Here is a 144,179-nt window from a genome sequence, read left to right on the forward strand (position 1 = left end):
GTTCCTTGCAGCATGGATGGTGTAATGGTTATTACTTTATTACACATTCTTGAAGTCTTGGGTTTGATTCCCACAAGGCCCTAATTGTGTGGAGTTTGTATGTTCTCCCTGTGTTTGTGTGGATTTCTTTCCCAAAAAATGAATGATGTATCTATTGTATTCCAATAGTACACTAACCTCCTGTTACAGTAACCATGTCCCCTCACTTTCAGGATTCATGTAATACAGACAGTCTCAATCAGGGCCGTCTTAACAGCATCTTAGACTCTGGGCAAAGATATGTACTGGGGTCTCTACAAACGTATTCATGGAAATACGTAAAACACCATAAATTACCCCTCCTGCAGTCCTGCACCTTCTCTCCTAATGCTTCCACACCGTGACTGGCTGTCAGCACCATGATAGGTCCAGCCATCCACCAATCAGCATGCTGATAGCCTCTCACTGTCTGGCAGCAGGATGAGAGGCAGGTAGAGAATGCTGCACTCTGATTGGTAGATAGTGCTAGCCATCCACCAATCAGCATGCTGACAGCCATTTACTGTCTGGCAGCAGAGTGAGAGGTTCTGAGTATGTGCAATTGTCACAATGGGTGGACAGCATTCTCTACCAGCCTCCCAAAAGAGGTTCTGGATACACAAGGTCACCCCTGCTCAAGTAAGGCCCCTAAAATCGGGGGGCCGTTGGCAGCTGCCCAGTGTGACTATACGTTATCGTTCCTGGTCTCAGCATCCCCTCTCTAATGACACATGTGCTATAGACTATCTAGATGTCCACTCATTATCATTACTTGTAATACAGACAGTCCCAGTATCCACTCATTCCAGGAACACATGTAATATGGACAATCCTACTGCCCCCACTCTCAGGACACAGGTCACATCATTAGGCCCCACCCCAGTGCTTGAAGTGGAAATTTAGAAGTGGGGGTATGCAAAAAATAAGGATGTAATTATGCGTGCGCCGAAGGTGCAGGTGCGCTCGGGGCAAGGTTGCGTGGTCACCTATAAAGGGGCGTGGCCACTCAAAAAGGGGCTTGTCCTGTAGTGTATAAGGCATAAGGGGCAGAGCCATGAGAATGTGGACATCACAGGCCGCTGTGCCGAGCTGCCACTTCTTTGGTGCTTACGGCTGCTAAAACACAGCTGAAGCTACCACCAGGGGCGTAACTAGAACATGGGCTCCATAGCAAAATACTTAAAGTGCCCCACCCAGGGACAATGTCGGGGAGCTAAAGAAGGAGAGACAGCATCAGGAAGAGAAAGAAGGAGGGATAGGGATGGGGAGAGAGGGAGGTCCAGCAATGGGGAAGGTGAGAGCGGCGGGAAGAGATAGGAGGGATAGCGATGGGGTGAGGTGACAGCAATGGGGAGAGAGAATGACGGACAATGATGGGGAGAGAGGGAGACAGCGATGGGGAGAGAGTGAAAGAGGGACAGCGATGGAGAGCGAGAGAGGAGGGACAGCGACAAGGAGAATAAGAAAAAGAGGGACAGCGCCAGGGAGAGCATACATCATGCAGCATACAGGCAGCCACTGCTGTGGACCTGGTCATGCGGGTTTCAGACTTATATACTGTCCCTGGGAGACTGGTGGTATCAGGACCTCCCCTAGTAGTACACAGGTACCTTAGTAATAGTGGGCCTTATTTTGGTTCATTCTTTCTGACAAAATCCTTCTTAGATGGACAAAACCATGTGCACTGCAGGGGGGCAGATGTAACATGTGCAGAGAGAATTAGATTTGGGTGAGTTATTTTGTTTCTGTGCAGGGTAAATACTGACTGCTTTATTTTTACACTGCAATATAGATCTCACTTTGAAGTAAAACCCCACCCAAATCTAATTCTCTCTGCACATGTTACATCAGCCCCACCTGCACTGCACATGGTTTTGTCCATCTAAGAAGGATTTTGTCAGAAAGAATGAACCAAAATAAGGCCCAGTGTCCGGTGGAAGGCCCAAAATGGCGGCTCACTGAGCTTGTTGTGGACAGCACTGTCCTGGGAGAGCAGCAGCGGGTGTTGTGTCTTGTTCAGACGCTGCAGCGGGGTCAGGAGAGCCAGATCCAGTGCGCCGTGTGGTCCGGGCCTTTGGGAGGACGGGAGCGGAGCCTGACAGGCAGACGGAGGGAGGGATGATGGCGGCTCACACACGATGCTGCAGGGCCGCTGCGGGACGCTCCTACTGCATGCCGGTCTTGGCCACACACCCCACGACGCTACATATAGTAATAGCAGTGTGCAGACACTAGTCTGCACACTCCTATTACTTAAAAAAAAAAGTCTCACAGTGGAGAAGTGCCGGTATACCATACCGTTGTATACCGGCCCACTTCGACCACTGCCCCACCCCCATAATTGGAAATGCAACTATCCATGGGTCCTGGGGCAGGAGATGGGGCTGAAATGGTGCAGTTTGTACATTTATACCCACCCGCCTTAGGTGAGTACCTACCCATCCTGCCAGCTGCAGCAGTATGGAATATGGAGTGGGCCGGCGCTGGAGAAGTTAGTACCGTCTCCATGGTAACCCACTTCCTGAATAGAACAAATTAGTAAAAAGCCCTGTGTTCAGTTACTTGTGGTTACTTACGGCTTCATGAATAGTCCCCCCACCCCCCCCCCCCCACCCACAGATACTCTGGGGCACATTTACTAAGATGAGAGATTTTAGAAGTGAGAGATGTTGCAACCAATAGATACTTACCATGTATCCAGCGCCTTTTGGATAATATCTAGAATCTGATTGGTTGCTAGGGGCAACATCTCACTTCTAAAAACTCTCACCTTAGTAAATTTACCCCTCCTGATTTCCTGTCACATTTTTGCGATTCATTAATGTTCTTACTTGCAGATTCCTATCAATCAGTCTGTTGGTTTCAAAGTCATCATCGTCTTCTCCAAAGGGATTAATGAGCTGTTCTGCCACCTGCGACAGAGGGTCATGTGTCACGTGCAGTTGTATTTATTTATTATTATTATTATTATTGCATTACATTTAAAAAAAAGGCATTCATTTTTTAAATTTATTATTATTAATACATTTTTGGAAATTAAAAAACAGGCGTCCCCATGAAAACAAAAGGTGTTCCCCTGGGGATGCAGGCGGACCATTGCCTGCTGGGGGCAGGCGGCTGATATCACATGACGTGAGCGCCCGCCCCCTCTTCATCGGACTCCGTCGGAAATAAAAGTCAGTTTAGACTGACCTATTTCTGATGGAGAGAGAAATCATTCGATGATCGGTGACCATCGAATGATTTTTCTCCCCTTTGGCTGCATGAGAGGGGATGTGGTCGCATACTGTACATCCCCAGGTATGTTACCGCGGGGATTCAGTGGCAGGGGGGGGGGGGCAGTTTGGGCATTCGGATGTGCGACGGGTTGGGTTAAGCTGCTTGCTAAGCGGTACTGAATCAGGCCCACAATACTATAAAGATACAGCATTTACAAAAACAATAGACGCCTGGTACAGAGAACATAAGTAATAAAAACTTTTTTAAAGACAAACAGACAAAATCCCAGCTAAAGGTCCCTTGGTGACACAAAAACCACAGGGCCGCCTGGTCTCATATATTGAAAAATAATAAAAATAAAAAAGTAAAAAAATAAGGAAATACTAACAGGCCGGGGGGAGGGGTGGGGGATTGAGAACCATATGTTGTGAGAAGTGTTCACGGCGTTATTTTGCAGTCAGGAGATGTAATCATGTAATCCATGGAGGCCACACACGATACGAGCATGCAGGACATTCAGTGAAGGAGCCACCAAACATTTCCAATTTTTGTCAATCAAAGATTTGTCTGCATTGCATACATGGACTATAAACTGACTAACAGATATACAGTAACCGGGGCACAAAGTATCGCCACAGAATTATCACTGGACAGAGGCAGGCCTACCTAGTATACTAGACAACATTGCACTGACCTAGCTCCAAAACACTTTTATAGTTGGACAAGGCCATAGAGTGTGTAGGAATGAACCTTCCCCATCACAATTACTTCAACAGTAGCTGGAGATGTTGGGAATATGGGACCTTATTCTGGTTGACTTGCAAAGCTGCAAATTTCTCAGCTTTGCAAGACATTTAAATGCCGTCTGCATCTGCTGACATCAGCTGCCCGCCCCCCGGCACCCCCATAATTTCCATGGCAATGCAACGCCACCAAGTACCATCTTGAATATACCTCGTAGTAGGATGTCTCTCTTTTGACCATGCTTGTAGAAGTTTCAACAAATCTTGACCTAATGATGGACCTTCCCTCTTCATCAATAGGTGTTGAAAGATCTGTGAGATTAGCATTAACTTGTGTATTACCATGAGGTATTTGTCTTGTAGTAGCTCTCCTGTGGGGCTACCCGGATGCTGGGTCAACTATCATCAGTTGTCCTTTCATGGACAACGTTTGGTAGGCACTAACCACTGCATACCAGGAGCATGTGAGTGTAGCCAATTTACATCTACCATACAGAATTCTCTTGACGGCACCACACTGGCTGTCATCTCAGTTGTTTTCGGAGTATTATTTATTTATTACCAGTGTTTTATATAGTGCACACATATTCTGCAGTGCTTGTTGGGAACCAATTGGCCTACCAGTATATTTTTGGATTGTGGGAGGTAACCCCCTCACAAAAATACTGTGTTTGCCCCTACTTTCTGTTGGGAGGATTGCACCTAACCTACAGTGCTGATGCTAGGTGGCAAGCCTCCCAACAAACAAATATATTTTAGCATGTTGTTCCTTTATGGATTAGCTGTGTCCATAATACTGTCTTGTACCTATGAGTATTAGCTGAAATTAGGGATGGCCATTGAGCATCGATGATTCAAAATCAAAACCCGATGTCGAATACTTTTGCCATCGATGGGGGAGAACCAGATGGTTTCCCTCCATCGATGGAACAGCAAAACGATGTTTTGCTTTTTTTTTTCAAAGTGCCGGGACACAGAGCATAGCTTCGCCCCCGACACCCCCCGAAGCCCCGCCCCTGTGTTTTGATTGGCCCACTGGGCAAGCAATCAAACACAATGGCTGACCATCAATATGTAAAAATATCGATGGTCAGCCATTGCATAGTTTAGCACTATAGATGGCCAGTTGCAGAATTGCCATCGATGGCATCCATCGATGGCAATTGCAACGATGGCCATCCCTAGCTGAAATATAAGCTCAGCCCCACCCTGTGTGGAGAATATGAGTCCAGTCCACTGATATCTGAGAGTCAGAAACTTTCACTTTCATTTCTCTCTTCTTCTACCAGCGATGGCGTCTGCTGATCTGAGACGGGAGCTGGACTGTTTCATCTGCCTGAACATTTATACAGATCCTGGAACCCTGAGATGTGGACACAACTTCTGCCGGGCCTGTATTGATCGTGTGCTGGATACACAGGAGGGGACTACAGTATTTACCTGTCCAGAATGCAGAGCAGAGTATCTGGATCGTCCTGCACTAGAGATAAACAGAAAGCTCTGCAATATAGCAGAACGTGTACGCTCTATTCCAGAGGAGGGAACTGGGATATTCTGCACTTATTGTGTCCACTCTCAAGTACCTGTTCTTAAAACCTGTCTGAAGTGTGAAGCTTCTCTCTGTGATATACATTGGAGGACACACAACAAGTCAGCAGAACATGTCTTGGTTGATCCCACCACTTCCTTGGAGAAAAGAACATGTTCCCTCCATAAAGAGATCTTGAAGTATTTCTGCACTGAGGACAATGTCTGTATCTGTGTGTCCTGCAGTTTGGCCGGAGAGCATCGGGGGCACATGGTGGAGATGCTGGGTGAGGCCTCTGAGAAGAAGAAGGAGAAACTGAGAAATGTTCTGCAGAAACTGACCACAAATAGAGACGAGACTGAGAAAAGTATCCAGAGTCTGCAGAAACGCAGGTGTGAAGCTCAGAAAAAAGCAGCTGGTTCAACAGAGACAATCACTGCCCTGTTTAGAGATATCAGGAGACAGCCAGAGGACCTAGAAAAGAGAGTGCTGAATGAGATCTCTAGGCAGGAAGAGAGTGTTTCACTCTCAGTCTCAAATCTGATTCAACAGCTGGAAATGAAGAAGGATGAGATTGCCGGGAAGATGTGTCAGATTGAGGAGCTGGGTAACATGTCTGATCCAATGACTGTCTTACAGGAACCAGACACAGGTGACTTGTATGATACAGAGGAGCCATGTTCCATGACTGATCCAATGACTATTGTCCAAAAACAGGCTAGTGAAGAGACCGAGGAGGAGATGGTGGTGGAGGGAGACATAGAGGAGAACAGCGAGAAGGAGGGCATTGAGAAGGGGGATATAGAGGAGGCTGAGCATGGCCAAGTAGGAGACCTGGATGTAGGCCTTATCTCAGTGAAATTACAAACATTATCTGATCTAATAACAGGAATAAATGTATGCTTCTATGTGCAGACACCAGAAGACATATCACTGGATATAAACACAGCGGGTAAAAATATAATTATATCAGGTGACATGAAAACTGCAGCCAGGTCTTCAATAAAACAGAAAACGCCAGAGATACCAGAGAGATTCCAGGATGAGCCTCAGGTGTTAAGCACCAGGGGATTCTCCTCGGGGCGACATTACTGGGATGTGGATGTCAGTAACGCAGACACCTGGTGTGTGGGGGGGTGTTATTCTAGTATAGACAGGAGAGGGGATGAGTCACTAATTGGATATAATAACACATCTTGGTGCGTGGATAGGACTTATCATGAGTATTCAGTGGTATATGACAGTGAGATGATCCCATTACCTGGCAGTATTCCCTATGATAGAGTGAGGGTGTATCTGGATTATGAGGCAGGACAGCTGTCCTTTTATTCTGTGTGTGACCTGATCAGACACTTACACACCTACACTGCCACCTTCACTGAGCCCCTTCATGCTGCATTAGGTGTATGGGAAGGGGATTCTGTACAGATATGTGTGGATAGTCTGGAGCAGTCAGGGAGAGGAATCTGATTGGTGGGACATTAGTGCACAGAATGATGCAGCGGATACAGAGTATATATGTATATTTATACAGACAATGATGGTGCATGGAATTGGTGTATACTGTAATTGTGTGGGCACTGCAAGTTGTGTATTCAGTGTTTCAGCATCTGTGTGTCATGTCTAACGTTATCTGTTGTTCTATTCCTGACAGGGCAAATATATATCTTTCATAAAGTAATTTGTACCAATCAGCGTAATATTTCTATGTAACTTTTATGAGTATTCTTCAGTTAATAAATGAGTGTTCTTCAGTTATTTATTAGTGATGTAACTAATAAAGGTTCCGGAATGTTTCTGGTATCTTGCATTATTGTCTCAGTAGCTGTTGTGGTGCGACAGTCCTGGTTTTTCTGTATGAAGACATAAAACATCTCTATGGTAAAGCGGTCACCTAGAGAAGACCTACCCCGCTTCTGTCAGGGATCGGCATGTGTTGTGGGCACAGGACCGGGGAACCAATGACATGCTGGTAACGGGTGTGGCTCAAAGGGTCAACAGTATCTAGAACAACAGTCAAATTACTGTGGAAATATTGACTGTTGACCTATCATCCGTATCCCCTGGTAACAGACTGAAATAAAGTGAGACTGGAGTATATAGGAGTAAATAGGCTGCATTGGAATGGGACGTTACCATCCTTGCTGCCGTGTGCCTGCATCACATGTTACATCTGCCCCACCTGCAGTGCACATGGTTTTGTCAATTTTCAGAAAAAATTGTATATCAGATCTGAATAGTGTGTATGAGACTTATGGGCCTGATTCATGTTTGTTAGCAAGCAACTGGGCAAACCCATGATGCACTGCAGGTGGGGAAGGTGTGTTGTGCAGAGAGATAAAGCTGTCTAACATTTCTGTGCTGCATGCAAAACTAGCCAGTATTTACCCTGCACAGAACAAATATAAATGTACTTGCTCCCCCTGCAGGGCAGCATGGTTTCTTCCAGATACAGAGTTACTTTATGTTTTTGCTTTCTGTACACCCCTTTCACATCGCACCTTGGACCCGGGTAATTACTGGTTTAACGAAGTGATGACCCAGACTGAGGTGTGGTGTGAGAGCACCAAAGTTTACAACCAGGGTCGTCCATTTTATAATGGGTGAACCTGGCTTTAATGTGAAAGCATTGGACCCGGGTTGGTTCTGGGTTGGACCAGAGATCAAGATCCCAGGTCCGACCCGGCACTGTGATCTGAAAGGGGTATCACAAACATGAATCAGGCCCTTACTGTTATATGGTGGCTGGAGAGATGCAGGGGAAGCAGAATACACACAGGAGATATAGGGAGAGGCCCTATACTGCACTCCCTATGTAATGTGTGGTGCTGCCTTGCTGAGACTTGTAGTACCACACACTGGATGTACTAAACTGGAAATGCAGTGAAAACCCTGTTATTTTGATATGCAATAAAGACCCCCTGCGAGGGCTTCACCACGGGGAGTTATGTCAGCTCTAGCCGCAATAACCGCATAGAAGCCTTTTGGTTTCTTAACGCGTCCCACGCACCCTGCGGGCATTTGGAACGGCCAGAAAATGCTTATGTACCCTGGCCGTCGAGAGGGAGGGCAGCTAATGTCATCAGTGGATTCCTTCTTCCCTCGGCCTTTGCAGTCCTGGCTCACTCAGTGCTACGAACAGGCGAAAATAATTTGATGGTGAATGATGTCCCCCCTGTGTGCTCGGCTGCATATGCATTTACACCCGTGCACAGTGGCGGGGAAGTGCAGGGAGCGTGTGTTTGTCAGGGAGGGCGGCTACCTGCTCGCTGGGCTGCGAGTGTTTGGAGCAGGTCTGAATCAGGCCCATTATTCAGATTTTGAGGATATCCATGCTTGAGCACAGGTGACATAATTAGTACCTTGGTCAATTTGATTTAATCATCTGGACTCATGCATCGATATCCTTAAAACCTGGACTGTAATTTAGGAAACTGCTGTAACTGCATTCACTGTCAGGGCTGAACAAAGCGGGAGCTAGGACCCAGGGAGAGTCAGCTCTTCCAAGTTCCCAGTGATCAGGAACACATGAGATGATTGGATAAATCAGATACAACCACTGCACACTGATTGGTGCTGCCAGATAGAGCACTGCAGAGTACTGAGCAGCTGTCCAGGTAAGAGCATACTGGTGTAATGTCAGACTAATGGTGGAAGCAGGAATGGAGAAGCTGGTGGGAGAATTGGCTCATGGAAGTCAGGGAGACTGGTGCTGGCTTACAGAAATAAGTGGGGTGACTTGGGGAACATGTGTCACCTGAGAGCGTAGATTTGATAGGAGGGGTTCCCTGTAATCTGATGGTGCCATATAAATAATATGTAACAAAAGTAAAGATAGGTGTCTTTATTTATGGAGGTCACTTGCACCAAGGGTTAAAGAAAACAGGGACAGGAGTAACCTGGGGGTGGGTTTGGTGTGTACTCTGCAATGTGGGAGCCTCCACACTGCTGCTGTGCTGTACAGTTACCTCAGGGTTTCCTACCTGACCCTCTCCATGGGGAGAAAATGCTCTGTTCCTGGTCTTCCCTGGTAATCTATGATTGCCAGCACCTGTGGGGAGCTAGGTAACTGATAAGAAAGGTATTTCACCACAGGTGCTGGTAATCCTACATTACCAGGGAAGACCAGGAACAGAGTATTTTTTACCTCATGGAGAGGGTCAGGGAGGCAACCCTGAGGTAACTGTAGTGCCCAATGGAAACCGACACAAACACAGGAATAACATACAAACTTGTCACCGATAGACCAAGGACTTAAACTCCTGACCTCACTGCTAATACTAAGCACTATTGCTGCCCATACGTGCATTTTGGACTAGATCTCAAAAGCATACCCCCAACATGACCCTCTCCAGGAGGGACACAATGCTCTGCTCCTGCACTTTCTTCTTAATGTATGATTACCATCACCTGCGTGGGGATACGGTCGTATTGTCGACAGCACTTGGGTCGACAGGTGTCTAGGTCGACACACATACCTCCCAACATGACCCTCTCCTGGAGGGACACAATGCTCTGCTCCTGCACTTTCTTCTTAATGTAGGATTACCGCCATCTGTGTTGAACAGGTTAATTGATAAGAAAGGTGCTTTAACACAGGTGATGGCAATCATACATTAGGAGGGAAGTGCAGGAGCAGAGCAATGTGTCCCTACTGGAGAAGGAAATGTTGGGGGGTATGTACACATAGTTAGGTCGGAAGGTCAACATGGTTATTTGTACTGTTTTTGAGCCGACATGTGCCGACAGGCCGTTTTTCATGCCCTACCATCCACTACTAGGGCGTGGTTGGAGAATAAAATAGTGTGCCCAAAGCATCGCTAGCGTAGTGAGCGGCTGCAGTTGACTTCCAACTGTGTCCATGTCGACATTCAGGTAAAAAAAAATCAGTAAAAAAAAAAACCATGTCGACCTAGACACATGTCAACCTAATGACTGTTGCCCTAAGTGCTGTCGACAGTACGATCCGCATCCACCTGGTGATGTCAATCAAACATTCCGAGGGAAGCCCAGGAGCAGAGCATTGTGTCCCTCCTGGCATGGATCATGTTGGTATGATAACAGTACCTGCTGCACATACTTTTTGTACCTTGCGATATGATGTACATGGGAGCCACATCACAAGGTAAAATAGCACCGTGTGTGGGCACCTTATGTCCCCGTATCTCTGTATATACACACGTACAGCATTACTGCCTCTCAGCACTGAGGCCATGGGTATACAAACTCCACACCATGGCAATAACTCTGTGGAGTTTGTATATTCTCCCCGTGCTTGTGTGGAGTTTCCTCCCACAATCCAAAAAATTAAATCTTGTTAAGCTAATTGGCTCCCAATAACAAAAGATTCCTGGGCAAAAACGCTGGGCATTCCCATGGGCACGAACCCTCACTGCCGAACCCCGCCCGCACTGCTAGGTGCGAACAGGACAGCCAACTGGCAGTTCACCATGCCCGCTCGCACCAAGTGTCTGCACATGCGCAGATGCTCAACATTGCTCAACCGTGCGAACACACGGGGGATCGCACAGACCAGAATGAGGGCCACTGTGTAGACAAAATTATTGGACATTGACGGTAAATAGATGAATGTATTTTGCAGGTCCTCCAGGTGCAGCCACCACTGCAGACTCCCTTCTTTGCACACGGCCTACAAGTTCCTGGACAACAGCCGGTGGTAGGTTTTGCCGTTTTGTCTTTTAGTACAGCTGCTAACTGTGACATTGAAGAAGGTCGAGTCGGCCTAGAACGCACCTGTCTCTTTAATTCAAACTCATGGGTCGATCCTATTAGGTCCGAAGGGTGCGAGGTGCCATTCAGGTGCCATTTTCATGTGTGTAAATGTCGGCAACGGCACCTGATATAGCCCGATCTCGCACCCTTCGCTGGGCCGAATTCGCTTACAATTGCTTATAACCCGATGGAGATACGAGCACTTTTAAGCGAATTCAGCCCGCTGTATAGTACGCCCAGTGCCGTGATGATTCGCACTTGCGAATCATCCGCACCAAATAGGATCGACCCCACAGTGGGGTTAAAATCTGGATTCTGAGCTGGCCAGTTCTTTGCGGGTTATCGCATTTTCTGTTTATGAGTCCAGCGTCACCATGGAAACATGAAAGGTGGCATTGTCTTAGAACTACCGCAATGTAGGGAGCACAGAGTTATAGAGAACATCTCTATACTACTTAGAGGTAATGTGACCAGGGATATTTGTGGACCAGAAAGCCCCGGAACACCATTACTGAAGCTCTTTTCAAAATGACATCATCAGTAACGGCTTCTGGGACCTCTGCAACCTGCCCTGCTGTCTGTCTCCTCTGCCGGGCGAAGTGACGGCTGCCGATTCCCTTTTGAGGGAATGGGAGGAGAGCACACTGTGTCCTTGTGACTGGGCCATCAGTCAATCAGAGCTCACGGGCTGGCAGCCAAGCAGGAGCCGGCCCGCAAACTTTGATTGGCTGACGGTCCAGTCACAGGGACACAGTGAGGGGAAGGACAGACGCGTGATGCGGCGGAGGAGACAGACAGCAGGGGGTCCACTCCCCAACAGCAGCAGCAGTGAGTTGCACTGCTGCTGGGAAATTCTTACACATTGGGGGCATATGTGTTTCTGGCACTGTGGGGGCATACATGGCACCGTGGGAGCATATGTGTATCTGGCACTATTGGGGGCATATGTGTATAATACCCCCATTTTCATTGTCCGCACCCCATGTGGCTACACCCATTTTTTGGTCGCACACAGTACCGCTGAGGTTTTTTTTTTTTAGACTTGCACCAGTGGCTTGGGGGGAAATTGTTCATCTGGTACTGCTGGGGGCATTAAGTTTCTGGCATTACTGCGGGTATTGGGGCATTGTGTAACTGGCACTACAGGTGTCATGTGTATATATGGCATTACTTGTGGCATAATGTGTATATATGGCACTGCTGAGGGCATTATGTTTAAAAAATAAATAAAGTAGTTTATGCAACAGTTGATGCCCTGCCTTGGTAGCTCTGCCCACTTCTGCCCCACCCACAGTTCCTGAACCTACTTTCTTACAAAAATAGCACTGAATGTGACCATGCAGTATAACTAGTGGACCTATGCCCCACATTGTAACCCCACCACCTCCATTCTATACTGTACACTCTTCTGGTAATCGTCAAACACCTCCTCCTGATCTTCAAAGTGATTTGTCACTCCATAACCCTCGCTGCCATTGGTCCACTATCCAGCGTTTGCACTCTTTACACCATCTTAAGTGCTGCGTTGAATTCTTCTTTGTGAATAGAGCAGCTGCTCACCCATAATATCCAAGTACATGGGCCTCCCTACAAAATGTTCTTGTCGAAACCAACACATTAGTGGCCATTTGGAACTTGTATGCATGTGGTAACCCCTGCTTTGCACTCTATGGTCCATGGGTTGCGGTTGGCTGAGGTCTTCCAGGGCGAAGTGCATTCCGGCAATGACCGCTCCTCTTACACATATTAATCACAAAAGCCCCAGTGGATTAAGGGACCTTCATAACATCCACAATACATCTCTCACACATGCCTCCGATCAGCCATCCTACATTGATCCCCTTTCAAACTCATTTAGCTTCTTCCAGAAATCCATTCCGTTAGCAGTTGATCTAATCGGAGCCCAGCTACCCGTTTATAACTTTACGAAAATGTGACGATAGCAGTCATTTTCACAATATTTTTAAACTCCTAAATAGGTCCATATAATCCATAAATGTTTAATTATTAAAAATAATTATTGAAGAATGATTTTACTGTAATTTGGTTAAGAAGCTTTTGCATAATCCCCCTAAAGTACATTTTTCTATATGTTGTCCCTTTATGGATTAGCTGTGCCTAGTGTTACCACCTTTGTGTTGAGAGATTCCCGGACACTGCCCCGCCCCTTCACCCACCTTATGTGTTGTTGTTTTTTTTTTTTACCTTTTGTGAAATCATTCTTGTTTGTGCACACCATAATGCCAGTTACATGTTACATCACACACAGTAATGCCCATTACACGTTCTGCCACACACCGTGATGCCCATTACATGTTACGCCATACACTGCAGTGACTATTACACATTAAGTTTTTTGTAAATGAAGGACCCAGGTGGAGATATATTAAGCATTGGAGAGAGGGAATGTGGAAATGTTGTCCAAATCCACCAATCCGCTTCTGTCAATTCTAGTACAGTCTATGAAATGCCTGAAGGTTATTTTAGGAAACTTCTACACTTTATCTCTCTACAATGCTTGGTACATCTCCCTCCCTGTGTTGAGAATATGGGGGGAATTCAATCTTTCACTTTATGATGGCAGGATCTCGCTCAAAGGTGTTCACTTCCCCATAGGGTAGAGAGCACTTTTGGGTGAACAGGGAGGCAAAATGGAATGGCAATTGGCTTTCGCCTATGAGACTTCTGATTTCTGAGTGTCTTGGGGCGGGATCTCTTATATATTTGGCTACATCTGTCACTCAAAGTGGGTGTCTGTGTCTATAACGCTCTGTTCCTGGACTTTCCTCTTAATGTGTGATTGCCTTCATCTGTGCTGAACACCTTTCTGAGAAATTAACCTGTTTAAAACAGGTGATGGCAATCATACATTAAGGGGAAGTCTAGAAACAGAGCATTGTGTACCTCCTGGAGAGGGTCATGTTGGGAGGTATGTGACAGAGAACCAGCCCAGTGAGCCCACAGACAGTGCCAGACACCCACTGCCTTCCCATGTTGCCCAGCACTGCTACTCCACAGCCACCAGGTGAGCGCCCCCCTCCCGCGATTTGCGGCAAAACCTCCCCCCCCCGCGCGCCCCCCCCTCCCGCGAGTCGCGGCAAAAACACCCGCTCCCCCGCGACCCCCCCTACCGCGGTTCGCAGCAAAAACACCCCCCGCGACCCCCCCCTCCCGCGATTTGCTGCAAAAAGAACCCCCCCACGACCCCTCCCGCAATTCGGGGCGGCACCCCCCCTGCGACCCCCCTCCCGCGATTCGCGGCACCCCCCCCCCCCGCAATTCGCAGCAGCCCCAGGATTAAATGGCACATGCAAAACACTGACATGGCTATGGTCGACAATGAAAAAGGTTGACATGAGTTTTTGAATATTTATTTTTAATTTTTTTATTTTTTTCATATTCATTGTCATGTGTCGACATGGACACCAATGAAGTGGCACACTTATGTCAACATTTACATGTGTTGACCTTTCTGTGTTGATTTTTTTCTTGTGGCGATTCGCGTCACACCCCCCCCGCAACCCCCCCTCCCGCGATTCGCGGCAACCCCCCACCGGAACACCAGTGAACCCCGCCCTCCCGCGATTCGCGGCACCCACCCCCGCGACCCCCCCTCCCGCAATTCGCGGCACCCCTCCGTGATTCGCGGCAGCTCCAGTATTAAATTGCACATGGAAAACACTGACATGGCTATGGTCGACAATGAAAAAGGTTGACATGAGTTTTTGAAGTTTTTTTTTTCATTTTTTGAATATTTTCATATTCATTCTCATGTGTCGACATGGATACCAATGAAGTGCCACACTTATGTCAACATTTACATGTGTTGACCTTTCTGTGTTGATTTTTTCTTGTGGCGATTTGCGTCACCCACCCCCCCCCCCCCACAACCACCACTCCCGCGATTCACGGCACACACACACACACACCTCCCCCGCGATTCTCGGCACCCCACCCCGTGACCCCCCCTCCCGTGATTCACGGCACACCCCCGCGACCCCCCCTCCCATGATTCGCTGCAACCCCCGCCCCGTAACCCCCCCTCCCGCGATTCGCGGCACCCACCCCCGCGACCCCCCCTCCCGCAATTCGCGGCACCCCCCCCCCCCCCGCGATTCGCGGCAGCTCCAGAATTAAATTGCACATGGAAAACACTGACATGGCTATGGTCGACAATGAAAAAGGTTGACATGAGTTTTTGAAGTTTTTTTTTTCATTTTTTTAATGTTTTCATATTCATTCTCATTTGTCGACATGGACACCAATGAAGTGCCACACTTTGTCAACCTTTACATGTGTTGACCTTTCTGTGTTGATTTTTTTCTTGTGGCGATTCGCGTCACACCCCCCTGAACCCCCACTCCCGCGATTCACGGCACACACACCCCCCCGCGATTCTCGGCACCCCACCCCGTGACCCCCCCTCCCGTGATTCACGGCACACCCCCCGCGACCCCCCCTACCATGATTCGCCGCAACCCCCCTCCCGCGATTCTCTGCAATCCCTCCCCTCCCGCGATTCGCAGCATCCACCCCCCCACAACCCCCCCTCCTGCAATTCGCGACACCCCTCGTGACCCCCCCTCCTGCAATTCGCTGCACCCTCCGCGACCCCCCCCTCCCGCGATTCGCGGACACCTAAGTTGCAATACAGGGCATCTTTCATACAATTCTAACCATATTTCTCATATACAAACGTTCACAAATTAAGGGGGCGCAGCCCCTTACGACGGTGTGAAGAGCGCCCGTAGGGCGCGATGAATCACCTAGTGTATTAATATACATCTCCGCCCAACCACTGCAATGCTACCGCATATGTACTAACATATGTGGCTAGCATCGGAGTGTGGTGACTGAGACCCCCGCGATACCTGTAATGTGGTTTGCGGGGGTCTCCGTCACATCCCGGTGGCTGTCAGTGTCCCCGGCTTCTCCTCCTCCCCCTGCAGTCGGCTGTGACACCTGCCGGGGGAGGAGATCGATGGAGGACGGGAGGGGGGCTCGCGCCGATGGCGGGCGGTCACAGAAGCCCATAGGCTTCTATAGGGTATCGCCACCCAAAGGTGGCGATACCCTGCCCGGCGGAGACGGGGCGGACGGGTAATGGTACATAGGAAAATGCAATAAAACTCCAGTTTTACCGCATTTTCCCTTTAGTACATCCCACCCTTAGACTTTAATTTTCATTTCTCTCATCTGCTACCAGCGATGGCGTCTGCTGATCTGAGACGGGAGCTGGACTGTTCCATCTGCCTGAACATTTATACAGATCCTGTCACCCTGAGATGTGGACACAACTTCTGCCGGGCCTGTATTGATCGTGTGCTGGATACACAGGAAGGGACTATAGTATTTACCTGTCCAGAATGCAGAGCAGAGTATCTGGATCGTCCTGCACTAGAGATAAACAGAAAGCTCTGCAATATAGCAGAACGTGTACGCTCTATTCCACAGGAAGGAACTGGGATGTTCTGCTCTTATTGTGTCCACTCTCAAGTACCTGTTCTTAAAGTCTGTCTGAAGTGTGAAGCTTCTCTCTGTGATATACATTGGAGGACACACAGCAAGTCAGCAGAACATGTCTTGGTCGATCCCACCACTTCCTTGGAGAAAAGAACATGTTCCCTCCATAAAGAGATCTTGAAGTATTTCTGCACTGAGGACAATGTCTGTATCTGTGTGTCCTGCAGTTTGGCCGGAGAGCATCGGGGGCACGTGGTGGAGATGCTAGGTGAGGCCTCTGAGAAGAAGAAGGAGAAACTGAGAAATTTTCTGCAGAAACTGACTAGAAAAAGAAAAGGGACTGATCTGAGTATCCAGAGTCTGCAGAAACGCAGGAGAGAATATCCCAAAAAAGCAGCTGGTTCAAAAAAGACAGTCACTGCTCTGTTTAGAGACATCAGGAGACAACTGGTGGACCTAGAGAAGAGAGTGCTGAATGAGATCTCTAGGCAGGAAGAGAGTGTTTCACTCTCAGTCTCCGATCTGATTCAGCAGCTGGAAATGAAGAAGGATGAGATTGCCGGGAAGATGTGTCAGATTGAGGAGCTGGGTAACGTGTCTGATCCAATGACTGTCTTACAGGAACCAGACACAGGTGACTTGTCTGATACAGAGGAGCCGTGTTGTATGACTGATCCAATGACTATTAACCAAAAACAGGATAGTGAAGAGAGCGAGGAGGAGAAGGTGGTGGAGGAAAGCACTGAGGAGAACAACGAGAAGGAGGGCATTGAGAAGGGGGATATAGAGGAGGCTGAAAGATATGATGAGCATGACCATAAAGTGGGAGATCTGAATATGGGTCTTATCTCAGGGAAATTAGCAATATTATCTGATATACTAACAGGAATAAATGTATGCTTCTATGTGCAGGCACCAGCAGACATATCACTGGATGTAAACACAGCGTATGATTGTATACTTAGATCAGGTGACCTGAAAACTGTATTCACATCTTCAATGCAAGATCAGCCAGAGACACCAGAGAGATTTGAGGATTATCCTCAGGTACTAAGCACCAGGGGATTCTCCTCAGGGCGACATTACTGGGATGTGGATGTCAGTAATGCAGACATGTGGTATGTGGGGATGTGTTATCCCAGTATAGACAGGGAAGGGGAGGAGTCACGAATTGTATTTAATGACGTGTCTTGGTGCTTGGAGAAAATCGAAGATCACTATTCAGTGACACATGATGATGACGAGATCAAGTTACCTGGCAGTATTCCCTATGATAGAGTGAGGGTGTATCTGGATTATGAGGCAGGACAGCTGTCCTTTTATTCTGTGAGTGACATGATCAGACACTTACACACCTACACTGCCACCTTCACTGAGCCCCTTCATGCTATATTAGGTGTATGGGAAGGGGGTTCTGTACAGATGTGTGGATAGCCTGGAGCAGTCAGGGAGAGGAATCTGATTGGTGGGACATTAGTGCAAAGAATGATGCAGTGGATACAGATGTATATACAGACAGTGAGTCTGGTGCGGGGAATTGGTGTATAATTGTGTGGGCACTGCAAGTTGTGTATTCAGTGTTACAGTAGTTGTGTCATGTCCAACATTATCTGTTGTTCTATTCCTGACAGGGCAAATATGTATCCTCCATAGTCATTTGTACCAATCAGCATAATATTTCTATGTAACTCTATAGTTATGAGTATTCTTCAGTTATTTATTAGTGATGTAACTAATAAAGGTTCCGGAATGTTTCTGGTATCTTGCATTATTGTCTCAGTAGCTGTTGTGGTGCGACAGTCCTGGTTTTTCTGTATGAAGATATCAAACATCTCTATGGTAAAGCGGTCACCTAGAGAAGACCTACCCCGCTTCTGTCAGGGATCAGCATGTGTTGTGGGCACAGGACCGGGAAACCAATGACCTGCTGTAATGGGTGTGGTTGAAAGGGTCAACCGTATCTAGAGCGACAGTCAATAGACAGTCAAATTACAGTTGACCCGGATTTAACGTGGAAGCGTCGGATCCGGGATCAAGATCCCAGGCCCGAGCCGGCATAGCGATCTGAAAGGGGTATCACAAACCTGAATCAGGCTCTTAATATGATATGGTGGCTGGAGAGATACAGCTGATATAATTTGCAGGGGGTGCAGTATACACACAGGAGTTAGGGAGGGGCCCTATACTGCACACCCTATGTAATGAGTGGTGCTGCCTTGCTGAGACTAATAGTGCCACACACTAAGAGGGGAAAAAGAGGCATATGCACTATTCAAAGGATGGGGCAGATGTATTATAGCGCACAGCGTGGGAAGGGACATCAACAAGATGTATTAACATATTTTTTCTACCAAAGCGGGGGAGCACAAACTCCCACCTCCGGTGATGCCCGCCCTCCTGGAGACAGCACATCAGTTTACATGCGGGCAGACAGACAGCCCCTCGGCCAGCTGGACGGGCATGCTCGCGGTCTTGCTACTCACGCGAGATCTCCATCGCAGCCCAGAGCCAACAGCAGGGACAGCCCTGTCCCTACTGTTGAGATAGGACTTCCCCACCCTGTAGATAGCAGCAAGGTCAGTGCTGCTGAACTTTCATACATTCACCCTGCATATCGGCCTGCAATCCATATATATATAATATTTTATTTTTTTTATACAGTAGTTTTTTATTGAATTTTCAACAGATCCCGATACCCAAACAGACAGATCAATGTACATATGGTATACAGCAAGTGAGTGGCATAGGGGGAAAATAATTAGTATGCCAAGCGTAGCAAGGCACCCGGCCTGCTGCGTGGTGAGTGCAGCAAGCCCGCAAGGGTGATGATCCCCCCCCCCCCCCCTCTCGTTGGAATTCCGGCGGTCATGATTCTGGCGTTGGGATTTCAAACCAATCCCAAATATCTAGTATAATGAAACAGGCGTATATGGTAGAAATGTATCTAAGTATAATGCACAAAGTCACCCATTGCACATTGTAGAGAGAATATCTACGTACCAAATCAGGGGGAATAACAAAAGAATACATTGGCATTGAAGTGTCAAACAATAAAAAAAAAAAAAAACTTACCACAAAAACCCCCCCACCCTGTACAACCCACCCCCAATGTAGGCGTACTTGGATCCCATAAACTAAACCTACCCCTACCCCAATATCTATCTATTGTGGACTAGAGAAAGGAAGTAAATTAGTGGCCCTTAACTAAAACCGAGTCAAAGCTACATCAGCAATAGAACATTCCTATGTTAGCTAAATTATGCCAAAAAAATAAAAATAATAATCTACCCCTCTCCCCCTACCCACCCACTAACTACACTAACTAATTCCAAGTCCTACCCAAACTCTTTCATATATAAACTAGAATATCAGCGGAGAATTGCAGGGGAAACAGCCACCACTCCTAGGCAAGATGGCGCCGACATCCCACGTTCGAAGAGCTATATGTGAGGCTGCAGCAGGGATGGTGGCCTCTCAGCGGGTGTATCCATGCCACTCCACAACCTCACAGCCCCACTCACCACCAGGAGTCGGGAGCAGAGCACCGCAGGAGGAAGGTGGCGGCGCCTCTGGAGAGTATCCCCCCGGCGCAGCAGCACGGCAGGACCAGGCCGGAGCTGCAGAGCAGGGAGAAGCCGATCCAAGATGGCACCCATGTCCGGAGGAGAGGGAGCACGGAGCGCAGCGGGCCCAGGCAGCCGCCGAAGCCTCCACAGGCTGTCTATGAGAGCCGCGGGCGGCACAGGAGGTGCAGGAGAGACTCCGGAGGGCAAAGAGGTAAGGATGGTGCGCCCACGGTCCCTGGGGCAGGATTTTAGCAGAGCTCTCAAACCCAGCATCCACTCACATGCCCGTTCAAGCCATGGCCCCTGGCCTGCTATCATTTAGATAGCAGTGCCGATATGGACAGGAGCGCATACCACCCCTGTCATTTAGCGCTCACCGGCTGCTTCATACATGGGGGAGAAGCGGTATCCATGCACATAACATCTGCTGATACCCCTTCTCCCCCATAACGACACTTCCTACATCTGCCCTAATACTAGTTATACATTTTGTAATAAGTTTTGCAATAAATATTTTGCTTTTCACAATCTTGGTCAGGATTATGGGTTTACACCTCCTCCCTTTCCAGGTAACATCATCGGATAAGTCCCTAACATTCTAAAGGCACCATACACTTGTCTGATAATATTTTCTGTAGGCACTCCTCCCTTCTACTATATCACCTTCTCACTGCTCATTTTAGGCTACACCAGGGGTAGCCAACTCCAGTCCTCCAGAGCTACCAACAGTTCACATTTTTCAGCTCACCTCACAGGTGCACTCATTACTGACCAACACATTTTAAAAGATCCAAAGGTGGTGCCAAATACTTCACTTGTGATTCTCTTAGTAGACATGGAAAACGTTAACTGTTGGTAGCTCTCGAGGACTGGAGTTGACTACCCTTGGGCTACACCAGTGGTAGCCAACCCTAGCACTCGAGAGCTACCAACAGTTCACATTTTCCAGACAGCCTAGCTGCTGCACTCATTAATCACTGACACATTTTAAAAGATACACATATGGAGCTAACTAGCTCACTTGTGATTCTGTGAGGAGACCTGCAAAACATGCACTGTTGGTAGCTCTCGAGGACTAGGGTTGGCTACACCAACTCCATTCTATATTGCCCCTCTGAACAACTTCTGTATTGAAATATGGCTCCTCGTTCCTGTCCCATACCAGTCCTCGCTCTCAGGGCTCGCCCCCTCAATTTTCACACCACTAACATGCACCCACAAACCACACAACCTAATTGCTATCTCCCCTGTCCCTTCCTTTCTCCTGTGCTCTCTGGGATGCTAGATCAATCTGCAACAAGCTTCCAAATATCCATGACCTCTTCATCTCCCACTTTTTTAACCTTCTCGCCATCACTGAAACCTGGCTGTCCTCCTCTGACACTACCTCCCCTGCTGCCCTCTCCTATGAAGGCCTCTCCTTCGCCCACTTGGTCAGACCTGATGGCCGCCAGGGTGGAGAAGTGGGCATCCTGTCCCCCAGCTGCACCTTCCACGTCATCCCACCTGAGCCCGCCCCAACACATTCTCCACCTTCTGAGGTACACACTATCCGCCTCTTCTACCCCATTCACCTCCTTGTGGCTGTGATCTACCACCCCTGTGGCCCCTGCTCCTCTTTCCTTGATAACTTTGCTGCATGGCTACCATACTTTCTTGCCTATGCCCTCCCCTCTATCATCCTCGGTGACTTTAACATTCCTGTTGACGGGTTGGGATCATTTGGTCTGCATCATTATGGCCGACACCATAAGGTCGACATGGTTCTAGGTCGACAGGTCTTTAGTTCGACAGGTCATTAGTACGACATTGTCTAGGTCGACAACCGTTTTTTGACCTGAATGTCAACACAGTCAACATGGACACAGTTTAAAGTGCACTACACTTGCTGCGCTTGCAATGCGTCGGGCACGGTGCCTCGCTACACTCGGCACACTATTTTATTCTCCCACCATGCCCTAGTGCAGGGGTGGGGAACCTTTTTTGTGCCAAGGGCCGTTTGTAAAGGGAAAAAAATCCTTCGGGGGCCATAAGTAAAAATTTCTCTTACAAATTGTCCTGCTGCAGCCATCCCATGCTCCAGCGGCTGCCGCTGAATAGGACTGACAGTCTCTGGCTGCTGTTGATTAAGAGGAATCTCGCGAGAAATACCGACCTCAAGTGAGAATTCCCTTGTACTTGACTCTCGGCAAAGCCGCTGGGCAGGTGGGAGGGCCACTCAAACCGGCTATGGGGGCCGCATACGGCTCACCGGGCCTGAGGTTCCCCACCCCTGCCCTATTGGATAGTAGGCCATGAAATACCGTGTGTGGGCACATGTTGGCTCAAAAAACAGTGAAAAACTCAATGTCGACCTTTTGACTGTCGACCTAGACAATGTCGAATTAATGACCTTTCGACCTAGACCCATGTCGACCTAATGACTGTCGACCATAATGCTGTAGACCAAATGACACATCCCCTGCAATATAGCAGAACGTGTAACCCTGAGATGTGGACACAACTTCTGCTGGGCCTGTATTGATTGTGTGCTGGATACACAGGAGGGGACTACAGTATTTACCTGTCCAGAATGCAGAGCAGAGTATCTGGATCGTCCTGCACTAGAGATAAACAGAAAGCTCTGCAATATAGCAGAACGTGTACGCTCTATTCCAGAGGAGGGAACTGGGATGTTCTGCACTTATTGTGTCCACTCTCAAGTACCTGTTCTTAAAATCTGTCTGAAGTGTGAAGCTGCTCTCTGTGATATACATTGGAGGACACACAACAAGTCAGCTGAACATGTCTTGGTTGATCCCACCACTTCCTTGGAGAAGAGAACATGTTCCCTCCATAAAGAGATCTTGAAGTATTTCTGCACTGAGGACAATGTCTGTATCTGTGTGTCCTGCAGTTTGGCCGGAGAGCATCGGGGGCACGTGGTGGAGATGCTGGGTGAGGCCTCTGAGAAGAAGAAGGAGAAACTGAGAAATGTTCTGCAGAAACTGACCGCCAAGAGAAAAGGGGACTGAGAAAAGTATCCAGAGTCTGCAGAAACGCAGGAGAAAAAATCCCAAAAAAACAGCTGGTTTAACAGAGACAGAGACAGTCACTGCCCTGTTTAGAGACCTCAAGAGACAGCTGGATGACCTAGAGAAGAGAGTGCTGAAGAAGATCTCTAGGCAGGAAGAGAGTGTTTCATTCGCAGTCTCCAATCTGATTCAGCAGCTGGAAACGAAGAAGGGTGAGATTGCCAGGAAGATGTGTCAGATTGAGGAGCTTGGTAACATGTCTGATCCAATGACTGTCTTACAGGAACCAGACACAGGTGACTTGTCTGATACAGAGGAGCCATGTTGTATGACTGATCCAATGACTATTGTCCTCAAAAAGGCAGTGGAGGAAGAGGGGGGCACTAAGAAGGAGGAGGGAGATACTGAGAAGAATGAAGAGGCGGTCATTGAGAAGTTGAATAGAGAGGAAAGTGGAAGACCTAATGAGCATGCCAATAATGTAGGGGACCTGGATGTGGGTCTTATATCAATGAAATTACTAATATTATCTGATATAACAGGAATAAATGTATGTTTCTATGTGCAGGCATCAGAAGACCTATCACTGGATGCAAACACAGCGGGTAATAATATACTTATCTCAGCAGACATGAAAACTGTATTCACGTCTTCAATAGAACAGAATCAGCCAGAGACACCAGAGAGATTCTGGGATTATCCTCAGGTGTTAAGCACCAGGGGATTCTCCTCAGGGCGACATTACTGGGATGTGGACGTCGGTAACGCAGACACCTGGCGTGTGGGGATGTGTTATCCCAGTGCAGACAGGAGAGGGGAGCAGTCACAAATGGGATATAATAACAATTCTTGGTGCTTGGATAGGACTTCTGATGAGGAGCATTCAGTGATACATGACTTTGAGACGATCCCGTTACCTGCCAGTGTTCCCTATGATAGAGTGAGGATTTATTTGGATTATGAGGCAGGACAGATGTCCTTTTTTTCTATGACCTTTTATTCTGTGAGTGACATGATCAGACACTTACACACCTACACTGCCACCTTCACTGAGCCCCTTCATGCTGTATTAGGTGTATGGGAAAGGGATTCTGTACAGAAATATGAGAGGAGACTGGAGCTGGTGGGAGGGGAATCTGATTGGTCGCATTACATAATATGATGCAGTGGATACAGATGTATATACAGACAGTGAGTCTGGTGCAGGGAATTGGTGTATAATTGTGTGGGCACTGCAAGTTGTGTATTCAGTGTTACAGTAATTGTGTGTCATGTCCAATGTTATCTGTTCTATTACTGACAGGGCAAATATGTATCAGTCATACAGTCATGTGTATCAAACAGCGTATTTATATGTAACTAAAGTTATGAGTATTCTTCAGTTATTTGTTAGTGATGTAACTAATAAAGGTTCTGAAATGTTTCTGGTATCTCGTAATACTGGGCTGGGGACTATAGGCTGCATTTGGATGGGACTTTACCATCCTTGCTGCCATGTGCCTGCATCATCGGGGGCGGCACTGCAGGTGGGGAAGGTGTGTTGTGCAGAGCGATAAAGCTGTCTAACATTTCTGGGCTGCATGCAAAACCAGCCAGTATTTACCCTGCACAGAACAAATATAAATGTTCTTGCTCCCCCTGCAGGGCAACATGGTTTCTTCCAGACACAAAGTTACTTTATGTTTTTGCTTTCTGTACACCCCTTTCACATCGCACCTCGGACCCTGGTAATTACTGGGTTGATGACGTGACGACTCGGGTCGAGGTGTGGCGCTAGAGCTTACTACCCAGGTCATCCTTTTTATAATGGGCGGACCTGGGTTTAACGTGAAAGCATCGGCCCGGGTTGGTTCTGGGATGGACCCGACATCAAGATCCCAGGTCCGACCCGGCATTGCCATGTGAAAGGGGTATCACAAACATGAATCAGGCCCTTACTGTTATATGGTGGCTGGAGAGTTGCAGGGGAAGCAGTATACACACAGGAGATATAGGGAGAGGCCCTATACTGCACTCCCTATGTAATGAGAGGTGCTGCCTTGCCGAGACTTATAGTACCACACACTGGATGTACTAAACTAAAAATGCGGTTAAAACCGCATTTTTTCATAGGCATTAAAGCCCCACCGCCGGGGCTTCGCCAGCTCTAGCCGGTACCTTGTACCCGGTAATTATCTGCGATGTGAAAGGGGTATAACTCCCCGCGGGGGTGATTCTCGTTCATTCATCATCGATGTTTTGGGGACTGCACATGGTCTATTATGCACATGCGCAGCCAGCCCCCCCCCCCCCTTGCGAATGGCTTAAAATTTCTTAAAGCTTCTAAAAATGAAAAAAAGGTGATGTTGCCCATAGCAACCAATAAGATTGTGTCTATCACCTCTATTGCATCTTAGAAAATGATTTAATCTGATTGGTTGCTATGGGCAACATCAACTATTTATCTTTTTTGAAGCTTTTGTAAATTTACCCCCAAGGTTGACCTGCATTGGGTCGACCACTAAAGGTCGACATGGCTTAGGTCAACACATGAAATAGGTTGACATGATTGGGAGGTCGACACAAGTATTAGTTCGACATGAGCTTTTCATTGCTTTCTGAGCTGGTAGGCGATATTTCATGCCTACCCAGCGGTGTAGCTCGGTGCCACGGCGCCTGGAGCAAGGGCATGTTTGCCCCCCCCCCCCATTTGTAGTAGGTGAGGCTCCTGCTCCGTGAAAAGTGGGCACGGACCAACATTATACCACACACCGTAATGCCCATTGCACATCTTAGCAAACTTTGTAATACCCATTACACATAAAGCCACAGCCATAATGCCAATTACACATAAGGCCACACATGATGCCCATTACATACTATATAACACACCGTAATGCCCGTCGCATACTAACACACCGCAATGCCCATCACATACTAACACACCGCAATGCCCAGCTCACACTATTTAACAAACCGTAATGCCCATTACACATTTAACACATAAGTGCCACTTACCTACATGCTCAATGCCAGGGGCTTCATGCTCGATGCCAAGGGGGACTGAAATTTGCTCACAGGGAAGGTGTGAGTAAATGATAGTGCAGAGGAGGGAGGGAAGGTGGGAGTGATAGTGCACAGCAGGGTGGGTGGGTGAGGATAGTGCACAGCAGGGTGGGTGGGTGAGGATAGTGCACAGCAGGGTGGGTGGGTGAGGATAGTGCACAGCAGGGTGGGTGGGTGAGGATAGTGCACAGGTGGGTGGGTGAGGATAGTGCACAGCAGGGTGGGTGGGTGAGGATAGTGCACAGGTGGGTGGGTAAGGATAGTGCACAGCAGGGTGGGAGGGTGAGGATAGTGCACAGCAGGGTGGGTGGGTGAGGATAGTGCACAGCAGGGTGGGTGGGTGAGGATAGTGCACGGGTGGGTGGGTGAGGATAGTGCACAGCAGGGTGGGTGGGTGAGGATAGTGCACAGGTGGGCGGGTGAGGATAGTGCACAGTAGGGTGGGTGGGTGAGGATAGTGCACAGCAGGGTGGGCGGGTGAGGATAGTGCACAGCAGGGTGGGTGGGTGAGGATAGTGCACAGCAGGGTGGGTGGGTGAGGATAGTGCACAGCAGGGTGGGCGGGTGAGGATAGTGCACAGCAGGGTGGGCGGGTGAGGATAGTGCACAGCAGGGTGGGCGAGTGAGGATAGTGCACAGGTGGGTGGGAGGGTGAGGATAGTGCACAGCAGGGTGGGTGTTAGAGCATAGTGCACAGCAGGCTGGGTGGGTGGGAGAGGATAGTGCAGAGATTAGTGCACCCACCCACAGCCGGCAAAGCAGCAGCGGTGCTTTCCGCGCTCCCCCTCCCCCTGTTGCCGGGCTTGCCCGCTCCCGGCTCCCCGCTGTGCACGGTGCTGCTATTTAAAAGTCACTCACATCTCCCGCTGGACCGCGCTAGCCAATAGGCGCTCGCGGTCCAGCAGCCAATCAACTGGTGGCTGCTGGACCGCGAGCGCGGTCCAGCGGGAGATGTGAGTGACTTTTAAATATACCACGTCTCCTGGATGCAGCGGGCAGCGGTGAGACGGCGGGGGAGCCGCACTGAGTTGGGCACCTGAGCGGGCGAGATGGCGGTGCCGGCACGGCTCCGGCGCCAAGATTGCTTCCTGCGCCTGGAGCTGGTGCTCCACCGGCACCGCCCTCGCTACGCCTCTGTGCCTACCCATCCATTGGGGTGTGGAAGGAGACTAGCGAGGCATCCAAGGGGACACTGTACACTTTAACGGTGTCCATGTCGACTATGTCGACATTCGGACCAAAAATAATGTGAAAGACTCATCTTGACCTTTTGACTGTCGACTAGCCATTGTCCACCTAATGCTTGTATCAATCTTCCAACCCTGCCGACCTTAGCTGTGTCGATCTTCAGTGGTCGACCCCTTGCATGTGTCGACCCATACCCATTTGCCTCTTGGGGCTGCATTTATCAAGCAATATTTGCGGTTAAATCCCCGAAAACGGATTACCGCAAATATTTAGTATCCCCAAATCTCCGATCCCTGCTGCGATCCCCCCCTTCACCGCCGCCGGCCGCATCCCCCATAGGTTTCTATGGGGGATGCGAAGCTGCCCGATTGTATCAACATCGGGCAGCCTGGCATCGCACCCCTGGGCTATAGCCATTCTGATATGGCGATAGCCCATTGTAGCCTATGGCTGGGGTCAGCGCATAACCGCGCATGCGCTGACCTCCCGGCTTCCGCGTCAGGGCTTCACAGGGACGGGCTCCTTTCGAAGCCCTGTCCCTGCGCCCTCAATTTGATAAATCCTGGCGGTATCAGATGATACCGCAATGCGATGGCCGGCGGTGTCATCACGCCGGCATCGCTTTATAATGATAAATGCGCCCCTTAGTCTGGTGAGGCCGGGTGTAGCACCCTTCCATATTTCCATTGGCTGATAGCTCTTCCACTACAGCTGTCGGGAATAATTAGTTAAAATTAACTTCACCTATAATTACTCCATTAGATCTCAGAGCTCAGTCATTAATGTAGTAAAAACAATGCTTAATCCTGTTGCTTGATATGATATAACAATTTGGGTAATTAAACGTTTTATCTAATATAAGGGTCATTAACTGTTTCCTGTCCAAGACAAGTAACTTTATTAACAGTTTCATAAATAGCGCAGCATATTCTGTTGCGCTTTACAAAAGGCGACAGTGATACAACAAACAGGGTATTTACAGACAGTCAAAAGGTAGGAGGGCCCTGCTCGCAAGCTTACAATCTATGTGGTCTAACATGATCCTGCTGTATGAAAGTGACAGATTTGGATTAGGACAGATAACGGGTCTGCTGAAACAAACAATTGAAGCAATGGATTTGTAATAAAACTTCTATAGATTGAATACATTGGGGTAAAGACACGAGGTGCACTAATGTATCCAGTAGATGAGTCACCGGTGTGCAAATGGCTACAGATTGCAGGGGACCGTTACTACACACCCAGGTACCCCGCAGGCAACTCTACATTCACAATCTCTAGTTAGACAATGCTGAAGAGAACGTTGAGCTACGTCTACCTCCCTGGAAGGGGAATTTTTTCACTGTCAGTAAATAATATTTGAACGACTCAATAAAGATAGTATATAGCTGCGCAGTTTGTTTCCAGGCGATCCACAGGTTTCCTATCTCTACTAGAGGTTTAATGACCACTGTAGACATCTCTCTTTACTCTTCCGTCTGGTCTGGATCCAAGTTCTCCTCAGAAGGTTCCTCAACAGTGATTAGAATAAGAGGGACCTTGGGCTGCTCCATCTTCTTCTGCTTCTCAGAGGCCTCAAGCCTTCGAGGAATCCTGGGTATAACTTGAGGGGTTGGTGGCTCACTGGCCCTACTCTCATCCTCTGTGTTCTCCTCCTCATCAATGCGTCCATCTGGGTCAAGATCGCTGTAACGGGCATTTGGATTGGGAGACGGGAACCCATCCCCTCTGAAGCGGACAAGGTGGTGGTTCCGCGCACCCCGGCCCATGAAGTTTTTCATGCTCACTGCAGGGGAAGCGGCGGAGGACAGAAAGCGGCTGAGCATAGGAGTGCGAGCTCGGGGGAGGTTGGGAGTGGCTGACACTTGCTGACTCTGCTCGGAGTCCCCAACAATGCTGAAAAGAAAGGACACACATTCAATGAAAACTTAATCTCGGTACAAATGTGACTTTTTCAATATATATATATATATATATATTTATATATATATATGCATGACTGAAAATTTGCAAAGCAGATTTTATTAGTAATATATGAAGGAGATAATGGGCTGTCACCACTCACCCTGTCAGTATTCAACGCACCCCTCCTCATACGCCAATTCCCCCTCGCTCCATTTTTTGAGCGAGGGGGAACCGGCGTATGCGGCTCCAGAAGCAGCGAGACTCGTGGCTAAATACAGCGGGTTCGCTGCATTAGCCGCGGGTCTCGCTGTTTGGGGGAATCCTCGCCGTCCTGTGACGGCGAGGATTTCCCCAGAAGGTTGAATAGGGCGAATGGCCGGCGAGGGGGTTAAACAGCGAGGATCGCTGGTTTTCTGCAATCCCCGCTGTTTAACCCCCTCGCTGGCCGCATTGAATACCTGCCAATGTAGGTACTGATATGGTGTGTGCATTGAATGAAATAGTGGCCCTTCCAGTAATTGCACATGAACCCTTTGCATTCTTAGTTTTGCCCAGTTTATTAATTCCCTGTTGCTACAGTATCAGCCTCCGACCTACAGAGGGTGCTCTCTCAGGCTGTATCCTGTATTAGAAGGTTAGGGTCGCCCCTCGCCTAGACCAGGCTGAATCTACAACTGTTTCTGTTACTGACCCTAATTAAAGAGACTCCCCTAACTTTGGGGACGGAGGAACTAAAAACCCAAGCCCCACTATTGGGTCACCTTTTCATTTTTGGGAAAGACCCAAAGTATCAATCACAGATGAGCTAGGATGTGACTATACAGCACGCCTCAGTTTTTTATAAGAAAATTAAGTTATAAAGTAAAATAAAAATGAATGCCCAAAAGTTTCTGATAGATGCAGCAAACTCTAATTTATAACATAGCCCTATTCTGCATGTTCATCATTATATCCAATCACTATTCAGACTTCATATTATTATGTGGATCATTAACCAGTACTCATTGCCTTTTACTAATTGGCCCTTATTCTGGTTCACTCGCAACGGCAAATTCCTACTCAAATGGACAAAACCATATGCACTGCATGAGGGGCAGATGTAACTTGTGCAGAGATATTTATTTATTTATTTACAGTTTCTTATATAGCGCAGCATATTCCGTTGCGCTTTACATTTGGAATTAGATTTGGGTGGGGTTTTACTTCAAAGTGAGATCTATATTGCAGTGTAATAATAAAGCAGTCAGTATTTTCCCTGCACAGAAACAAAATAACTCACCCAAATCTAACTCTACATATGTTACATCTGCCCCACCTGCAGTGCACATGGTTTTGTCCATTTGAAAAGGAATTTGTCTTTGCGAGTTAACCAGAATAAGGGCCATTGCCTTCTCCATTCTACCTAATACACAGATACAGAGTGAGTCCATACCGCATGTCGAAGGTGGAGCCCATGAAGGATGGTTTCAGGGTTTCGGATGCTGTTGCCACGGTATAGGGAGGTAGCGCACTCTGCTCGTCCCAGTACTTGTCTTTTACCATTGGTGGCAGGTTTTGGTACATGTCATCCACAGATAAGAGAGAGACCTATTGGAAGAGAGCAGAGGATAAAACCTGCCCTCTGAACAGTACAGGTTTTCTGGATGTTCTGAGGGAAGCATGGATTAAACTAGTATGTTTACCCTTTTAGTCCAATTAATTAGCTGTAGATATATTTAGCACACCTTGGGGTTAATAATGGTTTGCGTACTGTACCCCATGAATGTGTGCTGCTGCATTCACATAAGACCTTATACAAAACAATGCTGATAACATCTGGTTTAGTTCCTTGCAGCATGGATGGTGTAATGGTTATTGTTACTTTATTACACATTCTTGAGGTCTTGGGTTTGATTCCCACAAGGCCCTAATTGTGTGGAGTTTGTATGTTCTCCCTGTGTTTGTGTGGATTTCTTTCCCAAAAAATTAATGATGTATCTATTGTATTCCAATAGTACACTAACCTCCTGTTACAGTAACCATGTCCCCTCACTTTCAGGATTCATGTAATACAGACAGTCTCAATCAGGGCCACCTTATCAGCATTGTAGACTCTGGGCAAAGATATGTACTGGGGTCCCTACAAACGTTATCATGGGAATACGTAAAACACCATAAATTACCCCTCCTGCAGTCCTGCACCTTCTCTCCTAATGCTTCCATACAGTGACTGGCTGTCAGCACCGTGATAGGTCCAGCCATCCACCAATCAGCATGCTGGCAGCAGGATGAGAGGCAGGTAGAGAATGCTGCACTCTGATTGGTAGATAGTGCTAGCCATACACCAATCAGCATGCTGATAGCCATTTACTGTCTAGCAGTAGAGTGAGAGGTTCTGAGTATGTGCAATACACACCAACAATGGTTGGACTGACAGCATTCTCTACCACCCTCCCAAAAGAGGTTCTGGATACACAAGCTCACCCCTGCTCAAGTAAGGCCCCTAAAATTGGGGGGCCGTTGGCAGCTGCCCAGTGTGACTATACGTTATCGTTCCTGGTCTCAGCATCCCCTCTCTAATGACACATGTGTTACAGACTATCTAGATGTCCACTCATTATCATTACTTGTAATACAGACAGTCCCAGTGTCCACTCATTCCAGGAACACATGTAATATGGACAGTCCTACTGCCCCCACTCTCTGGACACAGGTCACATCATTAGGCCCCACCCCAGTGCTTGAAGTGGACATTTAGAAGTGGGGGTATGCAAAAAATAAGGATGTAATTATGCGTGCGCCGAAGGTGCGTGCGCGCTTGGGGCAAGGGGCGTGGCTATTTTAAAAGGGGCGTGGTCACATATAAAGGGGCGTGGTCACTTTAAAAGGGGCTTGTCCTTTAGTGTATAAGGCATAAGGGGCAGAGCCATGAGAATGTGGCCATCACAGGCCGCTGTGCCGAGCTGCCACTTCTATGGTGCTTACGGCTGCTAAAACACAGCTGAAGCTACCACCAGGGGCGTAACTAGAACATGGGCTCCATAGCAAAATACTTAAAGGGCCCCACCCAGGGACAATGTCGGGGAGCTAAAGAAGGAGAGACAGCATCAGGAAGAGAAAGAAGGAGGGATAGGGATGGGAAGAGATAGGAGGGACAGCGATGGAGTGAGGTGACAGCGATGGGGAGAGAGAATGACGGACAATGATGGGGAGAGAGGGAGACAGCAATGGGGAGAGAGTCAAAGAGGGACAGCGATGGAGAGCGAGAGAGGAGGGACAGCGACAAGGAGAATGAGAAAAGGAGGGACAGCGCCAGGGAGAGCATACATCATGCAGCATACAGCCACTGCTGTGGTCATGCGGGTATCAGACTTATATATACTGTCCCTGGGAGACTGGTGGCATCAGGACCTCCCCTAGTATTACACAGGTACCTAAGTAATAGGGTCCGGTGGAAGGCCCAAAATGGCGGCTCACTGAGCTTGTTGTGGACAGCACTTTCCTGGGAGAGCAGCAGTGGGTGTTGTGTCTTGTTTAGATGCTGCAGCGGGGTCAGGAGAGCCAGATCCGGTGCGCTGTGTGGTCCGGGCCTTTGGGAGGACGGGAGCGAAGCCTGACAGGCAGACGGAAGGTGCGATGATGGCTCCTACTGCATGCCGGTCTTGGCCACACCCCCCACAACGCTACATATAGTAATAGCAGTGTGCAGACACTAGTCTGCACACTCCTATTACTTTAAAAAAAAAGACTCACAGTGGAGAAGTGCCGGTATACCATACCGTTGTATACCGGCCCACTTTGACCACTGCCTCACCCCCATAATTGGAAATACAACTATCCATGGGTCCAGGGGCAGGAGATGGGGCTGACATGGTGCAGTTTGTACATTTATACCCACCCGCCTTTGGTGACTACCTACCCATCCTGCCAGCTGCAGCAGTATTGAATATGGAGTGGGCCGGCGCTGGAGAAGTCAGTACCGTCTCCATGGTAACCCACTTCCTGAATAGAACAAATTAGTAAAAAGCCCTGTGTTCAGTTACTTGTGGTTACTTACGGCTTCATGAATAGTCCCCCCCCCCCACCCACAGATACTCTGGGGCACATTTACTAAAATGAGAGATTATAGAAGTGAGAGATATTGCAACCAATCAGATACTTACCATGTATCCAGCGCCTTTTGGATAATATCTAGAATCTGATTGGTTGCTAGGGGCAACATCTCACTTCTAAAAACTCTCACCTTAGTAAATTTACCCCTCCTGATTTCCTGTCACATTTTTGCGATTCATTAATGTTCTTACTTGCAGATTCCTATCAATCAGTCTGTTGGTTTCAAAGTCATCATCGTCTTCTCCAAAGGGATTAATGAGCTGTTCTGCCACCTGCGACGGAGGGTCATGTGTCACGTGCAGTTTTATTTATTTATTATTATTATTATTGTTATATTATTGCATTACATTTAAAAAAAAGGCATTCATTTTTTAATTTATTATTATTAATAAATTTTTGGAAATTAAAAAACAGGTGTCCCCATGAAAATGCTAGTTGTTCCCCTGGGGATGCAGCCGGACCATTGCCTGCTGGGGGCAGGTGGTTGACATCACATTATGTCAGCGCCCGACCCCTCTTCATCGGACTCCGTCGGAAATAAAAGTCAGTTTAGAGTGACTTATTTCTGATGGAGAGAGAAATCATTCGATGATCGGTGACCATCGAATGATTTCTCTCGCCTTTGGCTGCAGGAGAGGGGATGTGGTCGCATACATCCCCAGGCATGTTACCGCGGAGATTCAGTGGCGGGGGGGGGTCAGTTTGGGCATTCGGACGTGCGACGGGTTGGGTTAAGCTGCTTGCTAAGCGGTACTGAATCAGGCCCACAGTGCTACAAAGATACAGCATTTACAAAAACAATAGACGCCTGGTACAGAGAACATAAGTAATAAAAACTTTTTTTAGAGACAAACAGACAAAAACCCAGCTAAAGGTCCCTTGGTGACACAAAAACCACAGGGCCGCCTGGTCTCATATATTGAAAAATAATAAAAATAAAAAAGTAAAAAAATAAGGAAACACTAACAGGCCGGGGGGAGGGGAGGGGGGAAGATTGAGAACCATATGTTGTGAGAAGTATTCACGGCGTTATTTTGCAGTCAGGAGATGTAATCATGTAATCCATGGAGGCCACACACGATACGAGCATGCAGGACATTCAGTGAAGGAGCCACCAAACATTTCCAATTTTTGGCAATCAAAGATTTGTCTGCATTGTATACATGGACTATAAACTGACTAACAGATATACAGTAACCGGGGCACAAAGTATCGCCACAGAAGTATCACTGGACAGAGGTAGGCCTAGTATACTAGACAACATTGCACTGACCTAGCTCCAAAACTCTTTTATAGTTGGACAAGGCCATAGAGTGTGTAGGAATGAACCTTCCCCATCACAATTACTTCAACAGTAGCTGGAGATGTTGGAAATATGGGACCTTATTCTGGTTGACTTGCAAAGCTGCACATTTCTCAGCTTTGCAAGACATTTAAATGCCGTCTGCATCTGCTGACATCAGCTGCCCGCCCCCCGGCACCCCCATAATTTCCATGGCAATGCAACGCCACCAAGTACCATCTTGAATATACCTCGTAGTAGGATGTCTCTCTTTTGACCATGCTTGTAGAAGTTTCAACAAATCTTGACCTAATGATGGACCTTCCCTCTTCATCAATAGGTGTTGAAAGATCTGTGAGATTAGCATTAACTTGTGTATTACCATGAGGTATTTGTCTTGTAGTAGCTCTCCTGTGGGGCTACCCGGATGCTGGGTCAACTATCATCAGTTGTCCTTTCATGGACAACGTTTGGTAGGCACTAACCACTGCATACCAGGAACACCCCATCATTTGGAGCATGTGAGAGTCGCCAAGTTACATCTACTATACAGAATTCTTGTGTCGGCACCACACTGGCTGTCATCTCAGTTGTTTTCGGAGTATTATTTATTTATTACCAGTGTTTTATATAGTGCACACATATTCTGCAATGCTTGTTGGGAACCAAATGGCCTACCAGTATATTTTTGGATTGTGGGAGGTAACCCCCTCACAAAAATCCTGTGTTTGCCCCTACTTTCTGTTGGGAGGCTTGCACCTAACCTACAGTGCTGATGCTAGGTGGCAAGCCTCCCAACAAACAAATATATTTTAGCATGTTGTTCCTTTATGGATTAGCTGTGTCCATAATACTGTCTTGTACCTATGAGTATTAGCTGAAATTAGGGATGGCCATCGAGCATCGATGATTCAAAATCATTGATGGTTCATGCCCGATGTCGAATACTTTTGCCATCGATGGGGGAGAACCAGATGGTTTCCCTCCATCGATGGAACAGCAACCATCCAAAGCCCCGCCCCTGTGTTTTGATTGGCCCACTGGGCAAGCAATCAAACACAATGGCTGACCATCAATATGTAAAAATATCGATGGTCAGCCATTGCATAGTTTAGCACTATAGATGGCCAGTTGCAAAATTGCCATCGATGGCATCCATCGATGGCAATTGCAACGATGGCCATCCCTAGCTGAAATATAAGCTCAGCCCCACCCTGTGTGGAGAATATGAGTCAAGTCCACTGATATCTGAGAGTCAGAAACTTTCACTTTCATTTCTCTCTTCTGCTACCAGCTATGGCGTCTGCTGATCTGAGACAGGAGCTGGACTGTTCTATCTGCCTGAACATTTATACAGATCCTGTCACCCTGAGATGTGGACACAACTTCTGCCGGGCCTGTATTGATCGTGTGCTGGATACCCAGGAGGGGACTACAGTATTTACCTGTCCAGAATGCAGAGCAGAGTATCTGGATCGTCCTGCACTAGAGATAAACAGAAAGCTCTGCAATATAGCAGAACGTGTACGCTCTATTCCAGAGGAGGGAACTGGGATATTCTGCACTTATTGTGTCCACTCTCAAGTACCTGTTCTTAACACCTGTCTGAAGTGTGAAGCTTCTCTCTGTGATATACATTGGAGGACACACAACAAGTCAGCAGAACATGTCTTGGTTGATCCCACCACTTCCTTGGAAAAAAGAACATGTTCCCTCCATAAAGAGATCTTGAAGTATTTCTGCACTGAGGACAATGTCTGTATCTGTGTGTCCTGCAGTTTGGCCGGAGAGCATCAGGGGCACGTGGTGGAGATGCTGGGTGAGGCCTCTGAGAAGAAGAAGGAGAAACTGAGAAATGTTCTGCAGAAACTGACCACAAATAGAGACGAGACTGAGAAAAGTATCCAGAGTCTGCAGAAACGCAGGTGTGAAGCTCAGAAAAATGCAGCTGGTTCAACTGAGACAGTCACTGCTCTGTTTAGAGACATCAGGAGACAGCTGGAGGACCTAGAGAAGAGAGTGCTGAATGAGATCTGATTCAGCAGCTGGAAATGAAGAAGGATGAGATTGCCAGGAAGATGTGTCAGATTGAGGAGCTGTGTAACATGTCTGATCCGATGACTGTTTTACAGGAACCAGACACAGGTGACTTGTATGATACAGAGGAGCCGTGTTGTATGACTGATCCAATGACTATTGTCCAAAAACAGGATAGTGAAGAGAGAGAGGAGGAGATGGTGGTGGAGGGAGACACAGAGGAGAACAGCGAGAAGGAGGGCGTTGAGAAGGGGGATATAGAGGAGGCTGAGCATGGCCAAGTAGGAGACCTGGATGTAGGCCTTATCTCAGGGAAATTACAAACATTATCTGATATAATAACAGGAATAAATGTATGCTTCTATGTGCAGGCACCAGCAGACCTATCACTGGATGCAAACACAGCGGGTAAAAATATAATTATATCAGGTGACATGAAAACTGCATCCAGGTCTTCAATAAAACAGAGTCAGCCAGAGACACCAGAGAGATTCCAGGATGAGCCTCAGGTGTTAAGCACCAGGGGATTCTCCTCAGGGCGACATTACTGGGATGTGGATGTCAGTAACGCAGACACCTGGTGTGTGGGGATGTGTTATTCTAGTATAGACAGGAGAGGGGATGAGTCACTAATTGGATATAATAACACATCTTGGTGCGTGGATAGGACTTATGATGAGTATTCAGTGGTATATGACAGTGAGATGATCCCATTACCTGGCAGTATTCCCTATGATAGAGTGAGGGTGTATGTGGATTATGAGGCAGGACAGCTGTCCTTTTATTCTGTGTGTGACATGATCAGACACTTACACACCTACACTGCCACCTTCACTGAGCCCCTTCATGCTGTATTAGGTGTATGGGAAGGGGGTTCTGTACAGATATGTGTGGATAGTCTGGAGCAGTCAGGGAGAGGAATCTGATTGGTGGGACATTAGTGCACAGAATGATGTAGTGGATACAGAAGTTTTTATGTGTATATACAGACAATGATGGTGCAGGGAATTGGTGTATACTGTAATTGTGTGGGCACTACAAGTTGTGTATTCAGTGTTTCAGCATCTGTGTGTCATGTCTAACGTTATCTGTTGTTCTATTCCTGACAGGGCAAATATATATCTTTCATAAAGTAATTTGTACCAATCAGCGTAATATTTCGATGCAACTTTTATGAGTATTCTTCAGTTAATAAATGAGTGTTCTTCAGTTATTTATCAGTGATGTAACTAATAAAGGTTCCGGAATGTTTCTGGTATATTGCATTATTGTCTCAGTAGCTGTTGTGGTGCGACAGTCCTGGTTTTTCTGTATGAAGACATAAAACATCTCTATGGTAAAGCGGTCACCTAGAGAAGACCTACCCCACTTCTGTCAGGGATCGGCATGTGTTGTGGGCACAGGACCGGGGAACCAATGACATGCTGGTAACGGGTGTGGCTCAAAGGGTCTACAGTATCTAGGAGAACAGTCAAATTACTGTGGAAATATTGACTGTTGACCTATCATCCGTATCCCCTGGTAACAGACTGAAATAAAGTGAGACTGGAGTATATAGGAGTAAATAGGCTGCATTGGAATGGGATGTTACCATCCTTGCTGCCGTGTGCCTGCATCACATGTTACATCTGCCCCACCTGCAGTGCACATGGTTTTGTCAATTTTCAGAAAAATTTGTATATCAGATCTGAATAGTGTGTATGAGACTTATGGGCCTGATTCATGTTTGTTAGCAAGCAACTGGGCAAACCCATGATGCACTGCAGGTGGGGAAGGTGTGTTGTGCAGAGAGATAAAGCTGTCTAACATTTCTGTGCTGCATGCAAAACTAGCCAGTATTTACCCTGCACAGAACAAATATAAATGTACTTGCTCCCCCTGCAGGGCAGCATGGTTTCTTCCAGACACAGAGTTACTTTATGTTTTTGCTTTCTGTACACCCCTTTCACATCGCACCTTGGACCCGGGTAATTACTGGTTTAACGAAGTGATGACCCAGACTGAGGTGTGGTGTGAGAGCACCAAAGTTTACAACCAGGGTCGTCCATTTTATAATGGGTGAACCTGGCTTTAATGTGAAAGCATTGGACCCGGGTTGGTTCTGGGTTGGACCAGAGATCAAGATCCCAGGTCCGACCCGGCACTGTGATCTGAAAGGGGTATCACAAACATGAATCAGGCCCTTACTGTTATATGGTGGCTGGAGAGATGCAGGGGAAGCAGGATACACACAGGAGATATAGGGAGAGGCCCTATACTGCACTCCCTATGTAATGTGTGGTGCTGCCTTGCTGAGACTTATAGTACCACACACTGGATGTACTAAACTGGAAATGCAGTGAAAACCCTGTTATTTTGATATGCAATAAAGACCCCCTGCGAGGGCTTCACCACGGGGAGTTATGCCAGCTCTAGCCGCAATAACCGCATAGAAGCCTTTTGGTTTCTTAACGCGTCCCACGCACCCTGCGGGCATTTGGAACGGCCAGAAAATGCTTGTGTACCCTGGCCGTCGAGAGGGAGGGCAGCTAATGTCATCAGTGGACTCCTTCTTCCCACGGCCTTTGCAGTCCTGGCTCACTCAGTGCTACGAACAGGCGAAAATAATTTGATGGTGAATGATGTCCCCCCTGTGTGCTCGGCTGCATATACATTTACACCCGTGCACAGTGGCGGGGAAGTGCAGGGAGCGTGTGTTTGTCAGGGAGGGCGGCTACCTGCTCGCTGGGCTGCGAGTGTTTGGAGCAGGTCTGAATCAGGCCCATTATTCAGATTTTGAGGATATCCATGCTTGAGCACAGGTGACATAATTAGTACCTTGGTCAATTTGATTTAATCATCTGGACTCATGCATCGATATCCTTAAAACCTGGACTGTAATTTAGGAAACTGCTGTAACTGCATTCACTGTCAGGGCTGAACAAAGCGGGAGCTAGGACCCAGGGAGAGTCAGCTCTTCCCAGTGATCAGGAACACATGAGATGATTGGATAAATCAGATACAACCACTGCACACTGATTGGTGCTGCCAGATAGAGCACTGCAGAGTACTGAGCAGCTGTCCAGGTAAGAGCATACTGGTGCAATGTCAGACTAATGGTGGAAGCAGGAATGGGGAAGCTGGTGGGAGAATTGGCTCATGGAGGTCAGGGTGACTGGTGCTGGCTTACAGAAATAAGTGGGGTGACTTGGGGAACAGGGGTCACATGAGAGTGGTGATTAGGGGGAGGAGTTCCCTGTAATCTGAGGGTGCCATATAAATAATATGTAACAAAAGTGCAGATAGGTGTCTTTATTTATGGAGGTCACTTGCACCAAAGGTTAAAGAAAACAGGGACAGGAGTAATCTGGGGGTGGGTTTGGTGTGTACTCTGCAATGTGGGAGCCTCCACACTGCTGCTGTGCTGTACTGTTACCTCAGGGTTTCCTACCTGACCCTCTCCATGAGGGAGAACATGCTCTGTTCCTGGTCTTCCCTGGTAATGTATGATTGCCATCCCCTGTGGGGAGCTAGGTAACTGATAAGAAAGGTGTTTCACCACAGGTGCTGGTAATCATACATTACCAGGGAAGACCAGGAACAGAGTATTTTTTACCTCATGGAGAGGGTCAGGGAGGCAACCCTGAGGTAACTGTAGTGCCCAATGGAAACCGACACAAACACAGGAATAACATACAAACTTGTCACCGATAGACCAAGGACTTAAACTCCTGACCTCACTGCTAATACTAAGCACTATTGCTGCCCATACGTGCATTTTGGACTAGATCTCAAAAGCATACCCCCAACATGACCCTCTCCAGGAGGGACACAATGCTCTGTTTCTGGACTTCCATCTAAATGTATGATTACCATCACCTGCGTGGGGATACGGTCGTATTGTCGACAGCACTTGGGTCGACAGGTGTCTAGGTCGACACACATACCTCCCAACATGACCCTCTCCTGGAGGGACACAATGCTCTGCTCCTGCACTTTCTTCTTAATGTAGGATTACCGCCATCTGTGTTGAACAGGTTAATTATAACAAAGGTGCTTTAACACAGGTGATGGCAATCATACATTAGGAGGGAAGTGCAGGAGCAGAGCATTGTGTCCCTACTGGAGAAGGAAATGTTGGGGGGTATGTACACATAGTTAGGTCGGAAGGTCAACATGGTTATTTGTACTGTTTTTGAGCCGACATGTGCCGACAGGCCGTTTTTCATGCCCTACCATCCACTACTAGGGCGTGGTTGGAGAATAAAATAGTGTGCCCAAAGCATCGCTAGCGTAGTGAGCGGCTGCAGTTGACTTCCAACTGTGTCCATGTCGACATTCAGGTAAAAAAAAATCAGTAAAAAAAAAAACCATGTCGACCTAGACACATGTCAACCTAATGACTGTTGCCCTAAGTGCTGTCGACAGTACGATCCGCATCCACCTGGTGATGTCAATCAAACATTCCGAGGGAAGCCCAGGAGCAGAGCATTGTGTCCCTCCTGGCATGGATCACGTTGGTATGATAACAGTACCTGCTGCACATACTTTTTGTACCTTGCGATATGATGTACATGGGAGCCACATCACAAGGTAAAATAGCACCGTGTGTGGGCACCTTATGTCCCCGTATCTCTGTATATACACACGTACAGCATTACTGCCTCTCGGCACTGAGGCCATGGGTATACAAACTCCACACCATGGCAATAACTCTGTGGAGTTTGTATATTCTCCCCGTGCTTGTGTGGAGTTTCCTCCCACAATCCAAAAAATTATCTTGTTAAGCTAATTGGCTCCCAATAACAAAAGATTCCTGGGCAAAAACGCTGGGCATTCCCATGGGCACGAACCCTCACTGCCGAACCCCGCCCGCACTGCTAGGTGCGAACAGGACAGCCAACTGGCAGTTCACCATGCCCGCTCGCACCAAGTGTCTGCACATGCGCAGATGCTCAACATTGCTCAACCGTGCGAACACACGGGGGATCGCACAGACCAGAATGAGGGCCACTGTGTAGACAAAATTATTGGACATTGACGTTAAATAGATGAATGTATTTTGCAGGTCCTCCAGGTGCAGCCACCACTGCAGACTCCCTTCTTTGCACACGGCCTACAAGTTCCTGGACAACAGCCGGTGGTAGGTTTTGCCGTTTTGTCTTTTAGTACAGCTACTAACTGTGACATTGAAGAAGGTCGAGTCGGCCTAGAACGCACCTGTCTCTTTAATTCAAACTCATGGGTCGATCCTATTAGGTCCGAAGGGTGCGAGGTGCCATTCTGGTGCCATTTTCATGTGTGTAAATGTCGGCAACGGCACCCGATTCAGCCCGATCTCACACTCTTCGCTGGGCCGAATTCGCTTACAATTGCTTATAACCCGATGGAGGTACGAGCACTTTTAAGCGAATTCAGCCCGCTGTATAGTACGCCCAGTGTCGTGTTGATTCGCACTCACGAATCATCCGCACCAAATAGGATCGACCCCACAGTGGGGTTAAAATCTGGATTCTGAGCTGGCCAGTTCTTTGCGGGTTATTGTATTTTCTGTATATGAGTCCAGCGTCACCATGGAAACATTAAAGGTGGCATTGTCGTAGAACTACCGCAATGTAGGGAGCACAGAGTTATAGAGAACATCTCTATACTACTTAGAGGTAATGTGACCAGGGATATTTGTGGGCCAGAAAGCCCCGGAACACCAATACTGAAGCTCTTTTCAAAATGACATCATCAGTAACGGCTTCTGGGACCTCTGCAACCTGCCCTGCTGTCTGTCTCCTCTGCCGGGCGAAGTGACGGCTGCCGCTTCCCTTTTGAGGGAATGGGAGGAGAGCACACTGTGTCCTTGTGACTGGGCCATCAGTCAATCAGAGCTCACGGGCTGGCAGCCAAGCAGGAGCCAGCCCGCGAACTTTGATTGGCTGACGGTCCAGTCACAGGGACACAGTGAGGGGAAGGACAGACGTGTGATGCGGCGGAGGAGACAGACAGCAGGGGGTCCACTCCCCAACAGCAGCGGTGAGTTGCACTGCTGCTGGGAAATTCTTACACATTGGGGGCATATGTGTTTCTGGCACTGTGGGGGCATACATGGCACCGTGGGAGCATATGTGTATCTGGCACTATTGGGGGCATATGTGTATAACACCCCCATTTTCATTGGCCGCACCCCATGTGGCTACACCCATTTTTTGGTCGCACACAGTACCGCTGAGGTTTTTTTTTTTTTTAGACTTGCACCAGTGGCTTGGGGGGGGGGGGGGGCGGCATTGTTCATCTGGTACTACAGGTGTCATGTGTATATATGGCATTACTTGTGGCATAATGTGTATATATGTCACTGCTGGGGGCATTATGTTTAAAAAATAAATAAATAAAGTAGTTTATGCAACAGTTGATGCCCTGCCTTGGTAGCTCTGCCCACTTCTGCCCCACCCACAGTACAAAAATAGCACTGAATGTGACCATGCAGTATAACTAGTGGACCTATGCCCCACAGCATAACCCCACCACCTCCATTCTATACTGTAGGCACTGTACACTCTTCTGGTAATCGTCAAACACCTCCTCCTGATCTTCAAAGTGATTTGTCACTCCTTAACACTCGCTGCCATTGGTCCACTCTCCAGTGTTTGCACTCTTTACACCATCTTAAGTGCTGCGTTGCATTCTTCTTTGTGAATAGAGCAGCTGCTCACCCATAATATCCAAGTACATGGCCTCCCTACAAAATGTTCTTGTCGAAACCAACACATTAGTGGCCATTTGGAAGTTGTATGCATGTGGTAACCCCTGCTTTGCACTCTATGGTCCATGGGTTGCGGTTGGCTGAGGTCTTCCAGGGCGAAGTGCATTCCGGCAATGACCGCTCCTCTTACACGTATTAATCACAAAAGTCCCAGTGGATTAAGGGACCTTCATAACATCCACAATACATCTCTCACACATGCCTCCGATCAGCCATCCTACATTGATCCCCTTTCAAACTCATTTAGCTTCTTCCAGAAATCCATTCCGTTAGCAGTTGATCTAATCGGAGCCCAGCTACCCGTTTATAGCTTTACGAAAATGTGACGATAGCTGTCATTTTCACAATATTTTTAAACTTCTAAATAGGTCCATATAATCCATAAATGTTTAATTATTAAAAATAATTATTGAAGAATGATTTTACTGTAATTTGGTTAAGAAGCTTTTGCATAATCCCCCTAAAGTACATTTTTCTATATGTTGTCCCTTTATGGATTAGCTGTGCCTAGGGTTACCACCTTTGTGTTGAGAGATTCCCGGACACTGCCCCGTCCCTTCACCCACCTTTTATGTGTTTTTTTTTTTTTTTTTTTACCTTTTGTGAAATCATTCTTGTTTGTGCACACCATAATGCCAGTTACATGTTACATCACACACAGTAATGCCCATTACACGTTATGCCACACACCGTGATGCCCATTACATGTTACGCCATACACCGCAGTGGCTATTACACATTAAGTTTTTTGTAAAGGAAGGACCCAGGTGGAGATATATTAAGCTTTGGAGAGAGGGAATGTGGAAATGTTGTCCAAATCCACCAATCCGCTTCTGTCAATTCTAGTACACTGTATGAAATGCCTTAAGCCGATTGGTTATTTTGGGAAACTTCTACACTTCATCTCTCTACAATGCTTGGTACATCTCCCTTCCTGTTTTGAGAATATGGGGGGAATCCAATCTTGCACTTTATGGTGGCAGGATCTCGCTCAAAGGTGTTCACTACCCCATAGGGTAGAGAGCACTTTTGGGTGAACAGGGAGGCAAAATGGAATGGCAATTGGCTTTCGCCTATGAGACTTCTGATTTCTGAGTGTCTTGGGGCGGGATGTATTAATATACATCTCCGCCCAGCCGCTGCAATGCTACCGCATATGTACTAACATATGTGGCTAGCATCGGAGTGTGGTGACTGAGACCCCCGCGATACCTGTAATGTGGTTTGCGGGGGTCTCCGTCACATCCCGGTGGCTGTCAGTGTCCCCGGCGTCTCCTCCTCCCCCTGCAGTCGGATGTCCTCCCGGCTGTGACACCTGCCGGGGGAGGAGATCGATGGAGGACGGGAGGGGGGCTCGCGCGGATGGCGGGCTGCGGGCGGTGACAGAAGCCCATAGGCTTCTATAGGGTATCACCACCCAAAGGTGGCGATACCCTGCCCGGCGGAGATGGGGCGGACGGGTAATGGTGCATAGGAAAATGCAATAAAACTCCAGTTTTACCGCATTTTCCCTTTAGTACATCCCACCCGTAGACTTTAATTTTCATTTCTCTCTTCTGCTACCAGCGATGGCGTCTGCTGATCTGAGACGGGAGCTGGACTGTTCCATCTGCCTGAACATTTATACAGATCCTGTCACCCTTAGATGTGGACACAACTTCTGCCGGGCCTGTATTGATCGTGTGCTGGATACACAGGAAGGGACTATAGTTTTTACCTGTCCAGAATGCAGAGCAGAGTATCTGGATCGTCCTGCACTAGAGATAAACAGAAAGCTCTGCAATATAGCAGAACGTGTACGCTCTATTCCACAGGAAGGAACTGGGATGTTCTGCTCTTATTGTGTCCACTCTCAAGTACCTGTTCTTAAAGTCTGTCTGAAGTGTGAAGCTTCTCTCTGTGATATACATTGGAGGACACACAACAAGTCAGCAGAACATGTCTTGGTTGATCCCACCACTTCCTTGGAGAAGAGAACATGTTCCCTCCATAAAGAGATCTTGAAGTATTTCTGCACTGAGGACAATGTCTGTATCTGTGTGTCCTGCAGTTTGGCTGGAGAGCATCGGGGGCACGTGGTGGAGATGCTGGGTGAGGCCTCTGAGAAGAAGAAGGAGAAACTGAGAAATTTTCTGCAGAAACTGACCAGAAAAAGAAAAGGGACTGATCTAAATATCCAGAGTCTGCAGAAACGCAGGAGAGAATATCCAAAAAAAGCAGCTGGTTCAAAAAAGACAGTCACTGCTCTGTTTAGAGACATCAGGAGACAACTGGTGGACCTAGAGAAGAGAGTGCTGAATGAGATCTCTAGGCAGGAAGAGAGTGTTTCACTCTCAGTCTCCGATCTGATTCAGCAGCTGGAAATGAAGAAGGATGAGATTGACAGGAAGATGTGTCAGATTGAGGAGCTGGGTAACATGTCTGATCCAATGACTGTCTTACAGGAACCAGACACAGATGACTTGTCTGATACAGAGGAGCCATGTTGTATGACTGATCCAATGACTATTAACCAAAAACAGGATAGTGAAGAGAGCGAGGAGGAGAAGGTGGTGGAGGGAGGCACAGAGGAGAACAGCAAGGAGGGCATTGAGAAGGGGGATATAGAGGAGGCTGAAAGATATGATGAGCATGACCATAAAGTGGGAGATCTGGATGTGGGTCTCCTCTCAGGGAAATTACAAACATTATCTGATATGATAACAGGAATAAATGTATGCTTCTATGTGCAGGCACCAGCGGACATATCACTGGATGCAAACACAGCGTATGAATATATACTTATATCAGGTGACCTGAAAACTGTATTCACATCTTCAATGCAAGATCAGCCAGAGACACCAGAGAGATTTGAGGATTATCCTCAGGTACTAAGCACCAGGGGATTCTCCTCAGGGCGACATTACTGGGATGTGGATGTCAGTAATGCAGACATGTGGTATGTGGGGATGTGTTATCCCAGTATAGACAGGGAAGGGGAGGAGTCACGAATTGGCTCTAATGACGTGTCTTGGTGCTTGGAGAAAATCGAAGATCAGTATTCAGTGATACATGATGATGACGAGATCAAGTTACCTGGCAGTATTCCCTATGATAGAGTGAGGGTGTATGTGGATTATGAGGCAGGACAGATGTCCTTTTATTCTGTGAGTGACATGATCAGACACTTACACACCTACACTGCCACCTTCACTGAGCCCCTTCATGCTATATTAGGTGTATGGGAAGGGGATTCTGTACAGATATGTGTGGATAGCCTGGAGCAGTCAGGGAGAGGAATCTGATTGGTGGGACATTAGTGCAAAGAATGATGCAGTGGATACAGATGTTTATATGTATATACAGACAGTGAGTCTGGTGCAGGGAATTGGTGTATAATTGTGTGGGCACTGCAAGTTGTGTATTCAGTGTTACAGTAGTTGTGTGTCATGTCCAACATTATCTGTTCTATTCCTGACAGGGCAAATATGTATCCTTCATAGTCATTTGTACCAATCAGCGTAATATTTCTATGTAACTCTAACGTTATGAGTGTTCTTCAGTTATTTGTTAGTGATGTAACTAATAAAGGTTTTGGAATGTTTCTGGTATCTTGCATTATTGTCTCAGTAGCTGTTGTGGTGGGACAGTCCTGGTTTTTCTGTATGAAGATATAAAACATCTCTATGGTAAAGTGGTCACCTAGAGAAGACCTACCCCGCTTCTGTCAGGGATCAGCATGTGTTGTGGGCACAGGACCGGGAAACCAATGACCTGCTGTAACGGGTGTGGTTGAAAGGGTCAACCGTATCTAGAGCGACCGTCAATAGACAGTCAAATTGCAGTTGACCCGGATTTAACGTGGAAGTGTCGGATCCGGGATCAAGATCCCAGGCCCGAGCTGGCATTGCGATCTGAAAGGGGTATCACAAACATGAATCAGGCTCTTAATGTGATATGGTGGCTGGAGAGATACGGCTGATATAATTGGCAGGGGGTGCAGTATACACACAGGAGTTAGGGAGGGGCCCTATACTGCACACCCTATGTAATGAGTGGTGCTGCCTTGCTGAGACTAATAGTGCCACACACTAAGAGGGGAAAAAGAGGCAGATGCACTATTCAAAGGATGGGGCAGATGTATTATAGCGCACAGCGCGGGAAGGGACATCAAAAAGATGTATTAACATTTTTTCTACCAAAGCGGGGGAGCACAAACTCCCCCCTCCGGCGATGCCCGCCCTCCTGGAGACAGCACATCAGTTTACATGCGGGCAGACAGACAGCCTCTCGGCCAGCTGGACGGGCATGCTCGCGGTCTTGCTACTCACGTGAGATCTCCATCGCAGCCCAGAGCCAACAGCAGGGACAGCCCTGTCCCTACTGTTGAGATAGGACTTCCCCCACCCTGCAGATAGCAGCAGGGTCAGTGCTGCTGAACTTTCATACATTCACCCTGCATATCGGCCTGCAATTTTATATATATATATATATATATATATATATATATATATATATATATATATATATATATGTGTGTTTCTGAATGGAATAGAGAAGCGCTTCATAGTGTAAAACTGTATTTATTAAAAACACATACAGTGCTGCGGCACATAAAATCAATGTGGACTCGTACCGTTAGGGTAACCGCTGTGGGCTGGTTACCACAAGATTTTACAATGAAAGCCTCAGGCAAAACTCCAACCTCCGTCAGGACTCAGCCGGGTAACAGGACACGCTCACCGCACGGAGAGTGAGGGAAGCGCGCCGGGAACTCCAAACAGGAACGGACACGGTGGGGAAGCCGGGGCACAGGTACAGCAGACGTCACCAAACCCCGCCCTAACGCGTTTCGTATCAAACTTCGTCAGAGGGCGTGGTTGGTGACCGTCTGCCGGCGGCTTAAAAAGGAGCAGTGACCAATCAGGCTGTAGGTTTGCCGGAGGTGTGTATTTCCAGACAAAAACTAATCAGGCTGTGGGTTTGCCGGAGGCAAATACTTCCAAAACAAAACGGTACATTTGTACAGACAACAAAATATCAACAATTACATTAAAAAATATATATAACAAAGTGCAACATAATTGCAATAAATGTCAATAATATACAATAAAAGGACAATATTTATATAGTATATGAATGGACAATGTATACATCCAATTCAAAACAGTTTCTGCGGAAGAAAAGAAACTGACAATGAGAAGCAAAAATACATACAGATGGCAAAAAACGGAGGAAAGGCTGATAATAAAGAATAATTACAATATATTGATAAAAAACATACAGAGATAGTTGTTCATCAAAATCTGCACAGATATCACAAAACAGTATATATATATACATGAAAAAAGAGTATTCTCAAAAGAGGGAATTTAGCGGTTAATGAACGGCGTGATTTCATACCCTTCATTAAGACCTTGGGGTGCCAAGCTACCAAGGGTAAGGATCCAGAAGGTCTCGCGTCTAAGTAGCGCGCGATCTCTGTCGCCTCCCCTTTTCCCAATCGGAACCAACTCAAGGCCCATAACCTTAGTGCCCTCTGGATTACTATTATGACAAGACTTATAATGTCGGGGAAGACTATGGTTGACCACGCCATGTTTTATGTTCCTCAAATGTTCCAAAATGCGAACCTTCAAGGGGCGTTTGGTCTTGCCTATATAAATGGACCCACAAGGACAAATTAATTTGTACACGACATAGGTTGAGTTACAATTAATGAATTGATTTATTCTAAAAGTGGTACCATTATGCGACAAAAAAGATGAGCTCTTTTTAACCAAAGAGCAAATCTTGCACCTGCCGCAAGAAAAACAACCCTTCAAGGTGAGGAAAGAAGATGGGTTAACATAAGACAACACAGATGGAACAGGCTCTAGTTGACTCTTAGATGTCCAGGCACTGATAGTTTTGGCCCTTGTAAAAACAATTTTAGGAGCATCTTCCAAATGTTTACCCAATACAGGATCACACTTAACAATATGCCAGTGTTTCTTTAAAATAGTGGAAATCTGTTTTTCCCCATCATTGTACTTTGTAATGAAGAGACAGTCACTATTTTTATTCTCAGGATCTTTAACTTTATACTGAAGCACCTCTAAACGTACTGAGTCCCTGGCTTTAATAAATGCCGACTCCACTATTTTCGTGGGGAACCCTCTTTCCCTAAACCTTTGAGTGTAAATTTGAGCCTGTTCCTCAAAGGTTTGTATATTGGTGCAGTTCCTGCGCAAACGCAGGAATTGGGAAAAGGGAATGTTGTTTTTCCAGGGTTTTGAATGGCAACTCTCGTACTCCAAGTAACTGTTGCTGTCAACACTTTTAAAAAATGTGCATGTCTCAACCTCTGGGATTTGTGGAAAATTTTCTATACTCAAAAGGAGGTCCAGGAACTCAATTTTTACACTCTGGAAATTGGACGTGAATTTCAGATTGAAGGAATTATTATTTATCTCACCCATAAACTGGTTAAATTCACTCTCATTCCCCCTCCAAACAAGGATAATATCATCGATATAACGATGAAAAAAATGGATTTTCGATGCCCACACACCTTTAAGCAAGTCACATTCCCATTCCCCCATGTATAAATTGGCCAGACTGGGGGCACAAATCGTCCCCATCGCTGTGCCCCACAGCTGCAAATACCAATTTCCCAGGAATTCGAAATAATTGTGTGTGAGCACAAATCTAAGACACTCACACACAAAATCTCTTTATTAAAGCCAGGGACTCAGTACGTGAAGAGGTGCTTCAGTATAAAGTTAAAGATCCTGAGAATAAAAATAGTGACTGTCTCTTCATTACAAAGTACAATGATGGGGAAAAACAGATTTCCACTATTTTAAAGAAACACTGGCATATTGTTAAGTGTGATCCTGTATTGGGTAAACATTTGGAAGATGCTCCTAAAATTGTTTTTACAAGGGCCAAAACTATCAGTGCCTGGACATCTAAGAGTCAACTAGAGCCTGTTCCATCTGTGTTGTCTAATGTTAACCCATCTTCTTTCCTCACCTTGAAGGGTTGTTTTTCTTGCGGCAGGTGCAAGATTTGCTCTTTGGTTAAAAAGAGCTCATCTTTTTTGTCGCATGATGGTACCACTTTTAGAATAAATCAATTCATTAATTGTAACTCAACCTATGTCGTGTACAAATTAATTTGTCCTTGTGGGTCCATTTATATAGGCAAGACCAAACGCCCCTTGAAGGTTCGCATTTTGGAACATTTGAGGAACATAAAACATGGCGTGGTCAACCATAGTGTTCCCCGACATTATAAGTCTTGTCATAATAGTAATCCAGAGGGCACTAAGGTTATGGGCCTTGAGTTGGTTCCGATTGGGAAAAGGGGAGGCGACAGAGATCGCGCGCTACTTAGACGCGAGACCTTCTGGATCCTTACCCTTGGCACCCCAAGGTCTTAATGAAGGGTATGAAATCACGCCGTTCATTAACCGCTAAATTCCCTCTTTTGAGAATACTCTTTTTTCATGTATATATATATATACTGTTTTGTGATATCTGTGCAGATTTTGATGAACAACTATCTCTGTATGTTTTTTATCAATATATTGTAATTATTCTTTATTATCAGCCTTTCCTCCGTTTTTTGCCATCTGTATGTATTTTTGCTTCTCATTGTCAGTTTCTTTTCTTCCGCAGAAACTGTTTTGAATTGGATGTATACATTGTCCATTCATATACTATATATATATTGTCCTTTTATTGTATATTATTGACATTTATTGCAATTATGTTGCACTTTGTTATATATATTTTTTAATGTAATTGTTGATATTTTGTTGTCTGTACAAATGTACCGTTTTGTTTTGGAAGTATTTGCCTCCGGCAAACCCACAGCCTGATTGGTTTTTGTCTGGAAATACACACCTCCGGCAAACCTACAGCCTGATTGGTCACTGCTCCTTTTTAAGCCGCCGGCAGACGGTCACCAACCACGCCCTCTGACGAAGTTTGATACGAAACGCGTTAGGGCGGGGTTTGGTGACGTCTGCTGTACCTGTGCCCCGGCTTCCCCACCGTGTCCGTTCCTGTTTGGAGTTCCCGGCGCGCTTCCCTCACTCTCCGTGCGGTGAGCGTGTCCTGTTACCCGGCTGAGTCCTGACGGAGGTTGGAGTTTTGCCTGAGGCTTTCATTGTAAAATCTTGTGGTAACCAGCCCACAGCGGTTACCCTAACGGTACGAGTCCACATTGATTTTATGTGCCGCAGCACTGTATGTGTTTTTAATAAATACAGTTTTACACTATGAAGCGCTTCTCTATTCCATTCTGAAACAGATTTTCCTTAACCCTACGAGTCCTGGGTTCCTTGCTGGAGAAAGCTGCAGTCCGCTATATTTTTGGACTTAGTGTCTCACAGGAATACGCTTATCCTGTCTTTCGTCTGGTTGGTGACCACATACAAGCGCAGATTCATCTCTCCTGTTGTTCAACATATATATATATATATATATATATATATATATATAATTTTTTTTTTTATACAGTCGTTTTTTATTGAATTTTCAACAGATCCCGATACCCAAACAGACAGATCAATGTACATATGATATACAGCAAGTGAGTGGCATAGGGGGAGAATAAATTAGTGTGCCAAGCGTAGCAAGGCACCGGGCGTGGTGAGTGCAGCAAGCCCGCAAGTGTGATGATCCTTCCCCCCCCCCCTCTCGTCGGAATTCCGGCGGTCATGATTCTGGCGTTGGGATTTCAAACCAATCCCAAATATCTAGTATAATGAAACAGGAGTATATGGTAGAAATGTATCTAAGTATAATGCACAAAGTCACCCATTGCACATTGTAGAGAGAATATCTACGTACCAAATCAGGGGGAATAACAAAAGAATACATTGGCATTGAAGTGTCAAACAATAAAAAAAAAAAAAAAACTTACCACAAAAACCCCCCACCCTGTACAACCCACCCCCAATGTAAGCGTACTTGGATCCCATAAACTAAACTTACCCCTACCCCACTATCTATCTATTGTGGACTAGAGAAAGGAAGTAAATTAGTGGCCCTTAACTAAAACCGAGTCAAAGCTACATCAGCAATGGAACATTCCTATGTTAGCTAAATTATGCCAAAAAAATAATAATTATAATCTACCCCTCTCCCCCTACCCACCAACTAACTACACTAACTAATTCCAAGTCCTACCCAAACTCTTTCATATATGAACTAGAATATCAGCGGAGAATTGCAGGGGAAACAGCCACCACTCCTAGGCAAGATGGCGCCGACATCCCACGTTCGAAGAGCTATATGTGAGGCTGCAGCAGGGATGGTGGCCTCTCAGCGGGTGTATCCATGCCACTCCACAACCTCACAGCCCCACTCACCACCAGGAGTCGGGAGCAGAGCACCGCAGGAGGAAGGTGGCGGCGCCTCTGGAGAGTATCCCCCCGGCGCAGCAGCAGGGCAGGACCAGGCCGGAGCTGCAGAGCAGGGAGAAGCCGATCCAAGATGGCACCCATGTCCGGAGGAGAGGGAGCACGGAGCGCAGCGGGCCCAGGCAGCCGCCGAAGCCTCCACAGGCCGTCTATGAGAGCCGCGGGCGGCACAGGAGGTGCAGGAGAGACTCCGGAGGGCAAAGAGGTAAGGATGGTGCGCCCACGGTCCCTGGGGCAGGATTTTAGCAGAGCTCTCAAACCCAGCGTCCACTCACATGCCCGTTCAAGCCATGGCCCCTGGCCTGCTATCGTTTAGATAGCAGTGCCGATATGGACAGGAGCGCATACCACCCCTGTCATTTAGCACTCACCGGCTGCTTCATACATGGGGGAGAAGCGGTATCCATGCACATAACATCTGCTGATACCCCTTCTCCCCCATAACGACACTTCCTACATCTGCCCTAATACTAGTTATACATTTTGTAATAAGTTTTGCACTAAATATTTTGCTTTTCACAATCTTGGTCAGGATTATGGGTTTACACCTCCTCCCTTTCCAGGTAACATCATCGGATAAGTCCCTAACATTCTAAAGGCACCATACACTTGTCTGATAATATTTTCTGTAGGCACTCCTCCCTTCTACTATATCAACTTCTCACTGCTCATTTTAGGCTACACCAGGGGTAGCCAACTCCAGTCCTCAAGAGCTACCAACAGTTCACATTTTTTCAGCTCCCCTCACAGGTGCACTCATTACTGACCAACACATTTTAAAAGATCCACAGGTGGTGCCAAATACTTCACTTGTGATTCTCTGAGGAGACATGGAAACGTTAACTGTTGGTAGCTCTCGAGGACTGGAGTTGACTACCCTTGGGCTACACCAGTGGTAGCCAACCCTAGCACTCGAGAGCTACCAACAGTTCACATTTTCCAGACAGCCTAGCTGCTGCACTCATTAATCACTGACACATTTTAAAAGATACACATATGGAGCTAACTAGCTCACTTGTGATTCTGTGAGGAGACCTGCAAAAAAAGCACTGTTGGTAGCTCTCGAGGACTAGGGTTGGCTACACCAACTCCATTCTATATTGCCCCTCTGAACAACTTCTGTATTGAAATATGGCTCCTCGTTCCTGTCCCATACCAGTCCTCACTCTTAGGGCTCGCCCCCTCTCAATTTCCACACCGCTAACATGCACCCACAACCCACACAACCTAATTCCTATCTCACCTGTCCCTTCCTTTCTCCTGTGCTCTCTGGGATGCTAGATCAATCTGCAACAAGCTTCCAAATATCCACGACCTCTTCATCTCCCACTTTTTTAACCTTCTTGCCATCACTGAATGGCTGTCCTTCTCTGACATTACCTCACCTGCTGCCCTCTTCTATGGAGGCCTCTCCTTGGCACACTTGGTCAGACCTGATGGCCGCCAGGGTGGAGGAGTGGGCATCCTCTACCGCAGCTGCACCTTCCGCATCATCCCACCTGAGCCCGCCCCAACACATTCTCCACCTTTTGAGGTACACACTATCCGCCTCTTCTACCCCATTCACCTCCTTGTGGCTATGATCTACCACCCCTGTGGCCCCTGCTCCTCTTTCCTTGATAACTTTGCTGCATGGCTACCATACTTTCTTGCCTATGACCTCCCCTCTATCATCCTCTGTGACTTTAACATTCCTGTTGACGGGTTGGGATCATTTGGTCTGCATCATTATGGCCGACACCATAAGGTCGACATGGTTCTAGGTCGACAGGTCTTTAGTTCGACAGGTCATTAGTATGACATTGTCTAGGTCGACAGTCAAAAGGTCGACATCCGGTTTTTGACCTGAATGTCAACACAGTCAACATGGACACAGTTTAAAGTGCACTACACTTGCTGCGCTTGCAATGCGTCGGGCACGGTGCCTCGCTACACTCGGCACACTATTTTATTCTCCCACCATGCCCTAGAACCTTTTTTGTGCCAAGGGCCGTTTGTAAAGGGAAAAAAATCCTTCGGGGGCCATATGTAAAAATTTCTCTTACAAATTGTCCTGCTGCAGCCATCCCACGCTCCAGCGGCTGCCGCTGAATAGGACTGACAGTCTCCGGCTGCTGTTGATTAAGAGGAATCTCGCGAGAAATACCGACCTCAAGTGAGAATTCCCTTGTACTTGACTCTCGGCAAAGCCGCTGGGCAGGTGGGAGGGCCACTCAAACCGGCTATGGGGGCCGCATACGGCTCACCGGGCCTGAGGTTCCCCACCCCTGCCCTAGTGGATAGTAGGGCATGAAATACCGCGTGTGGGCACATGTTGGCTCAAAAAAACAGTGAAAAACTCAATGTCGACCTTTTGACTGTCGACCTAGACAATGTCGAATTAATGACCTTTCGACCTAGACCCATGTCTACCTAATGACTGTCGACCATAATGCTGTAGACCAAATGACACATCCCCTGCAATATAGCAGAACGTGTAACCCTGAGATGTGGACACAACTTCTGCTGGGCCTGTATTGATCGTGTGCTGGATACACAGGAGGGGACTACAGTATTTACCTGTCCAGAATGCAGAGCAGAGTATCTGGATCGTCCTGCACTAGAGATAAACAGAAAGCTCTGCAATATAGCAGAACGTGTACGCTCTATTCCAGAGGAGGGAACTGGGATGTTCTGCACTTATTGTGTCCACTCTCAAGTACCTGTTCTTAAAACCTGTGTGAAGCTTCTCTCTGTGATATACATTGGAGGACACACAACAAGTCAGCAGAACATGTCTTGGTTGATCCCACCACTTCCTTGGAGAAAATAACATGTTCCCTCCATAAAGAGATCTTGAAGTATTTCTGCACTAAGGACAATGTCTGTATCTGTGTGTCCTGCCGTTTGGCCGGAGAGCATCGGGGCACGTGGTGGAGATGCTGGGTGAGGCCTCCGAGAAGAAGAAGGAGAAACTGAGAAATGTTCTGCAGAAACTGACCACCAAGAGAAAAGGGACTGAGAAAAGTATCCAGAGTCTGCAGAAACGCAGGAGAAAAAATCCGAAAAAAGCAGCTGGTTTACCAGAGACAGTTACTGCTCTCGTTGGAGACCTCAGGAGACAGTTGGATGACCTAGAGAAGAGAGTGCTGAATGAGATCTCTAGGCAGGAAGAGAGTGTTTCACTCTCAGTCTCCGATCTGATTCAGCAGCTGGAAATGAAGAAGGATGAGATTGCCAGGAAGATGTCTCAGATTGAGGAGCTGTGTAACATGTCTGATCCAATGACTGTCTTACAGGAACCAGACACAGGTGACTTGTCTGATACAGAGGAGCCATGTTGCATGACTGATCCATTGAATTCTTAACCACTGACTGAAGAATAAAAGATTGCACTTGTAAACTAACTGTATAAATTTCTTCTGTTACATATCAAAGTAACAGTCTTGTCTCAAATAAATGTATTGAGCCTAATACATGTACAAACCCTGGGCAGAATGCCAACCAGTTGGATAACATTATATCTGAGTATCTAAAGCAGAGGTGTCCAAAGAGACAAAGAGGTCAAAAATGTGTTTAGGGATGCCAAAGACCCAACATCATTCACATACATACATTTATACACCACCACCCTCATTCATACATATATTTATACATTGCCACCCTCATACATACACATCATTGATACAACACCACCCTCATACATACATATATACATTCATACATTTATACACCGCCATACTCATACCTACATACATACATACATACATACATACATACACACCATTTATACACCGCCACCCTCATACATACATATATTTATACATTGCCACCCTCATACATACACATCATTGATACAACACCACCCTCATACATAAATACATACATACATTTATACACCGCCATACTCATACCTACATACATACATACATACACACCATTTATACACCGCCACCCTCATACATACATACATACATACATACATTTATACACCGCCACCCTCATACATCCATACATTTATACACCGCCATCCTCATACATACACACCATTTATACACCGCCACCCTCATACATACAAACATACATACATACATACATACATACATTTATACACCGCCACCCTCATACATCCATACATTTATACACCGCCATCCTCATACATCCATACATTTATACACCGCCATCCTCATACATCCATACATTTATACACCGCCACCCTCATACATCCATACATTTATACACCGCCACCCTCATACATCCATACATTTATACACCGCCACCCTCATACATCCATACATTTATACACCGCCATCCTCATACATACACACCATTTATACACCGCCACCCTCATACATCCATACATTTATACACCGCCATCCTCATACATACACACCATTTATACACCGCCACCCTCATACATACATACATACATACATACATACATACATACATACATTTATACACCGCCACCCTCATACATCCATACATTTATACACCACCACCCTCATTCATACATATATTTATACATTGCCACCCTCATACATACACATCATTGATACAACACCACCCTCATACATATATACATACATACATTTATACACCGCCATACTCATACATACACACCATTTATACACCGCCACCCTCATACATCCATACATTTATACACCGCCATACTCATACATACACACCATTTATACACCGCCACCCTCATACATACATACATTTATACACCACCACCCTCATACATACGTATATTTATACAACGCCACCCTCATACATACATACATACATACATACATACATACACCACCACCCTCATACATACATACATACATACATACATACATACATACATACATACATACATACATTTATACACCACCACCCTCATACATCCATACATTTATACACCGCCATCCTCATACATACACACCATTTATACACCGCCACCCTCATACATACAAACATACATACATACATTTATACACCGCCACCCTCATACATCCATACATTTATACACCACCACCCTCATTCATACATATATTTATACATTGCCACCCTCATACATACACATCATTGATACAACACCACCCTCATACATATATACATACATACATTTATACACCGCCATACTCATACATACACACCATTTATACACCGCCACCCTCATACATACATACATTTATACACCACCACCCTCATACATATGTATATTTATACAATGCCACCCTCATACATACATACATACATACATACATACATACATTTATACACCACCACCCTCATACATACATACATACATACATTTATACACCACCACCCTCATACATACATGCATACATTTATGCACCACCACTCTCATACATACAAACATACATACATACATACATACATACATTTATACACCACCACCCTCATACAAACATGCATACATTTATGCACCACCACTCTCATAATATATGCATACATTTATACAGCGCCACCCTCATACATACACACCATTTATACAACGCCACCCTCATACATACATGCATACATTTATACACCGCCACCCTCATACATACATACATACATACATACATACATACATACATGCATAAATTTATACACCACCACTCTCATAATATATGCATACATTTATACACCGCCACCCTCATACACTGCCTCCTACATACATATATCCATGCACTGTCTCTCTCATATACATCCCGTATACCCCCCCCCCCCCCCACTCCATACATGTATTCAAGTTCTCTCCTCTCTCTAACACAAACCCCTGGCTGCCGCACAACGCCACCCTTCCTGGGTAACTTACTGATAGAAGATTGCTGCCCCCACATATATCCCTGTTTATGGCAGCCACTGCTCTTCAACTCCGCTCTGTTGCCGATGGTCCTGAGTCTTGCACAGGAAAAGTAAAAAGCAGGGCGGGGCGGAGGGTGCAATTAACCGCACGCAGTGCAGGGTTGGGGGTGGCACACTCCATACTGCCGCACACTGTGTGGGGAGGCGTGGGCTGCCCCATCTCTGCTACTCTCAGTGGTCGGGGAAAAGCACTACACTGCAACGGAGGGTGACTGAAGAGCCGCAGCTCATTAAAGAAAGAGCCGCATGAGGCTCAAGAGCCACGGGTTGGCCACCCCTGATCTAAAGGAATAACAGGAATAAATCAAAGAACATATAGTAATCCCTTGATACAAAAAAATACCTATTATCCAAATAAAATCCCAGAAACCTATTGTCAGTACCTGAGGGTTCTGTGGGCCCGGTCGAAGGTCAGGATCGGTGGTAGCCCGGAAGGTTGATGGACGTATGTAAAGGTGCCCACAGACGCATCGATCCCGGCGTGCGTTCTGTGCTTAACTAGCACACATAGCATCGCATCGTATGCCTTGTGCATGCGATGCTATGCGATAAAAAGCTAGTACAAAAAGTATGTGTAGCACATACTTTTTGTACTGTGCGATGAGGTGCCGCGGGAGCGCGCACCCCATCGCATAGCATCGCACCGCCGGGATCGGTGCGTGTGTGGGCATCTTAAGTCTTCCTCATGCGAGGGTCAAGGGGTTTACTGAGCGAGTGAACACCAGGCCAGTAGGTTAAAAGTCTGTGGCCAACAGCGGCGTTACACCCGAGCAAGACGCTGAGGGTATACTGGAGTCTGTGGCCGGTTATGCCCCTGCAAGACGCTAGGGGCGCTCAGGGGTAGCAGTCTGCACCAGAGCAAGACGCAAGTGGTGCACAGGTGTCCAGAAGCCCGGAGCAGGTATAACTGGAGTACAGGTACTTGAAAGCACGGAGCGGGTATAACTGGAGTACAGGTGCTCGGAAGCACGGAGCGGGTATAACTGAGGTACAGGTGCTCTGAAGCACGGAGCGGGTATAACTGAGGTACAGGTGCTTGGAAGCACGGAGCGTGTATAACTGGAGTACAGGTGCACGAAGCAGGTATCACTGGAGTACAGGTGCATGCAACAGGTAGCACTGGAGTGCAGGTGCACGGAGCAGGTAGCACTGGAGTACAGGTGCACAAAGCAGGTATCACTGGAGTACAGGTGCACAAAGCAGGTATCACTGGAGTACAGGTGCACAAAGCAAGTATCACTGGAGTACAGGTGCACGCAGCAAGTATAACTGGAGTACAGGTGCACGCAGCAGGTAACACAGGAGCACAGGTGCACAAAGCAGGTATCACTGGAGCATGACACCTATTATACCCTCCAATATATAATATAAATACCCATTTAGACTGCAGGATACAAGACATCTGACAGTTAACCTGTCCATTTTAAATCTATACACTCTCCTTTACATTCTTCTTGTTAGTATTGCACTATATGTATGTGTGTAATGTATGTCATTGATTTTAACCCTTAAAAATTTTACCGTGGCAAAGAGGACCATCACATGAGATCCTATATATTAAAAGATTGCTGGGATCCCTTCCTTTTTCCTTCAAGGAATAAATAAAGTTCACGTTTTTAAATTAATTCTGGTGTGCATCCATAGTGTAAATTATTTTCTTTACCTCTTCCATATTGTACTCCTTTTGCCCCGGATTGCACCCCGCCAACCAATAACTATAATAGGTGGCCCAAACACGTCCCAGAAATTAAAAAGGGACCAAAATTGCTTTCGTGCGAATCTCAACACACACACCCCCCCCCCCCTCATTTCACCTCCATTTCTCCTTCTTTTGGAACTCCATATGTAACCCTGCAATGGTGAGGTTATTCCATGTTTCTGAGATTTATAGGGTGGATGGTTGGTCGCACAAGACCAGATGGTTCACAGGTTCGTTATTCATGAAATACGTAGGCCCCCTTGTTGCCCTTACTTTGGTTAATCACAATACTAGGGGCTATTGGGGTGTGCTTCCACTGGACAAGATTTATCAATGACCAAGAGAAAGAAGAAGATTTGTCACTGTGTGGCGCACCAAATTAGATGGGAGGAAGTCTTAAAATGTCACTTTTATTAGTTAATATTAAATGCGAAAATATAAAAACACACGTACGTACGTACGTACGTACATACATGGAACAAATACAATACATAGATTAGTAAAATGCTAGTATGGGTGTCTCAATGCACTGATTTTTATTGTATTAAATATCTCAGTTATTTGCTTCTCATTGTATATGTATCAATAATGATCATTCTGTGCTTTCCAGCCTGGTCACAGATACATATAATAAAGTGTGGAAAAATCCTTTGTACTTGTGTCAAGCTGCCTACTTATTGATATCTTCAAACTCAGCCTTATGTTCGTATCGGCTTCAGCAAGTGAATTGTATCTCTATAATACCGTCTCAGCAGCCGCCCTGGGAGCATTGAGTATGTACAGGCTGCTGTAAACAGTACCCCCTCCATACCTCCCCCCTCCAGATAATAATAATAATAATGATGTAACGTGAAAGGTACAGGCAGGGCCGGAGCCACCAATAGGCAGCTCTAGGCATTTTCCTAGGGCGCCGGCCACTGGAGGGCGGTAGTGAGCTGCCTACAGCCACCTGTCACGTGAGCAGCAGCAGCAGCAGCGCCGCTCCCGGAAGAAAAGTAACAGGATTTTCAATCCTGGGATTCAGGATTGAAAAATGACTAATCCCGGGATTCCCGAGATAACCGGATTGAGTTTGTCAATATTATCACTAACTTTAATCATCCTCTGTCGTCTCCCCCTCCCCAAAACCAGTGTCACTTATGGCAGCGGTAGTCAGGTGCCAGGCAGTGGTATGGCGGGTGGGCGCAGAGCGGCAGGCAATGATTGGATAAATCAGATGCAACCACTGCATACTGACTGGTGCTGCCAGATAGAGCACTGCAGAGTACTGAGCAGCTGTCCAGGTAAGAGCAGGAATAAAGAAGCAAGTAATATGGCTCATGGACAGTCTTTTGACCTCTGCATCCTGACCGCGGGGATAACATTATATATATATATATATATATATATATATATATATATATATACCCTTATTTATTCTGTGATTTGGCCACATTTGGCAACTGGGGCACTATTCCACTGTCTAAACATACATCATGGCAGCTTCCTCTACTATTTATACATACAGAGCTTAGTGACTTATATCTATGCATTTTGCAAGTTCTAAACAACATAATTTAGAGATACATTCGGCATCCCTGTAATACGTGATTCTCTGGGTAATGCTGAACTAAGACTCCTACCATAAGAACAATTAGACCCCAGATATAGAAATTGCGACCAACCTTCAGCCAGCCGGAATAGAAGAAGAACTGCAGCAAAGTGAATATTGGCACATACATATCCAGGTCCTTATCCTTGTCCTCCTTCTTCCCCTGGTCATCCACAAACTGGCGCCCAATGATACAGGAGGCAAAGAATGAATACACTGCGATTGTCACGACCTGCGGGAGCACAACACTCGTCTGAGTTCTGCAATATACAGCTGTTAATAAACAGGCTCCAATTAGCTCCAAAACTACAACTCCCATCCTGGGTATCTTCTGGCTGGCTGAGCATGATGGAAGCTGTAGGTCAATGTTCCCCTTGTGTTCTTGTGGGTTTCCTCCAAATCAGTTTATTTATTAACTGTTTTTTTAATCTGATATTGTTATTTCTTGGTGTAAAGCAGCCTTCAGTTCATTAATGGTTCTCAGCTATCAGATGGTCCCATTGGGTGGGTAGAGCACAGGTTCTCAAAGTCGGTCCTCGGGACCCCACACAGTGCATGTTTTGCAGATCTCAACTCAGAATCACATGTGAAATAATTAGCTCCACCTGTGGATCTTTAAATGTATCAGTCAGTAATTAGTGCCCCTGTCTGATGACCTGGAAAACGTGAACTGTGTAAGGTCCTGAGCAAGGGTGTAACTACCATAGGTGCAAGGGGTGCAGCTGCTATGGGGCCCAAAGCTGAAGGGGGCCCATCTTTGCTGTGTAAGTAATATGTTTTCCATACATTTATCACCATCAGTTGCTAAGTAGGGGGCCCTTACAAACTTTTGCTATGAGGCCTACGAATATCTTTGTACGCCTCTGGTCCTGAGGACCGAGGTTGAGAACCACAGGTGTAGAGGCCAGTTGGGATTCCGATGGTTGTTTCTTCGACATCGGAATCCCGACTGTCAGGAGCCCAACAGGGGAGCAAGTGATTGAAGCCCCTTGTAAGTTGGGATTCCGACAGTCGGGATTTTAATGTTGGAGAAATGATCGTCGGAACCCTGTAGGCGGATAGATGACATATCAAGAACTTGCAGTAATAACACCAGTAATGACCGGACAAGTGGTGCAACACTTCAGAAATCACGTATCGTGTATGTAGGCTAGCATCTGGGCGATATATTCAAAACCAGTTGGAAATAAACTGTATTTCATGCACATTTAGATTACAGGCTAAAATTTTGAATAGCATTTAATTTCCATGCCTTTGTAAAAAGATGGCGGCTGATATCCTCCCTGTGTGTGATATTACAGTTTACTAACATGTACGTATATAGCGTCAGCATATTACGTTGCGCTGCACATTTAGTATACAAGGACCTACCTGTGTGTACACCAGGGGGACACTGATCCAGTCATAGTGGAAGAGCATGCTGCACTTCGCACGGTAATTGTTCAGCTCCTATAGAAATACAGATTTATCAGGAACCTTTAGTAATTGGGAGGCCGTGAGCTATAAGGTATTTCATTTTAGCTGTATTAGGAGCCCATTTATCATTCAATATTTGCGTCTAAATCCCTGAAAACTCCCGTTTTAGGGGGTTAGCCGCAAATATTAAGTACCATCCGAATGTATCAGGAGGCACCGCAGCAGGAATCTCCGATCTCTGCTGGGATCCCTCCAGCACCGCCGCCGGCCACTTGCCCCATAGTTTCTATGGGGGATGTGAAGCTGCCAGACGTATCAACATTGGGCAGCAGCACTTTGCATCCCTGGGCTACCGATATTCTGAGATGGCGGTAGCGCATTGTAGCCTATGGGCTATGTTTCGCACTGCTGCTGGGGCAGTGCGGTCAGCGGGGGGTCAGCGCTAACTGTGCACGCGCAGACCCCCCGGCGCCTAGCTGAGCACTTCGCAGGCACAGGCTACTTTCTGAGCCCTGTCCCTGCGAGTGGAGGATGATACATTTTACAATGCGATCCTGGACGGTAATATTCTGCAATCATTGATAAATGGGCCCCGTAGTGAACAGAATCCTGAATCTATCGTTTTGTATTTAACATTAATAAAGTCACATTATGATAATATACTCATGGACGTGTTATCAGTCATTCTCACACAAATCTGATTTATTTAATTCCCTATATAACTAGAACCAAGTATTCTCATAACCAGGACACATATATACATGTATACAGGCCTGGAAATGTGTTCCCACCACACTTGGCAATGATTAGTAATACAGCACCAAACGCCTTTATATAATACATTAGCTTGTTCAGGTCCAAAGTCAGCCCCACCTCCGATGGTGGCGGTCTGCGCATAGGTGCTAATGCACATGTGTAATCTCCCGCAGCGGATGCCTCAGGCAATATTTTCACATTGACTGGCAGCCAGAGGACATTCTAAGGTGGACACCCGGTGTTTAATGGATGTGTCCATAGAAACAGATGGGCGGCCCCAGGGAGAATGCAAGCGTACACATCTACTTGCAGCATAGCGCCAGTCGGCGAGGAAGAGAGAGATTGATGGAGATGGGTAGATCATAGGGGCAGGTTGGAGAGAGAGAGATAGGTGGAGATGAGTAGATCATAGGGGCAGGTTGGAGAGAGAGAGAGAGAGGTGTAGATGAGAAGATCATAGGGGCAGGTTGGAGGGAGAGATAGGTGGAGATGAGTAGATCATAGGGGCAGGTGGGAGAGAGAGAGGATAGGTGCAGATGAGTAGATCATAGGGGCAGGTTGGAGAGAGATAGGTGGAGATGAGAAGTTCATAGGGGCAGGTTGGAGAGAGAGAGAGATAGGTGGAGATGCGTAGATCATAGGGGCAGGTTGGAGAGAGAGATAGGTGGAAATGAGTAGATCGAAGAGGCAGGTTGGAGAGAGAGATAGGTGGAGATGGGTAGATCATAGGGGCAGGTTGGAGTGAGATAGGTGGAGATGAGTAGATCATAGAGGTAGGTTGGAGAGAGAGAGAGATAGGTGGAGATGGGTAGATCATAGGGGCAGGTTGGAGAGAGAGATAGGTGGAGATGGGTAGATCATAGGGGCAGGTTGGAGTGAGATAGGTGGAGATGAGTAGATCATAGAGGTAGGTTGGAGAGAGAGAGAGAGATAGGTGGAGATGGGTAGATCATAGGGGCAGGTGGGAGAGAGAGAGAGGATAGGTGCAGATGAGTAGATCATAGGGGCAGGTTGGAGAGAGAGAGATCGATGGAGATGAGTAGATCATAGGGGCAGGTTGGAGAGAGAGAGGTGGAGATGAGTAGATCATAGGGGCAGGTTGGAGGGAGAGAGATCGATGGAGATGAGTAGATCATAGGGGCAGGTTGGAGAGAGAGAGGTGGAGATGAGTAGATCATAGAGGTAGGTTGGAGAGAGAGAGAGAGATAGGTGGAGATGGGTAGATCATAGGGGCAGGTGGGAGAGAGAGAGGATAGATGCAGATGAGTAGATCATAGGGGCAGGTTGGAGAGAGATAGGTGGAGGTGGGTAGATCATAGGGGCAGGTTGGAGAGAGAGAGATAGGTGGAGATGCGTAGATCATAGGAGCAGGTTGGAGAGAGATAGGTGGAGATGGGTAGATCATAGGGGCAGGTTGGAGAGAGAGATAGGTGGAGATGAGTAGATCATAGGGGCAGGTTGGAGGGAGAGAGAGATAGATGGAGATGAGTAGATCATAGGGGCAGGTTGGAGAGAGAGAGGTGGAGATGAGTAGATCATAGGGGCAGGTTGGAGGGAGAGAGAGATCGATGGAGATGAGTAGATCATAGGGGCAGGTTGGAGAGAGAGAGGTGGAGATGAGTAGATCATAGGGGCAGGTTGGAGGGAGAGAGATCGATGGAGATGAGTAGATCATAGGGGTAGGTTGGAGAGAGAGAGGTGGAGATGAGTAGATCATAGAGATAGGTTGGAGAGAGAGAGAGATAGGTGGAGATGGGTAGATCATAGGGGCAGGTGGGAGAGAGAGAGGATAGGTGCAGATGAGTAGATCATAGGGGCAGGTTGGAGAGAGAGATAGGTGGAGATGAGTAGATCATAGGGGCAGGTTGGAGGGAGAGAGAGATAGATGGAGATGAGTAGATCATAGGGGCAGGTTGGAGAGAGAGAGAGAGGTGGAGATGAGTAGATCATAGGGGCAGGTTGGAGGGAGAGAGAGATCGATGGAGATGAGTAGATCATAGGGGCAGGTTGGAGAGAGAGAGGTGGAGATGAGTAGATCATAGGGGCAGGTTGGAGGGAGAGAGATCGATGGAGATGAGTAGATCATAGGGGTAGGTTGGAGAGACAGAGGTGGAGATGAGTAGATCATAGAGATAGGTTGGAGAGAGAGAGAGAGATAGGTGGAGATGAGTAGATCATAGGAGCAGGTTGGAGAGAGATAGGTGGAGATGAGTAGATCATAGGGGCAGGTTGGAGAGAGAGGATAGGTGCAGATGAGTAGATCATAGGGGCAGGTTGGAGAGAGAGATAGGTGGAGATGAGTAGATCATAGGGGCAGGTTGGAGGGAGAGAGAGATCGATGGAGATGAGTAGATCATAGGGGTAGGTTGGAGAGAGAGAGATAGGTGGAGGTGGGTAGATCATAGGGACAGGTTGGAGAGAGAGAGAGATAGGTGGAGATGGGTAGATCATAGGCGCAGGTTGGAGAGAGAGAGAGATAGGTGGAGATGGGTAGATCATAGGGGCAGGTTGGAGAGAGAGAGATAGGGGGAGATGAGTACATCATAGGGGCAGGTTGGAGAGAGAGAGACATAGGTGGAGATGAGTAGATCATAGGGCAGGTTGGAGAGAGAGAGAGAGAGAGATAGACAGAGATTGGTAGATCATGGGGGCAGGTTGGAGAGAGAGATGGGTGGAGATAAGTAGATCATAGGGCAGGTTGGAGAGAGAGAGAGATAGACGGAGATGGGTAGATCATAGGGGCAGGTTGGAGAGAAAGAGAGAGATAGGTGGAGATGAGTAGATCATAGGGGCAGGTTGAAGTGAGAGAGAGATAGATGGAGATGAGTAGATCACAGGGGTAGGTTGGAGAGAGATAGATAGATAGATAGGTGGAGATGAGTAGATCATAGGGGCAGGTTGGAGGCTATGATGGTTAGGTGGAGACATATAGGTGTAGATGGGTACAACACAGTGACACAGGCAGTTATTAGCTATGTGAATAATTCGTATAGAGTTGCTCACATTTATGAGGAGTTTTGTGGCAATGTCATCCCTCACTCGCCCATCTCTCCTGGCCTGAGCCACCAGGTTAGTGAACCACACGCAGGGGATCCAGTACTTGTTGAAGTCAGATGCCAAACTATCATATTTCTTCAGTTCCTCACGGGTCATGAAACCTGGAAGATACAGTAAGCAGTAGAGTAAGTTACAGTATGTGTAACTCTTCTCCTCCATTACTCCTCAGACCTTCCAGGCTCTGTGACCATCACACGATAGCACTGTGCCATCATTTGTTGGGTATCTTAATAATGTGCCATAAATTCTATGTCTATAACAGTTGCTATTGTCACAATCGGAAGTCTTACTGCACCAGTCACACCCTGCTGAGAATATATTATAGCATAGCACAGTATATTATATAGTGGCACTTCACAGAACAGTATATCACATACTTAAAAGAATAGATGCACTGTACAGTATATTATTTAGTGGCACTGTACAGCAAATCATATAGTGACACTGCACAGAGTAGATCACACATAGGGACACTGGGCAATATACAGTATATTATATAGTCACACTGCCCGGTAATACCATATAGAGGATATATACAAGTGAGTTCTCCCTTGTGTGGGGGAGCAGCAGTAAAACCCACAGTTGGTATCAGGCAGAGTTATAAGGACTGAGGGACCAAGCAGGGAGGGGAAGGGGGAATTAGGACAGGAGGACGGGTTATAGCGACTGAGGGAAGGGAGGATGATGGAGTGCAGCCCCGAGTCCAGCTGCTGTCTGCAAGTGATGCCACCAACACAATCCTGGAATCACATGGGATTGGCCTCATTAATACCTAGTGGCACTGCACAATGTATCACTTGGATGCCCTACACAGTATATTACATAAAGGTAATGCACAGTATATCACCTGGAGGCCCAATACATTGTATAACATAGTGTACACAGTATATTACATAGTGGGACTGCACAGTATATCACCTGGAGGCCCAATACATTGTACTACATAGTGTACACAGTATTTTACATAGTGGCACTACACAGTATATCACCTGGAGGCCCAATACATTGTATTACATAGTGGCACTGCACAGTATATCTTCTGGAGTATCAACACATTATACTGTATTACATAGTGGCAATGCAATGTATATCACCTGAAGGCCATATACAGTACATTACATAGTGGCACTGCATAGTATATCTCCTGGAGGCCATATAGAGCATATTGCCTAGTAGCACTACACAGTATATTACCTAGAAGCCCAATACAGTATATTACCTAGTGGCACTGCACAGTATATCACATGGAGGCCCAATACAGTATATTACATAGTGGTACTGTACAATATATAACCTGGAGGTCCAATACAGTATATTACATAGTGTACACAGTACATCACATGGAGGCTTAATACAGTATATTACATAGTGGTACTGCACAGTATACCACCTGGAGGCCCAATACAGTATATTACATAGTGGCACTGCACAGTATATCACCTGATGGCCTTATACAGTATATTACATAGTGGTACTGCACAGTATATCACCTGGTGGCCTTATACAGTATATTACATAGTGGTACTGCACAGTATATCCCCTGGTGGCCTTATACAGTATATTACATAGAGGTACTGCACAGTATATCACCTGGAGTCCCAATACAATATATTACATATTGGTACTGCACAGTATACCACCTGGAGGCCCAATACAGTATATTACATAGTGGCACTGCACAGTATATCACCTGGTGGCCTTATACAGGATATTACATAGTGGTACTGCACAGTATATCACCTTGTGGCCTTATACAGTATATTACATAGTGGTACTGGACAGTATGTCCCCTGAAGGCCATATACAGTATATTACATAGAGGTACTGCACAGTATATCACCTGGAGGCCCAATACAATATATTACATAGTGGCACTGGTTAGTATATCACATGGAGGCCCAATAGAGTATATTACATAGTGGCACTGCACAGTATATAACCTGGTGGCCTTATACAGTATATTACATAGTGGTACTGCACAGTATATCACCTGGTGGCCTTATACAGTATATTACATAGTGGTACTGCACAGTATATCCCCTGGTGGCCTTATACAGTATATTACATAGAGGTACTGCACAGTATATCACCTGGAGTCCCAATACAATATATTACATATTGGTACTGCACAGTATACCACCTGGAGGCCCAATACAGTATATTACATAGTGGCACTGCACAGTATATCACCTGGTGGCCTTATACAGGATATTACATAGTGGTACTGCACAGTATATCACCTTGTGGCCTTATACAGTATATAACATAGTGGTACTGCACAGTATATCACCTGATGGCCTTATACAGGATATTACATAGTGGTACTGCACAGTATATCACCTTGTGGCCTTATACAGTATATTACATAGTGGTACTGGACAGTATGTCCCCTGAAGGCCATATACAGTATATTACATAGAGGTACTGCACAGTATATCACCCTGAGGCCCAATACAATATATTACATAGTGGCACTGGTCAGTATATCACATGGAGGCCCAATAGAGTATATTACATAGTGGCACTGCACAGTATATAACCTGGTGGCCTTATACAGTATATTACATAGTGGCACTGCACAGTATATCACCTGGTGGCCTTATACAGTATATTACATAGTGGCACTGCACAGTATATCACCTGGTGGCCCTATACAGTATATTACATAGTGGTACTGCACAGTATATCACCTGGTGGCCTTATACAGTATATTACATAGTGGTACTGCACAGTATATCACCTGGTGGCCTTATACAGTATAGTACATAGTGGTACTGCACAGTATATCCCCTGGTGGCCTTATACAGTTTATTACATAGTGGTACTGCACAGTATATCCCCTGGTGCCCTTATACAGTATATTACATAGTGGTACTGCACAGTATATCCCCTGGTGGCCTTATACAGTATATTACATAGTGGTACTGCACAGTATATCCCCTGGTGGCCTTATACAGTATATTACATAGTGGTACTGCACAGTATATCCCCTGGTGGCCTTATACAGTATATTACATAGTGGTACTGCACAGTATATCCCCTGGTGGCCTTATACAGTATATTACATAGTGGTATTGCACAGTATATCCCCTGGTGGCCTTATACAGTATATTTTATAGTGGTACTGCACAGTATTTCCCCTGAAGGCCTTATACAGTATATTACATAGTGGTACTGCACAGTATATCCCCTGGTGGCCTTATACAGTATATTACATAGTGGTACTGCACAGTATACCCCCTGGTGGCCTTATACAGTATATTACATAGTGGTACTGCACAGTATATCACCTGGTGGCCTTATACAGTATATTACATAGTGGTACTGCACAGTATATCACCTGAAGGCCTTATACAGTATATTACATAGTGGTACTGCACAGTATATCACCTGAAGGCCTTATACAGTATATTACATAGTGGTACTGCACAGTATATCACCTGGTGGCCCAATACAATATATTACATAGTGGCACTGGTCAGTATATCACATGGAGGCCCAATAGAGTATATTACATAGTGGCACTGCACAGTATATAACCTGGTGGCCTTATACAGTATATTACATAGTGGCACTGCACAGTATATCACCTGGTGGCCTTATACAGTATATTACATAGTGGCACTGCACAGTATATCACCTGATGGCCCTATACAGTATATTACATAGTGGTACTGCACAGTATATCACCTGGTGGCCTTATACAGTATATTACATAGTGATACTGCACAGTATATCACCTGGTGGCCTTATACAGTATATTACATAGTGGTACTGCACAGTATATCCCCTGGTGGCCTTATACAGTTTATTACATAGTGGTACTGCACAGTATATCCCCTGGTGGCCTTATACAGTATATTACATAGTGGTACTGCACAGTATATCCCCTGGTGGCCTTATACAGTATATTACATAGTGGTACTGCACAGTATATCCCCTGGTGGCCTTATACAGTATATTACATAGTGGTACTGCACAGTATATCCCCTGGTGGCCTTATACAGTATATTACATAGTGGTACTGCACAGTATATCCCCTGGTGGCCTTATACAGTATATTACATAGTGGTATTGCACAGTATATCCCCTGGTGGCCTTATACAGTATATTTTATAGTGGTACTGCACAGTATTTCCCCTGAAGGCCTTATACAGTATATTACATAGTGGTACTGCACAGTATATCCCCTGGTGGCCTTATACAGTATATTACATAGTGGTACTGCACAGTATACCCCCTGGTGGCCTTATACAGTATATTACATAGTGGTACTGCACAGTATATCACCTGGTGGCCTTATACAGTATATTACATAGTGGTACTGCACAGTATATCACCTGAAGGCCTTATACAGTATATTACATAGTGGTACTGCACAGTATATCACCTGAAGGCCTTATACAGTATATTACATAGTGGTACTGCACAGTATATCACCTGGTGGCCTTATACAGTATATTACATAGTGGTACTGCACAGTATATCCCCTGGTGGCCTTATACAGTATATTACATAGTGGTACTGCACATTATGTCCCCTGAAGGCCATATACAGTATATTACATAGTGGTACTGCACAGTATATCCCCTGGTGGCCTTATACAGTATATTACATAGTGGTACTGCACATTATGTCCCCTGAAGGCCATATACAGTATATTACATAGTGGTACTGCACATTATGTCCCCTGAAGGCCTTATACAGTATATTACATAGTGGTACTGCACATTATGTCCCCTGAAGGCCATATACAGTATATTACATAGTGGCACTGCACATTATGTCCCCTGAAGGCCATATACAGTATATTACATAGTGGTACTGCACATTATGTCCCCTGAAGGCCTTATACAGTATATTACATAGTGGTACTGCACATTATGTCCCCTGAAGGCCATATACAGTATATTACATAGTGGTACTGCACATTATGTCCCCTGAAGGCCTTATACAGTATATTACATAGTGGTACTGCACAGTATGTCCCCTAAAGGCCTTATACAGTATATTACATAGTGGTACTGCACAGTATATTCCCTGGTGGCCTTATACAGTATATTACATAGTGGTACTGCACATTATGTCCCCTGAAGGCCATATACAGTATATTACATAGTGGTACTGCACATTATGTCCCCTGAAGGCCTTATACAGTATATTACATAGTGGTACTGCACAGTATGTCCCCTAAAGGCCTTATACAGTATATTACATAGTGGTACTGCACAGTATATCCCCTGGTGGCCTTATACAGTATATTACATAGTGGTACTGCACATTATGTCCCCTGAAGGCCATATACAGTATATTACATAGTGGTACTGCACAGTATATCCCCTGGTGGCCTTATACAGTATATTACATAGTGGTACTGCACAGTATATCCCCTGGTGGCCTTATACAGTATATTACATAGTGGTAATGCACAGTATATCCCCTGGTGGCCTTATACAGTATATTTTATAGTGGTACTGCACAGTATTTCCCCTGAAGGCCTTATACAGTATATTACATAGTGGTACTGCACAGTATATCCCCTGGTGGCCTTATACAGTATATTACATAGTGGTACTGCACAGTATACCCCCTGGTGGCCTTATACAGTATATTACATAGTGGTACTGCACAGTATATCACCTGGTGGCCTTATACAGTATATTACATAGTGGTACTGCACAGTATATCACCTGAAGGCCTTATACAGTATATTACATAGTGGTACTGCACAGTATATCACCTGAAGGCCTTATACAGTATATTACATAGTGGTACTGCACAGTATATCACCTGGTGGCCTTATACAGTATATTACATAGTGGTACTGCACAGTATATCCCCTGGTGGCCTTATACAGTATATTACATAGTGGTACTGCACATTATGTCCCCTGAAGGCCATATACAGTATATTACATAGTGGTACTGCACAGTATATCCCCTGGTGGCCTTATACAGTATATTACATAGTGGTACTGCACATTATGTCCCCTGAAGGCCATATACAGTATATTACATAGTGGTACTGCACATTATGTCCCCTGAAGGCCTTATACAGTATATTACATAGTGGTACTGCACATTATGTCCCCTGAAGGCCATATACAGTATATTACATAGTGGCACTGCACATTATGTCCCCTGAAGGCCATATACAGTATATTACATAGTGGTACTGCACATTATGTCCCCTGAAGGCCTTATACAGTATATTACATAGTGGTACTGCACATTATGTCCCCTGAAGGCCATATACAGTATATTACATAGTGGTACTGCACATTATGTCCCCTGAAGGCCTTATACAGTATATTACATAGTGGTACTGCACAGTATGTCCCCTAAAGGCCTTATACAGTATATTACATAGTGGTACTGCACAGTATATTCCCTGGTGGCCTTATACAGTATATTACATAGTGGTACTGCACATTATGTCCCCTGAAGGCCATATACAGTATATTACATAGTGGTACTGCACATTATGTCCCCTGAAGGCCTTATACAGTATATTACATAGTGGTACTGCACAGTATGTCCCCTAAAGGCCTTATACAGTATATTACATAGTGGTACTGCACAGTATATCCCCTGGTGGCCTTATACAGTATATTACATAGTGGTACTGCACATTATGTCCCCTGAAGGCCATATACAGTATATTACATAGTGGTACTGCACATTATGTCCCCTGAAGGCCATATACAGTATATTACATAGTGGTACTGCACATTATGTCCCCTGAAGGCCTTATACAGTATATTACATAGTGGTACTGCACAGTATGTCCCCTAAAGGCCTTATACAGTATATTACATAGTGGTACTGCACAGTATATCCCCTGGTGGCCTTATACAGTATATTACATAGTGGTACTGCACATTATGTCCCCTGAAGGCCATATACAGTATATTACATAGTGGTACTGCACATTATGTCCCCTGAAGGCCTTATACAGTATATTACATAGTGGTACTGCACAGTATGTCCCCTAAAGGCCTTATACAGTATATTACATAGTGGTACTGCACAGTATATCCCCTGGTGGCCTTATACAGTATATTACATAGTGGTACTGCACATTATGTCCCCTGAAGGCCATATACAGTATATTACATAGTGGTACTGCACATTATGTCCCCTGAAGGCCTTATACAGTATATTACATAGTGGTACTGCACATTATGTCCCCTGAAGGCCATATACAGTATATTACATAGTGGCACTGCACATTATGTCCCCTGAAGGCCTTATACAGTATATTACATAGTGGTACTGCACAGTATGTCCCCTAAAGGCCTTATACAGTATATTACATAGTGGTACTGCACAGTATATCCCCTGGTGGCCTTATACAGTATATTACATAGTGGTACTGCACACTATGTCCCCTGAAGGCCATATACAGTATATTACATAGTGGTACTGCACAGTATATCCCCTGGTGGCCTTATACAGTATATTACATAGTGGTACTGCACAGTATATCCCCTGGTGGCCTCATACAGTATATTACATAGTGGTACTGCACAGTATATCCCCTGGTGGCCTTATACAGTATATTACATAGTGGTACTGCACAGTATGTCCCCTAAAGGCCTTATACAGTATATTACATAGTGGTACTGCACACTATGTCCCCTGAAGGCCATATACAGTATATTACATAGTGGTACTGCACAGTATATCCCCTGGTGGCCTTATACAGTATATTACATAGTGGTACTGCACAGTATATCCCCTGGTGGCCTTATACAGTATATTACATAGTGGTACTGCACATTATATCCCCTGAAGGCCATATACAGTAGTCGTAGACTGACTTTAATTACCGAAGGGGGGGGGGGGGGGGGGGATTAGATGGTGAGCGACTATCAAATGATTTCTCTCCCGTCCAGTCGCATGTGGACGGATGGTTATGCAAACGCATCCACTCGCATCCCAGGGAACGGATGTGGTCAGTGGGGGGGGTGCGGGCATTCGGCGGGCGGAGTTTACCAGTTCACTAGGCTGGGAGTATATGCAGCCTAGCGGAAAGGTCTGAATGAGGCCCAAAGGGACATCCCGTGACTATGTGACAGTACACAAGGCCTTGTTAGAGTATTTTAGTTGTCATTGCATACGACTGTAGCCGGATAGGCTGTGGCCATAGTTTAGCTGTGGCCCTGTATTGAAGTGGGCCGTTTTAAAGTGTGAAAATGGAGTCAGAACTACGAGCGTTATACCTGCGTTACACCGAAGGACAACTGAAGGCAAACTACTACAAATCAACAAAAACACACATGGACTGCATTGATACCTCAAGAGTATGTAATTCATCTCCAATATGCTCTCTTCATTTCTGTGTTATGCAAACTCTTGTATGATTTCAAAAGTTCTGATGTAATGAATTGATTGTAATTGTTATTACTTGTTTAGGGACGTTGTTCAGTGAAGCATAGTTTAGTGTTGCATTCTGCCTGATGTCTACTCAAACACAGTGCAAATTATCTCATTTGACCATTTGGCCATTAGAGACCTGCAGCTTTTCTGAACAGTAAAAAGGAAACACAGACATTGAACAACAGGTAATTTAAACTTTAGACTTCGATTTTGTACTGTCTGAACATGACTAGGAATAACAGATGCACAGGCAAAATTTTTAAAACTATGTGTGCAAATGCTAGAAGCCTAGGAGACAAAATTCCTGATCTAATTGCAATAATGACAAGGGATGACTTATACATTGTGGCTATCACAGAGACATGGTGTAATGAGAACCATGGCTGGGACATAACTATACCAGGATACAATTTATTTAGGAAGGACAGAATGGGAAGAATCGGAGGAGGGGTAGCAATGTATGTAAAGAAAAGCATAAATGCTACTTTAATACAGAACATTGAAGAAAAAACTGAGGCCCTTTGGGTTACCATAGAAATGGGGGAGAAGGACATTATTCGTACTGGGGTCATTTATAGGCCACCAGGCCAGGGGCAGGATTTGGGCAGGAGCCTATTGCTTGATGTCACTAAAATGGATTTAAAGGGAGAAGTCATAATCATGGGAGACTTTAATCTACCTGATGTGAATTGGGAGGAGTCTTTTGCAAGATCATCTACAAGTGGCACATTTTTAAATTCCCTACAGCAGGCATGTCCAAAGTCAGGCCAGGGGGCCAAATGTGGCCCGTGCTGTCATTTCAAGCGTCCCGCAGCCTCCAGCTGGAAGCGGGCAGAGCATCAGATGTGGGAAGCACAGCACAGGACACTAAAGGTGGGGCCCTAGCGAGCGCGCCTTTACCTTGCTGTCTGCTGCAGTGAGGAGGTGCCGGCCGCCACAGTCAGATGTGTTTGACGTCTTACCCCTGCTGCTGCAATCGTATATATATCACCCTACACCACAATCAGTGACAGCAGTGTTTGGGGAAGGGGGCAGCAAGGGGGAAGCTTGCTCCCATAACATGCAGAGTGGAGGAGGGTGGCAGCAGGAGCCCAAGCATCTCCTGTCCTTGCAGTGCCTGCTTTGCCTCTCCTTCCTCTGGCTCACACAAGGGGCTGGGAAACATACAGAGAAGGGAGGGGGCAGAGTGGGGGACATACAGTGAAGGAGGGTCAGGCTGGGGGACATACAGTGAATGGAGGCAGTGATGGCCATTCAGAGAAGGGGGAGCAGGGGCAGGCTGGGGGACATACAGTGAATGGGGGCAGAGTGGGGTACATAGTGAATGGGAGTCATACAGTGAAGGAGGGTCAGCCTTGGGGACATACAATGAATGGAGGCACTGATTGACATTAAGGGAAGGGGGGCAGGCTGGGGGACAGAGTGAATGGGTGCAGAGTGGGGAACATACAGTGAATGGGGGACATACAGTGAAGGAGCGGCAGGCTGGGGGACATACAGTGAATGGGGGCAGAGTGGGGGACCATTCTGATGTGATTAATAATTCAAAAAATGTCAGGCTGAATGGTCGGCCCCCACACATTTACACTTCACCAAATCTGGCCCTCGTCGCAAAAAGTTTGGACACCCCTGCCCTACAGGGAGCATCTCTCGAGCAATTGGTGAGGGAGCCTACTCGCAAAGACTCAATATTATATTTAATACTCACAAATGGTGACAGGATATCAGTATGGTTTAGTATCAAGGCAGGGTCCAACTCCAGTCACACAAAAACTAAGGTGTTGGATTTTAGAAAGGCTGACTTTGCAAAAACGGGGAGATGTTTAAGCGACTCATTAGCGGAAGAGGTATCAACTAGTGTAAAAGCAAAAAAGATGGCCTTTAGGACATACAAGCAGACTCAAAATAATAATGACAAAGAAGTGTATCTTGCCAGACGCAAAGAGGCTAAGAAAGTGATCAGGCGTGCCAAGGCACAAGCTGAGGAGAAAATGGCTCAGTCGGTAGATAAAGGAAACAATACTTTTTTTAAGTATATACAGATGGGGCAGGCCTTATGCTTGCTGGCGAATCGCCAGCAGCATGCCGCTGGCGATCCGCCAGCAGCACGGCGCGCCATCTGACTGAGACGCGCGTGCGTCCCCCACGCACGTGCGTCTCAGTATCCGGGCGGCCGGCGGGCGAGGCGGACGCAATACTGTCCGCCTCCCGCTCGAGGGGGGCTGGGGGGACCCGAAGCGGCTGTGGGGGGGTGCGGGCGCCCGGTGTGGGCACCGGGCGCCCGTCGGACGAGGACGGCAGCACCGTCGGAAGGGGACGCGCGCACACCTCGTGCGCGCGCGTCCCCTTCCGACACACAGATGGCGCCGGAGCAGGGAATGGCGAATGGCGTCGCCATCGCCATCCCCTGGAAAGATGAGCCCGGCGCCATCTGTAAGTGAAAGGAGAAAATCAAATGGAGGAATAATAAGACTGCGGACAGACACTGAGAATTTGGTGGAGGGAGACAAGGCAATTGCAGATCATCTAAATAATTACTTTTGCTCCGTATTCACTATAGAAGGAGAAGGGAAGGGACCACAGTTAAGTTTCAAGGCCAGTCATAAAAATAAAGTAGATGGAACTACATTTACTAGGGAGAAAGTCCTAACAGAACTTTCAATACTGAAAGTCGATAAATCAATGGGGCCAGACGGAGTGCATCCAAGGATACTAAAAGAACTAAAAGATGTGTTGGTAGCACCATTAACAGATGTATTCAACCAGTCACTAGATACAGGTGCAGTTCCAGAGGACTGGAAAAGAGCAAATGTAGTTCCACTGCACAAAAGCGGAAGCAAAGAAGAAGCAAGTAACTACAGACCAGTGAGCCTTACATCAGTAGTAGGGAAATTAATGGAAACACTATTAAAAGAAAGAATAGTGGAATATCTTAAATTAAACAATTTACAGGATCCAAAACAGCATGGTTTTACTGCAGGGAGATCATGCCAAACAAGTCTCATTGACTTTTTTGACTCCATGACCAAAATTCTAGATGAAGGGGGGGCTGTAGATGTGGCATATCTAGACTTTAGTAAGGCATTTGACACTGTCCCACATCGCAGGCTGCTAAATAAACTTGAAAGTGTGGTATTGGATTATAAAACAATTAAATGGATAAGAATCTTGTTGCAGGATAGGAAACAGACAGTTGTAGTAAATGGAGTGCATTCTATGGAGGGACATGTTGCCAGTGGAGTACCCCAGGGATCTGTACTTGGACCAGTGCTTTTTAATATCTTTGTTAGTGACATTGCAAATGGTATTGAAGGGAAAGTGTGCCTTTTTGCAGATGACACAAAGATATGCAACAGAGTAGACACACCAGGAGGGGTAAATCAAATGACTGATGATCTAAGTAAACTTGAGAATTGGTCAAGAGAATGGCAACTACAGTTTAATGCTAAAAAATGCAAAATTATGCACTTGGGACTCAAAAACCCAAAGGCTCAATATAGTATCAAGGGTACTATAATGGAAACTACTGAGGAGGAAAGGGATCTAGGAGTCACTATTTCAAGTGACTTAAAGGCAGGAAAGCAATGTAACAAAGCAATGAGGAAGGCTAGTGAGATGCTTAGGTTGCATAGGGAGAGGAAACAGTAGCAGAAAAAAAGACGTAATAATGCCACTTTATAGGTCATTGGTACGACCTCATCTGGAATACTGTGTCCGGTTCTGGAGGCCATATCTTCAGAAGGATATAAATACATTGGAGACTGTACAAAGAAGGGCAACTAAAATGGTGCATGGCCTACATCACAAAACTTACCTGGATAGACTAAAAGATCTTAACATGTATAGTTTGGAGCAGAGAAGGGAAAGGGGGGACATGATAGAAATATTCAAATATATCAAGGGTTTTAACATAGTACAGGAGGGAAATTTTCTTCAAAGGAAAGGAAGTAATAAAACACGAGGACATGCACTGAAACTGGAGGGAGGTAGGTTCAGGGGAAATGTTAGAAAGAATTACTTCACAGAAAGGGTAGTGGATAAGTGGAATAGCCTCCCATCAGAGGTGGTAGAGGCTAAGACAGGAGAACAATTTAAACATGCTTGGGATTACAAAGTGTTAGGATGGGACAAAGTTATATTTCCACACAAGTTGAAGATTTCAAGTTAATAAACAATATTTATATTCAGTATATGTATCCAAGGACTTATCCATGAGACATATCGTAATTGCAAGCTACTATCACCTGTTCCTGTCAATCAAAGACCAATCAACAAGCTATTATGAGGATCACCAGTTGTTCCTGTCAATAGAAGATATCGTGAAGTGAATGTATAGCTTAAATGAATGTATAATTACAACATGTTTACGTCAGAGAACCGACTAGAACTGCTGACCAATACTAAATATGTTCTTCCATATATGTAATGATTTAAATAGTTAGCATTATCACCATATATGAAATCACCCCCATACTATTGTGGCCAAAGATAGATAGGAAGTTTAAAAAGTATAAATTGGATGATGTGACAACAGCAGGGTGGGAAGTGCTGGGGCCCTGCCCCTTCACACTTCTCCTTCACACTATCCTTCACACTATTCTACACACTCCACATGTTTTTGGAGGCTGTGCTGTTCTGTTCTGTCTGTCTAGGAATTAAGCAATATTGTATAATATATTATTTTGGATAAATATGTAATTACGTGTCATTTATTTATCCTCAAACTTAACAGTGGATTTATTCCCAACTTATCAATGGTGACTCCGACGTTCCTGCCTAATCACATCAGGCTACCTGCTGCATTCTACGCAACTTCTACAGACACAAGGTGAGAAAAAGCCTTTTTTTACTATAATATGATTGCAAAGTTGCGTTATGAATGGCAGGTGGACTGATGTGGACGGTAGGTGACACGATATATCTTATGTGATATTGCTTATTCTTATTCTAAATTGGAAAACTTATTATTAAAACTGTAGCTATTTTCTAAATAATAAATTATAGGCTGTTAATAAGGAATAGATTAATTTAATCACAGTGTGTGACAAAAGGTCAATTGTCACTGTGGTTCACGTTAAATATTAGGGCTCTTGTGTCTTACAATATTTTAACGGTTCTATGGGTTTTTTTTGGAACACTAAAATTAAGTTTAAATAGATGTAATTTAATCGCAGTGAGTGACGGGAAGTCAGCTCTAGTATGTGATAGGTACAATGACTATTGTGTCATAAAATATAAGCCTTTCATTTGTACGGGTTTTTAAAACCTACAAAACTTCGATGAGATATGTCTGGGACTATCAGCTTGAAGTTTTATTCTGGTTCATATAGGTCTTAGCAAGAGACGTCTTGCTCGGATATTGAACTGGATTGTTCTGAATATGGTAATTCAGTAATCATCTATTAACTAGATCAAAATCATAGCCTATTCTAAATTGAAGTAACATGTGGTATACAGTTTTTTTAATAAAGCAAATTAAACTTCAGTAACTTAAGAAGAAGTGTTAAGATAATCATAACAGGTTAGAGATTAACTTAGCTTAAACTTAATAAAATAATGTACACTGAGAGCAATTAAGAATAAAATGAAGTATCTTAAAGACAGACAGTATAAAAATTCATATAAAACATGCCAACTAAAGTAACTAGTTACAATGAAATTAAAGTTTTTAAAATCCTAGGAATACATAAATGTGTGCCCAGATCAAACAACATGATCTGAGAAAGTAAAAATGTCTAATACGACTTATGTTTGAAGTCTGCAATTTGGTAAAATGGGAAAATGTATCCTGGCCAGGAAAATACATTTATATCTTTATTCAGTTTTTTTTTCCCCTTTACCAATAAACAGAGTCAAATGTATTGCGTTACACTCATGAGCTCAAAAGTAACGAACTAAAATTATCTTAGAAATCTTGACATAAGTTTATGTCATGTGTCTAAAGTAATTTGTAATGTTTCATGTGAATGCCTAATTCTTATGTATGCCTTTGTGTGCTCTGCATTTGGTGAATTTTACTACTTAACTGTATTTGAACATTCAGTAAATACAGTATTTACCATTTGTGCATGTTAAGGATTGAGGATTTAACCAACTGCATGTGAGAACTCAGGTCAAACAGGTCACGGTGCTGCACTATTTTAGTACCAGTGTGTGAATCAAGTGATGTCTCTCTGTGTCAAAGCATGTGACGTCTGTAGCAGCTGCTCGTGCACGGAAGTCGAAGCTAGCTGAATACCATTCTTTCAGATCAAAGCGCTAACTTTAAAATTGTCTTTTTCTTTTTTCTTTTAGAAATCTGATCAGTATTTCAAATTGTATGTTTCATTTGTTTTTGAAACCATTATGTGACAGTAACATTTGTTTTTTCTGTCTCCTCAGTCAAGTAGAAATACGATCTGACTGCTATTTCTGTTCTCTTTTTAAATTCACAAGCAAAGTACAGTTACATTATGTTTGCAGATAAGATATTTCTTATATTTCATTGATTATTTCTACTAGAATTTTTGCCTTAAAGCAAGAAATATGTGATATGTACACTAACACACATTATGTGTGCATTTAATTAGAACTGACAGTACTTAAAAAAGTTCAGTGGTATAATTTTAGACCATCACTAGTGTAATGACTTAGTATACAGATTGCTTAGAATGTAAAAACAAAACACGGATTACTATTGTTTTTCATATGTTATCCTTCATAGCCTAATATGAACACTGATACATTGTTACAAGCCACAGAGTGGCTCATTCCTGTTTTAGGATTTTGTTGAATTTTTATGTTCTGTGTTTAGTTTGTATGTTCTCTCCAGATAAGTTTTCTGGGTTTTGCCTTATTCATTTGTCATTGTTCTTGTATCTGTGAGCACAGCTGCTCAGGTGTAGCTTGTGAACTTTATAGTCTGTTTTGTATCATTTGTGGGTTAAGTCAATTTTCCAATTATGACCTCATAGCCTCCACTGCGGTTTTGTTTATAACAATAAGTCCATGTTGCAACGGAGTTTGGGCGAACCTAATTTGCCCTTCCAGCCGGGGCGACTGCAGGCGAAGACTAGCATTGCAAGCTTCAGTGGACCACTGTGGGGGGATAATATTATTATTATTATTATTTTATTTATAAGGTGCCACAAGTGTTTTATAGCACCTCAAAGGGCCCAGTTTAGGGCTTCAGACTAAGTAGAGCTGTTGAAACATCACTACCAATCACAGCTTGACCGTTAGTTGTAATACCGCCTCCTAACAAAACATTGATACTTGAAATTATGTCATAGCCTATATTGACAACTGTGGTATGCAATCTCTTGATTAATTGGTTTATAACTATGCTAGTGGATTAATCTTTTTCCATAGTATGAATAATGCCCAAGTTTCATAATTATTTTCTCCTTTATAATTATATGGTTAATTAATTATAATTAATAATGGCTAATTGTTTTTAAAAAAAAATATGTTTCTTAAGTGTTTTGTTTGCTCCATGGGCGAACCATTGTGCAAACAAACAGGGGATATATGTAATAAATATATTTTTAGTTTTATAATGACATAACTGCTGCTGTGCAGTTTTCAATGTTTTATTTTGTTATACAATAACCATGCACATTCAAATAATGGTTATTTACAGAACACAAATGGGAAAAATAAGGTCTAAGTGTTATTTAATAAGTATATATGCCTTGATAAGACTCCTTGTATGGTCTGCGACCGCAACATACAGTATTTTAGTTTCGGATAATGTGCAAAGTTAATTTATTTTTTGTGTTTCTAGTTAGGTGATCTAACTCTTACCAGAATTCTGATTCAGCTGTGTCACTACAAAAAACCAGGGTGGAGCTAGTCTGCCCCAGAAAGGTGGCTATTAATGGCGAAGTCAAAGACCTGCGCAAGTGCCTGCTGACACAGGATATGGTAACAGAGTCAGAATTAAAGGATACTGTGGTTTTACTACCTCAGTTGCAGAAGCACAATTCAGGTTGAAGTCAACTTCTTACAGACCTGCGAGCCAGAGCAAGGGGGGTTAATTCCGTGCTCATCCCAGATTAGCATAACATCTGCACCACTGACATCCACATTTTAGGGCTTATCATGTGTGAGACATTATTGATTATATGTTATTAAATGTTTTATAGATAAAATCCAAAATATGTAAATTATGAAGTTAAATCTACAAAATAGTCAGACAGAAAAGATTTGCCTTATGCTACCTCTTAGAAACATCCAGACTGCTATTGGGTATAAAATAGTAAGTATTGTATTTGCACTGTACAGAGACAATTATTAAAAGTTATTCAGTAACAATAGTATCCATTATGAAATGGAAGATGGATTCTCTGCTGATATAAGGATTGCAGAAGTATTGTACATAAAATCTATTGTGTGAAACATTATCCTATGGTCAAAAGGTAGTTGTATATGTACTAAAGAAATATTGTCTTATTTCAGAGCGACTATTGGTAAGTGTGGGGAATTGTGACCTGTTCACAGACTACACCTCAGGACAATAGTGTGTGCCGTGAAGATCACGTGTGCTCACATATAGGGCAAGCCAGAACCCAAATTTGGGTTATCCGTCATAACAGATGGAAGGTAGAATGGAGAACCGCACACAGTAAGTGGAATACCTATCTAGGGTCTTGAAGGAGATCTGAGGTAGGAAAGCCAGTACTAAAGCATTTTGGAACTCCATGCTCTAAATAAAAATAAAAAATACATGTAGAAAAGGCTGTCCAATCCTGGACGTGGTTGTGAGCGATGGATATTTGGTTCAAGTTTCCTGGTATTACCAATAGCTTCTCTAGTCTGTGTTCATTGCACATAGCTAGGGTTACTGACGTAGATAATGTTACACAAAATTAGATTTACTATAGATATAGATTAAATTGCTATAGTTTGAGAATTTACATTGTCTCAATCACACTAAGTGATTACAATGGCCTTATTGTCTCTGGAGTGCAACATACTACTGACATTAAATTAAATGAAAAACATCTTTGATTAAGAAAAGCACAATAACTATTCGATATTATAAGTGAATTCACGATTTAAGGTTCAACGAAGAGAAAAGTAATTTAAAGCTAATGACACTGGTTTAATGTGTATAATAGTCTAAGATATTAGTCGACAGTCTATTTATCATATTCGTATTGTTCCTACATACTGACAATATTACTAATATCCATTGATTGACTATATAATTGATACAATGATGAAAAGATAGGGGGATAAATAACAATTTTCTTTTCACTTACACTTAGCTGAACATATGGTATCCATAAGAAAGAATAATGCAATGGGTTTATTCTTAGTAAGATTCTAATAAAATGGTTTATGAATCAAGACAATAGGTTACACGATTATTAATGCACTAGGTGATTCATCGCGCCCTACGGGCGCTCTTCACACCGTCGTAAGGGGCTGCGCCCCCTTAATTTGTGAACGTTTGTATATGAGAAATATGGTTAGAATTGTATGAAAGATGCCTGTATTGCAACTTAGGTGTCCGCGAATCGCGGGAGGGGGGGTCGCGGAGGGTGCCGCGAATTGCAGGAGGGGGGGTCGCGGGGGGTGCCGCGAATTGCAGGAGGGGGGGTTGTGGGGGGGTGGATGCTGCGAATCGCGGGAGGGGAGGGATTGCAGAGAATCGCGGGAGGGGGGTCGCGGGGTGGGTTGCAGCAAATCGCGGGAGAGGGGTTACGGGGGCGGGGGGTTGCGGCGAATCATGGTAGGGGGGGTCGCGGGGGGTGTGCCGTGAATCACGGGAGGGGGGGTCACGGGGTGGGGTGCCGAGAATCGCGGGGGTGTGTGTGTGTGTGCCGTGAATCGCGGGAGTGGGGGTTGCGGGGGGGGGGGGGGGGTGGGGGTGGGGGGGTGTGACGCGAATCGCCACAAGAAAAAATCAACACAGAAAGGTCAACACATGTAAATGTTGACATAAGTGTGGCACTTCATTGGTGTTCATGTCGACACATGAGAATGAATATGAAAACATTCAAAAAATGAAAAAAAAAACTTCAAAAACTCATGTCAACCTTTTTCATTGTCGACCATAGCCATGTCAGTGTTTTCCATGTGCAATTTAATTCTGGAGCTGCCGCGAATCGCGGGGGGGTGTCGCGAATTGCGGGAGGGGGGGTCGCGGGGGTGGGTGCCGCGAATCGCTGGAGGGGGGGTTACGGGACGGGGGTTGCGGCGAATCATGGGAGGAGGGGTCGCGGGGGTGTGCCGTGAATCACGGGAGGGGGGGTCACGGGGTGGGGTGCCGAGAATCGCGGGGGAGGTGTGTGTGTGTGTGCCGTGAATCGCGGGAGTGGGGGTTGTGGGGGGGGGGGGGGGGTGGGGGGGTGTGACGCAAATCGCCACAAGAAAAAATCAACACAGAAAGGTCAACACATGTAAATGTTGACATAAGTGTGGCACTTCATTGGTGTCCATGTCGACACATGAGAATGAATATGAAAATATTCAAAAAATGAAAAAAAAAACTTCAAAAACTCATGTCAACCTTTTTCATTGTCGACCATAGCCATGTCAGTGTTTTCCATGTGCAATTTAATTCTGGAGCTGCCGCGAATCACGGGGGGTGCCGCGAATTGCGGGAGGTGGTGGGTCGCGGGGTTGGGTGCCGCGAATCGCGGGAGGGCGGGGTTCACAGGGGTTCCGGTGGGGGGTTGCCGCGAATTGCGGGAGGTGGGGGGTCACGGGGGGTGCCGCGAATCGCAGGAGGGGGGGTTGCGGGGGGGTGTGACGCGAATCGCCACAAGAAAAAATCAACACAGAAAGGTCAACACATGTAAATGTTGACATAAGTGTGCCACTTCATCGGTGTCCATGTTGACACATGACAATGAATATGAAAACATTCAAAAAATGAAATAAATCTTCAAAAACTCATGTCAACCTTTTTCATTGTCGACCATAGCCGTGCCAGTGTTTTGCATGTGCCATTTTATCCTGGGGCTGCCGCGAATCACGGGGGGTGCCGCGAATTGCGGGAGGGGGGGTCGCGGGGGTGGGTGCCGCGAATCGCGGGAGGGCGGGGTTCCGGTGGGGGGTTGCCGCGAATTGCGGGAGGTGGGGGGTCACGGGGGGTGCCGCGAATCGTGGGAGGGGGGGTTGCGGGGGGGTGTGACGCGAATCGCCACAAGAAAAAATCAACACAGAAAGGTCAACACATGTAAATGTTGACATAAGTGTGCCACTTCATTGGTGGCCATGTCGACACATGACAATGAATATGAAAAAATTAAAAAAATTAAAAATAAATCTTCAAAAACTCATGTCAACCTTTTTCATTGTCGACCATAGCCATGTCAGTGTTTTGCATGTGCCATTTAATCCTGGGGCTGCTGCGAATTGCGGGGAGGGGGGGGTGCCGCGAATCGCGGGAGGGGGGTCGCAGGGGGGGTGCCGCCAATCGTGCAAGGGGGGGTCGCGGGGGGGTTCTTTTTGTCGCGAATCGCGGGAGGGTGGTCGCGGGGGGTGTTTTTTCCGCGAATCGGGGGGGGGGGTCACGGGGGAGGGTTTGCCGCGATTCGCGGGAGGGGGGGGTCGCGGGGTGGTGGTTATGCCGCGAATTGCAGGAGGGGTCGTGGGGGGGTTCTTTTTGCAGCGAATCGCGGGAGGGGGGGTCGCGGGGGTGTTTTTGCTGCGAATCGCGGTAGGGGGGGGGGTCGCGGGGGAGCGGGTGTTTTTGCCGCGAATCGCGGGAGGGGGGGGGGGCGCGCGGGGGGGGGAGGTTTTGCCACAAATCGCGGGAGGGGGGCGCTCACCTGGTGGCTGTGGAGTAGCAGTGCTGGGCAACATGGGAAGTCAGTGGGTGTCTGGCACTGTCTGTGGGCTCACTGGGCTGGTTCTCTGTCACATACCTCCCAACATGACACTCTCCAAGAGGGACACAATGCTCTGTTTCTAGACTTCCCCTTAATGTATGATTGCCATCACCTGTTTTAAACAGGTTAATTTCTCAGAAAGGTGTTCAGCACAGATGAAGGCAATCACACATTAAGAGGAAAGTCCAGGAACAGAGCGTTATAGACACAGACACCCACTTTGAGTGACAGATGTAGCCAAATATATAGGAGATTGTGCTCCAAGATTACAGAAGTTTCTCTGAGTACTTCAAACTGATCATCCGGATCCAGAGATGTCACCTGTATCTAAAGAAGTCCTGTCAACTATAAATCTTCATTTGTGGGAAAAACAGGAGGAACTGTTAGGATGGGACAAAGTTATATTTCCACACAAGTTGAAGATTTCAAGTTAATAAACAATATTTATATTCAGTATATGTATCCAAGGACTTATCCATGAGACATATCGTAATTGCAAGCTACTATCACCTGTTCCTGTCAATCAAAGACCAATCAACAAGCTATTATGAGGATCACCAGTTGTTCCTGTCAATAGAAGATATCGTGAAGTGAATGTATAGCTTAAATGAATGTATAATTACAACATGTTTACGTCAGAGAACCGACTAGAACTGCTGACCAATACTAAATATGTTCTTCCATATATGTAATGATTTAAATAGTTAGCATTATCACCATATATGAAATCACCCCCATACTATTGTGGCCAAAGATAGATAGGAAGTTTAAAAAGTATAAATTGGATGATGTGACAACAGCAGGGTGGGAAGTGCTGGGGCCCTGCCCCTTCACACTTCTCCTTCACACTATCCTTCACACTATTCTACACACTCCACATGTTTTTGGAGGCTGTGCTGTTCTGTTCTGTCTGTCTAGGAATTAAGCAATATTGTATAATATATTATTTTGGATAAATATGTAATTACGTGTCATTTATTTATCCTCAAACTTAACAGTGGATTTATTCCCAACTTATCAAAAGAAATAAGGATTAAAAAGGGATGAGATTACCTGAAGGGTAAAAAAAGGGCCAAATGGTTCTTATCTGCCGTCAAATTCTATGTTTCTATGTTACACAATGGGTATAATAGGGCAGTCTGCATGTATGGAATGTCCCCATGCTCACATGACACAACCATCCTATAGCAGGGACTGAGCTGATCGGTCTGTTACCACCCAGTTTGTTTAATCTCTGTTTCTAATTCTAAAGCGCAACGGAATCTGCTGCACTACATAATAACCTGTAACGGAATCTGCTGCACTACATAATAACCTGTAACGGAATCTGCTGCACTACATAATAACCTGTAACGGAATCTGCTGTGCTACATAATAACCTGTAACGGAATCTGCTGCGCTACATAATAACCTGTAACGGAATCTGCTGCGCTACATAATAACCTGTAACGGAATCTGCTGCGCTACATAATAACCTGTAACGGAATCTGCTGCGCTACATAATAACCTGTAACGGAATCTGCTGCGCTACATAATAACCTGTAACGGAATCTGCTGCGCTACATAATAACCTGTAACGGAATCTGCTGCGCTACATAATAACCTGTAACGGAATTTGCTGCGCTACATAATAACCTGTAACGGAATCTGCTGCGCTACATAATAACCTGTAACGGAATCTGCTGCGCTACATAATAACCTGTAACGGAATCTGCTGCGCTACATAATAACCTGTAACGGAATGTGCTGCGCTACATAATAACCTGTAACGGAATCTGCTGCGCTACATAATAACCTGTAACGGAATCTGCTGCGCTACATAATAACCTGTAACGGAATCTGCTGCGCTACATAATAACCTGTAACTGAATCTGCTGCGCTACATAATAACCTGTAACAGAATGTGCTGCGCTACATAATAACCTGTAACGGAATCTGCTGCGCTACATAATAACCTGTAACGGAATCTGCTGCGCTATATAATAACCTGTAACGGAATGTGCTGCTCTACATAATAACCTGTAACGGAATCTGCTGCGCTACATAATAACCTGTAACGGAATCTGCTGCGCTACATAATAACCTGTAATGGAATCTGCTGCGCTACATAATAACCTGTAACGGAATCTGCTGCGCTACATAACAACCTGTAACGGAATCTGCTGTGCTACATAATAACCGGTAACGGAATCTGCTGCGCTACATAATAACCTGTAACAGAATGTGCTGCGCTACATAATAACCTGTAACGGAATCTGCTGCGCTACATAATAACCTGTAACGGAATCTGCTGCGCTACATAATAACCTGTAACGGAATCTGCTGCGCTACATAATAACCTGTAAAGGAATGTGCTGCGCTACATAATAACCTGTAACGTAATCTGCTGCGCTACATAATAACCTGTAACGGAATCTGCTGCGCTATATAATAACCTGTAACGGAATCTGCTGCGCTACATAATAACCTGTAACGGAATCTGCTGCGCTACATAATAACCTGTAACGGAATGTGCTGCGCTACATAATAACCTGTAAAGGAATGTGCTGCGCTACATAATAACCTGTAAAGGAATGTGCTGCGCTACATAATAACCTGTAACCAGGGCTATTTTTCAGTAGGCTCCAGCAGGAACTGAGGCCCTTATTCTAGTTCACTCTTTCTGACAAAATATTTCTTAAATGGACAAAACCATGTGCACTGCAGGTAAGGCAGGTGTAAAGCCCCACCCAAATCTAATTATCTCTGCACAAGTAACACCTGCCTCACCTGCAGTGCACATGGTTTTTTTTGGTATTTCGTCAGAAAGAGCTAACTAGAATAAGGGCCTCAGTTCCTGCTGGAGCCTACTGAAAAATAGCCCTGCCTGTAACGGAATGTGCTGCGCTACATAATAACCTGTAATGGAATCTGCTGCGCTACATAATAACCTGTAACGAAATGTGCTGCGCTACATAATAACCTGTGAAATAAATAGCAGGGATTGCAGCAACTTCTATTCCTTCTGCAGGATAATTTCGTTTCTGGCAATAAAGCAAGATATATAACTGTGATGACAAATATACAGCATGGAATAAATTACACAGGCATGTCACCTTACAGGAGAGGACAGTGACTTTCCCACGGGCTCCTCTATTATACTGACTTACAGTAACGTGCACCGGGTACACTGGGGAAGCTGGAGGAAGTGGGAGTACCTCCTCCATAGGGGACTGGAAAGCAGGAGGGGACCTGCAAGGGTGGGGTGGGGGCATCTTTGGAGCAGGAGGAAAGTATCTTCAAGGAAATCTGGTTGAATGGTAAATAGTGATTGGGTAGTCAGTGTCTAGGTCAGGCATGTCCAAACTATGGCCCTCCAGCTGCTGGGAAACTACAATTCCCATCATCCCATGCCACAGGTTAGGGAATGCTAAAACTATGGCAAGGCATGCTGGGATGTGTAGTTTCACAACAGCTGGAGGGCCACAGTTTGGACTTGCCTGATCTAAGTTGACCTCTATTGGTTGGCAGTGAAAAGGTTGACCCAGGAAAAAAGTTGACATGGTTAGGTCGACATTGAGAAAATATCGACTCTCGCAAAAGGTCAACGGGAAAATGGTCGCAAAGAAAACATTTTGACTTCCTACAAAATATATAAAAAATCCCTTTTTCATATTTACGGTAAACATTTTTTTTTTTTTACTGTTTTTATATATAGATTTTCTTTGTATTTGTGTTATTCACAAATACAAAGAAAATCTATATATAAAAACAGTAAAAAAAAATGGTCCCAGGTTGCTGGTTTTATTTCCTGCCGGTTCCCTCTCTTTCATTTTATAGAAGAAAATGCTCCAACGTTACATAAAGTGTGAAACCATTTTAGTGTCATTTTTATAGTGATGTTTTTGAAGTTACTAATCTTATCTCCTCTGACCCTCTCATTATATCTATAGTAGGATGACTGTCAGTTACTGTAGTTGTAAAACAATCATTTTGGTTCACAGGTTACAGGACGAGGTGGGGATTGGAGCAGGTATAGAGTGAGGAGCACAGGAGAGGACTGGACCTATGAGGGATTACAGCAGGAGAGTGTGACAGAAAGGGAACAAAAGCATATAAGACAGGCATGTCCAAAGTTAGGCCAGGGGGCCAAATGTGGCCCGTGCTGTCATTTCAAGCATCCCGCAGCCTCCAGCTGGAAGCGGGCAGAGCATCAGATGTGGGAAGCACAGGACACTAAAGGTGGGGCCCGGGCGAGCGCGCCTTTACCTTGCTGTCTGCTGCAGTGAGGAGGTGCCGGACGCCACAGTCAGATGTGTTTGGCGTCCTACCCCTGCTGCTGCAATCGTATATATATCACCCTACTCCACAATCAGTGACAGCAGTGTTTGGGGAAGGGGCAGCAAGGGGGAAGCTTGCTCCCGTAACATGCAGAGTGGAGGAGGGTGGCAGCAGGAGCCCAAGCATCTCCTTTCCTTGCAGTGCCTGCTTTGCCTCTCCTTCCTCTGGCTCACACAAGGGGCTGGGAAACATACAGAGAAGGGAGGGGGCAGAGTGGGGGACATACAGTGAAGGAGGGTCAGGCTGGGGCACATACAGTGAATAATGGCAGTGATGGCCATTCAGAGAAGGGGGAGCAGGGGCAGGCTGGGGGACATACAGTGAATGGGGGCAGAGTGGGGTACATAGTGAATGGGAGTCATACAGTGAAGGAGGCTTGGGGACATACAATGAATGGAGGCACTGATTGACATTAAGGGAGCAGGCTGGGGGACAGGGTGAATGGGTGCAGAGTGGGGAACATACAGTGAATGGGGGACATACAGTGAAGGAGCGGCAGGCTGGGGGACATACAGTGAATGGGGGCAGAGTGGGGGACCATTCTGATGTGATTAATAATTCAAAAAATGTCAGGCTGAATGGTCGGCCCCCACACATTTACACTTCACCAAATCTGGCCCTCGTCACAAAAAGTTTGGACACCCCTGATATAAGACTTGTTTTATCAAGAGGATACAAGAGCAGGTGGAGGTTCGGGTCTTGAGGAGTGTATTTCAGTACATAGGCCCTTATTCTGGTTGGTGCGTTCGTGCCGCCGATGTTTTGTGTCTGCGCATGTGCAGAGGCGTCTCTGCGCATGTGCGAGCGGGGCGTACGGGCAAATTCCGCATGAAATGTGAACACTCCGAACAGGGGGTGGAGAGGGGCGTGAAGGGCTATTTGGGCTCATTACCATATGCATAAGCCCCGCGTTTCATGGGCGTTCCCATGCAAACGCTGGGCGTACTTATGGTAATGCGGCCGTGACGCACGTGTAGGGGGCGGACATATGACATCGCCGGATGTCAGCTGCCCGCCCAGATCCCTGCTTTTGCATGGAAAAATGCCCATGTGCTCTGAGGTTGCGGGAGCTGGTGGATCACTCGGTCCTGCATTCGATGGTCTGCGACCATCGAATGATGGGGGAGGTTCCCTGAGATGGAGGAGGCGTATTCCATGAAAAATACACGTGCGGTCCGTTCGGCCAGCTTCTTACCGCGTACGGACGGAGTTGGCGATCCGTATGGAAGGCGGGGTTTCGGACGCACGGTCCTGGCCGCATATTCGGATCCGGCCGCACCGATCAGAATAAGGCCCATAGAGAGTATGGTCCGGAGTATGGCACTTATTGTAGTTGATTCGGGCGGATGCGTATTTTCGGACAGGAACCGAGTGTTCTTAGCCCCACCTACCCTACGGATCGCTCACACCGTCCGATTGCGGTAAGACGCCGACCGAACGGACCGCGATTGGATTTTTCATGTGAACACCTCCTCCATCTGTGGGAACCTCCCCCATCCTCCGATGGTCGCTGACCATCGAATGCTTGACCGAGTGGTCAGGCAGCACCGAGTGCTCCCGACCACTTGGGCATTTCTCCGTGCAAACGCAGGGATATGGGTGGCCAGCAGGCATCCGGCTATGTCATATGTCCGCCCCCCATATGTGCATCACGCCAATGAAACGCGGGGCGTACGCATATGGTAATGAGCCCAAACAGCCCTTCACGCCCCTCTCCACCCCCTGTTCGGATTGAACAGAATTCACGCCGTATTCGGACGTGCGCGGCGTTCGCACATGCGCAGATCAGATACGCCTCTGCACATGCGCAAACACAACCATCGGCGCCATCCGACTCAATCAGAATAAGGGCCTATGTGTGGTTCTGAGGGAGGTTGCATAGAGCGGAGGGTAGTCCTTTGAGGGAACTGGTTCAGTGGGAGAGTGTCATCTTGGGGGGAGGGGGGGGGGGTTTGGGCAGGTGGAGAGAGTGATACTGTGAGGAGACTGGGACTAGTGGAATTTGGGGTCTAGACAATGTGGCTGTGTGAAGACATTCTAGCAGTCTCTCCCTCTCTCTATTATGACCATTTTTTTGTGCACAACTCAGTCCCACTCAGTTGCAAGCAAAGGAGGGGTGACTGAGTGGCACTCACATGTAGGCAAAGCGGTGTGCCTCAAAGGGTGTGCCTCAGGTGTTTTGGCACACTATGGATAATGCTGAGTTCAATGTATCCAGAGAAGGGCTTAAAGTGGTCCTTGAGAGGTGGTGGAACTAATTTCTCACAGAGGCATGTGACTATCTACATTTATTTATGTGCATGTGACAGCCACTCTACATGTACCACTCACCTGCCTCCACTATATGTTCCATAGTTGGAAATCTCTTGAGTACTCGAGTGCTGACAGACCTCAGGATGAACACTGATGACAGATTAGCGTATCTGATCAGGGTGCGTCGCAGTAACCGTCCTTTCTCATCTCCACCATGGACGTTGCTGGACACCACGCACATCAGCTGGTCAGGCAGGGGAATGCTGGTGTACTGCGCCCACCAACGGTTGACAATAAGTGTTACGTAGAATCCCAGGACAAAGGAAATGGGGATCAGTTCAGTGTATTTGTTGCAGTGTCTAGCCACCCTCTCAAACAGCAGCCTCTGACCTCCTTTCAGGACACATCTGTAATAAGGATCATTATCACCCCATTATTATATACAGTATAAGTCAATTTTCATACAGAACACGTTCAGGGAACGTAAATACTGTACCCCAAACTTCAACATCCTAGTTTGGGGTATTTACATCTCTGTAGTTCTAGAACCCTGAATGCTACCTGTACTGCTATGACTACTATAACTGAGCCCATTACAGGGAATTCTGGGATATGTCGTTTCACAACAGCTGTAGAGTCTCAGGTTGCTACAGTTGCTACTGTAGATGATAAGGATAGCAGTCTATGGCTGATGCCCAGTTACTGCCATGTGTGCCACATATGTTGTGTGTGTGTATAGTAGTGTTGGGATGCGGTTAACAACCCAGCGGACAGGATACCGACAGTCAGAATTAGGTATATGCACCGGCCACTTTTCACGTTTTGAGTTCTAATGGGTTTTGACAAAACACCCCCTCAGCGTTTTGGGTTTTGGGTTCTGATTTTTTTTCTAAAGCATAGAGGGGGAGATTCTCTTACAATCACGGCCCAGCTCCGCCCCCCCTTCGCCGCCCATCGCATACAAAATTATCGCATATGTTCTAACATATGCAATAATTGTGGCAAAGGACAGCTCTTGCGTTAAGAGCTGTCCTTTGCGGTGAGAGTCGCCAGGTCCCAGCAGGTCCCAGTGGCTCCTCCCTCCCTCCTTTACCCGGTGCTGCTGCGCCAAGCTCTCATCCTCCCTGCACCTGGAAGAGGATCATAGTGCAGGGAGGAGGAGGTCACAGGTCCAGGCAGCACAGCTCTGTAACCTGGCGGGGGATGCTTAGAGCATCCCAAAATGCGGTAAAAACCCTGATAACGGGTTTTTACCGCATTTTTAGTTTAGAGAATCTCTCCCAGAAACTGCTAAAATTTTAGATTTTTTTTTTATTGCTCCTATGCTATTATTAACCTCCATCACCAGTGGCGTAACTACAGAGGGTGCAGGGGGTGCAACAGCTATGGGGCCTGTGGTCCCATCATCTTGGGGGGGTCCAGCAGGTCATCCCCTGCACCCTCTTAAATGTTTGTTCCAATTATTTAAAAAAACAAACACATTTTTTAAATGCCGCAGCGCGGGGACCTCTGACCCGGATGGAAGCAGAAGTGGGGCGGGGCATATTGACACTTCCCGCCAGCTCCACACTTCCAACAGCAGCAGCAGAGCATGGGGACCCGGCCGCGATATTCACCCCCCCCCCCCCCTCTGCTGTAGTGACAGCTCTACTGCTGAAAGCCAACCGGAGCTGCACAAGGGGCCAGATGTATCAAGCTTCGATAAAGTGGAGAGTGATAAACAACCAGCCAATCAGCTCCTGCCTCTTATTTTTCAAACTCAGCCTGTCACATGAATCGGGAATCGGGATTGAAAAATGCTCAATCTCGGGATTCCCGGGATTGACATCTCCATGCGGTACACACACGCTGAGCCCCCCCCCCCTTCCCCACTCCGCCCACCCTGCTCATTTACTTACATGAGCGGGCAGGCAGACAGCAGCGGTGCCTCAGCAGCGGGCGGATAGCAGAGCCGGTGGGTGCAGGTGTAGAGGCAGAGGGTGGGCGGCCAAAGCTGCAGGACTCGGTGTGCGGTCATTGACTCTGGAGAGGATATGGGACGGTGCGGCCTGCGCAGCGTAATGGTCAGAGGTCACGCTGCGCAGGCAGCACTGCCCATTCCCGCTCCAGGCTGCAGTCCTGGGATCGGAAACACCGGTGCAGTGTCTGAGCGGGTGCTCAGACGGTGCCCGGCATTAGATTTACGCACGCACAGCTAATCCCGGAATCCTGGGATTGGAAGGTCCAATCCCGGGATTCAAATCTCAGCGCTTTTTGGGCCCAATCCCGGGATTGGCCACCCTAGAATGGATGGGGAGAGCTTCAGCAGTAGTTGTCTGACACCTGGACCCACAGTGACTGCTTTGTGTGTGTGTGTTTGTGACAGTGGAGGCATTTTCTATGTGTAACAGTGTGTGTGTGACTGATAATGGGGGCATGCTGTGTGTGTGACACTGGGGGCCAGATGCACTAAGCTTCAAAAGTGATAAAATGGAGAGTGATAAACCACCAGCCAATCAGCTCCTACCTGCCATGTCACAGACTGTGTTTGAAAAATGTCAGGTAGGAGCTTATTGGTTGGTTGTTTATTACTCTCCAATTTATTATGGTTAGGTTGCGGTGTGGGAAAATTAAGGTTAGGGAGTGGGGTAGGAAGGTTAGGGTTAGGCATTAGTGGGGAGAGTTTGGGTTAGACTGTGGGGATAGGGGTTAGGGTCAAGCTGTTGGAAGGGAAGGTTAGGGAGGGCAGGGGTAGGTAAGTATACTTACCGGACCCCAGTCGGTATTCCCTCTATCGGGATACCGGCGTCGGTATTATGACCGCCTGCATCCCATCCACTAGTCACCTGTATGTATCCTGGGGTGTTGATATAATTTATCATTTCCGGTCTGGTAAATACCATACCCTCCAACTGTACCGATTTAGCCGGTACAGTACCGTTTTTTAACGGTCTGTACCGACTAAATCAAAGTGTACCGATTGTACCGGTTTTTGAAGGCTTTGGCCGGCTCCTCGCTCCCTTCCCCCTTGACTGGCGATGGGAATCTATTGGGACCGGCACAGATGAAAAGAAGAATGTATTCTGCCTATTCTGGGTCTTCTGCACCCGTTCCCAGGGGTGCATTGCGGTGGGTCCCAGGGTGCATTGCGGCACGTCAAGCCATCAGGCGGCCAGCGGACTCCCGGGCTGAGAGACAGGCGGAGGAGCATATTCCATTCTGGATGTAGCTGTGGCAGGACCGCGGGAGAGGAGGGCGCTCAGCAGCCAAATGTATGTATGTGTGCTGAGGGTGCTGGTCTGCGGCGGCTCTAGTCTGCTGCTCTTTTGGGTATGCCTGTATCACACAGGCATACCCAAAAGAGCAGCGCACTAGAGCCGTCGCAGACCAGCACCCTCAGGTCAGGCTGTATCTGTGCCCACTGCCCAGGGGAATATATCCTATACCTGCCGCAGTGACCCGGTGAAGTATCCCTCCAGCCGTTTTGTGCCTGTGGCCTGGCGCTCTCTCCGCTGGGGCCCGCCGGCATGGTGCTCCGAGCTGCGCTGTCTCACTAGCGGGCAATGCAATCAGCAACTGTGTCTTCTCGCAGACCAGCACCCTCAGGTCAGGCTGTATCTGTGCCCACTACCCAGGCTGTATGTGCCCAGTAAAATGTACTGTGCTGGGCACATAATACATAACAATAAAAGTATTTGAAATGCAGTTATAGTTCACTGTCCTGTACATATTCAGTCCCCTTTCCTTAAGCAACGCCCTCTCTTTTTGTTGGCCACGCCCCCTTCCCGAATGTGTACCGATTTCTAACCTGCAGATGTTGGAGGGTATGAAATACGAGGAAAATATGTGTACTATATGTAATGCTAGGAGTGAGGGTTGGATGGTAGGCCTGATCCAGGTCCTAGATGCACAATTATGCAGACACGCGGAACCTCACCTGTATATGACACTCAGCAAAGTATAAAGTATGATGAAGACCAGGAACTCCTTGTACAGCAGTTTGTAGATACTTCCCTTCCAGCGGAACAGCAGCTTGGAGAACCCCCCAAATCTGGCATTGGCCACTTTCAGGGTATAAGATATAGTCATTGTGTCACCTGCCAGGAACCAACAAAGAGTACAATCAACCCATGGAAACCCAACACACACACACACACACACACACACACACACACACACACACACACACACACACACACACACACACACACACACACACACACACACACACACACACACACCTACAGTTGTTGCAGCCATCTTTCTTTTAAAATGCTATATTATTGGAAATGTCTCCTCTACCTTACTGCATATATAGGCATCAGCAATAGGGCGGGGCTTCTAACAAAGTATAGGGTATAATTACCGAATGGAAGATTCTGACTGGGTACATTGAATGGCGACATCGGGTGTGTACACCCGATACGTCTGTGAATGACGTGTTTCCCATAGCAACCAATTAGATTCCATGCACTCTAGAAAATGATAGGTCTGATTGGTTGCTATGGGTAACACCACCATTGTTTGAGAAGTTTTAACCCCTTCCTGACAGAGCCAGTTTTTGCGTTCCTGACAGAGCCCTTTTTTTCAAATCTGACATGTATCACTTAAGTGGGGATAACTTTTTTTTGCTTTTACTTATCCCAGTGATTTTGAGATTGTTTTTTCGTGACACATTGTACTTCAAGTTAGTGGTAAATTTTCGTCGATACAGTCTGTGTTTTTTTGTGAAAAATACCAAAATGTCGGAAAAAAATGTTAAATTTTGCGATTTGCAAAATGTTAAATTTTCTGCTTGTGAGACAAATAATCTTACCACTCAAAATAGTTAATAACTAACATAGACCATATGTATACTTTATGTTGCCATCATTATTTCAACCTCATTTTCATTTTTTTGGACACTAGGAGGCTTAAAATATGAATAGCAAATTCTCAAATTTTCAAGAAAATTTCAAACACTGATTTTTTTAGGGACCAGTTCAGTTCTGATGTGACTTTGAGGGACTTGTATGTGAGACACCCCCATAAATGATGCCATTTCAAAAACTGCACCCATCACAGTATTAAAAACAGCATTTTGGAAGTTTGTTAACCCTTTAGGTGTTTCACAGGAATTAAAACAAAGTGTAGGTGAAATTTCAAAATTTCATTTTTTTTGCAGATTTTCAATTTTAATACATTTTTCTAAGGAACACAGCAGATTTTACTAGAGAAATGTGACTAAAAATTGATTCCCCCAATTCTTTGGTTTTCATAAATATCCTATATGTGGCCCTAGTGTGCACGGTGACCAAACCACAGGATTCATAATAGAAGGAGCACCTACTTGATTTTGGAGCCTCCTTTTTATGAGATTATTTTTTAGGCACCATGTAGGTTTCTAGGCACCATAAAATGCTAAAAGTTAGGAACCCCCCCACAAGTGACCCCATTTTGCAAACTACACCCTTCAGGGAATTCATCTAGGGGTATAGTGTACATTTCAAACCCCCAGGGGTTTCACCAATTGTGGTACAACTGGGCAGTGAAAATGAAAAAAATTAATTTTTCATTTTCACAGCTCAGTTGTATCAAAATTGGTGAAACCCCTGGGGGTTTGAAATGTACACTATACCCCTAGATGAATTCCCTGAAGGGTGTAGTTTGCAAAATGGGGTCACTTGTGGGGGGGTTCCACTGTATGGGTGTTTCGGGGGTCATTCAACCAGAATCTGTGCTGCAAAATCCAAATATCACTCCTTCCCTTCTGAGTCCTGCCATGCACCCAACTGGTATTTTTTGGTCACATGTGAGGCATTGCCGTACTCGGGAGAAATTGGGGCACAGATTTTGGGGTGCTTTGTCTCCTTCATTCCTTGTGAAAATGAAAAATTTTGAGCCAGATCTGCATTTTTGTGTAAAAAAATGTAATTTTTTACAGAAAAATGCAGTTCTGGCTCAAAATTTTTCATTTTCACAAGGAATGAAGGAGACAAAGCACCCCAAAATCTGTGCCCCAATTTCTCCCGAGTACGGCAATGCCTCACATGTGACCAAAAAATACCATTTGGGTGCATGGCAGGACTCAGAAGGGAAGGAGTGATTTTTGTATTTTGCAGCTCAGATTCTGGTGGAATTTTGGTGGGTGCTATGTCGCATTAGCAAGACCCCCAAAGCACCAATACAGTGGAAGCCCCCCACAAGTGACCCCATTTTGCAAACTACACCCTTCAGGGAATTCATCAAGGGGTATAGTGTACATTTCAAACCCCCAGGGGTTTCACCAATTGTGGTACAACTGGGCAGTGAAAATGAAAAATTAATTTTTCATTTTCACAGCTCAGTTGTATCAAAATTGGTGAAACCCCTGGGGGTTTGAAATGTACACTATACCCCTTGATGAATTCCCTGAAGGGTGTAGTTTGCAAAATGGGGTCACTTGTGGGGGGGTTCCACTGTATGGGTGTTTCGGGGGTCATTCAACCAGAATCTGTGCTGCAAAATCCAAATATCACTCCTTCCCTTCTGAGTCCTGCCATGCACCCAACTGGTATTTTTTGGTCACATGTGAGGCATTGCCGTACTCGGGAGAAATTGGGGCACAGATTTTGGGGTGCTTTGTCTCCTTCATTCCTTGTGAAAATGAAAAATTTTGAGCCAGAACTGCATTTTTCTGTAAAAAATTACATTTTTTTACACAAAAATGCAGATCTGGCTCAAAATTTTTCATTTTCACAAGGAATGAAGGAGACAAAGCACCCCAAAATCTGTGCCCCAATTTCTCCCGAGTACGGCAATGCCTCACATGTGACCAAAAAATACCAGTTGGGTGCATGGCAGGACTCAGAAGGGAAGGAGTGATATTTGGTGGTGGAATGAATGGTGGGTGCTATGTCGCATTAGCAAGACCCCCGAAGCACCAATACAGTGGAACCCCCCACAAGTGACCCCATTTTGGTCACCAGCTTTGGGAGGGGGCTGGCGCTGCGGCTGGCGGGGGGGTGGGAGGGGTGCTGGCGCTGCGGCAGCCGGGTGGGTGGGAGGGAGGGGGGCTGCCGGGTGGGAGGGGGGGGCTGGCGATCGGTGGTGATCGGTGCTGTACTTAACTGCACCGATCACCACCGATCACTGTGTTACCGAGCGGCTTAGCCGCCGGTAACACAGAAAACGCTGCAATTGGCTGTTCACATTTGAACAGCCAATCGCAGCGATCGCCGCGAGGGGGGATGTCTGCTGTCAGGGACAGCAGACATCTCCAAACTGTCACCGCCCGACCATGACGTATACCTCCCGACCATGACGTATATATACGTCATATGTCGGGAATATCTTTTTATATATATATATATATATATATATATATATGTGTATGTATGTGTGTGTGTATATATATATATATATATATATATATATATATATATATATGTGTGTATGTATATATATATATATATATATACACACATATATATATATATACATATATATATATATGTGTATATATATATACACACATATATATATATATACACACACATATATATATATATATTTCAGTTCATTATCATGTTTTTTTTTACTTTTTATGCAGCTCATGCTGCTGCTGCGGCTGGCAGGGGGGGGGGAGGGGTGTGTGCGCTGCGTGCGCTCCTGCCGCTGCCGCCGCCGGGTGAGCCTGCTGCCGGGCCGGGTGAGTGCCGGGTGGGTGGGAGGGGGGTGCTGCTCATCGGTGGTGATCGGTGCTGTACTTAACAGCACCGATCACCACCGATCCCTGTGTTACCGAGCGGCTTAGCCGCCGGTAACACAGGAAACGCTGTGAATGGCTGTTCAGATTTGAACAGCCAATCACAGCGATCGCCGACCGGGGGGGGGCACCCCTGCCCCCCCTGGGCGGCGAGGGGGGATGTCTGCTGTCAGGGACAGCAGACATCTCCTAACTGTCACCGCGTCTATAGACGCAGTGACAGTTTAAAGCCATGACGTACATGTACGTCAAATGTCGGGAAGTACTTCCCGACCATGACGTACATGTACGTCAAATGTCGGGAAGGGGTTAATAAATCTACCCCCTAAAGCGTCGGCTTTAGAAACTGCCGACAGACCTTCCCAAATAAATGTCTCCAAGAACTGCTGTTCTCTGGCCAATCAGAAGGAGAGGAATACCCTTGCACTCGGTTATTTTATAAAGGGCAATGAGTCAGATGTATCAAGCTTCAAAAAATGATAAAATGGAGAGTGATAAACAGCCAGCCAATCCGCTCCTACCTGCCATGTTACAGGCTGGGTTTGAAAAATGACAGGTAGCAGCTCATTGGCTTGTTGTTTATTACTCTCCAATTTATCACTTTTTGAAGTTTGATACATCTTGCCCAATATTATTTATTACTTATATTCAAGTGTCAAATTAAGTAATGATGAATTGTTTTTTTTTACAAATGCTTTTAATGACGGATTAAACACTATATAGATATTTTGATGTTTGATGATTGGACCATTTATATAGCCATAAATGTTTCTGCCAGTATAAAAAATATATTTTCAAATAACAATAAATAATGACTAAATATTGCCCCTTTAAGTTACAAATAGTATTGCTCTCTTAATAGAAAGAAACAATCACTAATATATTCTAGAGATGTGCGGGCTCGGATTTCAGAGATCCGAGCCCCCACGGACGTCATCATTCCGAGCCCGATTCCGAGCAGTGCTCGGAGATTTCCGCCTGACTCGGGTCCGTCCGCGTGATTAGAACGTCATCTCCCGGCGCCGGATTTCGCGAGGCTTTATAAGCGGCTGCCGCACCCGCCATCTTCACTCCAGTCAAGTAGTGGGTTGGGAGAGGGTGTGTTGGTGCTGCTGCTGGGGCTTAAACTTGAGGTTGACCTTGAGCTTGAGCGCAATATTTTGCAATCACTGGTGCTGTCTCTCAGTGCTGCTGTGTAGTCTAACTGTGTACTTGTAGTACTACTGTCTCCTCTGTGCGGTCTACCTCTGGTGTGCTGTGCTGTAATTAATTATTTTATTCGCTGGGGCTGTCTCCCTCAGTGCTGCTGTGTACTCTGTTCTCCTCTGCTTAGGAGAACAGTCTAACTGTGTACCTGACTGTAGTAGTACTACTGTCTCCTCTGTGCTGGGGCCTACCTCTGGTGCTGTGCTGTGCCATTTATTGTATATTGATAATTAATTAATTATATTAAATAAATATATATAGTCCACTGGTGCTGTCTGCACTGAATCTGCCAGTATTATTTAGTTACTCAGTCCACTGTTGCCACTGACAGTGCTACTGCCAAGGGCGTAACTACAATAGGTGCAGGGGGTACAGTTGCTATGGGGCCCAGAGCTGAGAGGGGCCCACTTAGTCTGTCAAAGTATCATGTGCTGTATACATTTTCAGCATTAGGTGATAAATAGGGGCCCTTAATATCTTTTGCTATGGGGCCCACAAGTATCTAGTTACGCCACTGGCTACTGCCTACCTAGTGTAACTACCTAGTACATACTAGGCTGCTACAGGTATATCTAATTTAATTCAAAAATAATACTTGTGCTGTGTGGGACTGTAAAAAAATAATTACATGCTGCTGGTGCACTGACAAGTGCCACTGCCAAGCAGTACTTAATAATTAATTATTATAAATTCTGCTGGTGCACAATAGTAGTATTGCTGACGTATCTATCTACCTGTCTTGTGCCTAGTAGTACTGTCTTATCTACCTGTCTGGTGCCTAGTAGTACTGTCTTATCTACCTGTCTGGTGCCTAGTAGTACTGTCTTATCTACCTGTCTGGTGCCTAGAACTGCCATATCTCCTGTCTGGTCTGGGGCTCACTGCCTAATACTGGCGTACCTGTGTGGTCTGGGGCTCACTGCCTAATAAATACTGCCGTATATCTACCTGTGTGGTCTGGGGCTCACTGCCTAATAAATACTGCCGTATATCTACCTTTGTGGTCTGGGGCTCTCTGCCTAATACTGCTGTACCTGTCTGGTCTGGGGCTCACTGCCTAATACTGCCGTACCTGTCTGGTCTATGGCTCACTGCCTAATACTGCCGTATCTACCGTCTGGTCTGGGGCTCACTGCCTAATAAATAAAATGCTGCGGTATATCTACCTGTGTGGTCTGGGGCTCACTGCCTAATAAATAAAATACTGCCGTATATCTACCTGTGTGGTCTGGGGCTCACTGCCTAATACTGCCGTATCTACTGTCTGGTCTGGGGCGCACTGCCTAATAAATAAAATACTGCTGTATGGTCTGGGGCTCACTGCCTAATACTGCTGTATCTACCGTCTGGTCTGCGGCTCACTGCCTAATAAATAAAATACTGCTGTATATCTACCTTTGTGGTCTGGGGCTCTCTGCCTAATACTGCCGTATCTACCGTCTGGTCTGGGGCTCACTGCCTAATAAATAAAATACTGCCGTATAACTACATGTGTGGTCTGGGGCTCACTGCCTAATACTGCTGTATCTACTGTCTGGTCTGGGGCTCACTGCCTAATAAATACTGCCGTATATCTACCTTTGTGGTCTGGGGCTCACTGCCTAATACTGCCGTACCTGTGTGGTCTGGGGCTCACTGCCTAATAAATACTGCCGTATATCTACCTTTGTGGTCTGGGGCTCTCTGCCTAATACTGCCGTACCTGTGTGGTCTGTGGCTCACTGCCTAATACTGCTGTATCTACCGACTGGTCTGGGGCTCACTGCCGGATAGTAGGGCATGAAAAGGTCGGAGGACGCGTACCGCCGCCCCTCGCGGGCTCGCTGCGCTCGCCACGCTTCGGGTTGACGTTGATCGTGGGGTGGCGGTAACAATTGTGGGGGCCATTTCAGAGTTCACGGTGACTATTAGGGCTCTGTGGCCCATTTAACATTGATTCCTATGGCCAAATCGCGGGCATTGAGGCATTTAACATTAAAATCGCGGTCAATCACCGTTTTTAACATTGATCCCTATGGGAAAATCGCGGTCATCGCGGGTACCCGATTTTAATGTACCCGCGATTTACCCGCGATGCCCGCGATTTTTTCCCCACGATGCCCGCGATTTCAATCGCTGGCGCCCTTCTAGGTAAAGAGTACCTAAAATACTGCTGTATATCTACCTGTGTGGTCTGGGGCTCACTGCCTAATACTGCCGTATCTACCGTCTGGTCTGGGGCTCACTGCCTAATAAATAAAATACTGCCATATATCTACCTTTGTGGTCTGGGGCTCACTGCCTAATAAATACTGCCGTATATCTACATTTGTGGTCTGGGGCTCTCTGCCTAATACTGCCGTACCTGTCTGGTCTTGGGCTCACTGCCTAATACTGCCGTATCTACCGTCTGGACTGAGGCTCGCTGCCTAATAAATAAAATACTGCCGTATATCTACCTGTGTGGTCTGGGGCTCACTGCCTAATAAATAAAATACTGCCGTATATCTACCTGTGTGGTCTGGGGCTCACTGCCTAATACTGCCGTACCTGTGTGGTCTGTGGCTCACTGCCTAATACTGCCATATCTACCGTCTGGTCTGGGGCTCACTGCCTAATAAATAAAATACTGCCGTATATCTACCTGTGTGGTCTGGGGCTCACTGCCTAATACTGCCGTATCTACCGTCTGGTCTGGGGCTCACTGCCTAATAAATAATATACTGCCGTATATCTACCTTTGTGGTCTGGGGCTCTCTGCCTAATACTGCCGTACCTGTGTGGTCTGTGGCTCACTGCCTAATACTGGCGTATCTACCGTCTGGTCTGGGGCTCACTGCCTAATAAATAAAATACTGCCGTATATCTACCTGTGTGGTCTGGGGCTCACTGCCTAATACTGCTGTATCTACTGTCTGGTCTGGGGCTCACTGCCTAATAAATACTGCCGTATATCTACCTTTGTGGTCTGGGGCTCACTGCCTAATACTGCCGTACCTTTGTGGTCTGGGGTTCACTGCCTAATAAATACTGACGTATATCTACCTTTGTGGTCTGGGGCTCTCTGCCTAATACTGCCATACCTGTCTGGTCTGTGGCTCACTGCCTAATACTGCCGTATCTACCGTCTGGTCTGGGGCTCACTGCCCAATAAATAAAATACTGCCGTATATCAACCTGTGTGGTCTGGGGCTCACTGCCTAATAAATAAAATACTGCCGTATATCTGCCTGTGTGGTCTGTGGCTCACTGCCTAATACTGCCGTATCTACCGTCAGGTCTGGGGCTCACTGCCTAATAAATAAAATACTGCCGTATATCTACCTGTGTGGTCTGGGGCTCACTGCCTAATAAATAAAATACTGCCGTATATCTACCTGTGTGGTCTGGGGCTCACTGCCTATTACTTTCGCATCTACCATCTGGTCTGGGGCTCACTGCCTAATAAATAAAATACTGCCATATATCTACCTGTGTGGTCTGGGGCTCTCTGCCTAATACTGCCGTACCTGTGTGGTCTGGGGCTCACTGCCTAATAAATACTGCAGTATATCTACCTTTATGGTCTGGGGCTCACTGCCTAATACTGCTGTATCTACTGTCTGGTCTGGGGCTCACTGCCTAATAAATACTGCCATATATCTACCTTTGTGGTCTGGGGCTCACTGCCTAATACTGCCGTACCTGTGTGGTCCGGGGCTCACTGCCTAATAAATACTGCCGTATATCTACCGTTTTGATCTGGGGGTCACTGCCTAATACTGCCGTACCTGTGTGGTCTGGGGCTCACTGCCTAATAAATACTGCCGTATATCTACCTTTGTGGTCTGGGGCTCACTGCCTAATACTGCTGTATCTACTGTCTGGTCTGGGGCTCACTGCCTAATAAATACTGCCGTATATCTACCTTTATGGTCTGGGGCTCACTGCCTAATACTGCCGTACCTGTGTGGTCTGGGGCTCACTGCCTAATAAATACTGCCGTATATCTACCTTTTTGGTCTGGGGGTCACTGCCTAATACTGCCGTATCTGTGTGGTCTGGGGCTCACTGCCTAATAAATACTGCAGTATATCTACCTTTTTGGTCTGGGCTCTCTGCCTAATACTGCTGTATCTACTGTCTGGTCTGGGGCTCACTGCCTAATAAATACTGCCGTATATCTACCTTTGTGGTCTGGGGCTCACTGCCTAATACTGCCGTACCTGTGTGGTCTGGGGCTCACTGCCTAATAAATACTGCCGTATATCTACCTTTTTGGTCTGGGGGTCACTGCCTAATACTGCCGTACCTGTGTGGTCTGGGGCTCACTGCCTAATAAATACTGCAGTATATCTACCTTTTTGGTCTGGGCTCTCTGCCTAATACTGCCGTACCTGTGTGGTCTGTGGCTCACTGCCTAATACTGCTGTATCTGTATAACTGCCTGCTGGTGCATACTCACTGACATATATTAATTGCACTCCAGTGGTGCTGTTCTGTGACATAACTGCACAATAATAATGGAGATCCAAAATATGGAGGTTAACAAACAAAGGAAAGATGAAGATCCACTTCCTCATAGTTCTGAAGCTGCTGCCACTAGTCATGACATAGACGATGAAATGCCAACAACGTTGTCTGCCACGGCCGATGCCCAGTGTGAAAGCAGAGGGCATGTACAATCGAAACCAAACTTCCGTAAATTAGGACACGGAGTGGCAAGGAACGGCTAAGGCCATGGCCAGCGCCTGTTCCGGGTCCCAGCTCTCCCGGCTACTGCTGCAGCCGCAGTGCTGCTAATACAAAAAGAGACACTCGTAAAATGGCTGCCCCCATTTTTCGTCTGCTGTATGGGGGCAGCCATTTTCCAAGTGTCACTTCTCAGTACTAGCAGCAGCCGCCGGGAGAACCAGGACCAGGCGCACACGGTCGTATGCGGCAGGAGGTAAACCCCCCCCCTGCCGCCGCACAACAGCCCCCGCACCCCGGCTCCCCTCCACGCTCCCCGGCTCCCCTACACACTGATGGGCAGCTAAGGCAGCTAAGGTAACGGCTGAGGTAACGGCCGACAGGGGTGGCGGGGGGGGATTTGTTTACCCTAGGGAGGGCGCCCCCCTGCATTTTCGGCGGGGGGGCGCAGAATTATTAGTTACGCCACTGCATCCAACAGTCGTTTTCCATGAGGATGAAATACGACAGCAGTCATCCTATGGCAAAGCGGATAACTGCGGCCTTGACAGCTATGTTGGTGTTAGACGTGCGTCCGGTGTCCGCCATCAATGGAGTGGGATTTAAACGGTTGATGCAGGTATTGTGTCCCCGGTACCAAATCCCGTCTAGATTCCACTTCACTAGGCAGGCGATACCCGCGATGTACAGGGAGGTCAGAAAAAGTGTCCTCAGTGCCCTGAAAAATGCGGCTGTACCCACTGTACACTAAACTACAGACATGTGGACAAGTGGATCAGGGCAAACTATGGACTATATGACTGTGACAGCCCACTGGGTAGATGCATCGCCTTCCGCAGCAGCAGCATCTCCTGCATGCCAGCTCCTTCTTAGGCAGGCTACGCTGTGTATCACCGGTTTCAAGAAGAGGCACAACGCCAACGACCTCTTAGAGAAACTGAGGGAAATCATCTCCCTGCTTACCCCCCTTAGACTCTCCTGGGGATTTGTGGTGTCGGACAACGCCAGTAACATTGTGGTGTCGGACAATTCCATCTTGCATCACCATTTATTATTCCTACTGCTGAGAGTCATTTATATGTGGGACTTGTCTTTTCAATACATACACCTGTTTGCATTCCACTTGATTGCTGCACCTTCATGGGTGAGAATGTGATCTCCCTGACCTGGGGGAGTCAGGGCTGGGGCAGGAAGGCTGCAATTACACTTCTTTTTGGGCGGCTAAACTTTTTGGTGGGCAGCTGCAATTACACTTCTTTTTGGGCGGCTAAACTTTTTGGTGGGCGGCTGCAAATACACTTCTTTTTGGGCGGCTAAACTGTTTTGTGGGCGGCTGCAATTACACTTCTTTTTGGGCGGCTAAACTTTTTTGTGGGCGGTTGCAATTACACTTCTTTTTGGGCGGCTGCAATTACACTTCTTTTTGGGCGGCTAAACTGTTTTGTGGACGGCTGCAATTACACTTCTTTTTGGGCGGCTAAACTTTTTGGTGGGCGGCTGCCATTACACTTCTTTTTGGGCGGCTAAACTTTTTTGTGGGTGGCTGCAATTAAACTTCTTTGTGGGCGGCTGCAATTACACTTCTTTTTGGGCGGCTAAACTTTTTTGTGGGCGGCTGCAATGAAACTTCTTTGTGGGCGGCTGCAATTACACTTCTTTTTGGGCGGCTAAACTTTTTTGTGGGAGGCTGCAAAGAAATTCTTTGGGGGCGGCTGCAATTACACTTCTTTTTGGGCGGCTAAACTGTTTTTTACCTGTCTGGTCTGGTGCCCACTGCTGAGAGTCATTCGTATGAGGGACTTGTCTTTTAAATGCATAAAACTGTTTGCATTCCACTTATTGCTACACCAATCGCCCACTGCTGGTTGCAGCTCTCACCCTGCATTAATTTGGGAGTCTGCCACTGCAGCCTTTTTTTTGGAGCCTTGAAACTTTTATGCCTGGTACACACCAGGACGACTAGGGCCCGATCCCCTCAATCTAGATCCAATTCCGACCAATTGGATGTAGATTGTAGGTAGATTGGGACCTTTTTTTCCCTGTTATGGTCCGATCCCGATCCGATGCGCGGCCCCGCGGGTCGGTCTGTCGTTATTCAGATCCTACCTGCTGCAGGTAGGATCTGAAGAACGACCATACAGCCGGGTGCGGGTCGCCATCGGATCGGACCCTCTCACGGTGCACATCGTGAGCGGGTCGTGCTCCCCAGCGTCACCGTGAGCGGGTCGGACGAGACATTGACGACCCGCTCACGATGTGCATCGTGAGCGGGTCGTCGTGGTGTGTACCCTACTTTAGGGATGCTGTACTAGCCGACACCTTTAGGTGGACTCTGGTCTGTCTTGTATCAAGCACAGTGGTCTCGTGTGCAAGAGATTGTTCTCTGTCCTCTTTTGAATTGTGTCACCATCACCATCTTCATGGGTGAGAATGTGATCTCCCTGACCTGGGGGAGTCAGGGCTGGGGCAGGAAGGCTGCAATTACACTTCTTTTTGGGCGGCTAAACTTTTTTGTGGGCGGTTGCAATTACGCTTCTTTTTGGGCGGCTGCAATTACACTTCTTTTTGGGCGGCTAAACTGTTTTGTGGGCGGCTGCAATTACACTTCTTTTTGGGCGGCTAAACTGTTTTGTGGACGGCTGCAATTACACTTCTTTTTGGGCGGCTAAACTTTTTGGTGGGCGGCTGCAATTACACTTCTTTTTGGGCGGCTAAACTTTTTTGTGGGTGGCTGCAATTAAACTTCTTTGTGGGCGGCTGCAATTACACTTCTTTTTGGGCGGCTAAACTTTTTGGTGGGCGGCTGCAATTAAACTTTTTTGTGGGCGGATGCAATTAAACTTCTTTGTGGGCAGCTGCAATTACACTTCTTTTTGGGCGGCTAAACTTTTTTGTGGGCGGCTGCAATTAAACTTCTTTGTGGGCAGCTGCAATTAAACTTCTTTGTGGGTGGCTGCAATTACACTTCTTTTTGGGCGGCTAAACTTTTTGGTGGGCGGCTGCAATTAAACTTCTTTGTGGGCGGCTGCAATTACACTTCTTTTTGGGCGGCTAAACTGTTTTGTGGGCGGCTGCAATTAAACTTCTTTGTGGGCGGCTGCAATTACACTTCTTTTTGGGCGGCTGCAATTAAACTTCTTTGTGAGCGGCTGCAATTAAACTTCTTTGTGGGCGGCTGCAATTACGCTTATTTTTGGGCGGCTAAACTTTTTTGTGGGCGGCTGCTATGAAACTTCTTTGGGGGCGGCTGCAATTACACTTCTTTTTGGGCGGCTAAACTTTTTTGTGGGCGGCTGCAATTAAACTTCTTTGGGGGCGGCTGCAATTACACTTCTTTGGGGGCACAGGGGCACTCCAGGGGCACAGGGGGTATCCTGTAGTGGGCTGCCACACATTTTTTTTAAATATGGCTATCCACAGGTTGTTCAGTCTGCCATTTGAGATTGGGATCTTTCAGCACAGAGACAAACTACACATCAGGGTCAGGATCAGGCAGGTTGTTAAATGGGGTTTCGACCATGAATCAATCACATCATAAAATTAATTAATAATCAATCAATCAGAATCAGAATCAAGCCAGATAGGGGTCTTGTTAAATATTAAACTGACCAAAACAGATACACACACAACTAGTACTGCCTCATCTACCTGTCTGGTGCCCACTGCTGAGAGGCAATTAAACTTCTTTGGGGGCGGCTGCAATGAAACTTCTTTGTGGGCGGCTGCAATTACACTTCTTTTTGGGCACCTAAACTTTTTTGGGGGCGGCTGCAATTACACTTCTTTTTGGGCGGCTAAACTTTTTTTTACCTGTCTGGTCTGGTGCCCACTGCTGAGAGTCATTTGTATGAGGGACTTGTCTTTTAAATGCATACAACTGTTTGCATTCCACTTGATTGCTGCACCAATTGCCCACTGCTGGTTGCAGCTCTCACCCTGCATTAATTTGGGAGTCTGCCACTGCAGCCTTTTTTTTGGAGCCTTGAAACTTTTATGCCTGGTACACACCAGGACGACTAGGGCCCGATCCCCTCAATCTAGATCCAATTCCGACCAATTGGATGTAGATTGTAGGTAGATTGGGACCTTTTTTTCCCTGTTATGGTCCGATCCCGATCCGATGCGCGGCCCCGCGGGTCGGTCGGTCGTTATTCAGATCCTACCTGCTGCAGGTAGGATCTGAAGAACGACCATACAGCCGGGTGCGGGTCGCCATCGGATCGGACCCTCTCACGGTGCACATCGTGAGCGGGTCGTGCCCCCCAGCGTCACCGTGAGCGGGTCGGACGAGACACTGACGACCCGCTCACGATGTGCATCGTGAGCGGGTCGTCGTGGTGTGTACCCTACATTAGGGATGCTGTACTAGCCGACACCTTTAGGTGGACTTTGGTCTGTCTTGTATCAAGCACAGTGGTCTTGTGTGCAAGAGATTGTTCTCTGTCCTCTTTTTGAATTGTGTCACCATCACCATCTTCATGGGTGAGAATGTGATCTCCCTGACCTGGGGGAGTCAGGGCTGGGGCAGGAAGGCTGCAATTACACTTCTTTTTGGGCGGCTAAACTTTTTTGTGGGCGGTTGCAATTACACTTCTTTTTGGGCGGCTGCAATTACACTTCTTTTTGGGCGGCTAAACTGTTTTGTGGACGGCTGCAATTACACTTCTTTTTGGGCGGCTAAACTGTTTTGTGGACGGCTGCAATTACACTTCTTTTTGGGCGGCTAAACTTTTTGGTGGGCGGCTGCAATTACACTTCTTTTTGGGCGCCTAAACTTTTTTGTGGGCGGCTGCAATTAAACTTCTTTGTGGGAAGCTGCAATTACACTTCTTTTTGGGCGGCTGCAATTAATCTTCTTTGGGGGCGGCTGAAATTACACTTCTTTTTGGGTGGCTGCAATTACACTTCTTTGGGGGCGGCTGCAATTACACTTCTTTTTGGGCGGCTAAACTTTTTTTTACCTGTCTGGTCTGGTGCCCACTGCTGAGAGTCATTCGTATGAGGGACTTGTCTTTGAAATGCATATAACTGTTTGCATTCCACTGATTGCTGCACCAATCGCCCACTGCTCCTCGGCTGCACTGTGTAAACAGTGCACAATCAAGCCAGATAGGGGTCTTTTTTGGGCCTATTTTTTTAAACTGCCATCCTGTCTGCCACTACAGTGCCAATCTTACATGAGCCACGTGTTTGTGCCGCACACTTGTGTGGCTTAGCATAGTTATCCAGCTACCTCGGTGCAACCTTTTGCCCTAAAAACAATATTGTGAGGTGTTCAGAATAGACTGGAAATGAGTGGAAATGAATGTTATTGAGGTTAATATAGCGTAGGAGCAAAAAAAAAAAAAAAACACAAAAATTCTGCGATTTTAGCAGTTTTTATGCTTTTTTAACAAAAAAATCAGAACCCAAAACCCCAAAAAATCCAAACACAAAACACTTAGGAGGTGTTTTGCCAAAACCCATTAGAACCCAAAACCTCAAGGTAATCAGAACCCAAAACCCAAAACCCGAAAAGTGGCCGGTGCACATCTGTAATATATTAATTAAACAGTATTTACCTCATAAGAGAATTACCAGTGTAACAGTTTCCCACTTCCTTTACAGTGTACAATAATTGCCTTCATTAGGGGTGCATGGTTATTCCTCGACTTCTGATTGGCCAAAAGATGTGTCAGCTTTGTGTCGGTAAAGTAAAAATCTCATTATAAAAATCCCAACAAAACTGCCATAAAACATTGATGCACATCAGCACTGATTCACTTACTGTATAACCCTTTGGGGTACTGGGGGAAGATGCATTATCTCAGTGCTTATCGTGCCCCTATAACACTGCCTGCTTCGCAACCTCATTATCCAGGCAAAACAGGAAAGGACAATGACAAGATATATTAACCTCTGGTGATGCCCCCTGTGCACCATTGTCATTTATGGAAGTCTGTGGGGTTTCTGTGTTCTACAAAACTGGAGCTGAACCCCTCCCCTGGCACAGCAGCCTCAGCCATACAGAGTCTATGACTTACCTGTGTGTGAGGAGCGATATACCAATGCAGAACCAGCCCAGAGTATGCCTCAAACCTGATATACTCTGTGGCCGTCAGTGCTGTGATTTATAGCCACATAACACAGGCGTCCTGCCATATCTCATTCCCTCAGTCACACAGGAGTCACCTGCTGGTGCCAGACGCTGCTGAGTCCATTTACCTAGCAGACATGGATGATCCCATATATATTGTCTCTTATCCCCAAACCTCCCGGCTCTGGTACCCTGTCTGGATTTCTGAGGCCTTATTTATATTATTTTCTGGACTATGGGCCTAATTCGGACTCACGTGCTGTGCTGTGAGTGTTGGAGCTCAGCAACAGGTAATGCCGCCCCTGCCAAACACACTCCCCGCACTCCCCCGCCCTGTGCAAGGCTGCCAACGTATACGCAGCCGTGAAAACAGGGAGAAATCCTTCACCATCTAATGGTTTTACTCCGCTCGCAGCGCTGCGTAAGCAAGGCCTCCCTTGGCGCTGAGAAGGCCGTGGTGAGAAGGAGGACACTGCTGGTGTCAAATGCCTGCCCTCCGAAACAGCCGGGGAACGCCAGTGTTTCCGCTGAGAACACTGGCCCTGACAGATCGCATACAGCGCTGTCAACATGTATTGGGTCAACAACTGAAGGTCGACATAGCTTATGTCGACACATGAAATAGGTCAACATGGCTAAGGTCGACAGGGTTGGAAGGTTGACACAAGCATTAGGTCAACAGGTCAGATCGACATGACTTTTTCACGGTTACTTTTTTTTTATTTTTTTGGAGCCGACATGTGCCGACTGGCGTATTCATGCCCTACCATCCACTCGGGTGTGGAGGGAGAATAGAATAGTGTCCGAAGCATGGAGAGTGCAGCGGTACACTTTAACGGTGTCCATGTCGACTATGTCGACATTTGGGCCAAAAAAACACTTAGACTCTTCTGGGGATTTGTGGTATCAGACAACGGCAGTAACATTGTGCGGGCATTACATATGGTCGATTCCCAACATGTGCCATGTTTTGCCCATGCAGTAAATTTGGTGGAACAGCATTTCTCAAAGTGACAGGAGCGTGCAGGAGATGCTTGCGGTGGCCCGCAAAATTGAGGGACACTTTCACCATTCTGACACTGCCTGCCGAAGGCTGGAGCGACATCAAAAACTCCTGAACCTGCCCTGCTATCACCTCAAACAAGAGGTTGTGATGCGCTGGAACAGGGCCGGTGCTAGGGTGCCCAGCGCCCTCCTGCAAACCATACATTTGGCGCCCTTTCACATTGCCATTGCAACAAGCTGCAGCCCAATTGTGGTAGCGTATGGAACATGCGATCCTATGGAGGATCTCGGGTGCATGTACATGTATGCATACACCATCTCAGTGCTGTGTCCGCAAAATGTTGCAGGCACTAAAGGTGCCCATACACACTGCGAGAATCGCATACATTATGGGCTAGATCACATTGCACGGCATGCATGCATGTGTGTGTGATGCGATCCAAAAGCAGTACAAAAAGTATGTGCAGCACTCGTGACTGAGGGGGAAACGAGGGAAGAGAAGGAGGAGATGGAAGAGGAGGGGAGGAGATAGAGGGCGGAGTGTTGAGGACTGGCAGCGGCACTGGCACAGCACACTGAGAAGAGGGAAGAAAGGGAGGCGGCAGCTGCTGCCTGTTCGTCATTTGGTAGACAGCTGACAGGCGCAGGGAGCAATGGGTAGGGGGCGGATCCGGACATGACATGTCATCCAGGCATTCACAGACAGCGTTACATGCCTCAGTGCAAGTTTCTGTGATGAAGAGGGGGCAGGTCCCAGGAGGAGGACAGTGTGTGCGCGGTGCAGGGAGCTGCTCAGCCTCTCCATACTGCCGCCCCCGCTGTCAGACCAGGTGCTGCAGGCAGCATGCAGGAGGCGGTGACAGTGAGGGCTGAGGCAGCTTTATCAGAGCAGGGAGGGAGACAGCGCCTTTTCAGCATGGCGCCTCCCTGCTTTGCAGGATCTGCTGAGTGGGTACCACCGGCCCTGGGCTGGAACTCCACCCTCTATATGCTGCAGAGGATGTAGGAGCAGCAGAAGGCCATTAAAGCCGTCACGCCACCTACGACATAGGCAGAGGAGCGGGGCTGCACCTGACTCAAGCGCAGTGGAGGCTGATTCCCATGTTGTGCAAAGTTCTCCAGCTGTTTGAACTTGCCACATGTGAAGTCAGTTCCAACACTGCCAGCTTGAATCAGGTCATGCCCTTATCAGGCTGTTGCAGAGGCAGCTGGAGAAAGTGAAGGAGGAGCTAAGATGTTGCGATTCCGCAAAGCATTTAGCTCTTGTGGATGAAGCCCTACATACACTTTGCCAGGATACGGGAGTGGTCAGTCAATTAAAGTCAAAGGAATACATTCTTTCCTCCGTGCTCGATCCTCGGTTTAAAGCGTATGTTGTGTCTCTGTTTCTGGCGGACACAAGTCTACCTGCTGGTCGGCAGATTGTCAACTGAAGCGGATCGTGACACGGCCACAGCTCCTCCATTATTTTCTCCTTCACCTGTGGCTGCGAGGAAACAGCTCCAATTTCCTACCCGACCCACTGGCGGTGATGCAGGGCAGGCATGAGCGAGTTTGGCCATCTGGTCCGGACTGAAGGACCTGCCAATGATTGCTGACATGTCTACTGTCACTGCATACGATGCTGTCACTATTGAAAAAATGGTGGAGGATTACTTAGTGACAGCATCCAAGTAGACATGTCAGACAGTCCATACCTCTACTGGCAGGAAAAAAAGGCAGTTTGGAGGCCTCTGTACAAGCTCGCTCTACTTTACCTGAGTTTTCACCCTCCAGTGTGTGCTCCGAAAGAGTTTTTAGTGCAGCGGGGAACCTGGTAAGTGAGCAGCATAGGAGGTTGCTTCCGCAAAATGTGGAAAAGACCAGCAATTGCCTCTAGAGACTAAAGAGGGACTGTAATGGTGGATTCCAGAGGGGATAAATTGATAATCTGTGAGGATGAGGATGTACGTACTGAAGGAGGTGAGGAATCGAAGTATGAGGTTCAGGACGACATATTGCCTCTATACAGCCAGTTTGTACAGGGAGAGATAATTTGCTTGTTTTTTGCGGTGGCCGAAACAATCAAAAGTGGGCGGAGTTTCTGTAAAGCAAGAATGCAGTAAAAACCCCCTTATCTGGGTTTTTACCACACTTTGATATGCAGCAAGCATATGGGCTTCCTAATGCGACCCATGCTGCCCCGGGGCGGGGGGGAGGCCGGCGGGGGGGGGGGGGGGTTTACCTTAAGTGGTGAGTTTTCAGGGAATGCTTGTAGATTTGGAGAGTGAGGAGAGTCTTATTGTACATGGGAGAGTGGGTGCGGCCTGATGATAGTCCAGTGGCGTAGCTTGGTTTGGGCGCCTCCCCCCCCTTCCCCGCCGGCCTCCCCCCGGCTGCCGGTGCCCCCCCCCATTGCCGCAGGCTTACCTGTCTGCGCGTCCCGGCTCCCCTCCTGGCTTCAATTAATAATTCTATGCAGACGGACCACGATAAAATGGCCGCCCCCATACCGCAGACAGTTTCAGAGAACTGTCTGCTTTATGGGGCGGCCATTTTAGCGTGTCCGTCTCTAAAGAATTGATTGAAGCCAGGAGGGGAGCCGGGACGTGCAGACAGTAAGCCTGCGGGGGATGGGGGCATTACTATAGCACCGCAGCCCCCCAGCGCTCCCACATGCACCCCCCCCCCGATGTGGTGCCGGCACTGGACTTCAGGGTCTGTGACCCGGGAGTCCATCTGCACATGTGCAGAGCATGGCACCGGCCGCAGGGCATGCTGGGAGGGATCGTGACTTCTGCAGGAGGGGGTTTAGGGCATACAGAAATGCGTTTCTGTCTTAGAGAATCGCCCCCCTTGTCCGTTGAGGGGGGGGGGGTCACCCTTGAGCACACAGTGCATCAGCTTAGTGCTGATGCGCTGTGTCTCCTCGCCTAGGCCAGCTGCACTGGACATGTATGAGATCCCGCTATTCACATAAGATCTCTGTGCAGCCTCAGAGCTGGCACCCACCACAGCAATGAACAGCACGTCCCTTCTGTGGAGCATAGGGCAATGATACCTACAATTGTCGAATCTATAGCTGGAGCTGTAGGAACGGCCAGTGCTGCTGACCAATCATACATTGCCCTGCACGTTGGTGTGCTATCCTTTAGTTCTGCAGCAGAGCGATGAGCCCCAACAAAGTGGACAGTAATGACAGTTATTTCTGTGCGGCTCTATCACTGCCAGGTAGGGAAGTGATAGAGCAATCTCATCTCCTTTAATAGGGTCATTTTTGTCAACGGTCAATAAACTGACTAATAGTTCTTTGGCTGTGGGGGGGGGGGGGGGGGGACTGGAGCACCCTATGGAAGACCCAAGCTAATGTGGAGAGAACATGCAAACTACACACAGTAGGGGTCCGACCAAAATAAAATCTCTTGTAATTGAAATCGCAATGACTTGTATTATGTTCACCGATTCTGAAACAGAGCAAACACCAGATAATGACCCCGGGTTACAGAGAGAGAACATAGATGTTTCCTTTCTGTTCCCAGCAGTAACCGTCCTATATTGAGGTATGGTAAATAACGGTATTTACAGCACAGGCTGGATTGTGGGGCCATAAATCTCCCGTGTGTGGATACTTCCTCATTTGGAAGAGTATGTTAGTACATTCCCACACACTGACATTGGGGCGTATTCAGAGTCAGTCTGAACCACGATTTACATTTCTTCTCAGTTGTAACTTTTTTGCATTGTACAATCCCCATCTTTTTTCAGTATCACGGGGGGCTGAGGCTGTGCACAACTAGGGTGTCAAGTCAGAAGCAGAAATAGGCATGCAGCTGTGAGAAGTGGACTATTTATTTATTAACAGTTCTTATATAGCGCACACATATTCCGCAGCGCTTTACAGAGAAATATTTGAACATTCACATCAGTCCTGCCCCAGTGGAGCTTACCAATCTATATTCCCTACCACATGTACACGCACACACATTCATGACATCATCAAGCCCTGCCCCCATGATGGAAGTAACCTGATTTGCAGATCTCCATGGAGTGGGGAGGGGCTAAAATGATGCAATTATGACATTTTAGCCCTGCCCCCTCCTCAGAGACCGCGGATTGTGGTATTTAAACGCTGGGGTCAGACCCCCGCTATCGGGGGCAGAGCGGAGGTCCCCCAGAATCCAAGAGGGTTGCCCACATTTCCAGGTTCGTGGGTTGACACAACGGAGATGGTCAACACAAGATTTACATGAATTTTATTTTTAATCCCGACTTGCTCTTACTTAACGATTCAAGTCTGCATATGGTTAGATTATAATGGTGTGCTGAGCACAGCCAGGCACCGTGCCCGAAGCAGGAGATGCGGTACACTTATATATGTCGACATAGACACCAGAAAACCTTGAAAACTTGTGCCGTCATTTCCTGTGTAGACAGTTGCCGATCGACCTGTTGCATGTGTTGACCTTATGTCAATGTCAACCTAGTCGAGCATTTATTTGTGTCGACCTAATTATTGTGAACCAATGGCGATCAACCTAGTAACTGTCAACTAAACACTAGTCGACCATTTATACCACAACCATAGATGTTAACTCACAAGAAGCGCATAGCTCAATGCTATAATCTGTGTAAGAAGCAATAGAGGTAGAAGGGGGCGTGGCCAGCAGATGTGCCATGAATAGGGCGGGGCCGGAGGCGGGTCTCAAACACTGTGCCGCACGTGGTGGCATGGCCACTGTGATCGCATCATCATGGCCACACCATCTGCAATGCAATGCTGGTATTTCAGGCATTGCACAGCGGGGGGGGGGGGGGGGGGGGGCACAATAAGGTGATTTGTGTCATTAAGTCCCCACGGACTCCCCACCAAGGGGGATTGCGGGAGGCATTTGAAGGGGGACTTGCCCACCTTTCCGGGGGGCCGGGAGGCAGTTGCGTAACTACTGTAAGGCAGCCCCAGCTGCCGCTTTGGGGAGCAAGCCACAGTGGGGTCTGTGTGGGCGCCGGCACCCGCTCGAAATACACTGATATGCTGCTGTCTGCCGCTGCCCACTGGCTGAGCACCAGAGGCTAGTCAGCCGCAGCGCGGGTGCGGCCATGGCAGAGGTGACAAATCCCTCCACCGATTCAAGTGACTGTACACAGAGCCGGCTATTGGCTACTGTGTACAGTATGGAGGGGCGATGGGCGTGCTGGGGCGGCCTGGGATGTGTCAGAGCCAAGGGAAGCAGCAGTGTATGCTGGTCTCTCCTGCTTCAGCTTCTCCGTTCTGCGCGTGACGTCATCACATCACATGCTGGGGAAACACGCTGGAGAGGAGTCAGGGGGTGCCACACATTTTTTGGCAGGGAGGAGCAAAATTTATAGTTACGCCACTGCCAGGAGGCGGACCTGATCTACGGGAGCCTCCCGGCCATTCCGGGAGGATAGGGAACCCTGACTGCTAGTATGTTCTATGAGTATCCATATAAATGAGAAGCAAAGATGCCGGTTAGTGTAATATTCTAATAAAAGAGTTGTAAAACCAAGTGAATTCTGTATGCATGACAGATACTCTTGGTATGGGAAGGTATGTTGCTTATCGCTCATTTTGGCCCATCTGAGCGATATTGTCTAAAAAATCATTTAGTGTGTATGATCAATATGGTTAACAATATTGCTCCCGCGCATCATTAACGACTCATCGTCCACCGTTGTCTATGTTGCAAACTCAATGGTGACTATATCGTCAACAAGGCATGCAGTCGCCAGGGAGCGGGTGATGTCACTGACGATATTGTTTACCGATATTGTTCAGTGTCTATGCACAATATCGCTTACCCAGGCTTACCGTCTATATCATTAATGATATTGGAGTTAGAGCCCATTGGCTAGTGTGTAAGGCTGGGTACACACTATAATATAATGTATACAATATTGTTAACAATATCATTTAGTCACATCACTGGAACCCCAGCCAAACATGCAGTTGCTGAGGATATTGTCAGATTGGACTGCATGTTCAGATACTGTAGCAAGGAATCATTAAAGACCCATGGGAGCATGCATTGTTATTGACATAGTGGGTGCACACTAATATCTTTAGGGTGCATATCGTTGGCTAAAATCACATAATAACTCTGATTCTCTAATCAATTCCCCCCCCCCCCCCCCCGCACATTAGGGACCGATGTTTGATACCTGCGCAAGCATTCTGTGCGAGCGCCCTCATCAACATGCAATGTTGGCGTGTTTGGACAGGGGATGCCCCCCACTTGTGGCACACCCCCCTTTGTCACACATTCCCTCGTATGGTAGTGAGGGGAAATGGTGGGGGGGGGGGGAGGTGGGCAGTGATTCGGTGGACAGTGTGGCAAGCCTTCTGGGAGTCGGTAAGCTGAAAGCTTCACAGCTTACTGTCAACCAGAATCAGAGCCAATGTGTACCTAACTTTAGATGAGCCTGGTAAACCTGCATTTTGTATTTTGTCCATTAGATGGCAGTATTACACAGTCATATACACAGTATCTAGATTTAAAAGAAAATTCCATATATACCACTAAAACAAGGATTCACATATTACTCATTTGTAGTAAAACTGTCAGAACTTCTATTTTAGGTTGGCAGAGCATGCTGGGAGTTCTAGTTCTTCTTCCAATGCTGGAGAGTAAATATTTAACCCATTAAATGCCCAGTGAATTTGCTAAAATAGCTGTTAAAATTTTCAAATAATTTTTTTTATTCATCATAATGACCTGTAATATTACTTTATATAGGAAATATACGTTAACCTTTTGTTTACACAACATTTTTTATTTGAATTTATATAACAAATGTGAGTGCACATCGCTCACGGAGATGTTGACACTCAAGGGTTAACTAAGGCTGCTTCATATTAAAGATGGAATTGACTGCAAGAGTATAAAATAGTCACCAAACCCCCTGTGTAGCAGGACTGTGGGGACTCATGTAGGGATCACCAGCACACCTGGGAGAATAGGATCAACTAACCCATTACACTTCTATATAGCCCAGGGTTGCCAACGTTAATATATATAGATAATCCAACGTTAACTACCTTTAATAATTATAAAACAAATAGGCAGATAATGGAATCCTATCTTTTGAGTCAGGCTAGGTATTCATTGGATCATTCTAGAAATAAATTTTATAGATGGGGTAATCGCTCGGGAAGACTCTTGGCGGCCTTAACTAAGGTGAGAAAAGGGCGTAATAATATCTCAGCGTTAAAATCAAATACAGATAGCCGGGTAGTAACGGCACAAGAAGAAATCATTAAAATAATGCAGGAGTATTATGCTAAAATATATACAGATGTGCCATGGGAGGCGGACCAGGTAGAGACCCTGTTGAAACAAATAGATCTCCCTAAAATCAATGAAGCCCATGTAGAATATCTGGATTCAGATATCACTAAAGAAGAACTAGACACAGTACTTCGCTCTTTAAAAGTCAGGAAAGCCCCTGGCCCTGATGGGCTACCTACGGAGTACTATAAAATCTTGCAAAATGAATTAATTGCCCCGGTAACTAGTCTGCTCCAGCACCTACAAAATGAGACTCCCCGATATCCCCAATTCAATGCAGCCCTCACCACCTTGATCTTGAAAGCCAATAAAGATCCACAAAATGAATCCTCTTATCGCCCTATTACACTCTTAAATACTGATTGTAAAATTATGGCAAAAATAATCGCAAATAGAATTCAGCGAATAGCGGGGGATATTTTTACAGAGCATCAGTTGGGTTTTATAACGGGACGGCATTCTGTAAAAGGGGTCAGGATGGCAGTAGCGGCAATTAATATACTTCAGAGAAATGGGGACAATCCTGGTATTTTATTGAGTCTGGATGCCAATAAGGCGTTTGACTCAATATCATGGGTATAGATGAATAAAGTGCTGGAGGCAAGACATTTTGGGGAGAAATGTATCAATTTTATTCACTTTCTATATCAGGATCCACATACGGCGCTTTTAATTAATGGAGAGAAAAGTAAGGAGATAGTGATGAAGAGAGGCACCAGACAGGGGTTTCCTCTTTCCCCACTTCTCTTTAACATCGTGTTAGATCCAATGCTTCGCTTTCTTCAGAATTGGGAAACCCTGAAAGGGGTAAAAGCGGGTAAACATGAATTTAAAATCTGCGCCTTTGCGGACGATTTAATACTATATGTGGCAGATCCCAAATCCTCGATTAGACTCCTGTTAAAAAAATTGGAGGAATTTGGTAGGGCATCGGGGTTCACTATAAACCTTGATAAGTCAGTAGCACTATACCTGAAAACAGGAGTTAAAAAACCATCGTGGGCCAATGGGGTACCATTGAAATGGGCAGAAAACTATATTACCTACTTAGGGGTGAAGATTCCAAAAGACCTGAGCCAGCTATATGAACTGAATGTGGGCTTTGTTATTAAAAAATGTGTAAAAGAGCTGGAAGGATGGGCAAAGTTACCAGTATCCCTTATGGGGAGAATAAATTTAATTAAAATGATAACATTTCCCAGACTCTTGTACCCTCTCCAGATGCTACCTGTACTTTTGTCTAGCAAGGACATTCGGGAGATTGATAGAATATTTAGGAAGTTTATTTGGGAGAGTAAGAAAGCCAGAATAAGTCTCCAAAAATTACAGCAATCTAAAGAAAAAGGAGGAATTAACTTTCCAAATATGGAAAGATATAGTTTGGCCTCTCACTTCCGCTATATAAAGGACTGGGTCTGGGAGAGAGGGGAATACACTAACATCCATTTGGAGGGTGCAACCCTTATGACAGGAGGTTTGGTGTCTTTTCTCCACTCTACGGATTCGGAGGTTGAGTTGGGGACTACATCAAACCCCCTTTTAACATCTACTAGAAGGGCTTGGTATATTGTCCGTCACAGATGGGATATTAATTCCAAGTTTCTATGTTATTGAACTTCTTGAATAACCCCAGCTTCCAAGAAGGCAAAGCCGAGCACCCATTTGATCGTTGGAAAGATATGGGTGTGTTCAGAGTTGGTCAATTAATAGATGCTGCGAGAAGAAAGCCCATGACCTATAGGCAGGTAGCGGAGAAATTTGAGAATATACCATTAGATTTGGCGTTTATACAAGCCCAACATTATGTGCAAAAAATTACTCGATCTCTCAATGAGAAGGATTGGGACAATGAGCTGGATAAGCAGCTACTTAGCCCACACTTTGGGAGAAAAGCCCTTTCCTTTTATTACAATTTTTTCAGAACCTTGACTAAAGATAAGGTGGTGAAAACAGGTATAAGCAGATGGTCCGAGGTGTTTATAGACCTAACGGAGGAGGATCTTTATGCCCATTTGGGTTCCATCTGCAAGATATTACCTATGCCAACATATATAGAGTTATTTTTAAAGATCTATCATAGGGCCTATTTATCTCCAAATAGGAGAAAAAAGATCGGATTGTCTAATGACAGTAAATGCCTGAAGTGTGGGCTGGGTGGAGCAAATCTGGCTCACTGCCTCTGGAGCTGTCCAAAGGTTCTCTACTTCTGGAAGAATGTAGAACGGTTTATTACAACATACATACAGAGTGATTTTCAAATAACGGCACAATGGGCCATTTTAAGCATAAAACCCTGTGATAGACCAATTAGGAATAGAAGGGTCAATGATAAAGTCATGTTGGCCATATCTGCTGCAGCAAAGAAAACCATTCTGCAGATGTGGATCCAGCCCCAGCCTCCATCTATGAAATTGTTTTTGGAAAAAATATATAATATATTCCTAATGGATTGGGTAGAAGCTTCCATTCAAAAAAAGAAAGATCAGGATATATTCCTTGAGAACTGGGGAGATTTTATACTAACCCTCTCCCCGCAAGTACAGGAAAAAATTAGGATCTGCTTTTCCCCTATTGAATGGAAGTAAAGCAGAGTGTTTTCTAATATATAGGGAAAAGATCTCGCCATGTCCAGTCCTCAGGTGTATTATAATGTTTATTCTGAATATGTAATCTAAGAGCAAGGTCCTCTCTATAGAGTCAGAGGGACACACTACGAGTGTGTATTGGCAACTATGATCATGATCATATACTACGACTGTGCTCTGATGGTACTTTTTCTTCTTTTTTAAACGGGAAAGCTAATTATGAATGTGTAATGTTTATGTGTTAATGTATTGTCTTTTATAATATTGTGTTAATGCATAATAAAAATATATAAAAAAAAAAAAAAATGTGAGTGCACATCGCTCACGGAGATGTTAACACTCAAGGGTTAACTAAGGCTGCTTCATATTAAAGATGGAATTGACTGCAAGAGTATAAAATAGTCACCAAACCCCCTGTGTAGCAGGACTGTGGGGACTCATGTAGGGATCACCAGCACACCTGGGAGAATAGGATCAACTAACCCATTACACTTCTATATAGCCCAGGGTTGCCAACGCTAATATTCTCCTCTCCGGAAGAAGCCCGGAGAGGAGAGTTTCAGTAGCTGCTCTGGGGGGCGGGGCTTGATTATGATGCCACTAAGCCCCACCCCCATGATGTTAAACAGGTGAATTTGCCGATCTCCGTGGAGGGGGCGGGGCTAAAATGATGCGATTTTGCCATTTTAGCTCCGCCCCTCCTCTGAGATCCGCGAATTGCGGCATTTAAATGATGCGATCGGGGGCGCAGCGGGGGTCCCCCTGAATCCGGAGGGTTGCCCACCTTTCCGGGGGGGCCGGGAGGGGGACCCGATTTTCGGGAGACTCCCGGCCATTCCGGGAGGGTATACAACCCTGATATAGCCCCATACACGCGTAACAATAGACCCACAGACCCCACGGTGGTGGGGAGGTGCTGTATAGGTGTGGGCGCCGGGCTCTGCGGGTCTATTGTAAAGCCGCTGCCACTGCCGGGAGCTCACCTGTGGTCGGAGCCCAGGACCCGCAGAAGATTTTTCTGTGGTCCCCACTCCTCTGTCCACCCCCATACAGCATAAAATGTCCACCCCCATACAGCATAAACTGTCTGCTGTATGGGGGCGGACATTTTGTGATGGTCCGTTTTCTTTAAACTCTGGAGCGAGGACAAAGTGGACAGGGGAGCTGGGACCACAGAGAAATCTTCCCGACCACAGGTGAGCTCCCGGCACCTGTGTGGGGGTTAACTGCGCGGGGGTGTGTGTGATTAACTGTGGGTTAACTGCGGGGGTTAACTGCAGGGGATGCAGTTAAAATCCCGGCGGTCGGGATCCCAGCGGTCGGGATCCCGGCGTTCAGAATCCTGACGCCGGAATCCCGACCGCCGAAATCCCGACACATTCTCCCTCCGTGGGTGACAACGACACCCCTGGAGGGAGAATAAACCGACTTTGCCGACTTTGGCATACTTGCCGACTTTGGCATACTCCTTTCTGGGAGAAGCCCGGAGAGGAGTGAAAGGGGGCGGGTAGAGGCTTCGTTTTGGGGGCGGGCACAGGTGATGTCATCAAGCCCCGCCCCCACGACGGGCTGAAGCCTCAATTTGCGGGTCCGTGAGTGGGGGGAGGGGTTAAAAATTACGTGAAATGCCGGGAATTGCGTCATTTAGCCCCGCCCCCTCCCCGCGGACCCGCGAAAGTCATAGTTTTTAGACCGCGGGGAGAGGGGGAGCCGGGGCTGTAGGGAAATGTGGGAGACTTGGGAGGGGGACCCGATTTGCGGGACCCTCCCGGCCATTCCGGGAGGGTAGGCAAGTATGTTCTGCAGGTAATCACCAGCTTTTGCTGGTGATTCCCTCTGCAGCACTGACACTGCGGAGGGGCAATACATCATACAGAAATGCGGTAATAACCCAGATAACAGGGTTTCTATTGCATTTCTGTTTTACACCATCCCGCCCTCTGTGAGATAACGGCCCATTTATGCGATAACATTATTTTAATGACAGTTCTTTTTTAAAACACATTTACTAAAATTTGAGTTCTATTTCAGATGGGATGTTGCTATGGGCAACCAATCAGTTACTATCTATTATCTTCTAGAAGGTGCTAAATAAATAAGTAGATTCTGATTGGTTGCCCATAGCAACATCCCATGTGAAAAGAAAATCCCATCTTAGTAAGTTTCCCCCATAATATCACATAATAGAATATACCTTCACAGATTGCCCCTTAGAAGGCCCCAGCCACTTCCTGTCATTATGACATCACAGGATGCATTAGAATGCAGCTGAGTTCCGTGTGATGTCACTGACTGCTACAGTTTCAGCCTTTTTATAGGCAGTTTTCAGAGGAGAAAGACACAAAAATGAAGTGTTCCTGTTTATGGTCCTAGGATTATTTATTACACCTGGCAAAGGAACAACAACTGCGATGGCTGAAGCCACAAATCTAGGATTCTCTGCAGGCCATGCCCCGACAAATGAATATGCCAACATTTTTGAAACCTTTGGCTTGAGGATCGCCATTGCCTGTGTCTTTGCGGCAATTCTAGTAGTTATGATCGCCCTCTACAAATGCATCTTCAAAGGAAAGAAATCAGAACCTGACATTGAGATTGGAGATGATAGCAGCTGGAGCATAATAGAAATAGATGAAATTTTTCCAGTCAAAGGAAAGAAATCAGAACCTGACATTGAGATTGGAGATGATTGCATAATAGAAATAGATGAACTTTTTCCAGTCAGACAGGTAACACCAGAGAAACAAAAAAAAAGAGTTTCATTTATGAAAAAGAAGGGAATACTTAAGAAGGCAAAAAAAGATGCGAAAGCAATCAAATTACCACATACAAGAGGTAACACCAAGAGGAAGAGAAAAATCCTCCGTAACCTCGAGAAGCATAGAGAAGTGTGCGGGCCTACGTGCAAGCATCTTTGTGGATATTAGAGCCAACAGCTCTGGCTTGGGAACCAAAAAGAGACCCAAATACAGGCTTGGGATCCTCAGACAAAGAAACCCACCCATGGCTTTTATTGCATGGCTATCGGGCATGGCTGCTTGACGATGGAGTTACCAGTTTCAGATCTGGCTTGGGAACCAAAAAGAGACCCACAAACAGGCTTAGGAACCTCAGACAAAGAGACCCACAAACAGGCTTGGGAACCTCAGACAAAGAGACCCACAATCAGGCTTGGGAACCTCAGACAAAGAGACCCACAAACAGGCTTGGGAACCTCAGACAAAGAGACCCACAATCAGGCTTGGGAACCTCAGACAAAGAGACCCACATACAGGCTTAGGAACCTGAGACAAAGAGACCCACAAACAGGCTTAGGAACCTGAGACAAAGAGACCCACAAACAGGCTTGGGAACCTCAGACAAAGAGACCCACATACAGGCTTAGGAACCTGAGACAAAGAGACCCACAAACAGGCTTAGGAACCTGAGACAAAGAGACCCACAAACAGGCTTAGGAACCTGAGACAAAGAGACCCACAAACAGGCTTAGGAACCTGAGACAAAGAGACCCACAAACAGGCTTGGGAACCTGAGACAAAGAAACCCAAACCACCCGTGGCTGTTATTGCATGGCTATCGGGCGTGGCCCCTTGGCGATGGGGTTACCAGTTCTTTAAGAATTGGTAGTGGCACAGTCACCATGGACCAACGCAATATTCATTTGGCTGTTAAGTTAGAACCGTCTAAATGTGCTGTCAGACTTGCTGTGATAGAATGCACTGACCAACTTTCAGCTTAATAAGCAAAACATCTATTATTCCATATAAATAATTCAGAAATCACCACCAAACGTTGTGCAAAGACTAGGGCCATTTCTAGGCCACTTGGATCCTAGAGAAAAATATAACATTTTCTGCACAAACACATGTATATAATACTAGGTGATTCATCGCACCCTACGGGCGCTCTTCACAACGTCGTAAGGGGCTGCGCCCCCTTAATTTGTGAACATTTGTATATGAGAAAGATGGTTAGAATTGTATGACTGATGCCTGTATTGCAACTTGAGTTATAGGTGAGATGTGTTAAATAGAGAGCATATGATGTGGAAGGGGGTGTGTATTGTTTTGTTTAATTAAAAAGCGGTTACAGAGTAAGATATACATTGATAGTGTGGATGGTATAGTGACATTTGTGGGTGTGGGGGCTGTGTGTGCATGTTGTTTAGGTGTGTGTGTGTGTGTGCAATAGTATAGTAGGGTGCTTTTGAGTCAGCGGCTCCCCACTGGCGGAGGTCACGACACAGGAAAACAGGAGGCTGGGTAGTGATAGGGGTGTGTGGGCACTAAAGAGGAGGGTGGGAGAATCTGTCAGACTTCCGGTTCCGGTCTGATGGAGTGAGGAGCTCCGTCCTGAAGCTCCGTCTCCCGCCCCGATTAACGTTACCATTACTCGGCTCCTGGAGCCTCTATACATCCCTCACCCCTCCTCACCATCCCTCTTACCCGCAGCAAGCGATGGATCGGTCTCCAAGCCAAACGGGGACGCTGGCGCACTATGGGTCACAGCAAGCCCAGCAGCCGCGTGCTGAACGCCGCAGGACGGCGGAAGACATGTCACCAGCAGAAAGTGGAGACAGAGAGCTCCCAGCTCACAAGAAAGCCGCAGGAGGGGATAATCAACCCAGGAGAAGCGTGAGTCAGGGCCAAGACGCCCCAGTGACATATACCGATGTGGTGGAAGCCATTAATGCAGCTATGGCGCCATTACTTAACAAGGCAGTTTATGACATAACCCAGCAACTGCAACAGCTATCTCATAGAGTATCCACTAACGAGCAGCAGCTTAGCACTATCACACACGAGGTCACAGACATCCAAAGAGACATCAAAAGGCTGAATACAGAGAACTACCAATTATGGAACCGGGTGGAGGACCTGGAGAACAGGTCACGCAGGCATAACATAAGACTGGTGGGCCTGCCCGAATCTATCAAGGGCCCGGCTTTGGCACAATTTGTACGCAACACACTGCCCTCTCTGCTAAAAATTGAAGAAACATGCCGCGACATGGTCGTGGAGAGAGTACACAGAGTAGGCCCACCACCCACCCCCTCCAGACCAAGACCCAGGGTCACCTTATTCAAATGTATGAATTACCTCCACAAGGTTGAAATTTGGACGGCTTCGCGGAAAATCAGGGACCTGACCTGGGAAGGGCATAAGCTACATGTCTTCCAAGATTACTCCGCAGAGTTATCAAAAATGAGAAAAGCTTTTTCACCCGTATGTACAAAACTGGCCAACGAAGGACGCAGATTTGGACTCATGTACCCGGCTAAACTACGCATTTATGACGGATCCACCTACAAGGATTTTTCTACCCCCAAAGATGCCGAGGCATACCTCCGGGAACTGGCTCACGCTGCCTCCCACGCAGATATCACGGATGCAGCTCCCTGAACCCTCTTCATCAATTACAGAAAATAAATCCTGGGACTTCTCAGCATAAATACCACATCCCCCCCCCCCCCCCCCAAATTCGATTCTGGACTTTGACTGGTGATCTAAGCATTTCAGCAATATTCCCCCCCCCCCCCCCCTCCCAATACCCCTTTCCCCCCCCCCCCCCCCCCTCCTTCTTGATATTACCTCTGCGACAACTCTGCTGCCTTAGAACTGTTGAACCCAGCTCCGGCACACATGAGACTTACCGGTTAGAAAAATTCAACTGACACCACAGATTTGGGACATATATCTATCCAACTATGACTGTCAGCCATAGCAAAGAGAAGCTACTAACATTCATTGTTGAAATAACAAAATCCTGATGCTTCACTTTGCTACTTCAGAGAAGATGGTGAACCCTTTTCCCTCCCCCTATCCCCCCTCCCCCCCCACCCCATCATATCCATTCCCCCCCCCCCCCTCCACCCCCCCCTCCACCCCCCCCCCCCTCTCCCCCCCCCCCCTCTATTAGCAAGAGGAACGGGGCGGCTAGATGGAGCTAGCTGCCGGTCACAGGCTCCATTTAATGTTAGCTGGTTATAGAATATACGGAAGTACTGTCCTGAGACAATTGCCCCAGGACATGATTAGTTTGCTTTTAGCACTGTTACTGAGTTACATGATAAGTTTTCCACTGTATCTCTTTGTCTCTATTCTGATCTCTATCTCTAACTTTCCACTCTCTCTCTCTCCTCCCCCCCTCTTTCCTACCCCCTCCAAATATGATATGTATAATCAAAGAATAAATGGGTATACATGTAAAAATCAAATTGAACACTACAGCTGGGACGGTGGAGGCCTAAAAATTCTGTATCTTGCACACTGTGATGAGCCATGCCTGACTTAACCATATGTTCGTGGAATGTGGGGGGCATAAATTCCCCAATTAAGCGCAGGAAATTGTTACTTTATCTTAACAAAAATAATATAGATATAGCTCTTTTACAGGAAACGCACCTAACGGCCCCTGAGACCATGAAACTGCAAATGCTGGGCTGGTCAGTAGTCGCATCATCCCCTTATACCTCAAAAGCACGCGGAGTGGTAATTCTGGCCAGAAGAACCTTAGTGATGGAATTAATGGAGACCAAAACAGACGTCAAAGGAAGGTACGTGGTGGCATCTGTCTGCATAGCCGGCAAACAATACACTTTAGCAAATATCTACGCACCCACACCATACTCCAAACACTTCTTTCGTTCTATTATAGCCCTATTGACTCCATACACAGACAAAAATCTTATACTAGGAGGTGATTTTAACATCGTCATGTCCAACACTCTAGATAGGTCCTCCCAAAGACGCACCCCCTTACACACACCGAAAGTGGGCCTTGCCCTACTTCAGGACTCACTCCAGGTGGTTGATGTCTGGAGAGCCCACCATCCCCTAGACAGAGACTACACATGTCTTTCCTCGGCTCACGGCACCCTCTCTCGCCTCGACTATATTTTCCTTTCTTTAACCATTTTCCCTTTTTCGACAAGATCCCAGATAGCACCAATAGTTCTCTCGGATCATGCCATGGTGTCAACGAATATTCACATCCCTGATGAATCTGGCTCTGGTAAAATGTGGAGATTTCCCTCCAGATTTTGCAAATCACAAAAATTTCAAAAAATGCTAGAAACAGAAATTCAAAATTACTGTACAGATAACGCGGAGATGGCAGTATCCAACCCCTCCCTTTTCTGGATGGCCCTAAAACCAGTACTCCGAGGATCGGTGATATCGTTCACAGCTGCAGCTAATAAAACATATGCAAAAAAATACTTAGATTTACAGACAACACTCACCACAGCCTTTCAAGCATATACAGCATCCCCCACCCCAGGACTTAAACAGGCATACCTCGTGGCAAAAACACACTTAGATGAATATCTAGCAGAAATGGGTGACAGATACCTCTTCAATGTCCATTACAAATTCCATCGTTTTGGAAATAAGATAGGATCCCTACTTTCCAACCTCCTCAAAGGAACATACAAACCTGCAGTGGTACACCCCCTACGCAAACCAGATGGGTCAATGACCAACTCCAATGCTCAGATAGCGCAGACAATGCATAAATTTTATGAACAACTGTATTCCACCTCTATCTCAGAGAACACCCAACCTCCTCCCCCGACTGATCACTCAAATCAAACCCACCTAAACAGCGAATGGGACTCCATCCATTACCCGACCCTAACGGTAGAAATGTCTACCTCCCTCTCAAAAGACATTACAGAAGATGAAGTCACATCAGCTATAAAATCCCTCAAACCAGGAAAGGCCCCAGGCCCAGACGGATACTGTGGAGAATTCTACAAACTTCTCGCCCCCACACTTGCCCCTATAATCACAAAAGCCCTTAACGATATGATAAACAGCCAAAGCCCACCACTCCATTTCAATTCTGCTACTTTAAAAATCCTCCCCAAACCAGGTAGAGATCTGGCACTTCCAGCATCCTACCGCCCTATATCTTTGCTAAACTTAGATTACAAACTGATGGCCAAAATATTAGCAACCCGATTAAAAGACATAATGCCACACATAATCCACCAGGACCAAACAGGGTTCATAGCAGGAAGGCATTCAGTGGTAAATGTAAGGAAGGTCATAGCAGCCCTGATGACCTCGAAATCTTCCCCTCCCCATGTACACACCGCAATCTTATCCCTTGATGCCGAAAAGGCTTTCGACCTCATAGAATGGCCACATCTTTACAACACCTTAATCAAATTCGGATTCCCAGCACAATTCATTAAAAACATACAATTATTATACAAAAACCCCCAAACCCGCATAGCATGCAATGGATTTCTATCAGACCCCTTTATCATAGAAAAAGGCACAAGACAAGGGTGCCCTTTGTCACCCTTGTTATTCGACATAGCGCTAGAACCACTGGCAATGATGTTGAGGGCTTCGGGTATATACAGGGGCATAAAAGTGGGTGAAGCAGAGCTGAAGGTCGCACTGTTCGCCGACGACATGCTCCTGTTTGTCGCGGACCCCCTGACATCAATACCTGAAATTTTAAGGCTCATATCCCTGTTTGGGAACAAAGCGGGATACAAAATTAACATTACTAAATCTGAGCTGTTGCCACTCAACGTACCACATCATGACATATCGGCCCTAATTACACAAACCCAATTAAAAATCACCCAATCACACTTCAAATACCTTGGAATATTAGTCCCAAAAAATCCCTCTGATGTATACCATTTAAATTTTTTGTCAGTAATAAATAACATCATCACAAAACTAGACGGCTGGCATAATCTCCCAGTTTCCTTAATGGGACGCATAGCAATAATAAAAAATATAATCTTCCCCAAAATCCTCTATGTAATGCAACTCCTACCTTACGCAATAGCAAGAGGAGACGACCAAAAATTAAAAAAGGCCATTACAAGATTCATCTGGCAGGGGAAAAAGCCCAAAATCGCCTTCGCCAAACTTGCTATGACCAAAGAGGAGGGGGGCTCAGGCCTACCAGACTTAACCGCTTACTCCCTAGCCATACTCACGAGATATGCAGCGGATTGGTTATTGGGCCAAAACAATTACACAGACAATACACTGGATGCACAAATCCTCCACCCATACTCACCAAATGCACTCCTTCACACCAAGAAAAACTTGATCCCTCCGGAGATCCTGGGACACCCACTCTTTCACGACACATACATGAGCTGGGTAACACTTAATAAGAAACTCAAGACACGTCATGAAGCTACCCCCTATGTTCATCTTTGGGGAAACCCCTCCTTCATCCCCTCACTACATAATAGCACATACCTTCAGTGGAAGGAGAGGGGACTGTCCTCCGCAAATCAAATCTTTGACCCAGGAGGTGTGGTTCGTCCGTTTCATGATCTGAGAGAACGCTTCCTCCTATCCAACTCAAATTTCTTTATGTATTTACAGACCAGACACTACATACAAACCTTACAACTAACAAACAACACACAAACACCTTCAACAGAGATTCTGGGGGTTTTGAGAAGATGGGAAACCCGACCATATAAACTGAAGCAGATATACACACTAATAGTTAATACCCCATCCACTACACTCATGGCAAGGCTGGCAGACAGATGGCACCAAGACGTAAATGATATCAGGACACCAGCAGACCTTACTAATAATTATATATCTACCATGAAGGTTTTACACTCAGCCTATTTGCAGGAAGTTCATTTTAGAACCCTCCATAGGGCCTATATGCCACCAAGCACCCGGGCACACTTTATACCCGACGAAGAGGGAAGATGCCCCAAATGCGACATGCGGTCAGCATCCTTGATTCATTGTTTTTGGGACTGTCATAAGATTAAGAAATACTGGAATAAGGTTTTTGAATTTATAAATCTAAGGCTGCACATCAAAATTCCACCCAATCCGGCAGCCTGCATGTGCGCCAATTTCACGGGGTGGGCAGACATGGCTCAGTACAGAGAAGTGATCCCACTACTCATAATTATGTTTACAATATCAAAAAAACTGATACTAAAGCACTGGACGACCAAGGCTAGTCCTAGGATGGGGGACCTCCATAGAATGATGATTCAACAGATGTATTATGACCGAAAACACATAATAGACTCACCCCACAATAGTACCTCCCGCTTTCAAAGAAAATGGGGAAGATATATTCTCACGCTAGACCCAGACACCCAATCAAAAATTTACAAGTATGCGGAGTTTCAGTCTTGGTCTATGGACAGAAAGACCACGGTAACAAATATGGATAAGAATGTCGCAATAAACAACCCCAATGACGGGGTATGATCAATCCAGCAAATCGGCAAATGATATCCCCACCCACTATCCACGACATCGATAGATATGGCTTTTTATAAGCCTTCCCACAATCCTGAAGCACTTGAAAGGGCCCCACCAGACCCAGGTTTAAGAAATTGTTGAAGAGGACCCGTAGCCAAATAATACTTCCCTCCCCACCTTCCCTTCCCCCCTCTCTCTTTCTTACTTACTTCAACTCTTTTTTTCTGATTTTCTTATATAATGTAGATGTAGAAGTTGTTGATAATGTATGTAAACTCTGAGCACAAGTGGGACAACTCACCTATATATTAGGAGGAAACATTTTTCGTTGCCAAGGCTCATTGACCTACCCGGGTCAAATATCGGGACTGTAAGCTTGAGGAAAAAGCTCTTTATGCCAACAAACGGAACAAGATGACACCTGTGACCCGCGGTGGAGAATGTCCGTAACACTGGTCCGCTCATACGGCCTCCAGGTTTTGCTTCATATATAAAATTCAAATTGTCCCTCTTGAAACGTAAGAATCATCAGACATTGTATATTGTTCAATTCTTATTGTTTATTGATATGATCATTACTATTGCACATTTGTGAATGTGTACTTTTTGAAATAACAATAAAATGTTTATTCAAAAAAAAAAAAAGAGGAGGGTGGGAGATACTGTTCAGCTTCTGCCAGTGGGTGAGGGTCCAGTGTGGCAGTACAGGAGTACAGGATGGTGGCCCTGAGTCAGTGTCTCCTCCTACTAGGTGGGAGTTAGGGTGCATGAGAGCAGGAGGCTGGGCTATGAGGCATGATAGGGGCATGTGGGCAAAACAGCGTCAGCGACTCCCCAGTGGTGGAAGTTACGGTTCAGGAGAGCAGGAAGCTGGGTAGTGATAGTGGTGTGTGAGTATATGGGGGACTAAAGAGGGGCTTAGTGGTGCCGTGAATTGCGGGAGGGGCGCGGGGGGTGCCGTGAATCAAGGGAGGGAGGGGGCGCAGGTGTCCGCGAATCTCGGGAGAGGGCGGAGGGGACGTGAATCGCGCGAGGGGGGGTTGCGAATTGCGGGAGGGGGAGTGACATGAATCGTGGGGGTGAATTGCGGGAGGGGGGGCACGGGGCGCAATGAATCACCTAGTTGGTTATATATTCTTGTAGAAGGATGGTAGGATGTTGCTGTCATTCAGAATGCATTTACATAAACAGTAATAGTAGCAGTAAAAGATCTGACTTAAAACACCTACAGTAAAACAGAACAGGAGTTATATATTATACAAAGAACTAGGTGATTCATCGCGCCCTACCGGCGCTCTTCACACCGTCGTAAGGGGCTGCGCCCCCTTAAACTGTGAATATTTTTATTGCGTTAAATATAATTTATTTATCATTATGAAGGATGTGTTTTTTATTGCAACTTTAGTAAGATGCTGTGGGTGTGGGATGGGCAGGTGTAGGTGAGCTGTAGCTGGGAGAGTATGCGATGCAGGGGATGTGGAGGTGTGGTGGGTGTTAAAGGGGGGGGGTGATGTAGGTAGGGGTGTGGTGGGTGGTGGAGAGTTGGGTGCAAGGGTGCTAGGGGTGTTGAAAAGTGTTAGCGGTTGGTGTGTGTTGTGAAGTGGTGGGTGTGGGGATACTGTGTGTGGTGAAGTGTATGTTGGGAGGTGGGCCATGTGGGTTGGTCAGGTGCGGGGGGTGCGCCGTGTTTGTAAGGTGCATATGCGATGGAACTGCGAATGTAGCAGCAAGGGTAGTGCTTTTGGGAGAGGGATGGGTGCGCGGGTAGGTGATGGGCGGGTGTTGGCATGGGTGGGTGCATGGATACTGCGGGTTGAGGGGGTTTTGGTGTGCTGTGGTAAAGTCCGCTGTACCATTGGTGGTGGAGTGGCGGGGGGGGGGGGGTAGTGCTGTGGGTGGGTGAGGGTGGTGTGCGAGTGTACCATGTGGTGGGCAAGTGTCAGGTGGGGGGATTCTGTGGGTGTTAGAGTTCCACGTAAGGTGTGGGTGGTGTATGTTGGTTAGGTGGGGGGGTGGACTGGTTGCGTGACGGGCAGTTGCATGGGTGTGTGAAGTGTGGGGGTGGTGGTGGTTTGTGTGTGTGGGGGGACGGATGGGTGCATGTGTAATGTAGGAGGGGAATGGCCAACTTGTATTGAGGCGGCTGGTTGCAGGGGTACTGCGGAACGGAAAAAAGGATGCAGGCAGTTGGATGGGGGGTGTGAGTGTAGTGCAGGCGTGTGCTGTGGGTGGGGGAGGGTGCTTATTGGTGTGGGGACGGTGGCGGCGTGGGAGGGATGGATGGGTGGGTGTGTAATGTGGTTGGGGGATGGGCAGGTGCAGTGTTGCGGCGGCTGGTTGCAGGGGTCCTGGGGGTTAGGAGGTTTGGGTGTGGTGGTGGTGTGGGTGGGTGCATTAGTAGCGAGGTTGGGGGAGTGTGGTATGCGAGGTGGCTCACTGTAAAGTGGACCTGCAGGTGTGGTAGGGTTGGGTGTGCTGCAGGTGTTTTGGGGGTGGTGTGGGTTGGTGCATTAGTAGCGCGGTTGCGGGAGTGGTATGCGAGGTGGCTCAGTGTACAGTGGTACTGTGGGTGTGGTAGGGGTGAGTGTTCACTGCACCTTTGTCACTTGGAAGGTGCAGCGTGCAAGAGTGTGTTAGCATAAACAGTGTGCAATATTTACCATCCTTTACAGAGCTGGAGTCCCGCAGAGGTTTTCCTACCTTCTGTAGGCTTGTAATGCCGCTCTGTAGAGGCAGCAGGTCCTGTGTTTGCGGCGGTGGGCAATGAAGGATGGTGTTGCCTTTTGTTTCCTGCAGGCGGTGCGGGGTGGCGCTTGGTCTGGTTGTGGCAGCAGGGAGGAGAGGCGGGCTGTGTAGCGCAGGCTCACTGCACTGGCAGGTGGGAGGATGGTGCGGCAGGGATGTGAGTGTTCGCAGCTGCTTCCAGGGGGTGAGTGTCAGCAGGCAGCAGAGGCGGACTGTGGCTGTAGCGGGCAATGCGGGACGGTGCTGTTTATGGGGCTGTGTGGCAGTATGGTGCAGAGGATGAGGTGCTAGGGACACTGGTGGGGGTGGGGCAAGCCACAGTGGGGTCTGTGTGGGCGCCGGCACCCGCTCGAAATACACTGATATGCTGCTGCCTGCCGCTGCCCACTGGCTGAGCACCGGAGGCTAGTCAGCCGCAGCGTGGGTGCGGCCATGGCAGAGGTGACAAATCCCTCCACCGATTCAAGTGACTGTACACAGAGCCGGCTATTGGCTACTGTGTACAGGATGGAGGGGCGGATGGGCGTGCTGGGGCGGCCTGGGATGTGTCGGAGCCAAGGGAAGCAGCAGTGTATGCTGGTCTCTCCTGCTTCAGCTTCTCCGTTCTGCGCGTGACGTCATCACATCACATGCTGGGGAAACACGCTGGAGAGGAGTCTGGGGGGTCGCCACACATTTTTTGGCAGGGAGGAGCAAAATTTATAGTTACGCCACTGCCAGGAGGCGGACCTGATCTACGGGAGCCTCCCGGCCATTCCGGGAGGATAGGGAACCCTGACTGCTAGTATGTTCTATGAGTATCCATATAAATGAGAAGCAAAGATGCCGGTTAGTGTAATATTCTAATAAAAGAGTTGTAAAACCAAGTGAATTCTGTATGCATGACAGATACTCTTGGTATGGGAAGGTATGTTGCTTATCGCTCATTTTGGCCCATCTGAGCGATATTGTCTAAAAAATCATTTAGTGTGTATGATCAATATGGTTAACAATATTGCTCCCGCGCATCATTAACGACTCATCGTCCACCGTTGTCTATGTTGCAAACTCAATGGTGACTATATCGTCAACAAGGCATGCAGTCGCCAGGGAGCGGGTGATGTCACTGACGATATTGTTTACCGATATTGTTCAGTGTCTATGCACAATATCGCTTGCCCAGGCTTACCGTCTATATCATTAATGATATTGGAGTTAGAGCCCATTGGCTAGTGTGTAAGGCTGGGTACACACTATAATATAATGTATACAATATTGTTAACAATATCATTTAGTCACATCACTGGAACCCCAGCCAAACATGCAGTTGCTGAGGATATTGTCAGATTGGACTGCATGTTCAGATACTGTAGCAAGGAATCATTAAAGACCCATGGGAGCATGCATTGTTATTGACATAGTGGGTGCACACTAATATCTTTATGGTGCATATCGTTGGCTAAAATCACATAATAACTCTGATTCTCCAATCAATTTCCCCCCCCCCCCCCCCCCCGCACATTAGGGACCGATGTTTGGTACCTGTGCAAGCATTCTGTGCGAGCGCCCTCATCAACATGCAATGTTGGCGTGTTGCTTGCTCGGGGGGTGGGGGGGTTTGGACAGGGGATGCCCCCCACTTGTGGCACACCCCCCTTTGTCACACATTCCCTCGTATGGTAGTGAGGGGAAATGGCGGGGGGGAGGGGGGCAGTGATTCGGTGGACAGTGGGGCAAGCCTTCTGGGAGTCGGTAAGCTGAAAGCTTCACAGCTTACTGTCAACCAGAATCAGAGCCAATGTGTACCTAACTTTAGATGAGCCTGGTAAACCTGCATTTTGTATTTTGTCCATTAGATGGCAGTATTACACAGTCATATACACAGTATCTAGATTTAAAAGAAAATTCCATATATACCACTAAAACAAGGATTCACATATTACTCATTTGTAGTAAAACTGTCAGAACTTCTATTTTAGGTTGGCAGAGCATGCTGGGAGTTCTAGCTCTTCTTCCAATGCTGGAGAGTAAATATTTAACCCATTAAATGCCCAGTGAATTTGCTAAAATAGCTGTTAAAATGTTCAAATAATTTTTTTTTATTCATCATAATGACCTGTAATATTACCTTTATATAGGAAATATACGTTAACCTTTTGTTTACACAACATTTTTTATTTGAATTTATATAACAAATGTGAGTGCACATCGCTCACGGAGATGTTGACACTCAAGGGTTAACTAAGGCTGCTTCATATTAAAGATGGAATTGACTGCAAGAGTATAAAATAGTCACCAAACCCCCTGTGTAGCAGGACTGTGGGGACTCATGTAGGGATCACCAGCACACCTGGGAGAATAGGATCAACTAACCCATTACACTTCTATATAGCCCAGGGTTGCCAACGTTAATATATATAGATAATCCAACGTTAACTACCTTTAATAATTATAAAACAAATAGGCAGATAATGGAATCCTATCTTTTGAGTCAGGCTAGGTATTCATTGGATCATTCTAGAAATAAATTTTATAGATGGGGTAATCGCTCGGGAAGACTCTTGGCGGCCTTAACTAAGGTGAGAAAAGGGCGTAATAATATCTCAGCGTTAAAATCAAATACAGATAGCCGGATAGTAACGGCACAAGAAGAAATCATTAAAATAATGCAGGAGTATTATGCTAAAATATATACAGATGTGCCATGGGAGGCGGACCAGGTAGAGACCCTGTTGAAACAAATAGATCTCCCTAAAATCAATGAAGCCCATGTAGAATATCTGGATTCAGATATCACTAAAGAAGAACTAGACACAGTACTTCGCTCTTTAAAAGTCAGGAAAGCCCCTGGCCCTGATGGGCTACCTACGGAGTACTATAAAATCTTGCAAAATGAATTAATTGCCCCGGTAACTAGTCTGCTCCAGCACCTACAAAATGAGACTCCCCGATATCCCCAATTCAATGCAGCCCTCACCACCTTGATCTTGAAAGCCAATAAAGATCCACAAAATGAATCCTCTTATCGCCCTATTACACTCTTAAATACTGATTGTAAAATTATGGCAAAAATAATCGCAAATAGAATTCAGCGAATAGCGGGGGATATTTTTACAGAGCATCAGTTGGGTTTTATAACGGGACGGCATTCTGTAAAAGGGGTCAGGATGGCAGTAGCGGCAATTAATATACTTCAGAGAAATGGGGACAATCCTGGTATTTTATTGAGTCTGGATGCCAATAAGGTGTTTGACTCAATATCATGGGTATAGATGAATAAAGTGCTGGAGGCAAGACATTTTGGGGAGAAATTTATAAATTTTATTCACTTTCTATATCAGGATCCACATACGGCGCTTTTAATTAATGGAGAGAAAAGTAAGGAGATAGTGATGAAGAGAGGCACCAGACAGGGGTTTCCTCTTTCCCCACTTCTCTTTAACATCGTGTTAGATCCAATGCTTCGCTTTCTTCAGAATTGGGAAACCCTGAAAGGGGTAAAAGCGGGTAAACATGAATTTAAAATCTGCGCCTTTGCGGACGATTTAATACTATATGTGGCAGATCCCAAATCCTCGATTAGACTCCTGTTAAAAAAATTGGAGGAATTTGGTAGGGCATCGTGGTTCACTATAAACCTTGATAAGTCAGTAGCACTATACCTGAAAACAGGAGTTAAAAAACCATCGTGGGCCAATGGGGTACCATTGAAATGGGCAGAAAACTATATTACCTACTTAGGGGTGAAGATTCCAAAAGACCTGAGCCAGCTATATGAACTGAATGTGGGCTTTGTTATTAAAAAATGTGTAAAAGAGCTGGAAGGATGGGCAAAGTTACCAGTATCCCTTATGGGGAGAATAAATTTAATTAAAATGATAACATTTCCCAGACTCCTGTACCCTCTCCAGATGCTACTGTACTTTTGTCTAGCAAGGACATTCAGGAGATTGATAGAATATTTAGGAAGTTTATTTGGGAGAGTAAGAAAGCCAGAATAAGTCTCCAACAATTACAGCAATCTAAAGAAAAAGGAGGAATTAACTTTCCAAATATGGAAAGATATAGTTTGGCCTCTCACTTCCGCTATATAAAGGACTGGGTCTGGGAGAGAGGGGAATACACTAACATCCATTTGGAGGGTGCAACCCTTATGACAGGAGGTTTGGTGTCTTTTCTCCACTCTACGGATTCGGAGGTTGAGTTGGGGACTACATCAAACCCCCTTTTAACATCTACTAGAAGGGCTTGGTATATTGTCCGTCACAGATGGGATATTAATTCCAAAGTTTCTATGTTATTGAACTTCTTGAATAACCCCAGCTTCCAAGAAGGCAAAGCCGAGCACCCATTTGATCGTTGGAAAGATATGGGTGTGTTCAGAGTTGGTCAATTAATAGATGCTGCGAGAAGAAAGCCCATGACCTATAGGCAGGTAGCGGAGAAATTTGAGAATATACCATTAGATTTGGCAGTTATACAAGCCCAACATTATGTGCAAAAAATTACTCGATCTCTCAATGAGAAGGATTGGGACAATGAGCTGGATAAGCAGCTACTTAGCCCACACTTTGGGAGAAAAGCCCTTTCCTTTTATTACAATTTTTTCAGAACCTTGACTAAAGATAAGGTGGTGAAAACAGGTATAAGCAGATGGTCCGAGGTGTTTACAGACCTAACGGAGGAGGATCTTTATGCCCATTTGGGTTCCATCTGCAAGATATTACCTATGCCAACATATATAGAGTTATTTTTAAAGATCTATCATAGGGCCTATTTATCTCCAAATAGGAGAAAAAAGATCGGATTGTCTAATGACAGTAAATGCCTGAAGTGTGGGCTGGGTGGAGCAAATCTGGCTCACTGCCTCTGGAGCTGTCCAAAGGTTCTCTACTTCTGGAAGAATGTAGAACGGTTTATTACAACATACATACAGAGTGATTTTCAAATAACGGCACAATGGGCCATTTTAAGCATAAAACCCTGTGATAGACCAATTAGGAATAGAAGGGTCAATGATAAAGTCATGTTGGCCATATCTGCTGCAGCAAAGAAAACCATTCTGCAGATGTGGATCCAGCCCCAGCCTCCATCTATGAAATTGTTTTTGGAAAAAATATATAATATATTCCTAATGGATTGGGTAGAAGCTTCCATTCAAAAAAAGAAAGATCAGGATATATTCCTTGAGAACTGGGGAGATTTTATACTAACCCTCTCCCCGCAAGTACAGGAAAAAATTAGGATCTGCTTTTCCCCTATTGAATGGAAGTAAAGCAGAGTGTTTTCTAATATATAGGGAAAAGATCTCGCCATGTCCAGTCCTCAGGTGTATTATAATGTTTATTCTGAATATGTAATCTGAGAGCAAGGTCCTCTCTATAGAGTCAGAGGGACACACTACGAGTGTGTATTGGCAACTATGATCATGATCATATACTACGACTGTGCTCTGATGGTACTTTTTCTCCTTTTTTAAACGGGAAAGCTAATTATGAATGTGTAATGTTTATGTGTTAATGTATTGTCTTTTATAATATTGTGTTAATGCATAATAAAAATATATTTAAAAAAAAAAAATGTGAGTGCACATCGCTCACGGAGATGTTGACACTCAAGGGTTAACTAAGGCTGCTTCATATTAAAGATGGAATTGACTGCAAGAGTATAAAATAGTCACCAAACCCCCTGTGTAGCAGGACTGTGGGGACTCATGTAGGGATCACCAGCACACCTGGGAGAATAGGATCAACTAACCCATTACACTTCTATATAGCCCAGGGTTGCCAATGCTAATATTCTCCTCTCCGGAAGAAGCCCGGAGAGGAGAGTTTCAGTAGCTGCTCTGGGGGCGGGGCTTGATTATGATGCCACTAAGCCCCACCCCCATGATGTTAAACAGGTGAATTTGCCGATCTCCGTGGAGGGGGCGGGGCTAAAATGATGCGATTTTGCCATTTTAGCTCCACCCCTCCTCTGAGATCCGCGAATTGCGGCATTTAAATGATGCGATCGGGGATTTTCGGGAGACTCCCGGCCATTCCGGGAGGGTATGCAACCCTGATATAGCCCCATACACGCGTAACAATAGACCCACAGACCCCGCGGTGGTGGGGAGGTGCTGTATAGGTGTGGGCGCCGGGCTCTGCGGGTCTATTGTAAAGCCGCTGCCACTGCCGGGAGCTCACCTGTGGTCGGAGCCCAGGACCCGCAGAAGATTTTTCTGTGGTCCCCACTCCTCTGTCCACCCCCATACAGCATAAAATGTCCACCCCCATACAGCATAAACTGTCTGCTGTATGGGGGCGGACATTTTGTGATGGTCCGTTTTCTTTAAACTCTGGAGCGAGGACAAAGTGGACAGGGGAGCTGGGACCACAGAGAAATCTTCCCGACCACAGGTGAGCTCCCGGCACCTGTGTGGGGGTTAACTGCGCGGGGGTGTGTGTGATTAACTGTGGGTTAACTGCGGGGGTTAACTGCAGGGGATGCAGTTAAAATCCCGGCGGTCGGGATCCCGGCGGTCGGGATCCCGGCGTTCAGAATCCTGACGCCGGAATCCCGACCGCCGAAATCCCGACACATTCTCCCTCCATGGGTGACAACGACACCCC

At 46.4% G+C, this 144,179-nt stretch overlaps 5 protein-coding genes and 1 pseudogene across 5 annotated transcripts in view; 4 read left to right on the forward strand and 2 right to left on the reverse strand.

Moving 5' to 3' along the window:
• LOC146027309 (bestrophin-4-like) overlaps nt 1-4,221 on the reverse strand; it is a 7,452-nt gene extending 3,231 nt beyond the window's left edge. The window contains exons 1-2 of the mRNA XM_083158240.1: nt 4,192-4,221; nt 2,850-2,930 (exon numbers count right to left, since the gene is read on the reverse strand). Of these exons, the coding sequence (XP_083014366.1) occupies nt 2,850-2,930; nt 4,192-4,221 (111 nt within the window). The remainder of the gene's footprint in view (nt 1-2,849; nt 2,931-4,191) is intronic.
• A 1,050-nt stretch (nt 4,222-5,271) lies between these two features.
• Nucleotides 5,272-7,190, forward strand: LOC146027167 (E3 ubiquitin-protein ligase TRIM39-like). Its single transcript, XM_083158125.1, has one exon. The coding sequence runs from the start codon at nt 5,272-5,274 to the stop codon at nt 6,976-6,978; it is 1,707 nt and encodes a 568-aa protein (XP_083014251.1). The 3' UTR covers nt 6,979-7,190.
• Nucleotides 7,191-16,449: 9,259 nt separating this feature from the next.
• Nucleotides 16,450-18,138, forward strand: LOC146027310 (E3 ubiquitin-protein ligase TRIM39-like). Its single transcript, XM_083158242.1, has one exon. It carries the CDS (start codon nt 16,450-16,452, stop codon nt 18,136-18,138), a length of 1,689 nt encoding a protein of 562 aa, XP_083014368.1.
• A 10,356-nt stretch (nt 18,139-28,494) lies between these two features.
• On the reverse strand, nt 28,495-98,170 carry LOC146026652 (bestrophin-4-like). The gene is made up of 8 exons (XM_083157483.1): nt 98,019-98,170; nt 94,181-94,509; nt 67,270-67,424; nt 63,466-63,543; nt 62,168-62,326; nt 33,706-33,786; nt 30,855-31,009; nt 28,495-29,413 (listed from the first exon to the last, which is right to left on the reverse strand). The coding sequence occupies exons 1-8, from the start codon at nt 98,168-98,170 to the stop codon at nt 28,984-28,986; spliced, it is 1,539 nt and encodes a 512-aa protein (XP_083013609.1). The 3' UTR covers nt 28,495-28,983.
• LOC146027168 (E3 ubiquitin-protein ligase TRIM7-like) lies at nt 36,093-38,129 on the forward strand (annotated as a pseudogene).
• LOC146027169 (E3 ubiquitin-protein ligase TRIM39-like) lies at nt 45,135-47,065 on the forward strand. The gene has a single exon (XM_083158126.1). It carries the CDS (start codon nt 45,135-45,137, stop codon nt 46,848-46,850), a length of 1,716 nt encoding a protein of 571 aa, XP_083014252.1. The 3' UTR covers nt 46,851-47,065.
• Nucleotides 98,171-144,179: the final 46,009 nt, after the last annotated feature.

The sequence above is a fragment of the Crinia signifera genome, chromosome 8 (assembly GCF_055691185.1).
Source record: "Crinia signifera chromosome 8, ASM5569118v1, whole genome shotgun sequence".
NCBI classification, from domain to species: domain Eukaryota; kingdom Metazoa; phylum Chordata; class Amphibia; order Anura; family Myobatrachidae; genus Crinia; species Crinia signifera.

Excerpts from the sequence above, each read along its gene's own strand:
- LOC146027167 (XM_083158125.1), top strand. The coding sequence starts at position 5,272 with ATGGCGTCTGCTGATCTGAGACGGGAGCTGGACTGTTTCATCTGCCTG.
- LOC146027310 (XM_083158242.1), top strand. The coding sequence starts at position 16,450 with ATGGCGTCTGCTGATCTGAGACGGGAGCTGGACTGTTCCATCTGCCTG.
- LOC146027169 (XM_083158126.1), top strand. The coding sequence starts at position 45,135 with ATGGCGTCTGCTGATCTGAGACGGGAGCTGGACTGTTCCATCTGCCTG.
- LOC146026652 (XM_083157483.1), bottom strand. The coding sequence starts at position 98,170 with ATGACTATATCTTATACCCTGAAAGTGGCCAATGCCAGATTTGGGGGG. Across the intron at positions 67,425-94,180 it reads GGAACATATAGTGGAGGCAG|GTTTCATGACCCGTGAGGAA; the intron begins GTGAGTGGTACA and ends TGTATCTTCCAG. Across the intron at positions 33,787-62,167 it reads TCTATTCCGGCTGGCTGAAG|GTGGCAGAACAGCTCATTAA; the intron begins GTTGGTCGCAAT and ends CCTCCGTCGCAG.